This window comes from Adiantum capillus-veneris, chromosome 16 (genome assembly GCF_014529385.1).
Source record: "Adiantum capillus-veneris isolate H3 chromosome 16, ASM1452938v2, whole genome shotgun sequence".
In the NCBI taxonomy this organism is placed as follows: Eukaryota; Viridiplantae; Streptophyta; class Polypodiopsida; order Polypodiales; family Pteridaceae; genus Adiantum; species Adiantum capillus-veneris.
The window spans coordinates 38,372,357-38,516,535 of record NC_140946.1 but is presented as its reverse complement, the minus strand read 5'-3'; the positions used below and the strand labels follow the sequence as shown (position 1 = coordinate 38,516,535).

Here is a 144,179-nt window from a genome sequence, read left to right as displayed (position 1 = left end):
CAATCCAGCAGACAATGCGCTCAAACAGGCACCAATGATGCATACCCACGACAACTGCAAGTGACACCACTGCCAGTATATCACTGTACTCCAGCTACTTGTACCTGTGTGAATCACCTGTACCTGTCCCTATAACCTGTAACCTGTAGTCTACAACCTGTAATCCCAAATCTCGAAGCTTGAAGCTCGAAGCAGAAGGTACTCGAAGAAGATCCTTCATGGGGACGCCAAAAGAATGTGAGCGGGATGAAACACATAGAACGCCTCTATAATGACCTGACACACACTCTTGGACTGATATACACACACTATGGGGCACCACTCGGCTTACACAACCCACCTGGCCGAGACAGGAAACACACTGATGGAGTGAGAGGAGAGAGACTACTCATTTGCCCACTCCACACAGAGAGACACACACACACACACCCAAAAAACTCAGCTCAAAAGAGGAGAATTTCTGATGTTTAGATACAATTGAGCTTGGGCCAACACCAATGGGGCAAATAGGTCACACAATATAGGTAAAATATGGCAGATACCATCACAAATTGGAGCAGGAGCTTCGCTCATAGGAGAAACTTACACAGCCAAAACAGCAAAAAAACCATGAGGAATTTGGCAAAATGGACAACGCCATCGCGTCCGGAACGGCCCAAAACCCCAGTCTACAATATCAAAGTGCTCAAATCCGACCTCGGATGAGCAGTTTACGGCCAAAACAGGCTCCAAAAACACCAAAAACACAGTTGCGGCTGTTCCTCCTCTTTTCTTCACGTTTTTTCTGGTCTTCTCTCAGTTTTTTCAGTTCCCACACTTAGCTTTATTACTTGGGCACCCTTGGCCTTTTACATGACCTCAAACGGACCCCGAATAGGCCAAAAACTGACCTCACAGTGCATAGTTGTCACCCTGCTACATCCATCCGCACACCTGGCACTCAACTTTTTCCAATAATGCATCCCGCCACCACGTGAAGTGGCCCCAAAATATGGTCCTCATGATGACCTTTCTACATAATTATCACAAGGAAACACCCACGTTGTGTCCGTACTTATCCACATGCAAATATTGATCCCATTCGACCTCCTGACGCCACTAGATGCCATCTGACGCACCTGCTTACCTCATGTTGTCGGCTCGCGGATAGCTTCCTCGAGAAGTTTTACGCGCTACCAACTCCTCATTATTGTAGAAAAAACACACTGGTACTGGTAACGATGAAAATCGATGCACTATGTACACACTGTCCTACCTGTACACATGTGGGCCCCACATAACCACGTAGCTTTGGAAAATGGGCAATCCTTTATTTGATGCACCATGCATGTGTATGTACATATGCGCAATCCCTTGCTCCAAAAACCTCCTGACAACGTAATTTGGTTTATATGTGTGACACGATGGAGGCTCAATTGAGGTGGAATCTACACACCCTAAGAGTTATATCAAGGCTATATCGTGGAAAGGTGTGCGAGGGATGCTAACTTCAATAGCCCTAGGCCCGAGCAAGCATGACAGTGTTAAGGAGGATGTTTAATTGTTCATTATAACTCCAAAATTTTACTGCTAGTTGTCGCAACTTACTCGTTTATTGCTCGTAGGATCACCAAAACATCGACTATCTTTGAAGGATCTAACTTTATGACTGAAGAATGTATGTATGGGACCTCCTCCTCAATGTATGCGTTGTTGAGCAAGTCCATCTAGGCTTTGACTCAATGTTTGCCATCCCCATACTACAAAGTAATTGTCTTCCATGTTTGACCAATTTTGGTGGGTGAAAAGCATCTCATCATACTTAATGCCGACCTATTTTAGTGCTAACATCCCACACTACCAACTAATTGTCTTCCATGTTTGACCAATTTTGGTGGGTGTGAAGCATCCCATCATACTTGATGTTGACTCTTTGAGTGGCTTTGCTCAAAGAGTGGTTGGATTAGTATGCACTTTGAGACCATAAACTCTCCCAGGCTTGGTTGATAACCATAGCTATGGATAAAGATTTCTTGAGAAGATCAATTTGATCATCATGAGTGTGGATTACGAGATTTACTTTTAACTTGTATATTTGCACAAGTGAAAGTGCTGCATCTTTGTCAATGCAGTGATCTTCTAATCAATTAGAAAAAAACCAATCTCATCTCACATAACTTCCTCTTCTCCTTGTGTCAATGACTCAGATAATTCCACAAGAGCCCTTCTATTGGAACATTCTCCTTTATTATGGCCTTTTGCAAAGTTCAGATGGGTAAAGGCACTTGACTACCTTGAAATGTTGAAATCACATTGGGTACACCAAAGTCTCATCTTGTTGCATGAGTTAAAACCATTCTTTCAAGAGGCAAAGTACATTAGATTGAATGAAAGGGATTGAAAGAGTTAAAGAGAGCTTTGAGAGGATGCAAAGGAGAGTTAAAGAGATCTCTGAGAGGATGCAAAGGAGAGTTAAGAGAGAGAGAGAGAGAGAGAGAGCACGTAAAATATAGAGAGAAAGAGAGAGCACTAGAGGAGGAGGGACGGGTAATAGAGGGGAGAGAGAATGGGAGTGGAAAAAGAATCTCTCTCTCTCTCTCTCTCTCTCTCTCTCTCTCTCTCTCTCTCTCTCTCTCTCTCTCTCCCTCCATCTTTTCCTCTCTCTCACTTCACCTTTCTTTCCCCTCCACTCACTCTCCCTTTCCCTATCCCTCTCTCTTACTCTCTCCCCTTCACACTAGGAATATCTTCTCCTCTCTCTCTCTCTCTCTCTCTCTCTCTCTCTCTCTCTCTCTCTCTCTCTCTCTCTCTCTCTCTCTCTCTCTCTCTCTCGTTTTCGACCTCTTTGTCTTCCTCTTCTTTTATTATGAGCTTGAGAGGAAAAAAGTAAAGAAGACTTGAGAAAAGAAAAAATTTCAAATATCAAATAATTCTAATTAAAATTAATCTTTTTATTTTTTGGAAAAAATAATATCACTAATGGGAAAAATAATATCACAAGCTCACCATAAACAAGGGAGATGTAATACGAAATAGACTTGGTTTATTCATTCATGAAATGACAAGGGAGATGTAATACGAAATAGACTTGGTTTATTCATTCATGAAATGACATTCATGAGCTTTAAGTAGCTCTACAGCCTTGCACCACTGCATGTGGGATAAATCCACTCTTCTCTCTTTGATTCACACTTTTGGACAAAGCTCACACCTTACAATCCTCCCCTTGAGGTTTGGACTAGGAAGAAACTGACATTTTTGGCACACTCCAATCTAGGAGACCATCCCCAATCTAGGAGACAAACTATTTCCAATCCAAGAGACACTCAGCACCTCCCCTCAAATAGATGTATAAAATTGAGACCAAGCTACTCCAAGCTATCTCCAAAAAAATATAGGTGAAGGGGAAATGCCAAACAGAAGCTAGAGAACACCGTTGTAGACTAGAAGGCTATTGTCACCTTCTTCTTCATCTCATCTTTGTCTTCTTCTTCCAAATACACTTTGAGCCTTGGATTTTTGTTGATGATGTCTCTATCCTTTTTGAAACACTTGGAAGGAAAGTGAACTTTCTTTTCGCAAATGCTGCAAGTCTTTGATGCTAGACAGTCCTTTGCTATGTGTCCTTCTTTGCCACACTTGTTACAAGTTTTGTTGCTAGAGCTAATTGCAAAAGCTCCTCCCCCTGAAGTCGCATTCCTCCCTTGCTTCTTCTCCTTAGACATTAAAGAGTTGATTACATCTTGGAAACTCTTTCCTCAATGATGGTCATGATCTTGTCAAAGCTAGGTGGTAAGGCTGTTGGAAGAAATGCAATTTTGTTCTCCTCTGGTACTGCACTGTTTACATAAGCTAGTTGTCTGATCAGGATTTTAAGGCGATTGACCAAGCTTGAAACATCTTTGTTATGTTCCACTTTTAATTTGTATAGGTCCTTCTTTAAGCTCACTTGGTCTCTTTTTTTTCCTAACTCCAAAGTTTTTTTCTAGTGCTTCCCATGCAGCTGATGAGGTTTCACAATCATGAGTAAAGTGTACATAATTGTCATGTAGTGCAATGATTATGATTCCTAATGCCTACTCATCCTTAGCTTGATTTTGAGTGCTCGTGGCTCGTGTCTGTATGTATGCCTCATCAATGTATGGCGGATCAGTGATGGTTTGTTTGACGATTTCCCATAGTCCATTTTTCATTAACCTTTCAACTTGGTATGCCAAGTGTGAAAGCCCTCCCCATTAAATTTCCTAAGCCCTTTCTCTTCCATTTCTAATAGAGGGGTCTTAGCTTAGGAGACTCTCCTAGCTAGTGTCTACCTCTTTACACGAGCACAAATACCCCTTAGGAGATGATAGAAAATTTATTTGCAATTTATTGTGCTTGGCTACAAGATTTTGAAGTTTTAATTGCACGAGAGAGAGAGAGAGAGAGAGAGAGAGAGAGAGAGAGAGAGAGAGAGAGAGAGAGAGAGAGAATTCCCTTTCATGAAGCTCCTCTTCACCGGAGTGAAGTTCCTCTTCACAAAGAGGTATTGCCCTTTGCTTTGATTGTTGATGCTTTGCCTTGGAGTGCAAAGTTTTGACTAGCTCAACCTTTTGCTTGTTGAAACTCTTGGAATTTGCCCGCTTTTGATGATTCCTTTGAAGATCGATGGTGAAGCTTTGAAGCTTCACCATCGATCTTTGCTTTGATTGTTGTTGCTTTGCCTTGGAGTGCAAAGTTTTGACTAGCTCGACCTTTTGCTTGTTGAAACTCTTGGAATTTGCCCGCTTGATGATTCCTTTGAAGATGGATGGTGAAGCTTTGAAGCTTGATGTAGCTTCCCTTTTGATAGCATTGAAGCTCATGGGAAGAATTTGTTGCACCTTGATGAAGCACTGGGGAGCTTTGGATGCTTGCTCAAAGCCTACCAAGGCTGTGGGACTACCCTTTGACAAGGGGAATGGTGTCTGGCAAGGTTGTGGGACTACCACTTGATGAGGATCAAAGGGCAAGCCGTGGGATGGATTTCCTAGTAAAAATGGGCAGTCTTCAGGCAACTTGATCAGGTTTTCGGGCAGTAGGGTCAGGGCGGGCAGGCTCCGAGCAAGCACGGGCAGCAGACAAAATTTCAGGCATGTGTGTGCAGTTGCCCGGGCAGCGAGCAGACTTTCGCCTTGTGTGTGAGCACCCCTTGGGCTTTTTCCTCCTATGTTGATGGGTTCCCACCAAGGTGGGGTCGGCCTTTGAAAGGCTTTTGGGGCTTGTTTTCTACAAAGAATTGGTGGCCATTCAATGCCTTGTAAGTACACACACACATACACAAGATCCTCACCTGCAATAATTTCAGAGAATGGAGCTTGACAAGCTTGAACTTTGTTGAAGGCATTAATTGATGAAGTCTAGCTCAATGTTGGTGTGGATGGGCTTGATTGAAAGCTCTCAAGATGGGCTACGCACACACACCGATTTCAAACACCAATTTTGCTAAAGTGAGGACCAACTATTGAATGCAAATGCAAGTTCCCAATGGCAAATTAATGAACTCTAATGCTAATTAAGCTTCCAATTAGCCAGTGAGTAATGGCCCAAGAGTCTTTAACTCAAGAACATGCTCATGCTAGCCAATGTAATACTAATTAGGCATGTAATATTAAGTAAAAGAGAAAACCTAATGGATCTAGCTAATGATGATTAAGGAATGCTAATTGTACAAACACGCAAATGCATAATAGCAAACCTAGCTAGCATACTCGTGCTCTGATACCACTTGATGGGAATGCAATTGTGCTAGCTAGGGTGGATGAAAGAGAAACATCGTGCACACAAGTGAGTGTGTGTTGGCTAGATTATCGCTCAAGCAAATTAGGTTCCAAGATCAGTTGACTTGGACTCATAAACATGATCTTGAGTATTTGCTAAGCCATCACAATCTCATCATAAACAAGGGAGATGTAATGCAAAATAGACTTGTCTTATTCCTTCATGAAATGAGCTTTAAGTAGCTCTACAGCCTTGCACCACTGCATGTGGGATAAATCCACTCTTCTCTCCTTGACTCACACTTTAAGACAAAGCTCACTCCTTACAATCACAAATTCAAAAATTTAATTGCATATGGATTTTGTAAATGATTGATTAGAGCTCATATTAAATACTACAAATCAAACTATTGAAACAAAACCTCCTTTTCTCTAACTGCTGCTCAATAATTTCCCTAAAGCTACAACTCTCTCTCTCTCTCTCTCTCTCTCTCTCTCTCTCTCTCTCTCTCTATTTTATGACGCTTTCTAAAGTTTCCTATGGAAGCATTAAATATCCTTCACTCATAGTAAAATAGTAATCAATAATACTTTCTTAATTGATAAATGAAGTCAAAGAAGTTTGAGGGCTTAGGCACAAGTTTGATTCAACGACGAGGATGCTTTGTTGAGGTACCAATAACAACCAACGAAGATGGCCATTTGTTCTTTGTATTGGAGTAGTCCCTTTCTTCAAACTACAAGTTATGCGTGTTGCTTTGTGTTAGGAAGCTTCAAATGTGTGTTTGAATTTTACGACGACTCTAAATAACTATACATCTCGCTCAACATTGGACTCTATCACGCCATCCACTCCCTTTGCAATGAAAGAAAAATGTGTAGAGGGGTATGTACTCAACCTAGGATAAAAGGATATATTATGTAAGATTATTGAATGCAATGCAAAGGAGGTAGTACAAGCCAATTAGATTCCAAAGGACTACAATACTCATGTTACATACGAGTTTCCACCAATAATTGAGAATTGCAAAGGCATGAACACAATGGATTTTAAATATGATCCTCATGTTTGGACAAATGCAATCACATCTAACATTGTACTTCCTTGAGTATGCAGGAAAAACCTATGTGCGGGAAGTTTAAAGTATGTGAATGAGTTGTGCCTCAAAATAGAAAATTTTGGCTGCATCAACTACACACACTTTAATAGAAGCATGCTTAAAGCTCCACACAAGTATGTGAAGGTAGTGAAGAGAGACTACAGTGCTTCTTGCAGTAGGCAAGTCTAACTAGGAGTGATATGAGCCATGGCCATTTTGACAACATGCAAGAATTACTCACAATTTCCACAAGCACAATGAAAGAGGAGAATATTTATGCACAATATCCTTTTGGTAGTCCTTGAATGAGGTGATGGTCAAGCACAATTGCAAGGCAACGGACTTCCATGGCTTCATGGTGGATGAGGCTCAAGAAGATTGGAATGAAGTACACGAAGTACTCAATGGAGGAAAGAAAAATGTGATGAAGGGAAGAAACTAATCATACATATTGCATTGAAAACACACTTTGTAGCTTCACTCTAAGTATATTGTAGCCCATGCTCAAGAGGAGCACAAGGCAGTGTGCAAGAAGTGGAGGATAACGCCATCCAAAGAAGCAACAGTTGTTGAGGCACCGTTGATATGACAATGGTGGTGCGATGAGCATGTCCAATATCAAAACATACAAGTGATAAATGTATGGATGAGCTGGTGGGATATGTGAATAGAACACTGGGGGGGGGGGGGATGCAATGACCGTAATTTAGGGAGACAAAGAAAGGCACGCATCCCATGCACGACCTTGTTAGAGTCAAAAAATAGAAGTTGGATGGCAAGTGAAGAGTTTCAAAAGAAGATATCTCTGTCTGGCGAATGCACAATAGACATGGAAAATACAATTCTACAAATCACAAAGGCCATATCTTACTCATTGAGAAAGAACATGGGTTGAGTCGTAGTTTAGAGACCCTCAAGGCTTGATCAAACAATAACCCAACGAAGGTTGTAAGGATAGTGAACACATTCACTACATGAACTCCCATACATCGAATTCATGTTCCTTTGATAGGGAATCAAGCGTTCACCCAACATAAGATTAAACAAAGTACAATTTGTCCAAGAATACATTGTCTACACCTAGAGGCAAAATTTTGCAAAGACCTCTTATAAAAATTCACTTTGCTGAAACTACTCCCAATAGGAGGGAAAAGGGCAACTTGGAGGAGTATGTGAGCAAAGAATGAACGAGGACTTTGCAGTGGTGATACGAAGTACCCCAAATGGCATCACGATAACATGTAGTAGCACAAAAAAATGGGAAAAGAAGGTGTGGAACCCGTCTGGAAAAATCATTGGTGGGTGCTTGAAAGGAGTTTTGGCATGAATCTTTGAAGGCTACTTCAATCACTAATTGTGTCCATCGGCGGATAATAGTGTGGTGTTGTTCAGATCATGTGATTCACTGCTATATAGTGGAACACAACATCAATCCACATCCCCATCTTCCATCGAGCATATGGCCAGTAGCTCTTGGCACTAACTTGATAGAGAAAAATTCAAGTCCTTACATGAGGATAGGTATAGGGTTGAAATTGATAAGGTTGAAGGGAATTCGGGAAATGCACCCACAACATCAGCGACCAATGTTAGTCCCTCTATGGAGGGAGGTGGAAGCAACACAAGTGCAAGAAAAAAAAAACTACAATCTAGCATCATCGATTATGTCATTGGAAGATCTCTTCCTACTCTATAAAAGAAGCTTAAGCTACACACTTTGTACCCAACCATATCCCACTCATTACCCATCATTTTAGCCCACTTTGTACTCATGATTTGCATCTAGTTTATCATTAATCTATTCATGGTCCTTTTTTGCCAAAGAATCCCAATTTCCTTTCACTTTGATGCTTTGCTTCAAAGGAATGCCCTCACTGCTTCAAGAGGTTCAGTTAAAGAGGGCATTCACACAATGCCCCATGCAAAGATGTCAAACAAGAGAAGAGGCGACCTGTGTTTGTAGGGGCTAAAACTCACTATGAGTATGTGAGCCCCCTTATTCTATTATGTACATAATGAATGAGTGTAGTGGGTGGGTGCCTGGCCTAACCTGCCACATGGGGCTTTACCCCACAACCTTCCACATAAAGGCCAATGTGGTCGTGAGGGAGAAAACAAAAGAAAACCGTACAAAACCTGTACAAGGTCATCATCAAGTATGACCTCAGCCAACGCTCACTGGCTCACTGAATCTATGTACATCCAACTAAAACTAGAGAGGAAGTATACAGTGATTTACCACATACTCCTCACCAAAGCCGCACATATCCCGCAAGTATCTCACCATATGCTGCAAAGTGTCCCTATGCTCCATGCCAATATCAGCCACTACACGACTGACTGCTCCCACTGCAAATGCACCTACCGCAAATGCAAGCTTAGGTCTCAAGGTCAGCATCTCGTACATGAGACTCTCGAATGTTGATGCAATCCTTGCAATCTCTACTAACATGACTATCTCAATCAAATCTGGCTCAAAACGCCACTCCTGGCAATCATCCAAACACCCTGACTTCGATCTAGAGCAATGTCCACCTCCAACTCACACGTATCAACCTCTGGCCTAAGCATAATTATGAATGACTGAATCACGACTGAATCCTTAGTACTCAAACCATCCATATCCCTCATCGTATCCACGAATGACAAACCCTACTGCACCATTGTCTGCACAATTGGCTCAATATGCTCATTAAGTGAACCATCATGCAGGATATCCACAAAGGAGACACGCCTTGTCTCTTTGCATGGCTGTATACTCGCAAAGACTGGGCTGCCTCAAACATGACGTACTCGCATCACAAGAATCGTGCCAACACTAACACCTCCCATTATGACTAGTTATTCATGATGCGATCTAAAATAGTGCTTTTCCAGCACTACCTGACATCCACTGTCTTGTGACTGACTCATAGAGATCAAGCTCTATCTCAAACCGGGCACATGGCATACATCTTGCAACACATATGATGCACCACTCGACAATGATATCTTGACATCTCCTACACCAACTATGTCATGCATTGAACCATCAGCTAGATGCACACGTCCAAGCATACCACTAGCATATGCTAAACCACTCACGACTTGACGTAACGTGAAAACTAGCACTCGCATCTAGTATCCAATGCGAAGGTAATTTGTCATCAAAAACCGACATAAGAAATTCATAAGTAAACATAGAAGCAAACTCAACATCTTCTTCATGTGTAGCCTCATACGTTACATGTATTCCCACATCATTCAAAGTGATAGAATTTTTCCTATTTTGTCTCCTACATTGTTTCATCCGCCAAAAACAATGTCTATGCAAATGTCCTGTATGACCACAATGCCATCATAAAACATCTATTTGTCTACAAGGTTGTCCTTCTCTGACTATAGGCATCTCTCTAGACTCATTTGTGCCAAAAGTATCACAATCTCTGCCATAAATCTCTAGTTGTACATGCCTTCAAATTGATGCAATAGACAGACTGTCTTCCAATGTACAGAGGGTTCTCACTAATTGGTGGTGCGGTTTTTCACGCCCCTTGACAAGCCTCCCTATGTTTGTCACATCACCACATGCAAGCTTGTAGGCACTCATAGATGATATCTAGCCAGAGCCAGTGATGCGGTCACCACACTCTTGCTTGCATGTGGTGATGTTATGGCCCTCCACCATCTCACCATCTACTCCAGATGCCCCTCCTCTGATGATCCCAATATCACATGCATAACTGCATGCTCAAGTAATATGGACACACTGCATGTTCGACGAGAGGAGTGTACGTGAGGGCCACAACATCACCACATCATGCAAGCTTGTAGGCACTTACAAATGACATCTAGCCAGATTCAATCTACATGCAGCTCAAGGACAGCTCGAGCTTGTAGGGGGCCTGATCAATTGACGTTGTTGAAGGGGTGGGAGAAATTCGTGGGTGAGAAGGGTGGCTTTGCGAACAAGAAGGGGGCGAGCTATAGATGGCATTAGGGGACAGCTGGCACAGCAAGAGGCAACTAATTGAGGGGAAGTCAACTCATAAGCATGATAGCTTGTAAGGCTTTTATAAGCACCGATTTGAGCATGCAGTTATGCATGTAATGGGAGGTGCCCAGGTGTGGATGGTGAGATGGTGGAGTGGATGCAAGCTGCAGGGGTGAAATCTCATCCAAGTCCTCCCACTCATCATCAGTCATCATAGACTTTGGCCTAGCATCCATGCCCTGCAGTGGCAACACTTGGCCCAACTGAGTCGATGCATCATGCATATGTGCTTTCCAATGCTCGAAGTTTGAACCATCAAATCTTGTATGAAAAAGCATAAACTCTGACAATGATGTACTTGCCAAATCCATGGCAATAACCTGTGAACAAGATCAAGCACAAATTGATCAACTAACATTAGCCAAAGCCTGGCTAACTCATACACCAAGCACTGTTAAATACAACATACATTTAGGCATAAGTTGTCCAAGAGAATTGTCAGCAAATATAGCGATCAATGTAAAGTGAGCAAAGCTGCTCAAATTATGCCAAAACCGCTTTAATCCAGGAGCACTATGCGGTAATCGATGAATCTATCATCAACCATCTCCTTGCTTAAGAGATTACCGCATACATGTCAAATGCCATAATCCGGTGAGCAAACACTCTTACAATGTGATGCCAAAACACTATGGCAAAGCAACCACTGAGTGCCAAAATGCAATCAATTTGCGATTACAACCATGCGCATGAAAACACAAAATTGCAAAAAAGCCCAACAAAGTTTCAGTAGTATTCCGACTATCTAACCATAATAAACAAACATACCATAAACATGCTCAAAACCATAAGCAAATTCATGTGCAAAATTGACACTCAAGCACACGAGTTTCCCCAAAGTCTCAACTCTCTGAACCTGGAAAATAATCCTGCAATTCGAAACAAAAAATGCATCAACCGCGCTCTGCAAGCGAGACAAATACTAGCAAGAACCTGGATGCAAGTCAACCAAAATATGGCACAAATTGATGCTCAAAAATAGCTAAAAATTAGCCCACATATGCCATTACAAAACAGAGAATATCGCAGTCAAAAAGCACACATCATGTGCATCCACATGGTAATACAAACAAGCATCAAAGCATGCACCCAACGTGCATCAGATGAGCATCCACCAAATCAATGGAAAAATTAGCTCACAATCATGGCAGAAACGCCTCCAAAACTCTCTTCCAATCCGTGCATCACACCCTCAACAATAGACTTTACATATTTCTGTCAACACATAAAGCGCATAAGATCTTGCATCAACCACAAAAACCCATTTCTGTAACCGTTGTGGCGGTTTTTCTGATTTAATAGACCCTCAAGATCTTACATCCAATATGCATGTATTATAGAGATTGCAGAAAGAGTCTGCAATCAAAGCATGTATGCAAAAGAATGTGCAAAAGTAGACCACCCTGCTACCTGAAGTAGATGATTCCCAAACCGTACAAAATTTGCAAAAGTTTCCTTCTGCAAAGTCGTAGCGAACACAAAAATGGTTTGGAGATGAGGGAATCGACCTGAAATGCTAATTCTAACCAGCTAGGAGAAATCTTATCTCCAAAATTTGTAGTGTGTCCTACCTGGCTTGTAGGCAGTCTAAGCGATGTATCTCAAAATCAATGAGGATTCTGAGAAAAAAATCTTTTGCAAAGTTGAAGATCACAAAAATCACTCAAGAATTGGGGGAATTGGCATGAACGCAAACCTTTTGTTAGATCAAAACAGATTTGCAAAAATTCGATGAAGTTTTTGCTGCATTTTTTGCTTCATTGCCTGCTTCTTTGCCAAGCTCCAATGGTGCTCTCTAATCCTCAAGCTCTAATACCAACTGAAGTGCACAAGCAAGAGCACGTGTGTGTGTGTGTGTGTGTGTGTGTGTGTGTGTGTGTGTGTGTGTGTGTATCCCAGGACACTACTTCAACAGAGAGAGTGTTGAGAGACATTGTGAGAAATTAGATCATCTTGTACAGAGTGTTGTTAGCTGGGGAAACACACTCATTGTACTTGAAACTTTATCCTTTAGCTTGGATTTGGGGATCATCCATTGAGTCTCGTATAAGTACCTATATTGTGCATCATACGTACTTTACAACACATATCAAGGGAGTCTTACAAAATGACGATCGAGCTTTTTCAAGCGATGCAAAAAACGAGCGAGTCCCTCAATAAAGCTATTTTTGAGTTATTTTTCTTGAGATACATTTATGTATTGTTTTCTTGAGTTCTTCTTTCATGCCAAAGGGTTGTGCCTCGATTTTGGATGTGGGACGACTCCTGTTTTGTGACTATGTTTGGCCATTGGTTGTGTGTGCCTCTCTAAATTCAGATGATGCACTTGCTTCTACTTACTTGCAGACCTTGCTTCACCCAGGAAGAGGGAGATAGGATGCCACCTTGAATCACATTCCTCATCTTTGAATCTTCTTCTTTCAACTCTTCACTGGACATAACACACTTCTTGGTCTCAGGCTTAGTATGGAGCTCTTTTAACATTTGAACCTTAAAAACAAGCAAGTAATGTTATTTATCGCATGATATAGGAAAATACCAATAAAAATTTTGTTAATTTAGAAGCCACTCACATAAAAAAAGGAGCCCAACAAGATATCATCATGTAAGGGGATGCCATGGCTCCTCTCCTCTCTTTTTTTTTAACGAAGAATATCAATGAGCATTTGATCCCTCTCCTTTCGAATGTCTGGAGATAGTCCTCATCCCCAAATGTTCTCTCTCTCTCTCTCTCTCTCTCTCTCTCTCTCTCTCTCTCTCTCTCTCTCTCTCTCTCTCTCTCTCTCTCGATCATATGAGTATCCTCCCATTTTCGTGTATAGCTTTCATGTGATTATGACATCCTGGTTCTTCCACACAATTAATAATCATAGCAAGGACTACTTTATGTATCAACCAACAGAAAAAATTGTAGATAAAAAAATGCATATGAGCCAAATTGATTTCCTGTTTTCAAATAGAAAAAGAGAACACAACTCTCAAGCCTTTGCCCTTTGGGCTCTTTGGGCAGGCCAAAAAAAAGCTTTCAAGCTTGTTGGAGAATCCGATGGACTACTGTCGGAACAGGTCAACGGAGCGATAGACCAGCTTCTCTTACATGTCCGAGAGGTTATCTTTTGTGCACAAATATGATTTAATAGAAAAAACAAAAAATTTGCATAGCACTGTTTGGATCCGCCGACACTATAGGCGTCGTCCCATGCTAGAAACGGTTCGCGCCATTGTGGACTAGTTTCATTAAGGCCTAGCACTAAGCTAAAATGCATTTTCCTGAAACTAGGCAAATCTACATATGAAAACTCGTACACGTAGGTTGATTAAATTTGAAAGCTTTTGCACTGAATTTCTCTAAATTTTGTAGGTCTCCTCACCTTCAACTTGAGAGGTAGCATGCTGCTGGAGCCAAGTTTATAAAAAAAACAAAAAAACGAAAACCTCATGGAACCAGTCTGTGCCGGCATGGACTGGTTTGGTAGGTTTCAACATGGCAGAGGCGAAGTGGGGCGGCGGCGGGGAGCTATTAGAACAATGGAAGCTTAGAGGCCATAAGCCCCTTGAAGGAACGGTGGAGGTGGCCCATATCCATTTAAAACCGATCATCCATCTCCCAAGGAGTGCCCATGTTGCACGAGCATTACAGCTGCCCGCTCACACGTAAGTGTCAAACCTTCCTCTTCTCGCTTTGGAGCGAGAAGCAGTGTACTGTTTTGCGTCCCGAACGGAATGTTCCTTTCCCTTTAATGATGAACGCAGGGATTATGTAGGCAGGCTATGATGCAGGTTTTTTTAAAAAAAGGCCAGAGCCATGATGAGGAAGCGAATAGCAACTACTATAGCAAAATTGCGGAACTTTCCATGTCTTGATAGCCTGCAGCATCAGACCTCACGGTTGAGCTGAGAATTTGAGCTTCTTGAAAGAGTTATTTACAGTTCTGACGGCTTCCAAGGGGAGGTAGGGATGCTATTCACAGAGGAAGATTCAGATTTCACAAATGAAAATTTTGGGCAGAGCTAACCTCTTGTCTAGTTTCTCCTATAGAAAAGGTAGATGATGTAGGATATTACAAAGGTGGTGAAGTTGGAACCTGAAATCCTCAAGATATCATCTACCAGGTTTTCTCTCCTTTTAGAGGTGCCTCTAAAATTAGCAAAGAAGCAGTAGCAATAGATCTGGATATGCCAAGCAAGCAAGCAAATAGTCAAGTATGTAGACATCTTTTGTTTCATGTCCCCAAAAGAAGAAAGAAGCAGCTATCCATCCCACTATGCCATCCTTGTTTAATTTCAAGATAGGAGATGTTGTGTGGGCTAAATGTAGAGTGTCCAAAGATGTTTTTGGCCCATGAAGGTTGTGGATCCCAATAAGCATGTTTTAGAGTCAGTGCTCAAAGCGGGCATGTTGCCCTCTTATGTTCACATGTTTCCCTCAAAGCTCAGCTAGTCTTCTTGCTTGCTTGATGACATGAAATGCATCCAAGGCAACGAGGGCCAGCAGGACTTGCAAAACCTTCATCAAAACCACCTCTTTTGAAGAAGGATCTATAACCTTGAACTCACAATTTGTGACTGCTTTGGCCAAGCAATCTGCAACATGTATAGTTTTAGCATTAAACACCTCAAAGCTCCTTTTTGGTTGTGGTCTTTGTTTACAAAAGGGAAGATGAGCAGGAGGAAATTAGGGCATTCCGAATATTCACTACCACTAGGTCTTTTCTTCTGTGGAGCATGCTTCTTACTATTGGCATGGCAGAATTGTAATGCATGCACATCTCCCCAACATTCATCCTTCCATCATGTGCATCTACCTCAAGTGACACTATTCAGCAGAGGAGCTGGCAGAACATCCTCATGGAACTACATGTCCTCAAGGCCTCCATGTTCTTCTTCAGCAAAATGCCTACAAATTCTTTTCTTAGAGTACGTGGAGCACACCATGCGGTATGAGTGCAATAAAGATGTGACGTGGTGTAGAAGCCTAGTTAGCACTTACAATCTTGGTGTTGAGCTCATGTGGATTCACTCAATGAAACCATAGGGACATCAGTAATTTCTTTACACTTTTGTTGCCATTGCAAAGGCGCACCTTGCAGGTTGTAGAAATGTGGAACTCTTCTCTACATCCAACCATGAGCTCAACTTCTACAAGAATCACATATACTTTATAAACAAATTTGGTTCTAAAATCTCATTTTTTGTCGATTGAGTGTTAGATTTGTGTAGTGAAAGTAATGTGCATGGCATCATTTTTTCCTTTCACCATTGTTGCTATTGTATCAATTTGCTCGAATTTGTCTTCACTCGGTTCTTTTTTGCTCGGCGATTAGAAACCCCCATATCAAGGTACTTCAGAGTATCTGTTTGTGTACTTTAAGTACTCAGATTAGATCTCATTGTAGTCCTTCAAATAATAAATCTTCCATTACATTATATCATTGTCTCTCTCATATTAGATTTTTTTCCATCTCTCTCTCTCTCTCTCTCTCTCTCAGGCTCTTCCCTCATGCATTTTTCACATCGTATCGGAGCAGGTTCAAGTGCCTAGGTAGAGAGTGTAAAAATCCCCTTCATCGCAACACTTGTGAGAAGTTGAAGATGGCACCAAGTCTACACAACCTACACCTTGGAGGGAGCTAAAAAGCTCAATGGCAACAACTATGCAACTTGGAAGGTGAAGATGAAGTCCTTGCTCTTCTTCCAAGAATACTGGGAGAGACCAAGAGAAGAATATTATACTCAAGAGGAGATAGAGAAATGGGACAAGAAGGCTATGTTTGATGTCCACATGATGAAGTTGAGTGTCTAAGATGACATTCTTAGCCATCTAATGGATGTGAAGACTCTCACGAAGGCTTGGGACACATTGAAGAACATATATGAGTCTGAGACCACCTCAAGGCATGTGGCCTTGAGAGTTGAACTTACAAAGACCAAGAGGAATCAAGGAGACTATGCTACAAGCTTCATCAAGAGGGTGAAGGATCTACATCAACAACTAATAGCTATTGGAAACAAGATGTCAAACAATGAACTCTCTAGAATCATCATTTATGGATTGAGAGATGAATATGAGGGCATGGTTCAAGGGCTCATTATCTTGAGGGAGAAGCCATCACTTGATGAGATGGAACAAATTCTTAGAGATGAAGACCAAACAAAAGCAGCCATGAGAACAATACATGATGGAGGAAGAGCAACACCTCCAAACACCAATGATAGAGCTCTCTTCACAACAAGAGGACGAGAAAGAATCACCACACAAAGAGGAAGAGGAAGAAATCAACCCAAACAAAAACCAAGATCAACCACCTTATGGAGGTAGCTCATTTGCATTAGGTAGATGAAGACATTCATTTAGAGGTAGAGCAAGAGGAAGAGGTAGAGGTAGAAGTAACTACCATTCCATACAATGCTTCAAATGCTCAAGGTATGGGCATCTTGCTAAGGATTGCAAGAGCAACCAAGCTAATTGAAAGGGATCATCAAATTACATGGATGAAGAAGATGGAGAACTCAAGAGGCAGATTTTGGTTTCAGACTCATCTACCACTTGTAGGCCTTGCCTTCAAGTGAGAGACTAACTCCGTCACAGACAACACATATGAGGTGCGATGCAACTAACATAGATGATTGTGGAGGAACGTGCCTACATCATCTCTATTGCGCTCTTGCTCTTCAAACACAAAACACACGCTGAATCTTGTGTGCTTGACATCCTATATTCTCAAGCGGTTTGGACTTACCTCCCACACGTAGAGAGCCCTTTCTTTGCTAGTGTGGTTACCAGCTTGACCACATGAAAGAAAAATTGTAATCGATTGTTTCAGTAATTTTGTGAGATGTGAAAAAATAGCATTCATGTGTATGATATAGTATTCCATCTTTGTCTGCGATGTAGACATTGTTGGAAATCTTGCATGTCCACCACACCATGATTGGCATATTCCACATCAATATGTTGAATGACATTGTGCATAGGTCTGTTGTAATATTTATGTTTGCTCAAACTCAAAAAACATGAGACATCTTGTGGGAGGTGCCCCTTTTAAAAAATAAGAGAGAGCCAACAAATAGACTTCTTGGAAGACTCTTGCGAATAGTGGTATGTCATAGCAAATGGCAATTGTTGAGGCATGCGCATTAATTGCACTTCTTGAGCTCTAAAAGTTGTTTTGGACTCATTTGATGGCTATCAAATGTAAGGCATGCAATCACATGTGAGCCCATGAGGCCAAAAAAAATAGAAATTTTGGTGAAAATTTTAATTTTAAGAATGACACATGTATTGGCATGCAAGCACACTCCCACTAAAGATCTTGAGGAAGTAAGAAGCAATACAAGTTTGTAATGAAATGAGAAAAAAAGAAAAAGTTTGACAAATTTGGTGGGCAAACACCGCTTTGATAAGTTGCACGGACAATGGGTGGACAACCAAGGTTGAGAGCTTTCAAAGTTGTTGACTGAATCATCATAGCGAAATGCCAAGTTAATGTTACTTTCCCTCAACAATGTGGGGCTAATCTCAATCTTAGATAGAGCAAGTGAGAAGTTAGGAAGCCCCTCTTGCTTGGTGAGGATTGTGAGACCAAAGTTTTTAAATGAAGGGCCATTCTTCTCCCCCCTACAGTAGTACCGCTTTTCAGTTTCTGTGAAAATAACTTGCTGACCTAACTCATCAGCCAAGTGTAAGTCCTTGACTTGTTCTCAAATTTCATTAGTAAACAATCCCACCCTAACAAGTGTCAAGGTTGAGAACCTGACTTATACATGAAGAGACTACCAAGTCGCAACATGCATTAATTGATAGTAAGTAATATCCAAGAAGAGCAATAAATGCTTACTAATTGGATCGCTTGGTGCTTACATACGCACTTTGCTTATCCTTTAGCACAAGATTACTCTTTGTAATTTGCCTATCCCCTTGGATAACTGACAGTACTGAGGTGTGTTTTCCTCACGGTTTACAAACAGTCATCCCAGATGACTGGTAAACGGGGAATCACAATAGTGTATAACATTGGTGAGGAATCAACAATGTCCGAAATAACCATCGTGGTTAACTTGAAAAAATCCACAAACGCCCAAACCAAGCCATGACCTCTATTGGTAATTAGTAGACCCAAAAGTATTCTCCTAGAGATATTGCACTTAGAGTGCAAAATGCTTCATAAGCAACAACTTAAGGGATATGCATGCCGTTCCAAATCAGCCTTTGCTAAACACTAGGGCCCATAACACCTAGTGTGCATGCATTTAGCAAAAACAAACGTGAACGTGTATATCCATAATGATCCTTGCCAATACTTATGGCAAATATGATGCGCCAAGTACGCATTAAAAGGAATGTAAATAGTTCTGAAAAGAAACTAAATACTTTTAGTTGCAATCTTTTGCAAGCCTTGCTGAAACGTCTGAATCACAATAGAAGGTGAAACATTGATCACTTTTAGGTACAGACAATGAAACTTTTTCATTAACAACTTATAGCCTTGCTATATGTATAAACAACCCTCTGTAATATTGTTTAGTAGTACTTGTACGTGAACAAGTCATTCTAAGTATCCGACAATTTTTGGCCACTAAAATTGCTCCTGATACGTCATGCTGAAAATGGTCTAGAAAACAGATTTGACCAGCACCTAGTTGGACTTTGTCGTGACACATAATTGAAATAATGGCGCCAGTGTCAGTCCAGAGACTCATATTCTCCACATGTGGAATATGTCTCATGTGAGGATGTATAAAAAGAAAATCCGTCAAGTACAAGATGTACTTGTGTGTGGAGGTAACTCGAAACACTCTGCGACAAGAGTGAGAGGGACCCTCATTCATTGCTCCACACTGGCTAAACCGACCTCCTTGAGTTCCTAGACCATGTTGTATCCCATGTGACAAGAGTGAGAGGGACCCTCATTCATTGCTCCACACTGGCTAAACCAAACTCCTTGAGTTCCTAAACCATGTCGTATCCCATGTGACAACATGTGCCAAATTGAACCCTACAAGTAGGTTCGTAACAACATAAGGCAGAAAGATTAGATTGGACACTTGGGCCCAAATACTTTGTGCCCACATGCCCTTGGCATGGCGCTGTAACATTCAAGCGTACTTATACGTCTTGAAAAACCACGCAAAGCATACTAAAAATGGAATAACACCAAATCAATAGATGCGTACCTGGAGATTTGAACGTAATGTTCACTTACCCGTATTCAAATGGAGAGAAGCACATCCCCTACCTGAAAAAACAAATAGCATTGCAGTGGGAACCCTGGGTGGTGCCTATGCAATCTAAGCCCTTGGATTTAGAAGCTACGTAGTCAAACCCCTTGGTAAGACTCCTTGTAGAAATTGCTCAACTAGCAGATAATGGTAACCAACATAGTCAACCTTGTACAGAATGATTGGAATCAACGTGAAAAGTGTGTTCGTCCGCTACCGCGTGGTAAATTGCGGAATTATTTCCTTGAAAGTATAACTAGGAGAGAGTAACTGTGATCCTCAATGCAGATCAAATTGTGATCCTTAATGCCTATGGGGTGATGTAGCAATCACCCGCCGGGTCTTACCCCAAAACAGTATGTTCATAGACATTCCATAGTGCTATAGAGAGAGCAGGAGACCCACACAAGTGAACTGCCAAGCTCTTATGGACAGCCATGCTGTCGCAAGTGATTGCTGCATCTATACTTTCTTGTAGAGATCAGCTGCTGTGAGTTGAAGATTATCAAAAACTCAACTTGAGTGTCACACTGAAAACATGTAGTGCAAAAATGACACCCTAAATATCCGTAATGACAAGACTCTTGCTTGTCCATTAACGTTGATGTGTACCTCCTTGGGTAGATCTTGAAAACAATCACCCAAAGAATTCCAATAGTTGGGCTTTACCCTTGGCCTGACAACGCCTCTTAGCATGTTTGGCTCATAGCCCTTATGCAAAATAGTGTTCAATCGACAAACTGATGAAGACTAATTTGAGTAGCATCTTAGCCACGTGCTAGCTGTGAGTTAGAGCACCTTGGCTCAAGCTGACTCATGAGCAAAACATGTGTCAAAAGCTTCTTAGAAGAGTTTCGGTTTTCTTTTTTCTTTTTTCTAGAGAGAGAGAGAGAGAACGAAAATAAGAGCATACTGGGTTGAGGAACTTTCCGTAAATTTCTAGTGTGTGTGTACCCAGAATGTGTGCTCGTAGACATCTTATGCCTAACTGGCAGCTTATCCTATAAGCATGCAACAATCGGCTTGTATAATGCTATCATCGAGAGAGGAAAGAGAAAAAACAAGCCACAACGTGCCCCACTTACCATGTATGGGGTCGTGACTTTAGGATGACGTAGCATTGGCACTTTGCCCGTACAATAAGGCCTTGATTTAGGTTCCTGTTAGTGTTGGTGTGTGTTGATAGCAACCAACAAGCATAGTAAACAATCCATCCTTAGTCTATCCTTGACAGAGTTGCGAGTGTGATAGCGGAAGCGTAATGCATGAAACGGTATAATGAAATCCACCTTACTAGCATGCCTTGCATGCGGAGTTGTAAGCCCTTGTGGAGAGTGATGGCCTCAAACGTGAGAACCAAAACTATAAGTGCCTTGCACAGTTTTGATTGTTAGGGATTCTGTGAGCGGATATTCCTTATTTTGTTAGTTCCCCAAATCCGTGCTTCTTTTGAAATTGCTAAAGCACTTGGCTTTGCACAATGACAGTAATTGCCAAGTAAAGTGTAAACATGAAAAAACAAGAAAAACTTAAACTTGGCTAACCTGGTCATTGTTGCTGCAACCAATTTTCATGAAATTTGGAAGAAAAAACTCATTCCAAAACGGCCCATAGACATATTTGCACAGATGCCCTCGTATATCCTATACACCCGTCTGGTACATAATGAAATAACCTGCAAACACATTTCCTATTCCTTCCCAATTTTGGATACTTAAAGTAGATGCCAAACAGGAGAAGCGACAATGCAAGATCCCTAAATTGAAGCCTTGCTTCACCAAAATCTGTTAGTTCTAATAGCCAGCTGATGCAGCTATTGACATACAGAGAGCATGAGAAAAAGAATCAACCTTGTCGAGCAATTTCAATTGGAATGAACTAATATTGTGTGGCAAACATCAGCTAGCAGCTGCTGGAAATAGTGCCAAGGAGTCGTCCATGCCGAGCAACTTGCTTCCATCAACAAGTCCAGTAAGAGGCCATGCCTGTCGCCTTGAGATACTAAAAATTTGGGCCTTGCCATCAATGTATGCAATAAAATTTGAGTGCTTATGTGAACTGTCAGAAGTCGTGCCTCTGCTTGGAGTGGAGAAGGTGCATTACCTTTGATGCATGTTAGAGAGATGCAATAGGGGTGATACATGCTCCATCTAGGTCAAATGCTTCATAAGCCATGGACAGCCCTGTTGTTATTACATCAATTCACGGTCGACGATCAAAAGATGTATGCTAAGTACCTCATGCCAGTCTCATACATTACCTTATGTAGAGATACGGCCAGAATTGTGTAACCAGTTATGCAGATGATAATAAACAAAAATGAACTGCGTACCTCATTAAGCACTCCTACAAACCAATCTTGCTGACCCAAAAATCGAATGATTTGGAAGCAGTAAGAAAAATGAGAAATGATTTTCTAGAGACTGTGATTTGGTGCAATAGATGATCTACTCCTGCTATTGAGGGCCTTGCCCGATGCGCAAGAGAAGTTGACATAATGACCATGGGCATACTTGACCCATAGGTAGTCTCGCAGGAAAACATAGCCAAGATTAGCATAATACATGTTTCGGCAATACAATTGCACACATAAAATTATGAAAACTGCAAGAACGTGAAAACGCAAACCTGATAATTTCCACCTGTAAGAGAGCCATGCTCGTTGCCAACTATGGTAGAAACACCCAATTGGACTCCGTTTGAGTCATAACCGTGGATTCCAACAGGCAATGAAACCCCTTGGTCGATGCACATAAATCTATGCAAGCCTTGCTTGCCGTAAATGTTGTACAAGCGGAAAAACAACATTGCATCTGTGCATGTGGAACCGCAATTTTGCCAATCTCATTAAGCATTTCTATCGAATGCCCTGCTTTTCATTTGCATGCATTACTGGCACCTCGACGATTGCAATTCTTTGGAATCGGAGCAAAAGGGCCGTGAATGACATGCAAGGTACCGCAGCAGAGATCTGCAAAAGAAAGTGGTCATCGAGGATTTGCTCGCGGTCTGTTGCGAGGCACCTGCATCAAATGAGGGGGGGGGGGGGGGGGGGGGGGGGGGTTTGCCCGGGGTGGGTACGCCCCCTTAATCGCTTTTTTTGTTTTGGGCTAAAGGGCCCTCCCCGTGGGCGCCCGCTTGTGAACAAAAAAATAAGGGATTAAAAAAAATAAAAATAAAAAATCAAGTAGCAGCGATGGTGGCTCTGTTGCGTCGACGAACGGGGAGACCTCCTGGCTACTACGTGCCGACTCCGGCCTGGCTGGTGTGACGAGATTTTCTCTAGGGCCTGGGGTGCATCCGACAAGCCCCATCTTGGTGATTTTGAAGCACGTCGACCTGCGTCCCTTTTGCATGCTAGCGGCCGATCCCGCGGCTGCTTGTCGCATCCTATCTGCCTCAAGCAAGCCCGCCATGGCTGCGGCTTGAAGGGATCGGGATTGGGAGAAACATGCATCCCATGCAAGGCATGCAAAACGGCCTGATCCGTCGTGGCTGCAGGCCCTTCCAAACTCGCCATGCTTCACGAGAGAGAGAGAGAGAGAGAGAGAGAGAGAGAGAGAGAGAGAGAGAGAGAGAGAGAGAGAGAGAGAGAAGATCCATGGCAAGAAGTGCTTGCCCTGCCTCCTTCTTCTTCCTTCCCCTTTCCCCTGAGCTCTGATACCAATGTAAGACCTAGGAGACTAAGACGTAGGATCCTCCTCCCTACCGCCCTTTATATAGGCCTAGCTCCTAGCTCTTGCCCTAAGCGGATCCCTAGTCCACACTGGTCCAGTCCAGGCCCTTGGCCTAGGTCCCTGACCCCCTAGGTTGGGCCTTGCCCCGTAGGACCCTTGTCCTGACACCGTCCGCACAAAATATTCCGGTAAAAAGGAATATTTGGACCATCAAGAGGCTAAAAGAGAAAAAAAAACTAGAAAGCTTCATGGGGGATCCACTATGGGAGTTTGAAACTCTTGGATGACCGGTTTACCACCTTGGTAGACTACCCATTTGGCTTGATTGTGCCCTTTGTGAATCCTCTTGAGCTCGTTTGCTTTGAGTTCAAGTTGGTTGGTGGTCAATACCTCAATGATCCAAAATTTGGTTCCCTTTGAGGAGAGGGGATTGGTGTAATAGCTTTATTTGCTCCTCATTTTCCTCGAAGGTGATGACGCAATGCTTAGGTGGCACGCGCTTGCTTATGTCGTTGATCCAAGAGACCGTGTTGGGCTTGATGGTGATTGGTTAGATGATGTTGTTAAGCTTGGAGAGATTGCATCTTCCAATGTGTCCTCATTGGTGCACCATGGTGATGAAAGTCCCTTGATTTTCACCTTGAGATCGAGGGATTCTCGTAGTTGGTGTTCCTAAAGGGCCGTTTGTATTTCAATGTCGATCTTCTTCGTGATGCCATGTGTTACCTCGTGGAATTTCCTTCAAAAAATTGTGATGAATTCGGTGAGGGAGCTTTCAAACTCTCATGCTTTGGCAAGGAGGGTTCGACTCTCCACTTCCTTCATGCTCTCAAGCTTGTGTAGCCATTGCTTGAGAGCTACATTTTCCCCTATGAGGTCTTAGACCTGGGCCTCAAGAGTCGATATTCTTGCTTCTTGGTGAGCAAAAGGGCCCTTCCGAGGTGCGGTTGCCACAACAAGGAAGCTCCGTGGGCGAGATGCAGGTGTGCCGAAGGTGGACATGTTGCTTGTGAACTATATGGGGATAATGAGGCTTGTTTGAGGCCAATGAGTTGGGCGTTCGAGTAGCGACGAGAATTATGAGGGCAATGGCCGTAGTGTACTAGTGAGGGGAGGATAGGGTTGTGAGCTAAACCCCCTAGCTAGGTGTTGCCTTATAGCCTCGTGGGGAGCACCCATGGAGCTTTCACATGACAAAAACGTAGCAGGAAAGTTGAGAGAGAGAGAGAGAGAGAGAGAGAAACAATTTATTAACCACAACAATTCTAGAAAAGAAGTGTGTGTGGTCAGATTACCCACTACCACTTTATATATATATGTAGAGAGAGAGAGAGAGAGAGAGAGAGAGAGAGAGAGCTGCCATGTAGCTAGTAGGTTCCCCCAACTTCAAAAAAAGGAAAAATTTCGTGGAAAATCAAGGAGATTCCTTCACAAAATACAAAATGTAAAACTGAATATGAAGGTGAAAAGTTGCGAAAAAATAATATGCATGCATGATATCAGATGGCGCACATACACAAGAAGTTTTGAACAAATTCTCACAATTTGTCCCACATTGTGACTTACCTCAACATCATGAGCTTCGGTGAGGGAGGCACCGTATACCTAGCTAGGCACAGTATACCTAGCTAGGTATACGGGGTCTCCCTCAGAGAAGCTCATGATGTTATGCATTGTATGAAAAACATTGAGAAAGACTCCGTTTTCCTACATGAGAAAATTTCTAAATCTTCTTGTGATAGCGATTGTGGTCTATGGGCACACCAGGTGACCATGCATCGACTTTGAGCATTCGGTTGTGTGGAACGAGAGTGGCATAGGGGTCGGCTGACAGAAAGGGCAAATTGCTGAGATAATCTGGCACTGAGTTAGGGCACAAGCATGGAAGAAGGTTGCGAACGCCCAGGATGGGAAGGGTGGGTGTCGATGGAATCCCTTGGACCATTGCTGTGGAAACAAGGACAAGGCGGGGGGCAAAGGGTAACAATGGCGCCAACCACAAGGGGAAAAACAGATTTGCCCACATCAAAAGGACTGTGTCTATGTGTGTGTGTGTGTGTGAGAGAGAGAGAGAGAGAGAGAGAGAGAGAGAGAGAGATCGCAAGGGCCTTCAACCTGGTCTTCCACCTTCCACTCTTTAAAGGCTTTTCGACTCCGAAGGCGAAGGCAAACAATATCAAGAGAAGAAATAAAAAGCTATGAATGCGTGCATTGGTGCGACGAGTCCTGCAAGACCACCATCTTAACGCTAGGAATGCCTGCATTGGTGCGACGAGTCTTGCGAGACCACCATCTTAATGCTTGGCAGACGCTTCTTCTTCTTCTTCTATTTCTCTCGCTCTCGCTCTCTCTCTCTCTCGCGCGCATCTTATCTCTAACTTTGATAACGTCACTTGGGCATTGCCTAATCTGAGCAGGTGGTCAAGCAAGGGCCATTTTCTTTATCTCTGCTACTTTCTCGCTCGCCCATCATTTCCTACCCATTATAGCAAATAAGTTGAATGTGGGTACTATTCTAGATTGGCACCCCCACTCTAATTTTCATTCATCATTAAAGCAAAGAGAGAGGGTTCTTGGGCTTCACAAATTTTTATGAAACGTAGACAATGGAAGTTTGCTATAGCCCGAATCTTTAAGGTTTTAGCCTTTTAATTTTTTTTAAAAGCCAGACCTTTAGGTCTCCCCAATCTCGTAAAAGTAAAGAGTCTTCCAAATCATATTAAGCGCATAAGTGAAGTGCGAGCTTAGGAAATGAAAAGACAAATGAATTGGAAAATCAAAAGACATACGAAGATAGAAAGTCAAAAGATCTTTTGTGTCCATATAAAGAGGTGTACAACTTCACATTGTATATTTGTGTTTCTCTTCTCATTTGTTTTCCCTTTAATGTTTTTTTTCTTTAAAATGTCCTTGCTCTCTCTCTCTCTCTCTCTCTCTCACACACACACACACACACACACACACACAAAATTAAAGGCGTACTTCTCACATACATCTAATACTGTTGCAAATCTACATACTTTGTCATTGTCCGTTGCTGCGCGCTATAGATTAATGTATCATTTTTGTTGTTATTGAGAGAATCTTTGAATTAAAAATACCTTTTAATTTTTTTGAAGCCATTTGCATGCAAAGCCAATTTCTACGGAGAAGAGAGCGCCTCGAGTTGCCTACAACTGAGAGAGAATTTGAGGATACTCTTCGTAGTTCCACCTTTTTCAAAATATTAACCACATAAACAAGTGATAAATCACCAGGCCTGCCTATGTAGGTGTTGATGTGTAGGGAGGGGAATGTCGGTTTGCACTTGCAAAACTCAAGCCTTTGCTTACACTTGCGAAGATTTTGAGACCTACTGATCCTATCAACGAGGAACTGAATCAAACCCAAAAAATCTACTTTGTCCACGTTAACCTGCAAAGCAGAATAAGTAGAAGAATAATGTAGATGTACCACTAAGTGTACATAATAAGGAAAACATAACCAATGTATCAAACAAAGATCCAAATAATAGCCATAATCAAACACCTTTTGGAAAGGTTTTGAAAAATGTTTCCAAGCAGCTTGGTCTGCCTAGATAGATCTTGACAAAGATAGTAGCAACAACTATACCGACATGAGAAGGTAGAAGAAGGATCAATGCCAAAGATCCTTGTCTCCCTTTGCTTTCATCTGTGATGCACGTTTCTTGAGTTGAGGGCCGACGAGGGGCCGTCACCTGCAGTCGGTAATCCCTCTTCTACACTAAGAAATTGCTTCAACAAGCTATGCAGTGCTGGAAGGTCAAGAACTGACTATATCTTGATATGCTTTATAGACATTGATGATGTGCCCTTGCTCTCTCATGATCCCCCAACATAAAGGGCAAAGGAATTTAGGTCAATGTGCAACTCAAAGTTGGGAATCTCTCGCTGAAGAAACCAGACAAGCTCACATGTCCGAGCATCCCATTAACACCCACATGCATTGCCTCACAAGAGGCGTGCATCAAAGCAGAAATGCAAGGAATTTCTTTTCTCATGATGTGTAGCTAAGCTTTCTCAGTGGCCTCAAAATTCTAAAAATACAAAATTTCTAATGAAAAGCTTGCATACAACTTCTGGAAGGCCGACCTATCGAATTCGATCGGAAATGGGCATCACAAATTTAGTGATATTTAGAGGAGACGAGCTGCTAGCTGTGGGACCCGGCCCCTCTCTCTCATACAGGTTAGAAATGGCGCCAAAATCTAAATATTGAAAAAAAAAACCCGGAGCGCCGAGAGTTTGCAGCGATAGCGAGTTCCACGCCCGTGGCAAGGCGCGTGCCATCGTCTCTCCCGATACATCAAAGCAGCACACCAATGGCTACCCCTCGATTCTCAGCTGCGAGTCCTGCTTCAGCATTCCTTTCGTTGCTTGCTGAGTGCGGCTGTACATTGTGCCGTCAGGGCCTTGTTCTGCCAGCCCGCGATGCTCCCTCTTTTCTACACAAACTTGAGCTCCGCTTGAAGTCCGACGCTTCTTTGCACCAGAACTTTCTCTCTGGCCTTCAGGACTTTATTTCGGACGATTCAAACCTTCGCAGGCAAGGACTTCTTGCTCTTAGAATTTTATCAACTAAAGCTCAAAAATGTGAATGTCTTTTCCAGCAGAGAGTACTCTGTGGTTCTAATGGATGATTACACTTGTGCGCGCACACACACTTTTTTTTTGTTGTAAATCTTGCTTAAAAAATTTACAAATGGGAAACCTCAAAGTGACAAAAACTCATCAGAACGATCAGATACAAAGGGCAGAACACAAAAGTGTTCCATAAAGTGAAGGCTTTAAAAGCAAACATAGAAGTGCTTTAGGATATCTAGGGATATTTCTGTAACATCAAGGAAAAAATGTAAGAATTTCCCAAGTGAAATCTCGAACGAAGGAAAGGGATTTGCATCATGCTGATGGAACATTTGAAAAATGTTTTGACACCACAAAGACCATAAAGCCCAAAATCTTGATCCATGTGAAGATGACCACAAATCATCGAAGGGAGGATGGGAGAATGCCAAAAGCTTTAGAATCGTATGTGGAAAAGTGCTGAGGGAAAGCAAAGGCACATACATGCTGATATGCGGTCAAGGAATGCGCTGGTGAAACGACAATCCCAAAGCAGGTGTTTGACAGTCTCATCACAGGCTCAACATCTAACACAACGAGAAGAGTTGATGTGAAGCGTACTAAGGAGAGTTCCAATAGGGGGTACTCCCAGCAAGTAGCGCCATAGAAACAAACGTTCCTTCAAAGGCAAATGGCTCTTCCAAATTGCAGGGTAAGAGCCTTTCTCCACCATTGATCAGATTTATGGAAAGACCATATCGCATTACAATGGTTAGCCCACCAAGACTCGTGCAGGAGAGAAGCATAAATGTTGCTTGCAGAAATGGCAACAAAATGTGTTTCCCATAAGGTCCAATCTGACATATGGCATCCATTGTCAGTGGCATAATGGGCAGGAAAACAGCCAGCATGTGCTCAAGCACGCTCCAAATCTGGTGATAATGCACGCCCAAACCAAAGCGTGCAGTTGCCTGAGAGAAACTGAGCATATTCCCAGACGTGTCAACCATATCCGCCAGATGCAACGGAATTGAAATGGTGACGATCTACATTTTACACTTCCACAAATTTTTACTTCTTTTCTTGCGTTAATGATGATGGTTCCTTTTATTTGAGAGAGAGAGAGAGAGAGAGAGAGAGAGAGAGAGAGAGAGAGAGAGAGAGAGAGAGAGAGAGAGAGAGAGAGAGAGAGAGAGAGAGAGAGAGAGAGAGAGAGAGAGAGAGAGAGAGAAATGAAATGAAATGAAATGTTATATTAACGTCTTCAAAAAGGCCAGAATGACCTATGAGACCAAACTGATACAAAAGTGGTGAATCTGTTACAAAGTCTAGGTACCTTAGTACTAAAGTACTAAGTGTGAAAAGTGTGCAAGTGTGAAAAACTAAATACAAAGTATTAAATAAACTTCTTAGGAGCATTCTGGGTGTTTGGCTAGAATGCTTCTAATCCTTTGTTGTAGTCTCCTTCGGTGAAGCGTGCTTCTGCATCTCGGTCATGGTCGTCTCGATTTCCTAAGCTCAATCTCCTTGTCAATGAGGGTGCCTTTGGTATGGATGAGGGTACTCCTTTGTGCTGGCTGCTGGTCTCTTGCTTCTCCTTCCACTCCTGCTTCTCTCGATCCGAAGAAATCTGTGATCTGCCTCTGAGGCTGTAGTGCTCTTTGTCTTCTCATTAGGTTATCCCTGTGCCGATGTATTTCCAGTAGGTACAAGCCTAAGCATCTTTGATCTTGGTATTGCATGACTCTATCTAGAGGTCCAAAGCCTTCTTTAAATAGGCAATGGAAACGCCCACGTATCTCATAGTATACGGTGCAATGGCATATGTAGTGTAATTCTGTCTCTGGCTCCATTCCGCATAACTTGCAAATTCTGCTCTCAGGTGGGATTCCCCTAAATCTGCCAAATTCAATTTCCAGCTGGTGTGAGGATGTACGAATCTGACCAATAGCACATCTCAAACCATGAGACAGGTGGGTATCCATGTAGCTCGGGCGAATCACAAATCCATCTTCAGATAGCTGTAGGAAGTTTTCTTTGTAGTCGGCCATCTTCGTGCCCAATTCTTGTGTAGGGTCTACCCATGTCCTCTTAATATCCAACTGTATAAGATCTTGACGGATGATTTTATTAATCTTCGTTCGTGTAATTGCCAGTGATGGAGCCTCAAGAGAGTATTGGTAGGGGGGTATCTTTCCATACTGAACCCGTGTCTCTGAAACCACGAAGACAGTTGCGCATACCAGCATGATGTATCCCCTTTCATTGCTAACTGTCGAGAGGATTCGAGGGCCAATCTAGTATATCGGCAATTATTTGTATCCCACAAACCATGTATAAAGGACACTGATTTGGTAAGAGCTTCAATTTCTATCGGAGGGGCAGCTAGTTCCGCTCGGATAATCGCGTGTGGTACGGAGGCCTTGGCTCTAATCATTCGGGAAATCATAGATACCAAAGGTCTCTCCATTGGCTTCCAATTATCCTGATCCACAGATGGTCCCCAAATCTGGACCCCATAAAGCATAGCCGAAGCCACCACAGTATCAAAGAGCCAAAGTTTTGTTCGTGGTTCCTGAAATTGCACTTGTGAACACATCCTCTCCAACCCTCCCAAGGCCGCAGAGGCTTTGGACAATCTAGCCTCCGTTGCTTTCTTAAGAGTAAACTTCGGTTCTGCAAATACCACACCAAGGTATGTGTATGCATCTGTGTACTCTACTGTATCCTGGCCATATGCAAATGTAGGTGCCGATCTCCTAACCCACTGGGGTGTGGTGTTAAACACCATAACTTTGGTTTTACCCAAATTCACCGACAGTCCGTTGTCCTCCGCGAATTTATGTAATGCATCTAATTGCCTCTGCATTCCATCTGGTGATTCTGCTATCAATACAATATCATCTGCATACAACAACAAAGGGATCCATGACCCTGCAAGCTGAGCACCTCTGTCACCCTCTCTATCAATGTAATCTAATACCTCATCTATATACATACCAAATAAAGTAGGGGACAGTGGGCATCCCTGCTTTACTCCAACGGTGGAATGAACAATGTCGGAATCCCCTTCTGGAGTACGTACATAACCAATTATTGACCCATATAAGGCCATGATCCCCCGGATAATCTCTTTGGGGACCCCTAACTCTTGCATTCTGCGCATCAATCTGGCCCTTGGTATTGTATCAAAAGCTTTCCGAAAATCCACAAAGCAACAATACATCCTTCTCCCTCTTGCTCTTCCTTCCTCAATAATGGCTCTGAGCGTAAGAATATGATCTAGAGTGGAATAACCCCTCCTGAATCCAGCTTGTCCTGTTGCCCTTATGCCCTCATTCTCTGCCCATCTACTCAATTTTTGTTCCAGAATGGATGCGTACAGTCGGGTCAATGTGTGACCCACCATAATGGTACGGTAGTTCCCGGGTATCATAGGATCCCCTGATTTGAAAATAGGTACGATAGTAGATAGTTTCCAAGATTCAGGTAATCCTTCACACATGACCCGATTAAACAGACGAGCAAGGACTTCTGAAAGTAGATCCCTTGCATGGATCGGATGTTCTGCTACTAGACCCTCATGATCATATGCTCTTCTTGTCTTCATCTTATCAATGGCTTTTTCCACCATTTCCGTAGTAAAGAAAGTACTAGTAGCAAGGCATGGCTCTAGCGGATCTGGTAATGGAGGCTGTCCAAATACCATATATAATGATGTTACATATTGACCCCAAATCTCAGGAGAAGTAATTGTCGGAGGCGATGAGTGCTCGTGAAATAAATGCCAGGCCTATTGTGAGTCCTGACTCAAGAAGAGCTGATATAAATCCTTCTCCAGTTTGGCTAAAAATGCCCTTTTCTTGCGACGTACTATACGCCGAAGAGCAATCTGAGACTGCTTATGTGTGATGGTCCCAAGTGTAAGCTCTTTCTGGACCTGGGTTCTCGTCTCTCTGCATTCCTCGTCGTACCAACTGTTTTGAGGCATGTTCCCAGATCCTCTTTTTTGATCAGGCTGAGTACGTGGGTATGCCTCTTGTGCTGCTCCATGTAGTATCTCTGTTAGCTGAGAAGTAATCTCCTCTTCAAAAAGAGAATGAGAATGTCACCCGATGGGATCTAAACCAACCGTCTCAAGGACACCCCACATGGTTGCTGATGTGGTAATTTGCTTTTGATTGCGTAAATGGAATGTATACACATGCAATACCTCAAATGCAGACTTACTGACTCGAATGGGGAATGTCGCCGTGGTAACTTTTCAAGATAAACCACCTCCGGGGCTGATTTGATGCACCTTTGGATCCGTCTCGATGTGGGATTATTGAAGGCCACTAAGAGGTAGATCTGGGGTTGAATTGTGCTCCCGATGTGAGATGACTGAAGGGTTGAAAACGCAGATCTCGATGATGCGCAACAATGGGAGCATGTGGCGAGGGAATGGCCAAGAAGAGGCTCAATGGGATGCTGAAGTACCAACTGCATTTGGATGGCTGGTGCTTGTAGATCTCATGCACCTTCGGCAAGGAAGGGGCTGAAAATTGAAAACGTGGGCTGATTTGCTGAGATCTTGCTAGTACTAGGACTGAAATTGTAGATCGCTGGCTGATTTGCTGCCAAAAACGCTAGGATTGATCTGGGAACAAAACGCTAACCGCTGTAGGGCTCTCGCAAAAACACCAAGGCTGGTCTCACTCCTCAATCTATTGCAAGTGTTTACCCTGTTGGTCCCTTTATAGGTGAGAATTGGGCTTTTTGAACTTCTCAAGGCTTAGATAGGGCAAAACCTTTGTCAAATTCTCATAAAATAAATCATTTCAATAAGTTTGACCGCCTTGCACGGATGATTGTATGATCTCTCTCTCTCTCTCTCTCTCTCTCTCTCTCTCTCTCTCTCTCTCTCTCTCTCTCTCGGGTCGTGGGCAAGCCCTCTTGCAAGGGAGAAGCTGCGGAGCCATGGGCAAGCGTCCTAAGCAGGAGATGGAGAAGACCTTGATTGCCGTGGGCATGGCTCCTTAAGAGGCAAGGAGGTCGAAACCGAAAGCCTGTGTGCGCACAACCGCTTGCAGCGTGGTCGAAAGCGAAAGCCTGTGTGTGCACAGCCGCTTGCAAGGAGGAGGATCCAATGTGTCCGCAACGTTCATGACACTTATGGATAGTGTCTTGAAGCCGGATTTGGGCAAATTTGTTATTGTGTTCCTCGATAATATTCTAGTTTATAGTGCTTCTGAAGAAGAACACTTACAACATCTCAGGCAGGTGATTGATTTGTTACGCATAAACAAGTTATATGCCAAGGAATCTAAATGTGATTTTCTCAAGGAGGAAATTCATTATTTAGGGCATGTTATTTCAGCTAATGGCCTATACATGGATCAATCCAAAGTGGATACCATTCGGAAATGGCCACCTCCTAAAAATCTGAAAGAATTACAGATCTTTTTAAGCTTTGCATGTTTTTACCGAAGGTTCGTTAAAAACTATGCTCACATTGCTGTATCTACGACAGACCAACTAAAAGGCAAAGGTAAGGCTTTTCAGTGGGGTTCCGCTCAACAACACAGTTTTGAAACACTCAAAGACGCATTAGCTACAACTCCTATACTGGCTATTGTAGATCCTTTGAAACCATTCGTTTTGGAAACGGATGCCAGTGATCGTGCTATTGGAGCAGTCCTGTTACAAGACGGACGGCCGATTGCATTTGAAAGTAAGAAGCTGGATGCAGCTCAACAAAATTATTCTGCTTACGAATGTGAACTCTATGCAATAGTGTCTGCCTTAAAGACATGCGGCACTATCTGTATGGTGCTCAGTTCGAGATTGTGTTTGACCATGAAAGCATCAAATGGTTTACACAACAAACAGATTTAAAGGGTCGAAAAGCCAGGTGGGCCAAGATCCTTCAGGAATATGACGCCAAGTTAAGGTATCGCAAAGGCCGATACAATGTAGTGGCAGACGCTCTCAGTCGAATGCCAGAGATCAATTCGCTCTTGTTCACGGAACTTCGTAGTGAATTTCTAAATTCTCTCAAGGGCAAATATGAGCATGATGAAACATATTCCAAAGTGTGGAGCCATGTTCAAAAGAGGGATCCTTCTCACTCCAATGTAGGTAGTGTACAGTTAACCTCCACACCTAGTTCTCCTTTATCAAGTGATGAACTACAGCGATGGAAGCATTTTACCATCGACAATGGGTACCTACTCCACAAGGGGAGAGTTTGTGTACTGACGGACACAGACATTCGGCGCCAAATTCTTTATGAATGTCATGATAGTCAAAGTGCAGGGCACCCGGGGATTAGAAAAACTTATTCTCTCATACGACGACAGTTTTACTGGCCATGTCTACATAGCTTTGTTCAAGCTTATGCCAATAGAAAATGGGAAAGTATCTCCATGGATTTCATTGTAGGTTTACCAACCACTATACGAGGTCATGACTCAGTATGGGTGGTCGTAGACAGGTTGACTAAACTATGCAAGTTTATCCCAACCAAATCCACGGTTAAGACACCGGAACTAGCAAAGTTATTTGTGGACAATCTATACAAATTGTATGGGTTGCCAAGTAACATTGTTAGTGATCGTGATCCCAAGTTTAACAGCCACTTCTGGAGAGCTTTATTTAACGATTGGGTACACAACTCAACCTCAGTACAGCTGATCATCCAGAAACGGATGGTCAAACGGAAAGGGTTAACCAGGTTCTAGAAGATATGCCAAGAGCATACGTCAACAAAAAACAGTATGACTGGGAAGAATACTTACCTATTCTCGAGTTTGCCTACAACAGTTCTAAGCATGTCACAACAGGTTTTAGTCCTTTCATGCTCATGTACGGGTTTCAACCTAGGTCACCAGTTACGGTGGGGTTGGCAACCGAAAAACTCCAATAGGTTAAGGATTTTCTTCAAGACCACATGGATATGCTGAAACTTGCTCGTAAGAATGTCCGTCAAGCACAGGATCGGTATAAGAAATACGCTGATGAGAAACGTCGGCAAGTTATCTTCGAAGAAGGGGAGGAAGTATTTTTACGTGTGCCAGAACATTCAGAAAGTCTGAAAACTGGACCGACACCTAAATTATCTCTTCGGTACTATGGGCCTTTCAAAATACTCAAGCGAGTTGGTGATCGTGCCTACAAACTATCACTACCATCACATTCTCGCATTCATCCGGTGTTTCATGTAAGCCGTCTACGAAAGCGGTTACGTGGGGACGACAACGTCACTGACCAATAGGTTTTGGCTGATTGCATTGAATCTCCTACCTTACCGCATGAACCTGAACGTGTTATGGATTATCATGAGTTGCATACACGACATCACGTACGACAACAAGCCTTGATCAAGTGGAAAGACCGGCCTGAAGAAGGTGCCACTTGGGAAAACATTAGTGTTCTTAAAAAGAAGTTTCCCACTTTTGTTTTCGAGGACGAAAACTCTTCTTTAAGGGGGGAGTAATGTCAGGACAAAAGTCCTGTACCCTAAGAACTAGGATGGTCATGGACTACGGCCAAGGGTCGGGCTAGACAATGTGGACAGGGGATCCGTCTAGGGCAAGGGACTAGGAGCCCGCCTATATAAAGGGAGGTTGGGAGGAGGATCTTCAGTCTAGTTTCCCTAGTTCTTACAACAAAGGATTAGAAGCATTCTAGCCAGACGCCTAGAATGCTCCTAAGAAGTTTATTTAATACTTTGTATTTAGTTTTCCACATTTATTTTCACACTTTCACACTTAGTACTTTAGTACGAAGGTACCCAGACATTGTAACAGATTCACCACTTTTGTATTAGTTTGGTCTCATAGGTCATTTTTGAAGACGTTAATATAACATTTCATTTCTCTCTTTCTCTCTATCTCCACCTTCCGTTGCTCACTTTGACATGGTATTAGAGCTCTAGGCTTGGATCTGCCATCGCCTACACCGGGGAGGACACTACGGAGATTTCCATCGCGAAGAAGTGCTTCTTCTTCCTCTAGCGTTTTTGGGATCCAGCGTTCTTGTTGGCAGTCCTAGTGTTTTTGGTGGCGAGCATCATCTTCTGCACCCTCTGTTAGGCAGCCTCCCTCCCTCTGCCTCATCGCCACCACCTACCCTCTCCTCTGCCTTGCATTTTTCCCCATCCTTGGCTTAGCATTTTTTGCAGGAGGGACTCCCTTGCATCAGCATTCTTGCAGGACCGCAGCCTACTGATCTGCGTTTTTCACCCTAATCCCTAGCGTTTTTGGGCAGGACAGCAGCCAGCATTTCTAGCGTTTTTTGTGGCAGTCAGGACACCATTGGACCAGCATTTTTTAACCTTCACTTCAGCGTTTTATTCTTGCCGATCTTGGACAGCCGGAGCCCCGCTCCTTGCCCCTTGGTCTTCCCGCTTGGAAGCTAAACGGTTGTGACTAATTGCCGGCGATTTCCCGATCACTTACCTACATATTTTCAGCCTGTTTTGGTGCATTTACAACCCTCACCTTACCTTCTCGGCATCCAGTGTTCATCACCTGGCGTTTTTTGCTCAAACCCTACGTTCTCGCGGTGTTTCGAGCTCCCTTTTGTTGTGATTTCAGGTTTGGATAGCACCTCGACTTTGCTTCATCGGCATCCCTTCGGGTTTCCCTTGCCTCTCCCGTCACGTACCCTTTACTTCGCGGTCTTCTGGCGTTCTTTCCGGCGTGGTTTTCCGATCCTATCCTCACCTTTGCTTTTGAGTTTACACACGAGACTTCTCTGCTGATTTTTGTCTGTATCTATGGCGACACTCCCAGCCATGCCCATCTTTCCTGTCGGTGAAAAGCTTGACGGCTCCAACTTTGTCGTCTGGAGATGAAGATCATGGTGATGCTTATGCAATTTGACCTTTGGGACTGGCTTACTGATTCTACAAATGCTGTGTGTCCCGGCCTTGCTCCTACATTTGGTGCTCCTACATAGACATCATCAACTACTACTTCTGTAGTTACACGTGTTGGCTCCTCATCTACTTCTTCTCATGGTACTGCTTCTTGAGGATTAGATACTGTGGTTACATAGGCTATGGTGGATCAATGGAATCCAAACCATTGTAGAGTTTACTCTTTCTTACTCATCAACTGTGCGGACAGCGTGTTGACGTCTTTACGCTCTCACACCACTGCACATGAGGTATGGGGTTTCCTTTGCAACATGTACGAGGCGAAGACACTCGGAAGGATCCTCGCTCTGGAGAAGACTTTGATGGACTTACAGGTCTCGTCATTTTTGACAATCCAGGACTTCATATCCCGCATGCTTCTGCTCCGTGATGAGCTAGCAGCTTGTGGTCACCAGATCTCTTCCGAGGGCATGGAAACTCGGTTGCTGCTCAAGCTTCCCGACACTTATGATTCCTTGTTCCAGTCACTTACTACCTCCACGTGTCCTACTCCTATCACTTGGGAGGAGCTCTTACCCGCTGTGCAGCAAATAGCTTCGCGTATTCAGGACAGAGCCACCTCAGATGTCTCTGCGGGTGCTACTGCATTGGTTTCTACATCCAGTAGGGGTGTTAGTGCTCCCGGACAGTCTGGACCTGGTTGTACATCTTTTCGCCTTGACATTACTTGTACCTATTGTGGAAAGAAAGGTCATTTTGTAGCAAAATGTTATAAACGACGGCGGGACCGCAAGAAGGATTTAGATCCCGAGGATGGGACGGCTTCTCGACAGACGTCTGCCACACCGCCATCTCTAGCCCTTCATAGGCCGATGGCTTCACCCTCTAGTTTCATCCACCTCCTTCTTCCCTCTTATGATCGAGATCACTTTTTGGCTTGGAGTTTGCCGGTTTACCACCTTGGCCTTCTATCCTTTTGTGTTAGAGTGCTCTGCTTTAGGGGGGGTTCTCTCTCTTCCGTCTCTCTCTCTTCTGCTGACCTCCACCGATCAGCTCCCTGCTTGTCTTCCATCTTTCCCTCATATATCCTCTTCAACGACTTGTTCTGTTGTTAGCCTCTCCATCAGCTTCCTTGTGCGACTTGATTAGCTTGACCTAGCTTCGGTCATCATCACATTGGTGTTGGACTGTTTGTTGTTTTTTGTTTGGTTGGCGCTTCTTCTTTTCACACTCCACATTTGCCATGCATGTTACATCTTCTTCCTTAGCGACTCCGCATCTGTCGTTGAGGGAATGTGTTAGATTCTTCATCTCCAGATGCTTCGAAGTTCGTACGCTGCCTACAGGCTTCACACACATCACGTGCACTGGCCCTTGGTTGTGGGTTGGTCACCCGTACACCTGTTGGATAGGGATCTTCAGGCACATTTAGGGTTTTGCTCAGCACTTTGCCCGGGCGGTATGGGTTTTTTGTGCATAGGTTGTTGGGGCTTTTTGTCTGTCCTACCTACTCCCTATTCTCCTGTATATAGGAGGGGGGGATGCACTCTCCCATTCATATCTTGCCATCTTGTACACAACAGTTTTTGCCATCTGAAGTTATTGGGGCTTGCTAGCCTTTTCCATCTGTCTCTTGTGTGTCTATCACCATTGTCTCTCTCTCTCTCTCTCTCTCTCTCCACCTTCCGTTGCTCACTCAAACAAGGGGGAGGACACATGGGAGGATCCAAAGGTGAAACTTGCTCGCCCTCTGAGTTGGTGGAGGTTTCCATACCACTACGAGTCTTGACCATGCAAGGATTTCCGCTCTTGGTTCAAGAAAGGTCGCAAACTAATCTTCGGGAGACTATCTGTCTCCTCGTCGGCGCACCCCGCATGCAACATCCGGTATACAATTGGTTGCTATTTTTCGATACTCAAGGGGTATGGTCCCACGCTGAATGGCAAGCGTGTTGTTCCAAGAGTGGGACACCATCATGTAGAGTGCCGCTCTACAATCACCACCCGACCGTCTTTGTAAAAGGCTATCTTTCACTTCTCCCTTGCCGCCGTTATCTCTGGCATTACCTCTCTCATGTGCGCAAGCTGAGCGAGAGTGAGATCATCATCGAGAAAAATATCTGTCTTCTTGAGAGTAGGCCTCTTTCTCAAGAATTCCTTCTTCTCTTCCAAGGAGGGGAACTGTAGTATGAGAGCTCTCTGTTTTGAAGATTCTCCTTGGTCATCATTCTTCTTGCCCACTCCCCATGACTTTGTGTGTGAAGGCTTGTCCACCCCCATCATGGATGTGAGGCTTGTGACCTCTTTTTCCACATTATTTATGTCCTTGAGGCCGGTTACCCTCACATGTAGAGCCCGCATCCTCCTTTGTTCTTGTTCGAGGGTCATGTTAATAAGAAAGGGTGTACAAGGAGCTTCCTTACCTTTCCCTTTTTTGGCAACCTCAATCCATTTTTCGGCCTCCTCTACTTTCTTTTGTGTTGCGGAGATGATCGCAGCCCATGACTTCTTCTCCTCACCTTCCTTGATAACCCGTATTTCTTCTCTCATGGTATTCAATTCTTCCATCATGGATGGCTGAATTTCACCTTCTTCGAGCTGCCCACTTTTTGCTTGTAGATTTCGGATGATGGAATCTTGGATGACCACCTTCTCCTCAAGCGAAGCGATCCTCCTACACATGCCATCTCTTTCTTCGGTCCATCTTTGAAGAATAGTGCTCCTATCCTTCCTCCACTCTTCAACTTCGTTTCTCCATTCTCTCATTTCCTTCTCTATTGCCGACATCTTTTTCCTTGTCCGCATGAAAGAGGCTTTGTGGACGGCCGGCGAGGGATGGGTCTTCTTACACGTGGGGGAAGCCGTTGGCACTTCTTTGACGCTTCCCATGATTGTGAGAGAGAGAGAGAGAGAGAGAGAGAGAGAGAGAGAGAGAGAGAGAGAGAGAGAGAGAGAGAGAGAGAGAGAGAGAGAAATGAAATGATATATTAACGTCCGAGAGAGAGAGAGAAATGAAATGTTATATTAACGTCTTCAAAAGGCCATAATGACCTATGAGACCCGAAAGTTACAAAGTGGTGGATCTGATACAAAGTCAGAGTAACAAAATAACCCTAACAACAGTACACAACAAAGATATATACTATGGGGTCCTAAGTTGATCGATGTGAACCAAGCAAAAGACTACGCAAAAAATGGGTGGCTTGTTGGGATAGCTGAATCACAAGAGATCTAGCATCGGTCGTTGGCGAATCTCATCAATTTCCTCCATGGTTAGTAGTCTGACCGGGCGTCGTGCATGCCTGGCCAGTGTGCTCCGAATTTTCTGTCGTAGCCTCCGTCGATGCTGTGTAGTTCTTCGCAGTCGCGGGCGCCTGGATTTCCCCAGTTCAATCGCTCAGTTAATCAGTGTGCCTCTGGTGTGAGACGAGGGGGAGCTCTGTTATGGGAGTGGCTCTTGCGGCTGCCCCGTGTCTGCTCTGAAGAAGTCTGTGATCCGTCTTTGAGACTGGCTAGCCTCGCCATTCATCAGGCTATCTCTGTGTCTGCGCAGCTCGAGTAAGAACAAACCCAGAGAGAGAGAGAGAGAGAGAGAGAGAGAGAGAGAGAGAGAGAGAGAGAGAGAGAGAGAGAGAGAGAGAGAGAGAGAGAGAGAGAGAGAGAGAGAGAGAGAGAAGAAGAAGAAGAAGAAGAAGAAGAAGAAGAAGAAGAAGATAATTTTTACGTCGTAGGAAACGAAACATATTAAACGTCTTCAAAAGGCCAAAATTACCTATGAGACCAAACTGCTACAATCGTGGTGGATCTAATACAATGTTTGGTACAAAATACAAATGAAGTAAAGTGAAAAACTAAAATCATCATCATCATCATCAATGCTTGAGAATGCTCGGCATTGGGCGTTATCCGAGAAAGTATTGCATCGGTCTCTGAAGAGCATCATCAATGTCTGCTCTCTGTCAAAACACGTATACAAACCATTTATGCAAGAGGGTTCCAAAACTGGAAAACATAATCCAATGGACTTGTCCGGACATGCAGGTCCTACGAACACCACGTGACACACTGAGCCATGTGCACGTGACAAGTGGCCTTGGATCTCGGTTTCTAGCTCAATGGAGATTTTAGCAACCTGCTTTAGCCTAGAGAGAGGCACGTGAACGGCAGAGAGGGGCAATTGGAGCTCCTACTACTTGATTTGGACCCGTGTGCTGGAGTTCAAGTCATCGGTGTTTGAACTTGTGTGTTGGAGTTCAAAGCACATTGCATCTAGCAAGGAATCAACATGACGTATAGAAAACACTTATGGATGAGCACACAATCCATTATTGTTGGCCGAATTATAGACAGGATGTGTTCCAAAGTTCATTATCTTGTAAGTCCTGAACACATCACGAATGGGGATTCTTGGACGTAGTGTGGTCTACAATTCAACTTTCTATGAGGCAATCGGTGCTCAAGATGGCATTCTTTTCGGTGATAAGTTGATGGTTGCAAATGCGAGGTGTATCCAGTATCCCGGTTGGTGCTAGGGTGTCCATGGTAGCTTCTCCATCGAGTTGGTCTCCTTACATATGTCCACTATGAGCTGCAGAGAGAGTGTTTAAGTCAGAGTTACCCGGAACACGGAATGCGAACGGCGACGGGCCTCCCTGTGGAACGGGGGAACGGGAACAGCGCGGAACGAGAGGCTAAAAAGACACCCAAATATTGTTTTTTTTAGCGTTATGTGTTTGAATACAAGTAGTACTAGAGTCCTTTGACTCTAATACCCACAAAAAACACGATTCGAAGACCATTCAACCTTATTATGACTTGATTGGGATGTGCGGCACCCAGAGTACATAACACATATACAACATTGAGCAAACACAATGCCCATACACAATGCTCTCAAATAATTGCAAGAGTAGTAGTCAGAAATAACACTTTGGAATTAATTATGGCTAACAAGCCTCAAGGGCTGCCAAGGTGCTACAAAAAAAACAAAGGGGGGCAAACCAGTGACCACTGACCACAATACCAAAAGACTGAAGGTGACAAATACCATAAAGATGCTAGTAGCTACAAAAAGGTAAGGATAAATGGCAAAGACTCAAGACTCAAGAGCCACTAGCCTGAGAGGCCTCCCAATCCGTAGTAGCCGGCTGTAAATCATGCACATCCTCCCATTCCTCATCATCGAGCTCTAGGTCCGGCTCAATCTCAGCCACGGATGAAGTACCTGGTGTTGGTGGATGTGCATCTCCACCTACCTGAGGAGCCTCTTGCTCCATCTCCCACTGTGTAAAAGGATCTGTCTGTTTGTCTGTACTCTTGCAAAGCATTTCAAATTTGCGCTGGCGAAGACAAGATCATTAGCCTTCTCCACTCCAAGCCGATTCCTCTTCTTGGAAGCAATGTGGCTAAAGGTACTCCACAATTGCTCCAAGCATGAGGTACTAACTGATTGGCTGAGAATACGGATCGCCAATCTCTGAAGCTCAGGGCCATCATAGCCATAGTCCTCCCACCATAGCACTGAACCTATCTTCGTGCGATCAATCTGAGCATCTGGACTGCCAAATGACCCCCGCATCTCTCTGTACTGTCTCAACTGATCTCTGACAATGCGTCGACCATCTCTATCTAGAACCATCTTGTTTAAGATCTCTGTAAATTGGTTCATGACTTCCCTATCTGTCTCTTGCCCTGCACCTTGGAACTCTGGATCCACCATGTACGCTGTCCCGTGTAAAGGAGAGGCATATGAATTCCACCTTGAGCTGCAAAGCGCATGGATCTCCTCATACCGCTCTGCGTTCGGCTCAAGCTGTGCAAGCTGCTTAATCATGCGGTCCATTGCCTCATAAATCTTGCCTATGCAAGGATCCATGCCATCCAGAACTCGAAGCAAATGAACCACCGGTTTTACCTGTGCGTCTAGACTCTTGAGCTCCTTCCAGAACTCAAGATCCTCTGCCTTATCCTTGCACAAAATCCCTGCAACTGTCTTTGCATAGGGGGAGGTGGTGAACTCATCACTGATGAAGACTTGTCGGACCGCATTTTGACATTCAGATAGCCTGCGCACAAGAAGAAAGTTGAATGCGAAGCGGGTGTCTGAATACTTTAGAAGCACTTTCCTGCCCGACCTCTTGAGGTACTCACTCCGAACCAAGTTGTGATTGTTGATGAAAGTAACAATCTTCACTGCATCATCAATGACTGGAGCGATTCAGTCTAGCTTGCCGATGTCTTTTAGAAGGTTGTTCAAGCAGTGTGCCATGCAAAAGCACACTGTCACATGCGGATAGTGGCCCTCTATAATAGCTGCTGCTGCCCTATTTGATGCCTCCCCATCTGTGACAAAGGCCACCACGTGTTGCTCATCGATGGTTTCTATGGCCGCTGTCCACTCTGCAGAGAGGACATCGGCGGACTTGCCACTCTCGGTGGCATCATGAGAGTGCACAAAGTACATCTCTCCACTCGAGTATGCGACGAGACCATGGATAGATCTTTTCCTTGTATCGCTCCACCCGTCGGCAATGAGGGAAACGCCATGCTTTGCCCAAAGACGCTGAATATTGAGGGTTGCTTGCTCCACGATAGCCTTCTCTCGATCGAGCAAAGTGGTCCGGAGAGCCTCTGAAGATGGCGGCACATAGCCGGTGCCATACTCTCCTATCCGTTGCACCATGACTTTCTAATACTCCGACCTATTTCGATCAAACATAGAAGAGGTTACTATTAAAACGATGGAACCGACGATAACGAAAGAAATGAGAGAAGATTGATAAATCATAAAACAATGAACATACCTCACCGCGACAAATGGGATATGGTCGTGATAGAAGAATCGAGCCATGGCCGCATCCACCTCTTCCTTCTTCTTTGGGTCCCAAGAGGTGGCAAGGGTCCTTTGGCGACGTTTTGGACCTTGTGAAGATGCACCAACACCTACACCGGGTAGAGAGGAAGAAGGGAAAATGAGGGTCTTTGGGTCAATACCTTTGCGTGCGGGCTTGGCTTTGTGGTTGAATTGCCGATCCTTTTCCTCGAGGTCCTTCCTCTTCTCGATGGTTAGGTTGGAGCAAAATCTCACCTCATGTCCCGGCACTCGAAGAAAGTGTGCCCTCATTTTGTCATGGCCCCCTTTCTGCGTGTAAGAGCATAGCTTGCATGCCCATGCACGAGAACCTCCCGCCGCCGACAAGGTGCCCTCCGAGGTCACTTCATCCCACCACGACCATTCCTTCGCCTTTTGAGTGTTGCCTGCATGAGCGGAGGGGGTTGTACGAGAAGAAGAAGCCATGGATTATCCGTGAAAGAGAGAGAGCTTGATCTTTGAGGATTTGAGAGAGAGAGAGATAGCTTGAGAGAGGGCTTGAGTGAGAGAGAGGCTTGATTCCGTTCTTGCTTGAGGCTTGAGCAATGAGAAGTTGAGATAGAGAGCTTGAGAGAGAGGCTTCACCTCTTGGAAGTTGAGACCGAGAGAGAGTTTGACCCTTGAGCCTTGAGGGTTAGCCCAAGAGAGAGAGAGGTTGAAACTTGAGAGCTAGAGGCTAGGCCCCTATGGCTTGAGAGTTGAGAGCAAGGGAGAGATGGCCCCCTTCAAACTTCCTTGATGCTTTGGTGAAGAATGGGGGAAGGGGGGATTTATATAGGGCTGTAAATGGCCGTTGGCTGCCCAAAGTTCCCAAACAGCTACATTTTTAAAAGTTGAAATCTGCCCGTTTCTGCCCGTTGCTGCCGTTCCGGCCTGTCCAGCCCGTTCCACCCCGTTCCAGCGGGTCCATTCCGGTGCGTTCCAGGGAATTTTGACTGGCCGGAACGCCGTTCCGGCGTTCCAAGCCCCCATATTGGCGTTCCCCGGTAACTCTGGTTTAAGTTTATGCATCTCAAGTGAATGCCCAATGGGATCCTATTTATTTACTTTGTCTTTTGGAATTTATGTTACTTATTTGACATGAGTGTGGGTAAGGCAATTCCTGAGGATGGGGGGGAGGGGGGTACTTAAGGTATCCTAGAAAGTATATAAGAGGCACCTGGACCCCCATTGTATAACAATCTAATCCATTACCAAGTTGGTTGGTTCTCTCTCCCATGCATTCCCTCCTTAGCTTCCGCATCGTTGACTTTGACAAAATTATGGTATTCTGCCAGAAGAGATTGTATGGCAATTGGTTATATCCTGTTGTCAGTAAAGGATTGAAAAGGTTTTTATAAAAGTCACAGGCTGAGATTTTGTATTTGAAGTTCTCCATTTGGGCATTCAAAAATAGTCCTTCCTTTTGATGTGGTGGAAACATAGATGCTAAGTGTTGGTGATGTTCTTATATTCGAGATATACATTGGCTGACTTCCTCAGATTGGAGAATAAACATTGTTTAGAAATTGTCAATGTCTTATGACTAGAGCCCTGCAAGTGGTGATTCCTTTCATTGACAAACATTAAGAGGTTTGTGTTGCTTGAAGTTTGAAAGCTTCAGGGACGTATTGTCTGTACACCTTAATAGGCACTGAAGTGTTATGTTTATGTTTCTGGCTATATTTGAGCAGCATAAACCCTTATGCTTTTGTTTTTTGTTGGTGATAGGCATTGCATGTTGATCCATAGGATCTGCTTTTTAGGCTGTTAGTTTATGGCATGTCTGTATTTGACTGGCTTATCTGCTCTTTGTGCTTTTTATTAACAAGTGTTTTGGGAGAAGGTTGTTGAATTCATTTGCAGGTGACGGACAAGGTATCGTAAGCACAGACAGTCTTGCACGCTTGCTATTGTCTGTTGCAGCCGTCCAAACTCAAGTTGCAAATATATTACTGGAGAAGTTGCCGGAACATTGTGCTGAAGCTGGAAGCTCTTTGCTTCCAGGTCTCAGAGACAGTATACCAAGGCTCATTTTAAATCAGTTTAGATGGCTGGATTACTTAATAGATGCAGAAAATTTAACAAGCAAACTGATGGAAGTTTTGTCAATTTGTCCAACACCATTACAAAAGGAAATCATTAGCCTAATACCAGAAATCGCCTCTGATGATGTACATGAGCTGATTGTGGGTACACTAGAGCAAATGCTGCAAGGGGACTCACAGCTGATAGCTCCTGTTTTGGATGCTTTCTCCAATCTCAACCTTAAAGAAGAGCTTTTGGATCAGGTACTGATTTCTCTTGGAGCTTTGACATCCATTGTAAGATGTTCCTAAGCCAAAATTATGTAGTTGCTTGCTGTCATACTTTCATTGGGCCAGGTTGTGTCACTAGCAATTGTGAGTTTGCGAACATCAGATGCAGAGGATCTACCGCTTGTTGTCCGTTTTTTACTCCAATCTGCAACTGCAGCAAATGTGAGGAGGATTGTGCATCAACTTAGAGAGAATCTGCAATTTACGTCTGAAAAGAATGCTGCCAAGGCAGCTGGACTTGATATGAAGATGAAAGGGAAGTCAATAGTTAAAAACTGTGAATCTCTTGTCCTGGAGACTCTTCGATCAGGCCTGCGCTTCCAGAATGTACTAAAATTCTCTTGGGTCTTTCTTTGAAAATTTCTACCAGGAGCATTGGATTGACTGACAGATTCACTGAAATGTCTTTCAAATTTTACAGGTAATGTGTGAAGCAATTCTGAAGGAAATTAGAGGTCTAGATCAGGTGCAAGACCACAAAGTGATTGATTTTTGGCTACTTTTGATAATTTATGCTAATGGAGGATCCTACAAGAAGCTTGCAGATTCCATCGTGAAAAGGAAAGCCATAGGAGGGCTCTTTGGGAAAAACTTGCTCAGTCAATCTGTGCGGGGAAGGCTAGCTTTATTACAGGTTTATGCAGAGCAGATCAACTTCTCTTTTGTTGCAAGAATAGACAGATGTTCTGATTGCTTGTTCATGGCTCCAGGATTACTTTCAGTATCTTCTTTCCATGAGTCACGGACTGCTAGCCTGCAAAGAGAATGCTGCCAGGCAGTTGGGGTCCCATGCATATGTTTTATTGTTTGAGGAGTTTAAGGATGCATATCACAGACAAGAGGTAGTCCAAATTCTGGCTTTTTCATTAGCATATCAACTTACTTATGCCCTCACTAATGTATCAAATTCTTGTAGAAGTTGTTTCCAAGTTCTGGCTTTCAACAACTGCCTTCTAGTGTATCAAATTTTTTTATGGAAGTTGATTCCATGTGTGTTGCGTGTTTAATAACCCCCCCCCTAGAAGTCGCGCTTTTGAAGGTTAAACATAGGAGCCAAGGGGAGGTGCCTTTACTGTTGCTTTGTGGACTTCCGCAAAGCATTTGACACGGTCCTTCGATAGAGGCTATGTGAACCATTCCTGTCCTTGGGGGTTCCATCAAGATGATAAAGGGAATCTTTGCTTTGTATGAGAGTTATTGTCGGAGTACATGATCTGGGGGGGCCTTTAAGATAGCAGTGCTAGTACCATCAGTGTGAAGCAAGGCTGCCCCTTATCTCGGGCCCTCTTTGGGCTGAGTTGGCTAATTACATGCAAAGCAGAGAAGATGCTGGTCTGAAGTTGTTTGTTGTATGTTAATAATATTGTTTTGATCTTTGAGTCTCAGAAGGGACTACCAGAACACTTACATGCATTAAAGCTCTCAGTGTTGATAGACGCCTCATTGTGAACCTTGGTAAAACCAAGGCTGTGATCCTCCGTGCCTCAGTCCAGATGGTCTGTTTTTACTTTTAAGAGAAGACATGTAGAGGTCTCAGATTCTTATGTATATTTGGGGATTCATCTTTTCCAACTGTGCAGGGAGACTCTCCATGTTGCAGGCCCTTCTTAGGAAGTTTGACACGAGCATATGCTTCACTGGCCTTACTTGAGAGACAGTGCTATCTACACACAAAATGCTGGATTGTTGAGACCTTGGTGACATTGGCACTGATGTAAGCGGCTCCGGTTTATATGCCATGCCTATTGATGCTATCATGGGACAGATTAGAGAGACCTCAGATTTGGCTGCTATCATACATGATTCCCCTCTGTAGCCCATGATATATTGAGAATAGAGTTTTTGGTGCTGGTTATTGTAGAAGAGGCACTCTTCTAGACCATATGCGTCATTCAGAGAGTCCAAGGGATGTGGTTCTGAGGATTGCTTATGAGGCCTCACGACAGATGGCAAAGTCGGGAGACCAAAGAGCATATATGGCATGCTCGGTGATGATATGGGTGCAGGACTATGGGTATGCCATAAATAGATTATCTCCTACTTGATAGGTTTCAAATGCCTCACATGTCCCTTTTTGTTACGAGAGGAACTGAGTAGTGAGATAGGAGCTTATTTTGATAAGTGTGGAGAAATACTGGCACAACCCCTACCCTTCTGCTGACACATGACAGTTTCATTCAATGCCCATCCTACATGGATCTATTCTTGCCACATAGCTAGAGAGTATTGATTGTGCAGTTCAGAGTCTCCTGACACCTCGTAGAGATTGAGGCAGCAAAGAGATTAAGGTGGGCAAAGATCATGATCGAGAGGGCAGGATATGAAGACTGCAAAGAGGAGGTAAAGACTAAGACACTTTTTTATGTAGTTGTGCATGCTACAGTCAATTTGCGGGTCTCATTGCGGGTCCAACACTCCTTTTTATCTGGTGGGATTCTAGAGTTCTCTTGCGTCAATGATGATGACACCTGATTAGAGAAGTTTGCATTGCTTCTTGCTTGAGATGTATCAACATCGAGAGCATATGGTACACAAAGGGACTCCAGAGATCATATCAAGTAGAAAAGGCCCACAAAGTTTTCTCAACCTACACAATTGACATCTCACCAAGGGGTGATAACACAAGAGGGAGTTACCGTTAGTGGGGCATACGAGATCATATATGTACGAGATTAGAGCATTTGGCAACGGAGAGCTCTTTACAGACCATCACATCGACATAGGAGTTGGGTCGAGGACATTAGAGCTAGAAACTAGAGATACCTTTAGGAGAGGTTGCAATGTACATAATATTAGGAGCCTAGGTCACCTATTGCAGTTTATATACTAAGAAAATAAAACATGCCATATGGTGGTCAAAGAATGGGAAACCCCACAACCATGATGCTTTGATAGCAGAGCATTTTGCACACACTTATAAGGTATTGCCCCAGTATTAGCTTATGTATTTAATAGTGTGGTATGGGAGGGATTTTTAGCTAGTTGGCTACATCGTAGATTGTACCATTGTTTAAGAGTGGAGACTTGCTAGATCATGATTAGCCATCTATGAGCCAAGATATATGACTGCTTAGAGCAAGCGAATAGCTTGGTGGAGATGTGGAACATGAGATTAGCAGCGGTTCAAGCAGGTTGAGACATGGGTACATTACTTTGGGTTATGTTTTCACATGACATCATTGGGTCATGGTAGAGTGTTTCACCTCTTGTCCCATGGTGGCTCTGGTATCTCCTATGAGTAGATTAGGGATTGAGAACTGTTTTGTGGCTCTCCCCTACTGTATGTGAGACATACTTGCACTAGGCCTATTGCGTCATGTATTTGTCCGCTTTGTAGGTGGCTAGAGGTGGGAATTGTGTTCTCAAGTCTTTTTCGAGTCAGAGTCTTTGTTTTTGGCAGCTCTATGTCTATAGGTATTTTCTAGATGATGTGGCATAAATGTGCCACTTGGCACATATATGCTCATATTACATATTTATGCCATGTGGCATTTTCATAGGGTGCCCTCTTTTATGCATGTAGCTAGGCCTATTTGTGAGTCACTAGGGTGCCAAGGGGGCCCTTGTATAGGGATTCTGTGGTCCCCATATTGTATTTATGTGTTGCAGCATAGCCCTAGTGTTTTGGGCATCACCCTCTTTCTATCCTCGGGCGTCTTCTTCTCTCTCTACTTCCTATCTCTCTTCCCTCTCCATAAGAAACGTCCTCTCAAATTATCAAACTCATTTTCTTCAACTCTTCATAGATGGCTTCATCATCCGAAAGAGCTACATGGATAGCCAGCTATGACATGGATTACGCATAGTTGTTGGTCAGATTAGCACCTCATCACATCTATTGAGGATAGAGACAGGTAGGTAGGCGGATTAAGAGATAAGAGGATCGGATCTCCAAGTTTTGCAAGAGGGAGCTGGAGATGGGGGAGCATTACATTTGTAGAAGTATGGTGTATTATGGATTTTGGGGAGATACCATTGCTTGTTTTGAGAGGACTCTGGGCTCCTACAAAGAGTGATGCATTTTGAGGCCCAAGTGATATTTCAATGATACCTTGTATGTTTGACCTTTTGATGTAATTCTTAGATAGGTAGCTCATTTAAGCCTTTAGTTTTAGGCTTATTATTTTGTTCCTCTCAGTATGATAAACCCCTTGGACGAGAATATGCCGATCCTAAATATCATATGTATGTCTCACATTTCTTTGAACATCTCTCTTTTAGCTAAATATGGTGTCATTTGTTCTCAACTATTTAGATTTTCTTGTCGCTTTTGTTGTTCGATTGTGCCATCTTATTTCTTTACTCGTTGAGAAAGGATACTCATTCAAAAGAATCATGAAAAACCTTCGCTCATTTTTGTATCAGAGTAAGTTTATCTTCAACGTTTCTTCTTTTGGAATGTTCAAGTTAATCAGTAGTAAATTCAAGAAAAGTGGATAGCTTAAAAGCCCACTTATTGTTTGACTTAGTAACACACTTTTTTGCTGTTTATATCTTTAGCGCTTTTTAATATTGACAAATGCTAGCATTAATCATGGCGGAGTATGCCCATCACCTCGAGAGGGTGGTAGAAACTCAGTTTGTTGGTTTTATAGAGTACGTTCAAAGCATGACTGACCTCTATACATACCTTTACCTACTCTTGGGCACTGAAGACGTGAGTAGAAATGTCATAGCTGTTGTTCAAGCTATGCATGATAAAGGTGATAATCTTATTCATTGTCAAGTTTTGAACTTTGTACTACTTTGGTTATATTTAGCCTCTTCTAGGTAGGTTCATGGTAGTATTCATTTCTAGTATTTAGCTTACATTAGGATTTAAGAATTTGTTCCTTTAGAAGTTATTGTGTGGAGTCTAATTCCTAGGATCGAGTCTTTAAGATATCCTTGTTAGTTTAAAGTTGAGTACTTGTTTCAAATTTTAATCAAGGAACCTACTTGAACTTATTTTGCTTATGCCTTTTCTAACAGCATTTTTAAGTGAATAATGGTTTGTTTTATCTAGTTTTATTTAGTAGCGAATAAAGTGATTTAGTTTTTTCATCATCATTATCATCCATGCCCGAGGATGCCCGGCATTGGGTGTTGTCCGAGAAAGTATTGCATCGGTCGTTGAAGAGCTTCGTCAATGTCCGCCTATGTAAATAATCGTAATGGGCGTCTCTCATGTCGTGCTAGAATAGTCTTGATTCTTTGGTGGAGCCTCCCTCGATGTCGTGTCGCCCCCGTAGACGTAGGCGTTGAGAAGCGAAAGTGCAAAAAAGATCCGGTGGCCTCTACACCAAGACTATGCATGATGGCCTCATCATGGGAGGTACACAATAAGGGCACCACCTAGCTTGGGATGCGGCTAGGACGCAGATGTAGACAGCCAAGACGATAGGAATGACACACAGTTGATGAGGAAACACTTATGGTACATGGAGTAGGAGGAGCACACTCTAACACGGTGATATACATGGCACATGTGAGTGATCTATGTCATAGCTTGTTTGACAGGGGTAGCTGGCTAGTGGAGGCATTGTAGTGTGAGACATTTGACAAAACCAAGACAACACTTATGATACATGGAGTAGGAGGAGCACACTCTAACATGGTGATATACATGGCACATGTGAGTGATCTATGTCATAGCTTGTTTGACAGGGGTAGCTGGCTAGTGGAGGCATTGTAGTGTGAGACATTTGACAAAACCAAGACAACGTGACTTGCAAAGACACTAGCGAGCATAATCCCAAATGGAGAGCTAGGGAGAGAGAGAGAATCACATACAAGCATGAGGAGATCGAACTTATTTTCTTAATGATACTTACAATGGTGGTTCGGAGATGACACTAACATCCAAAAAAGGGGGGAGAGAGAGAGAGAGCTCGCGATGTAGAGCATGTGCGAAGGAGTACGGACCGCCATAGGCTCTTAACTTCTCAAGGTTGGAGAAGGAGATGGAGTTCTTGCACAACACACTATGAGAATCAGAGTGTGTGTGAGTGTGAGAGAGAGAGTATATGGTCAAGCTGCCCCCCTCCTTGCTTGGATCGACCTCCTCTTCTAGCTCTTCCTTGAATATGATTGGACCTCCTCAAGCTTAGCCAATCACATGCTTTTTGCATATCAAGCAACAAGGGTAGCATTAGGACAAGTGTCCTTCTTACCCCTTTGAGAGAGATGGCTTGAATAATGCTCGGAAAATTAATTAAACAAAGTAAATTCTCATTGGACCCCTTTAGAGACCAACCAATAGGCTTTAGGCATTACATGAGGACAGTATGTGTAGGTGCTTGACATGTGTTCTTATTATTTCTTGAGTCTTGGACTTGCCTTGAGTGTGTGTGTGTGTGTGTTCTCTCTCATGCCCCTAGCTTTAGGGCTCGCTTCCAACTTTGTAGGGATCATGTTGACTTTGGAACACCACAAGCCCCTCACGCACCTTAGTCATGAAGCACCTCAAGCACCTTAGTCATAAAGCATGACAAGCACCTCAAGCACCTTAGTCAGCTCAAGCACGACAAGCACCTCAAGCACATGCTTAGCTTGTTCAAGGTCTAAAATACCCTAAGGTCCTAGGTCTAAGGACTTTTAACACTAACCTTTGAAGGTATTTAATGAAGCTAACCCTAAGGTCTTTTAAGCCCTATTATCTGGTTATTACTCTTTGATAGACCATCTTTTTTTGGACCCGTTGCCTTCTCTCCTTGTGGTCCTGTTCTGAGATAGACCGAAAAGCACATGTCTATATTCTAACTCTTGTTCCTGTTTATTTCTCCACATTAAATGATCAGTTCAATATGAGAAAATCATTTGTGTTAGTTCGATATTAGATTTTATGACACCATGCGTCCCATGGCAAGCTCCCGTAAGAGATTTTTTTCTCCAAGCTTTGAGTCTTCAAGTGGGCGTTCATCTATGAATCCTTGAAGCCTTGCCGTCAAGTGCATACCAAGAGAGAGGTGAACTGAACTTCTAAGAGCGACCCTCAACGTCTAGCTCTGCGGAGCTCAGTGGCTTTGTCCACCAATATACCTCTGGTAGAAGTGGGCTTTGAAGGCTGTTGCGAAGCATGCTCATCCGGTTGTTGAGTCCCTGCTCTAAAGAAGTCAGTGATCTCCCTCTGTGAATGTCTCCTACTACTTGGTCTCCTCAAGAGACTTTCCCTGTGTCTGCGCAGCTCTACGAAAAACAACCCGAGGGATCTCTGATCCTGATATCTCGTGACTCTGCCCAGCGGTCTAAAGCCCTCTCTGAATAGACAGTGAAAGCGGCCTCGTATCTCGTGATATACTAGACAATGACAAATGTGATGTAACTCTGTCTCTGACTCTATATGACATAACTGACATATCTTGGCTTATGTTGGTACTTTCCTAAATCTGCTAGTCTCAATCTCTAGCTGATGCGATGATGTGCGCATCTGACCAATAGCACATCGTATTGCATAGGATTGATGAGTGTCCATATGGGCCGGTCTGATCACATATCCATCCTTTGTTTGTTGGAGGAGATGCTCTCTATAGAAACCCATCTTCAGGCCCAACTCTTGTACCGATTGTATCCATGTGCTTTTGGTATCTAGTTGAATCAAATCTTGACGTATAAGTCTAGTGGTCTCCATCTGTGTAAGAGAAAGAGAGGGTGCATGTAAGTACTAAGGTGCAGCGGAATGAATGTTTACGCTTTGTTCAAGATGAGTGCTCCGAACTGTGCTCATGGTTCCTTTTGTTCTTATGGAAGGGAGAGCCTTCCGTTCTTAATGAGAGAATGCTATGATCACAAACAAAGTGAATGGCCACTGTGCGTGCAACTGTATGAGACTGAGAGATAGAGAGAGAAGATAATACGACACCAGAGACGTTGTAAAACCTCCTCCGAAGGCCCCACTCTCGTCGGCGAGAGTGGTCTACTATTGATTGCACAAACTGGTACAAACTGAATGCATGTTATGTGACTGATGCGAGTCTAGGCTATAACGACGACGATGACGGTGATGGCGAGACCGATCTAAGGGTTGAAATCTGCTACTCTTTATCTGTTGTCCAAAACGCTAATGGGCTGAAATCTGAGGTTCTTCTACTGTTGTCCAAAAACACTAATGGCTGAATTCTGTTGTGGTGGAAAAACGCTGATTTGGCTTGTCGAAAACGTTGATTTCTTGCTGGTCTTATGGCTGAAACTGCACTTCTTGTAGGCTGAAAAGTGATGGTCTTTATGGTTGAAACTGAGGTTGCTTCATTGCTGAAAAACACCAGCTAGAAGGGAGGGCGATCTGGGCTTTTTACTAACGCTAGGGCTGAGGGGTCCTTGCGGTGAAGATCTGTTGAAAAACGCCAATGTCTGGAGTCTGCTAGGCGATGATGTCCAAAAACGCTAGGCTTGCTTATTGGAGAAAACGCTAGGTTGATGGACCTTCTTGCTTGGAGGGAAATCCACCAAGGGGTTCTTGCTTGAGAAGTTGCTTGTTGAGCTTGGCTCCTGCTGCCTCTTCTGCCATTTAGTGCTAGTTTAGGTTTGCTTATATACAAACTTACTCAATTTGCCCTACCTACTTTCCAACAAAAGTCACTTAAAAATAATAAGTGAAAAATGTCAAAAATAGGAAAAATAGGCTAAATGCACTGGAAAATTCCCCTGAAGGATTCTGATGGAAATGCTTATGATTATGCTGGGTGCAACCAGAGGATATGCAGCTACACTAAGTGTCTGGACATGCACGGTCTGCGAACACTCACAGAAGTGCCAGAACACTTCTAAATCTAGACTGACTGGACTGATTGAGCCCTTGTCGTGCTGTAGCTTGTCCACGGACACATAGGGTTGGATGTATCACGTGACATCCCCTTCTTTTCAAAGTGAGGTATTGGTACCGAACTGTATGGCGTCGAGGGAGATCGCCAATAGCATTCGGAAGCTGGAAGGTACTCTTCGCCGGCCCACACTGATGTGTGGGTCGTGCGGTACTTGAACTTCATAAAGGTCTTGAACGCTTGCTTCTTTGGGCCGCGCCGAAAGCGACACAAAGCCTTCTGAGTTTCCTTCGATGCTTCAACTTCGTCGAGAGTCATGCTTCTTTCTTCTTGAAGAATCTCCATGGCTGAAAATTCCTCAAACCATTTCCAACACAAAGCCATGAACATACCTATTCCATGTAAAATGACTGGAAAAAAATTTGTCTTCCTAACAGACTGTGCATGCAATGTAGATGAACAAAGAGACGGAGTACCAAACCGTTCACCACACACACGCACACAATGAGATCGAATCTTTCTCTTATGATCTAGAGCAGTCAACTGTGGCAATTCACAACGGAAATGCCCATGGTTGGTGCTCATACTTTCATGTGCTCTTTCTACAAATGTGTCATTCCAAGGAAGAGACATGGAATGTGACTTCCTTGAATGCATACTTTTCAGCTTTTCATGAAAAATCCGCATACATTTGTGCTAATTCATGAGTGAAACGTGCTCAACGTACAATATGTCATGCCTAGGAAAAGAGATCACATAAAGACGCTGACTAAAATACAAGAAACGATCACGAATGAAATACTTGAACAATGTGTGCGTATCAATCATGCGAACACATAATACTTCCTGTGAGGGTTCTTTGGACCTAGGCTCGAGAGCCAAGATCGGTTCTTCTTGAGTGATCGAATCGTCCCGTGGGGGTTCTTTGGACCTCGATTCGAGAGCCAAGATCGGTTCATCATGATTGATCGAATCTACAACAAGGTTAGCTTCGCTTGAAAAAGCATCTACTAACACATCATCCTTGTGAACAATTACATCATCTTCATGCAACTCATCATGCTTGTGAGAAATCACATCTTGATCATACAAATCATCATGCTTGTCATTGTCATCCAAATCATCATGCTCATCATTAACATCCAAATCATCATGCTCATTATTGTCAATCAAATCATCATCATGCTTCTCATAATCATGCAAATTCTGTGTGTCATGCTTTGGAGAAGAAGAGACGGAGAGAGTGTCCTTCTCCTGAATCCTTTCAATCTTATCGTGCATATTTAGCAATGAGAGAGGGAGAATGAACAATGTCCTCTCCACGAATGACAATGGGAGAATCACTTTTGGTATGGAGAGTGAAAGTGTTAGCCTCCCAATCAATGAGATGGTTAAGATCACGAAACCATCGAATGCCCAAAATCATATCACATCTTGAGAGAGGAGAGACAAAAAATCTTCTACTGAAGGCAGCTTGTTGAATTGTAAACAACACATCAAGACACTCCTGCGTGATGAGAGAGTCCATACCGGGAACAAAGCCAAAGACCTCGAGAGGAGATTTTTGACTAACTTCTAGGCGGGCTCTCTCAACAAGAGAGGGACTGATCACATCATGCATACTACCTGGGTCAAACAATATGACAAAATGTTGCTCCGACACATGACCATAACATTTAATGAGAGAATCATCAATGGGAGGGTCAAGAGAAACTTGGGGCACACTCGTGTTATCAATAACTGCATTGACAGAGGAAGTGGGTTCTCTAGATTCTTTAGATTCATTCGATTCAAGCTTAGGACATGTTCTTTTTATGTGACCCTTACTGTGACAATGAAAACAACGACCTTCCTTAGAATAAGTGCTTTGCTCTTCCAACGTGATGTATCCTCCTACAATTCCTTGTGCTACCTTTTCATCTGGAGCAAGCTTAGGTTTAGCAATTGTGTTAGCCTTACCCTTAGGTTCATTGGAAGAATTCTTTTCTGAGAGACTGTTGGAAGATTGGTTAGAAGAGTTACCGTTCTTACCATTCTTACCGTTCTGAGGGTTCTGAGAAGTTTGAGAGGTACTTGTGGAAGTCTTGTTCTCCTTAGGCTTTTCCTTGTTGTGCTTCATCTCCTGTGCGAGAGCAATCGCTACCACCTTGTTGAGATCGATTGGATCGAGCACCTAGACATCGTACTTGATATACTCGTCCAATCCATAAAGGAATGCCTCTTTGCGTTCATCATCCGACTTGCGTAATTGGGTACCTAACTGCAAAACACGATTAGAAAAAGACATAACCGGCATACCATTTTGCTTGAGAGCGTGCCAATCGTCCTTCAATCGTGTGAGGTATTGAGGTGGCATAAACCGCGCCTTGAGCTTGTCTTGGAAATCAGCCCAACTGAAGGAAAGGGGCGTGAGTTCGGCGGCTTCCTCTAGGTGCGCGGTTAGCTGTGTCTCTTGCCATGGGTGGTACCAATTAATGGCATCACCGGCAAGGTACATGGCTACCGTCAAAACGTTGCTATTTTCCGTCTTCTTAGTTGTCGCAAAATAAGCATTAAATTGATGCAACCAAGAATGAATAACTGTAGCATCCATCTTACCATCATACTTATTGAAAGTCAACTTCTTTGTGACTGGGTGGTTGGAATCCGCCTCGTGGCTTGCGCCACTTGAGGAACTCCCACGATCTTTAGCTGGTTCGGACTTCGAGGCAAGTACTTGTCGAACCAATTCTTGAGTACGTAGTTCTCTTTGAACCTCACGCTCGGCCTCCTAGACCGCGCCTCTTGCTGCCGCTTCCTCCTTTCTTTGTGCTTTTCTTTCTTTTCGTTCGTCGCGTTCGCGTTCCAAGGCAATGCGAGTCTCTTCTTGTTTGGCCATCATGTCCATCATCGACTTGACCATTGCCTCCATAGGGTTTGGTACACTTTGTGGCGTAGATGGGGAAGGGGGAGGGTCGGAAAAACCTCTTGGTGGGGAAAATTTTTCGTCGCCTCTCTCATGCTCATCACCTGTATCAAAGTATCCATTCCGCTTCGGGTGACGACCATGCACTATGATCTTTGGTGCTTAAGTTCACGAGGAACGTGGGTTCTTGAGGGTCTTGGGTTCTTGGGTTCTTGAGGGTCTTGAGGTTTTTGCGGTTCTTGAGGTTCTTCTCTAGCTTGCAATGTGTGTTCGAGAAGGATCTTCTCTTCACCCGAATTCTGTTCTTTTCCGTGGGCGCACCCCTTGGCGGCCTTGCACTCACACCAAGGTTGCTTTTTCCCACCTCACGTCGATTGGCCGACCGCTAAGTGCACGGTCCGCTCTCAATGAGTGAAAAGAGGCACAAGGGGAGGCTGGACAAGCACTTCTTTCTTGGGATTCTTGTCACTCTTCAAAACACGATTAGGAATCGACACGCCCAAGAGAACTTGGGTTCGTGCGACCGCAACAAGCAAAAAAATTTATGTGGTTCTTGTGGCTCTTTCCTTGAGTGATACAGAACACTGCCAAAGCTCTGATACCAATGTAAGGTGCAATGGAATGAATGTTTGCGCTTTGCTCAAGATGAGTGCTCCGAACTGTGCTCAAGGTTCCTTTTGTTCTTATGGAAGGGAGAGCCTTCCGTTCTTAATGAGAGAATGCTTGATCACAAACAAAGTGAATGGACACTGTGCGTGTAAGTGTATGAGACTGAGAGTATGAGACTGAGAGATAGAGAGAGAAGATAATACGACACTAGAGACGTTGTAAAACCCTCCTTTGAAGGCCCCACTCTCGTCGGCGAGAGTGTTCTACTATTGATTGCACAAACTGGTACAAACTGAATGCATGTGACTGATGCAAGTCTAAGCTATATCGATGACGACGACGGTGATGGCGAGACCAATCTAAGGGCTGAAATCTGCTACTCTTTATCTATTGTCCAAAACGCTAATGGGCTGAAATCTGAGGTTCTTCTACTGCTGTCCAAAAACGCTAATCGCTGATCTGCTGCGGTGGAAAAATGCTGATTTGGCTTGTTGAAAACGCTGATTTCTTGCTGGTCTTATGGCTGAAAACTGCACTTCTTGTAGGCTGAAAACTAATGGTCTTTATGGTTGAAACTGAGGTTGCTTCATTGCTGAAAAACGCCAGCCAGAAGGGAGGGCGATCTGGGCTTCTTACTATCGCTAGGGCTGAGGGGCCCTTGCGGTGAAGATCTATTGAAAAACACCAATGTCTGGAGTCTGCTTATGTCCAAAAACGCTAGGCTTGCTTGTTGGAGAAAACGCTAGGTTGATGGACCTTCTTGCTTGAAGGAAAATCCACCAAGGGGTTCTTGCTTGAGAAGTTGCCTGCTGAGCTTGGCTCCTGTTGCCTCTTCTGCCATTTAGTGCTAGTCTAGGTTTGCTTATATACAAACTTACTCAATTTGCCCTACCTACTTTCCAACAAAAGTCACTTAAAAATAATAAGTGAAAAATATCAAAAATAGGGAAAATAGGCTAAATGTATTGGAAAATTCCCCTGAAGGATTCTGATGGGAATGCTTATCATCATGCTGTGTGGAACCAGAGGATATGGATCTACACTAAGTGTCTGGACATGCACGGTCTGCGAACAGACTCACAAAAGTGCCAGAACACTTCTAAATCTAGACTGACTGAACCCTTGTCGTGCTGTAGCTTGTCCACGGACACATAGGGTTGGATGTGTTACGTGACAGTGCATCCAAGAAGTATTGGGATGGAGGCAGTCTATCCATGCTGAACGTGTGTGACTGAAACCATGATGTCATCTGCCCATATCAACATGCTATCTCCCCTTGTAGCGCTAGCTGTTGGGATGACTCAAGTGCTAGCCTAGTATATCTGTCTCTGGGAAGGTCCCATAAATTATGCATGAAGGAGACTGATATAGTAAGGGCCTCAACTACGAGAGGAGGGGTAGCTAGCTCAGCCCGAATAATCTCATGTGGCATTGAGTCTTAGCCTGAATCATTCGAGAGATCATAGAGACTAGAGGCCTCTCCATACATCTCCATCCATCAATGCTACCAGATTTGCCCCGGTGGTCCACTGAAGGCTCCCAAATCTGAACCCCATAGAGCATAGCGGAAGCCACTAGAGTGTCAAGAAGCCACAGCTTTGTTTGAGGTTCCTGAAACTGAACTTGCGAACACATCTTCTCCAAACTTCCCAAGGCTGCATAAGCTCTCGTTAATCTAGTCTCTGTTGCTCCCCTCAATGAAAATGCCGGTCCACTAAAGACTACCCCAAGATAGGTATATGCATCTGTATTCTCCATCGTCTCCTGGCCCACTGTGGTGTGGTGTTAAACACCATAACCTTGGTTTTCCCCAGGTTAACAGACAATCCACTATCGTGGGCAAATGTGTACAAGGCATTCTAATGATGCTGCATCCCCTCCGGGGAGTCGAAAATCAGCACAATATCATTTGCATATAACAGTAGTGGGATCCATGTCCTTGCCAACTGTGCTCCTCTTTCACCATCCCTCTCAATGTAGTCAGCAACCTCATCCACATACATGGAAAATAGTGTAGGAGATAGCGGGCAGCCCTGTTTCACCCCAATAGTGGAGTGAACCAAATAAAAAATCCCCTCTGGACTGCGTACATGCCCCACTACTGACTTGTATATAGCTATGATCCCCCAAATCAACTCTTTTGGAACCCCCATCTCTTGCAGTGTGCGCATCAATCTAGCTTTGGGCACTGTATTGAAGGCTTTGCGGAAGTCCACAAAGCAACAATAGAGCCGTCTCCCACGTGATCTCCCCTCCGCAATAATGGCTCTGAGTGTCAGGATATGATCACGATTAGAGAAACCTCTCCTGAAACCCACCTGTCTTGCTGCCCGTACACCCTCTCTCTCCGCCCATCTACTCAATTGCTGCTCAAGGATGGATGCGTATAACCGTGCCAATGTGCGTCCAATCATGATAGTGCAGTAGTTCCCAGGCTCCGTAGGGTCCCTTGATTTGAAGATAGGTACGATCGTGGACAAACTCCAAGTATCAGGTAGGTCCTCATACATGGCATGGTTGAACATTACTGCTAGAAACTCTACAAGCAAATCTTTGGCATGTATAAAATGCTCTACTATCAGGCCATTGTGATCATAGGCTCTCCTAGTCTTTATCGTGTCAATGGTTTGTTTTTAAGTTTTCAAAAGGCCAAAATGACCTATGAGACCAAAAAGCTACAACGCGGTGAGTTTGATAAAATGTCTGAGTACCAAAAAAGTACCAAAAATAAAAGATACTGGAAAAAAAGGGATACTTTAGAATCCTAAACTGCTAGATGCGAACTAAGCAGCTAGCTGGAGTTGTGTAGGATTTGAGTAGTGGGGTGAGAGTAGTGAATGAGGGCTTATACAACACAATGTGGGTGTATCCTCAAAAAGAGCTAAATCACAGGAGACCCATCATCGATCGTTGGTGGATCTCATCACTCTCCTCCATGGTCAGTAGTCTGAACGGGCGTCATGCATGTTGGGCCAAAGTGATCCGAATCCTCTGATGCAGCCGCCGTCGATGTTGTATAGTCCTTCGCAGTCGTGGGCGTCTGAATCTCCCTAGCTCGATCACTCAATCGATCAGTGTGCCTCTGATGTGAGGAGAATGTGAGCTTTGCCGTGGTAGCTGCTCCTCCGACTACCGAGTGTCTGCTCTATAGATGTCTGTGATCTGTTTGTGATTTTTCTCCGAGATTGGCTAGCCTCTCCTCTCATCAGGCTCTCTCTGTGTCTGCGCAGCTCGAGCAAAAACAGTCTGAGACATCTTTGGTCCTCATACCTCATGACTCTAGAGAGTGGTCCAAAACCCTCCCTGAATAGGCAATGAAAGCGGCCTCGTATCTCATAGTAAACTGGGTAGTGGCATCAATAGTGCAACTCTGTCTCAGGCTCCATGTGACATAGGGGATATGTCCTAGCCTCTGTCTGTACCCCGTTGTATCTACCAGTCTCGACCCGAAGCTGGTGTGAAGATGTGTGTATTTGGCCAATAGCACATCGTATTCCATGAGATAAGTGGGTGTCCATGTATCTGAGCCTTGTCACAAAACCATTCTTAGTAAGCTCGAGAAGATGCTCTCTATAGAAAGCCATCTTCGTGCCCAGCTCTTGTGCTAGCTGTATCTAGGTTCTCATGGTATCTAGCTGAGTCAGTTCTTGGCGGATAAGCTTGGTGATCTCGGATTGTGTAAGAGTCAAAGAGGGTGCATCCAATGAGTACTGGAAGGGGGGCAATCTCTCAATCTTGAACCCATGTACCTGAAACCATGATGTCATCTCCCCATACTAGCATGCTGTATCTTCTTGCATAGCTAATTGTCAAGAGGACTCAAGTGCTAGGCTGGCATATCTATCTCTGGGGAGGTTCCATAAGCGGTGTATAAAGGAGACTGATCTGGTGAGCGCCTGTCACAAGACGAGCACCACGTGTCAATAGAAAAGATCAGACTGAACTGACTTTTAGCACTTCAATAGCAACTGAATTGAGAGAGAGAGAGAGAGATGACACGTGACACGGAGTGACGGAATTGCACTCCAGAGCGTATTGGCTCCAAACCTTGGCGCCCCTTTCGGTATTTCTTTATATTGCATCAACTTAGTACAAGCTGGTACTCCAGACTCTGCACCTTCTCCAGGAAGCATGCCAGAGAATGAGGCCATGGTTTGGTTTTAAAGACCCTAGGCCCCAAAAGCAGTTTTATGTGAAAAGCCTTCAAACTCAAAAGCATCTGGTCCAAAAGCAATGCCAAAAAGCTGCCAGCGTAAATCATGGAAATCCCTACAACTGTCACGTTAGCAATCAACGCACAACGCGGAAATCCGTACAGTCTACCACGTCATCATGTCAGCGCAAAATCAAGGTTTTTTGTACAACTGCCACATCATCAGATTCTACGTTGTGTGTGTGAGGGTCCAACTTTATTTTAATTCCTTTATGTCACTTGGGCCCCATCGGACGGGGTCCCATAAGTTTGTAGGACTTCTTCTTCTGCTGTTGCTTGTTCTTCTTAGGGATTAGGCCCCTCGGCCGTGATCTGCAAGTTGGCTCCATTCTTCAAGGCTTGATATGTTAGCAGTTTGTGACAGCGCCTCAATCACTAGTGGGGGGGCAGCTAGCTCTGCTCGAATAATGTCATGTGGTACTGAAGCCTTAGCTCTAATAAGCTGCGAGATCATAGAGACCAGAGGCTTCTCCATGTCTCTCCATCCATCAATGCGACCTGACCTCCCATGATGGTCCAATGAAGGCCCCCATATCTGAAATCCATAAAGCAATGCGGAAGCCACCATAGTGTCAAAAATCCAGAGCTTCGTCTGAGGCTCCTGAAACTGAATCTGTGAACACATCCTCTCCAATCCACCCAATGTTGCATAGGCTTTGGTCAGTCTAGCCTTTGCTGCTCTCCTCAATGAAAATGCTGGTCCACTAAAGACCACCCCAAGGTAGGTGTAAGCACATTGTCTCATGGCCGTATGTGAATGCGGGTGCTGATCTCCTGATCCAATGTGGGGTGGTGTTAAACACCATAACCTTGGTTTTACTAAGGTTGATAGACAAACCATTTTCGTGGGCAAACCTATCAAAGCATCCAAGTGACGTTGCATTTCCTCCGGAGAGTCGGAGATCAACACAATATCATCAGCATACAACAATAGTGGAATCCATGTCCCTGCTAGTTGTGCACCTCTATCACCATTCCTTTCAATATAGTCAGAAACCTCATCCACATACATACCAAATATAGTAGGAGAGAGCGGACATCCCTGCTTCACCCCAATAGTGGAGTGAACTATTGTAGATAGCCCCTCTGGAGTGCGTACATGCCCCAGTATTGACCTGTATAATGCCATGACCTCCCAAATCAGCTCTTTGGGTACTCCATCTCGTGTAGCACAATCTAGCTTTGGGGACTATGTCAAATGCTTTGCGGAAGTCCACAAAGCTACAATAGATCCATCTCCCACGTGATCTGCCCTCCTCAATGATAGCTCTGAGTGTTAGAATGTGGTTAAGAGTAGAAGAACCTCTCTTAAACCCTGCCTACCCGGCTGCGCGTATACCCTCCCTCTCTGCCCATCTGCTTAGCAGCTGCTCAAGAATGGATGCGTACAACCGTGCCTATGTGTGTCCAATCATAATAGTGCGATAATTCCCAAGCTCCATAGGGTCTCCTGACTCAAATATATGTACAATAGTAGATAAACTCCCAAGTATTAGGCAAACCCTCACACATGGCACGGTTGAACATCGTTGCTAGAAGCTCTGCAAGGCTCAAGCAAATCCCTGGCTTGTATAAAATGCTCAACCACTAAGCCATCATGATCGTATGCTCTCCCAGTCCTCATCCTATCAATGGCCTTCTTCACCATCTCAGCAGTGAAAAAAGCACATGTGTGTGGGTATGGCTCGTGGGGCTCCGGGAGGGGTAGATGATGCATACTGGCCAAGGCCTGTGTAGAAGTAATGGTAGGAGGGGGGAAGTGCTCAGGAAAGAGTCGTATGTCTCACCTGAGTCCCGACTCAAGAATAGTTGATATAGATCCTGCTCTAGTCGAGCCAAAAATGCCCTCTTCTTCCATCGCACTAGGTGTCGAAAGGCAATCTGTGACTGTCCTGTGAGTGATGTCCCCCAAAAAGCACCTCCTTTTGAAGTCTGACCCTCGTCTCGCGGCACTCCTCATCATACTAGCTATTCTGGGGCATGCTCCCAGAACGTCGTCTTTGCTCAGGCTGGGTGTGTGGGTATGCCTCTTCTGTTGCATCATGCCATGTCTGTGTCAGTATAGTAGTAAGCTCCACCAGAGGTCGCCGTGGCTCCTCAGTGCACAGGCGTCTGTATATCCCATCTATGTAGACAAAGTCCGTCTCTCGTATAAAGGTGTAGTGAGTAGGGGCTACTACCCGTGGCATGTGTGCTATACTAAAGTGGAAAGAGATGGTCATCAACACAAGGACATGATTTATTGCCACACCAACAAGTCTGGGTCCAATTGTGAGGTCTTGGATACTAGAGATAGAGCTCCGGCTGTGCCATGACATAATCCACCGTGTTGGCTCCATATCTGTCTCCCTCAATGGGAAATCTCTGTAGGCCATTCTAAATGGCCAATCCATGTGTAGTCCCCATGTCTATCAAGTGCCGTCCATATTTAGTATGCTCCACATCCTGTGATACTAGGTAGGCCCATCTCTGTAACATCGAGCTCCCTCAGCATCTCCTTTGAAGTATCATAAAATATTGTTTGGTGATGGGCAGTCCTAGCATTGAAGTCCCCTAGGATGATGATGCCATCATCCCTAGAGAACTCCCATATGTTATCATCCAAAATAGAAAAGGAGGACTGTCCGCTAGGTGGCGTATATAGAGACGTACTTGGAGGAAAGTAGCAAATAGCAATGTAGAGATATTTGCTTGTCTTTGCCCTCAATCTCACCCACATGTACCTAGCGTGCTCATCCCTGCGGGCTATATGTATGAATGGTTGCAACTCCTCCTTGAATAAAACTGCCACTCCCCTCGAGCCCCGTCCTCTGTGCTCTGATTGAGGCTCCTGTGTGCAAGCTATCTCCCATCTGTATTCGCTAACATGTGGCATAGATTGCCCAGGGGCCTGATGTGTCTCAGAGTAGAAGATGATGCCCCTCCCAATGAAACTATCCTCAAAAGCACCCACATCAAGGTGTAGAGATCCATTACAATTCCAAGTAGCAACTCTGAGTGTGGTCCCATAGGTCTCGCATCGTCATGCGGAGCGTTGCTCCATATCACCACTCTTCCATCTCGGTAAAAAGAAATCTTACCTTTTCCCTTGCCGCTCTAATATCCGGCATTACCTCCTGCATATGAGCGATTTGCGAGAGCGTGAGGTCATCTCCAAGAAAGATGCCCGTCTTCTTAGGAGCCGGTCTCTTCTTCAAAATGTCCTTCGCTTCCATGGAGGGGAAACACAAGATAAGTGCCCTTTCCTTTGAGGTTTCGCCATTGCTTCCACTTTTCTTATTGCCCACTCTCCAAGCTCTTGTATGTGTCGGCTCATTAACCCCCATCATGGTCATGAGTTCTTTTCCTTCTTCATCAACATTATCTTGGTCTTTGAGGCCACAAATCCTCACATGTAAAGCCCGGACACGCCTCCTTTGCTCCTCTGCTAGTGTCAAGTTAATGATGGTGGGTGTGGGGGTTGTCTCCTTGCCTTTTCCTTTTTCTTTGCTATCTTGATCCATTTCTCGGCCTCATCCGCTTTCTATTGGGTCTTTGTAATAACATCCGCCCATGAAGTCGTCATTGCTTTGTGTTGCTTCTCCCCATCTTTGATGGCCTGCATTTGTTCTTTAATTGTGTTGAGTTCGTCAACTACTGAGGGTTGAAGCTCACCTTCTTCAAGTGTGTCGTGATTGCTGTTGAAATTAGGGTTGCAAGGAAACACACACAACTTGGAGAAGACGAAGAAGCTCACGTCATACAACAGAGAGTAGTAATACTTAGTGTGTAATGGAAAGATAAGTTAGCCCTAGAGTGATGGGCGTATATACAATGCACATGGAAAAAAACCTTTTAGTGAGGGAAAAAATGCCTTGACGGTTCTAAGTGTGTTAACACATATCACTACCACGTGTACATGGTAACAAATCCCACCTGGGAGTGATGCAGTGAACAACAGCTGGCACATAATGTAAAGGAAAGTGCCATGTCCTAAGTGCATAATCAATCCACAAAGGGGAGTAAGCCCAAAGCTTTCTGGAAAGCTTTGAACTTCTCACGAGGCAATGCCTTTGTGAATAGATCTGCAAAAGGTTGTCCTGTGTTGGCACATAAGCCAAGCTGATCTCTCCTGCTGAGACTCGAGAGTCTCTCCCTGACAACGTGGTAATGCACCTCAATGTGCTTTGTGCGATCATGAAAAACTGGGTTCCTCGCAACTGCCAATGTGCTCTAATTGTCAGTGTAGATGATGTTGGCAGTGTTCCGTCCAACACCCAAATCAGCCATAAGGCATCTGAGCCATACACACTCAACCGTAGCTGTGAAGACACTCGTGTGTCAAAACAACCAGTCCAATCTGAGTGCGAAAAAGCATGTAAATCTGGCGGCAATGATCCCTCCTTGGGATAAAACAAGCCAAGATGCAAAGTGCCACTCAAGTAGCGAAAAATCCTCTTGACAGCCTCTATCCCCTCCAGTACTTGTGATGGTATCATTCTCTATGGAGCCACTTGTCTCATCTGTCTTTGTTGCTTCTAGATTCGTCAGTGCAATCATGAATAAGTCCTTTCCTTTCTTGAAGTGATGAATCTTTATGCTACAATTGTTCCACACATGCCCATAAGCTTTACAATACGTGCACTGGGAACATTCATCTGACTGATGGTCTTTGGATTTGCACCCGAAACACCAAGTCTCCACTTTTCCCACTGAGGATCTGGTTTTGACCATCTCAGCTATTATGTTTCGACATTTCGTCTAGCTTTTTGGTCCACGACCCTTTCTTCTTGCTTTTAGATTTTTCATCCAAGTCACTAGTAGACGAGTTGGAAGTTGTGTTGGAATCTGACCCTTCAGTCGATGTTTCGCTATCCTTGGAATCTCTCCTCTTGTGGCTCCTTTCCTCTTGGGCTTGTTGTTCCAGTTTCAAAGCTCGTTGAACCAAATCATCGAGTTTCTTCATAGGAGCCGGAACTTCTTGTTCCCTTAGCTTCTTACTTCCAAAGCCATTAAGGAACTGAGCCCTCATTCGCTTTTTCGACGAAGGTTCCTGCAATTGCTCGGTCAATTCTTTGATCTTCTCGACATAGCTGTTAACAATTTGCCTTGCTTTATTGTGTCCACCTCGCACAAAATGTCTTCATCTCTTTTTGTTGTGTGAGTACCCTAGGCAAAATGCCTTATGGTCTGAGTTGACACGTTGGATAATGGTAATACCAATTTTTAGCTGCTCATTCATTTTCATCTATATCCTTCAACTCAGCGGACAGTTCGAATGTTTGAATGTGTACATCTGGATCGTCCTTCTTTCCTCCTTTAAAGACTGGAAAAGAAATCTTCAGATCAGAAGAACGTTTATGAGGAAAAGATCTGGCTTTCTGAATTGGTTTCTTATCTCTGGACCGTCTTATACTGTAATGATTTATGTGTGCTTCCCATTTGTCATTGTCGTCAGCCTCAATCACTTTATCCATTTCATGCTTCTTGGCAAACTTCTATCTTGCTGACCTGTAAGTTCTCTTATTGCCCTCACTGTCATCACTATGTTTTCCACTTCTGTGAAATCCACTGGATCAAGTCCTTAGATCTGCCCTCTCTGCATGTCTCCTCTTGGAATGAGTCAAGTGCTGAAAATCTCTCGATTCATCAACTACACCTGTGTCTGAGGAACATCTGTCTCATTCCTAGGGGCCAGGTTCTCTCTCAATATCAAAGCCTCGCCCTGACTCTTCCGGGATGGTGCTGACACGATCCGGATCATCCATGAATCTCGTCGTTGGCCTTCTGCCACGTGGAACTGTTTTGAGAGGCATGGTGAATGTCAGCTATCTCTAACACCAACTGGAAGATAGTTCGTTTGCCAAGAGCAACTTAGCTCAAGCCACTGTGATTGCCAAAATGGAATAAGCTGGTCACTTGTGACACCTATTCCAGGTTGGTCAGTCTGAGTTAGTTCAGACCAGGCAAGCATAATCATTTAGAGACTTTAGATAGCAAAATAGACAAAGATTGTCCAGGTGAGGATGGGTTGACTCCCAATTTTTTCTTGAAGTACTGGGACCTGCTTGGCCCAGGTCTCTGTAGTGCTTTTCAGTACATTTTGCACACAGGAGTGATGCCTGACAGCATGAGTGAGGGAGCTTGATCTACCTCATTCCCAAGGAGGGTGGCTCCTTGGATGAGAGTCGACAGTGGCGCCCCATCACCATCCTCAACTCAGCCTACAAAATTCTTGCCAAGGCTCTGAGTTTGAGGATCCAGCCACTTCTAGAGAGCCTTATACATGGGACTTAGACAGGTTTTGTCAAGGAATGCAGTATCCTTGACAACATCTTTACTTTTTGGGAGGCTTCTCCCCTAGCACGGCTCCGTGGTGAGGACCTAGTGATTCTTCTTCTCGATTTTGAGAAGGCATACGACAAAGTTGACTGGTACCTTCTAGAGGGCACTCTATGCAGGATGGGCTTCTCAGATGCTTGGATCAGAGGGGTGTCAGCTTTGTACCGACATGCTTATAGTCAGGTACTTTTGGCAGGAGGTAGAGGTGATCGCTTCATGCTCACACTTTCGGTCAGACAGGGCTGTCCTCTTGCCCCCTTCCTCTTTCTGTTCTATGTGGAGGCGATGAGCAGGTTTTTGGTGTCGCAGCAGGTTGGTCTATGGGGCTTAGCACTCCCTATTCGGGGAGATGAGCTACTGGACGCTGAGTTTATCGATGACTCAGCCTTGTACTTAGATGGCCAGGAGGCCAACCTTCACAGGTGTGAGCAGGCTCTGGAGACCTTCTGTTGTGCATCGGGCGCACTGATCAACCGGAGAAAGACAGTGGCTTTCTTGGTTGGTAGTGCTCCTGTGCCCGATTGGATGCCAGGAGAGGGTTTTAGGTGGATACCCCCAGGGACTGCAGTTCGGTACTTGGGCTGTCAGGTTGGTTTTGACTTGTCTCCCGAGCAGCAGATTGCTCCCCTCCTCCTGTCTATCAGGAGGAAGTTGTTACATTGGAGCTTAGCATGACTTTCTTTGGTTGGTAGAGTAGTAGTGGCCAACCAGGTGTTGTTGGCGACTATGTGGTACATCACTTCTCGGGTTCTTGTATCAGCCAGGTAGAGAGGCCGATCAAGAACTTCCTTTGGTCAGGACGTGACACTCAGATAGCCCGAGCAAAGTGGCTTGGCAGGTCATCACTCTTCCTTGTTCAGAGGGAGGGCTTGGGATCATTGACCCAGCACAACAAAGTAGAGCCCTTCTTGGGAAGTTCATCGTCAGAGGACTTCTTCCAGGTGAGGAGCCTTTGAAGGAGTTCTTGCTACAACGGCTTCGTGCTAGGGTGCCTCAGGCAGGAGACCCCCTGGCGACCTTCGAGCAGATGGATCTTCACAAAGATGCGCAGAGCTGGTTTGAGCAGGAGACTGGAGGACCGCTTTGCTGTGAGTTTGCTTCGATCTTGAGAGCTCTTGCGGCGAGGCCTGGAGCAGAGACAGCCTACTTGCACGGAGGAGCACCTACAACAGCCCCTTGTCTGGAACCCCATGGTTAGCACTCAGAGAGGCCACTTGGTTGGTAGTCGGCCTCATGTTCCCTGGGGTCCCATGGCAGTGGGTCGAGCGCGCTCTTTAGGTGACTGCTTAGAGTTCACAGGCTTGTCAGAGGAGGTATAGGGTTTCCAGCTACAGGGCATGAGAGGGGTGCAGAGCATGTGCCAAGACATCTCAGAGGCAGTTCCAGCTGAGTGGCTCACGCCTCTCGAGCCAGTAGCACCCAGGTGGATGGGAGCCTTCACACGACTTGAGGTTCTCATCTCAGTCAGGGCCTGCTCAGAGACCGTTCCATCTCTTTTCTTCGAGCTTCAGGGTGGGGGACACTTATAGCGAGTTGTAGTAGAGGCCCCGCAGGTGGCAAAGTGCTGTTTTTAGAGGATCCGAGTAGTGGGCATCTGTGGGAGGACTTGTGTCATCGATCCTGACCCAGCAGCTCTTGAGACTGGACACTGGAGGCTTTGGGCTTGGGAGTGCTGTCCACTGGCACGAGTACAGTGGGATCCCGGTGAGTGGCTCTGGAGGGACCCTTTGTCCTCTGCAGACCACCCAGGTGTCCCGTTCTTTCACTACACTTTTCGACTGGGACGTCATATACTAGCAGCACAGAGAGAGGCCCGTCCCGTTGCAGCACCTCATTGGCAGGAGGAGGGTCTCACAGCTGAGTTCTTGGCAGCCTTCTGGGAGAGGTTGTGGGACTCCAGACAGCCGAGGCGAGTCACCTTGTTTCAGTGGCTGGTCGCACACAGAGCTACAACAGTTGGGAGCTGGCTAGTGCATAGTGGTCTCTCGGCCGCATGTGCAGCTTGTGACCATCTTGTGAAGAGTCAGCGTCACTGTCTTTGGGACTGTCCTTCGCCGAGCAGGTGTGGCTACGAGTTCTTCGGCTGATGCTTGCTCTCTCCAGGGCTCGACATTACACTTGGGGAGCAGCGGCTTGGTCCACCCTCACGGGCCCGACACTTCAGTTTCAGCTATCTTCCACCAGCAAGATGATAGTGATGCAGGAGGGGCGATCTACACTCCAGCCTGCTACTGAGCTTACTCCACAGGAGTGGTGCAGTGAGAGAGAGGAGTGTTGGGAGCTCATCAGTGGCCTGACACTCTGGTTCATTTGGCGGGCCCGTTGCTTCCGCATCATTGAGGCTCGCCCTCTCCCACCAACAGAGAGTGTTCGCGATTTTTGGCTAGAGCTGATCCACACTCTCAGAGGACAGCTCGAGGGACTACAGGGCAGCTCCGACAGCATGCGGGAGCGCAGAGAGGCTTTCCTTCGACTCTTGTGTCCTGGGCCTTTCTACACCATGGTCTAGGGTGTACTCCGATGGCACTACCGACCACCTGTGTGGCTTTTCCCTTCCCCCATTTCTTGATTTAGCCCCATTGTACATGTGCTGGTTTTTTCATTGGGAGAGCCTCCCACCATGGTTGTTGTAGCCCTCTCTTGAAGAGGTGGTTGTAGCCCTATGGGCAGTTTCAGTAACTAATAGAAGGATCTTTTTCTCGGAATTAAAAAAAAAAAAAACAGACAAAGATTGAAATGAAATAAGAGATTAGTACTGAAAGGGAAATTGGAACTAGAAGTGGAATATATTCATACCAGTATAGTGGAGTACAACAATATGAGCCAAAGTTTGCTTTGGGCTTAATGACAAAAGAAGTACAAGAGTACAAGAGCTTAATGACAAAATAAGTACAAGAGTACAAGAGCTTAATGAGCTCTAAGACTAGACTCAGTGATAGTGAACTAGTGTAACAACGTATCACAAGGTGTAACAGGGTAACCCACAAAATGAATAGTGGGTCCTATTTATAGCTGCTAAACTAGGCCTCTGATTGACTGTTTACTATGTAGTTACTTGTTGTAACTGAGCTCGGTAATCCCCAATTCAGCTGTTCTTTCGAACTCCCGCCTAGAGGTTGTTCCCTCGTCTACACTAAGGATAAGGGAAGTAGGTGTGTCTTGAATGGTACAATCTCCAGGGATCAATCTGGAAGACAAGGCATAAGAACTACTGCTCGGATGCAATAGGGGAAGCAACCACAAATTCGATAGATGAAGCAACCACTGAAGTGGCTAAAAAGGAACATCTGCCAAGATATTAACTACACTGTGGCTAAAAAGGAGCATCTACCAAGATACTAACTACACTGTGGGCTAAAGCACACCATCCAAAGCCACAAGAAATTTCCAAGGAAACCAGGGACTAGAAGACACCGTGTATGGCACTCCATTGAATGGAGCATCGGTAGTTGGCTGAAGATAATAACCTAGAAGCCCCCCTTTGAAAGAGAAGTATCCTCAAAAGTATGCTCTGAGCTAACAAGTGACTCAATCCCACGTCGGAATAGAGCAAACACTGCCGCTGAAAACTTCAAAGCTAAAGCCAAGAACTCCCCCCAAGGTAGGAAGCCCCCTTCCCGTGCAATCTTGGGAAAAGAGAATAAGTACCACCAGAAAGAAATCTCAGACAATCGGAGTAAAACTGCTTCCTTTGTAACCGAATAGCAAAACTTGAATCTCAAAGAATTCGGGACTCAAAGAGAATCACACCATCGGTAAACTCTAACTGCTAAGAATAGGAAGATAGGAAAGGTCGTCACATGAGGATTATACTGGCCAAAGAAGCCTTCGGGTGTAGTTGAGATAATGTGTCGTGCTCTCTACAGTGGGTGCTCCTCAATGCAATGTGCGCGAGATCTCATTCCAACAGAATGAAAACACAGAAAACAATGAATAACAGTGCAATATCAACACACTCAGCAACAGAACCCGAACAATATGAACATCGACCAACTCAAGAAAATCAATATAGACACTGCCATGGCAGCACACTCAACTCAAGCCTAAAACTCATGGGTACAATGGGGGTGTCGAGGCTCAACTGTGCAGGGATGGTGCTGACGTTCTATGTATAACTCAAGGTGATAGACTCTAGACTACTGACCACACAAAGTAGATAATGTCGATAACCCCAAACAACTACGGATATATACCACCATAAAGAGCCGCCAATGGCTCACAAATATCCAATCCAGCTAAGACTATCTCAAAACTGTGGTCGTGGTGGTCTGGCCCCGCGTTGGCTAGACCACCACCCGTATGCCTGCCACGTGTCACTGGCTAGGCAAAAGTCCGTTTAGTGTGAACCCCAGTCCAACTGCAACTAACTATCTGTCCTGTGACACTGTAGCCCTGCTACAGGTTGCCCACCACAAAACCAGTCACCGTCTTGGTGAGAGTAACACTATGCTGCAAAGAGAACCGAGAAGTCACTATGTACAAAAGAAGACTGAGCAGAGCAGTGCGGTCTCGTCACCCGAGAGAAAGAGTCGTTGCCACTGCTGCACCTGAAGTATCCGCCTCTGGGGGAGGAGCCATCAAATCGATAGTGGGAGGCTGCTGCTGCTGCTGAGCTCTGTTCCTCTGGACAAACTGGCTCCCTGTGACTAGAGCTGCCACCCGTATGCTTGCCACGTGTCACTGGCTAGGCAAAAGTCCGTCCAGTGTGAACCCCAGCCCAACTGCAACTAACTATCTGTCTTGTGACACTGTAGCCCTGCTACAGGTTGCCCACCACAAAACCAGTCACTGTCTTGGTGAGAGTAACACTATGCTGCAAAGAGAACCGAGAAGTCACTATGTACAAAAGAAGACTGAGCAGAGCAGTGCGGTCTCGTCACCCGAGAGAAAGAGTCGTTGCCACTGCTGCACCTGAAGTATCCGCCTCTGGGGGAGGAGCCATCAAATCGATAGTGGGAGGCTGCTGCTGTTGCTGAGCTCTGTTCCTCTGGACAAACTGGCTCCCTGTGACTAGAGCTGCCACCTGCTGCGCAATTGATGGAAACACGTGGCCTAAAGTGTACTCAGGCCGTCGACTAACACAGCCTTGTCGGTGTGCATTAGCAAGGCCGTCGCAAGGAACGCTCTGTGTTGATTGCATATGTGGTAAGGAAGCCGGCGGCTGAGGCGGCTGAAGCCCTTGCGGATAGTAGGTAAAATGCTGAGGGTGGCCATATCCGACAGGAGTATGTGTAGAGGGTCCCATGAAATGGGCAAAGCTACCTGGCTGTGCATACCCAACAAGAGTTTGTACCTGTATCGCTTGCCCTGTCCAACCATATCCCCTACTCACAGGAGCCTGAAATCCGATATCATCATGGAGTAGCACTTCCTGAAGTCCCTGCATCTGAGCTCCGAGGTCCGTCAATGATTTTAGACTTTTCTTGCAATGCGTGTCGCAAAGCAAAAATAGTAGCGTCTCTATCCGCAATCGCGCTCTCTACAACACGCAGAGAGCCCTCCATAGTTGCGTATGTAGCGGAGTGGCGTTGGTGTGTAGCAGCCAACAGCTCTGCTCCAAGCTCAATGGTAGCAATGACCTGCCTGGACTCCTGCTCTTCTCCTCTCTCTTTAATGACAACCTATTCAAGAGATTAGGCTTTGGGAGATATGCGACCAACTGGTTCTATTCATTTGCTTGTTTGTTATCTTTTTTAGCATTATTACCTTAGTTTTTTATATTAGATAATTGACGAAGATGTAACGTTTTTCATGTGTCTTTTAGGGCTTTGGCAGTAGTAACATTTCATTCCATTTCATTTCTCTCCCTTTCTCCTTTGTGCTCAGAGCTTGCCATTTTTATAGAAATCCCTTCCGTGTCTGAGTAAGGCACTTATGGAGCTTAGGAGATCAATGGAAGTTATGCCAATAAGTGATCTTGTATTATGGGTGTGGTTAAAGAGCGATTGGGTCCTTGCAATCTCTTACCTTTCTGCATTATCTTGGGGTATGTGGCCATGAGATTGCTGTCAATAGAATCCTTTCTCTTGTCAAAGAAAACAAACAAACAAGCATCTATTGCATGTACAAAAATACATTCTGGAAAAATCAATTTCGGATATTAAACAAGATGAAAAGGTCATCATGTGAAATGGCTTGGCAGGTGCTAGGATCGTTGGTCACTCACACTGGCTCAGGTGTGGATTATGAAGTGAGTTCAGCTTTGGATGCTCTTATTGTTATCTCCTCCAATTATTCAGAAGAGCTGCTAGTATTGTCGTCATTCATTAATGGTAATCCATCAACTTTATTGTATGTTCTAATACCATGCAGGTGTGATGAGGTTTTTCATGAGTTTTTTTTTTTGGCAGGCATATTAGACTATCTAGAAGGCTTTCAAGACAATCATCTGCATCAGGTCTATTTAGCTGCTCTTAAGGCTTGAAATGAAAAGGTGTGGAAGACACAAATGACCTGCTGGCTCTGTTTCTTTACGGTAGGTATACAAGGTGTTTGGACAGTTAGCTTTGGCAACCTGGGCTCATGGACCTGTTACCAGAGGATCATCAATGGCAAATGAGCTGCTAATTGTGCTTAGGAAACAGGTTTAGTTCCACACTGTCCTATTCATTCAAATTCTTAATTACCAGCAGCACTACATTCTAACCGTTGAAGTGTTCTATACTAACATACAAATGTTTTTTGCAATGTAGATTACCAATCCAGATGCAACATACAAGAGAATGGGGATAATAGGTGTAATAAAATTGATTTCTTGCTTAGGTCATGAGAATAACCTAACCTTGCCTTCTGGTACAAGCACACAGGTACATATGGATTGATTGCAGTGATTTTTGCACTCATTGAATTTTTTTGTCCTTTGCCACCAATCAGCTTTCAGGAGAGAGTATAGCTAGAGAGAGTAGGAGGAGAAACTTGGGTAGTAGAGTAGGTCCAGAGAGACCCGAGAGTGGCAGGAGAGGTCGAAGAGGCATGACGTGATAGTAGTAAAGGAGAGTCTGAAAGGAGACTTGAGACTTGAGACTCAAGTGTATTGTTGAAGGGCCAAGGCATTGGAGAGCTTGAGGGCTGAGGCAGGGGTTATGCAGAGGCTAGAGCTTGAGCCTTTGAAAGATGGTGGATTGCCGTCAACTCCAATTGAAGCTAGAGCTTTGATATTATTGAAAGAAGGCGCCTCTCTTGAGGCTTGAGCTTGTAAAAATAGCCTCTTGAATTGGCTTCTCAAAGCTGCCAAAGAGGCTTCACATGGTGCGCACATGGAGACGTTTGGCAGAAAAGTGCAACGTGCCCATTCACTGCGTGGGAAGACAGGAGAAGGTGTAATCCACTCCGCAAAAGCTGCCTGCAATTGACGTGGATGAACCTGAACATCCAGCAGCCTGCACCAGCACCATCACGCAGATGTCAGCTCCCTCGCTTAATGGACGAACGGGTGTCATGTGGGCGAATAGGCAGTTGGTGATGAGCGTTCATCATTTGATCGGATGCAGAACTACCTCCTCCATGTGCGCACTACATCCCAACGAAGGGAAGGAGGCATCGGCAATGGTCCAAATAACTTTTTCAAAAAGCAGCTGGCTACCTGCAGGCTATGACGTTCCGTGCTAAGCATTCCAACATTAGATATGCTACTCTCAAAATCAAAGTAGATACGAGGGTTACTTTCGAGGTTGTTCTCTCTTAGGGGTTTCTTCACCACCATCACTGAGGATACTAGCGACACCACAAGATATATCTCCTCGACAAGGTGCACTACTTGATCAAGCAGTCCAGCTTGGCCATCTCAAGCACCTCAGGCCTCAGAGATCTATGCATAGGCGATGCATGCACAGGAGGATTCAGAATATTATCACTTGAGACCATGTGAGCCTCCTAGGCTATTACTATGGAGGAGATTGATGCTATGTTGCAGTGCCCTATGCGAGTGCTCTTAGGATGACTCACTTCCTTTTCTCCCATTATTATCTCCTCCTCATTACTGCTATTTGTATCACTGAGGTTGTATCCTAGTTACCCATCAGCTTCACTACCCTTTTTAAATTGTTGGTCTCAGAGGCCATTTTGGCCTTTTGCAGACATTAGTATAACATTTCATTTCATGTTCATTTTCTCTTATAAAGTTCTGTTATTTCTTGAAAATAGGATTGTTTGATGGTTCTGACTTTTTCCTCTGTGTCTGATACTACATGAAGACCAGTGTAAATGAGACTTTCGGTTTGCTGCAATTGATAATGGAAATGTGTAAAACATCATGTGTGGCAAGAGGCTTCTTCTACGATGAGCTTGCTGTTTTGTGCGAAACTGTATCTCTCGATGCCTCCATAACAGAATGGTAATGATAAGTTATATCTCATCTAGGTATATTTTTCAGTCGTATAGCGCACATGCAGACTTCACATTGTGAAGTTTTTGTCTGAGTTATGATCAGTTGATATTGTGCTAATTGTTGTGCGTATGCCCTATCAACTACCTCATTTTTTTGCTATTTTTTCCGATTAAATGCTTTTTTTAGTGGTAGGCTTCATTATGGTTGAGTCTGCCCTTGATCTCCAGAGTCATGATGGAAACTCAATACGCTGAACTTTGTGTTAGTGTATGCTCATGTGTGTGTGTTTGTGTTGTGTGTTGTGTTTGGGAGCATATATAAGCACCTAGTGCTACATCCACTATTGGCATTGATGACGTTAGTGGGGATATCGTGGTATTTAGTCAATACTACGCATGACTGAGCTGATGATTATATTGTCTTGTGGGTGACTACCATGGGTCTATACCTGGCACTTTCCTTTAAGGGTGAATCTGGGCTTATCCTGGATTCATCTAGGTATTTTTTTTAGTCGTACAGCGGACATGCAAACTTCACATTGTGAAGTTTTTGTCCGAGTTACGACCAATTGATATTGTTGATTCTTTTTGTCTTTTGTGGTGCGTATGCCCTATCAACTACCTCATTTTGTGCTAATTTTTCCGATTTAGTGCTTCTTTTAGTGCTAGGCTTCATTATGACTAAGTTTGCCCTTGATCTCCGGGGTCGTGACAAAAACTCAACACGTTGAACTTTGTGTTGATGTATGCTTATGTGTGTGCACGTGCGGTGTGTGTTGTGTTTGGGAGCATATATTGCACTGACGACGCTAGTGGGGATGTCGTGGTATTTAGTCAATATTATGCATGATGGAGCTGATGGTTATATTTTCTTGTGAGTGACTACCATGGGTCTATACCTTGCACTTTCCTTTAAGGGTGAATCTGGGTTTATCCTGGATTCATCTAGGTATATAAGTTATATTTCATTCATCCCTTGAAATCTAATAGATTTTTGCATTTTCTTAAAGGTTGCTCATGCTTCGTTCTTGAAAAATTTAAGGAAAGTAAACTTGTTCTGCACAGGCCTCAAGACAATCATTTTACTAATTGCTTTATCCTTTAATAGATTAACCTTCAGATGACTTATATGATCTTCATAAACAAAATCAGTTTCTTCTGGATTTCAGGATCTCAAAGCAGACAGTAGAATTTGAATCTTTGTTTCTTGTGGACCTGGAAGCTGGCAATGTTCCCGCCGAGCTCAAAAGCTCGGAAAGCTTGGAAGGTCTATACCTTCATTATTTGTAAGCTGGATTATGATTAGTTTTGAGCTGTAATGACCCAGCCTAGTCTATTGGAAGTGTAGGTAATGCGTGGATGAATCTGGATGGGGAAGTATCTCCAATTCTACTTAACATCCAGAATTTGTTAATGTCAGATGGCACAAGGTGAACAGGACTTCTTTTGCTATTATCATTCTAGTATTCACCTCATAAAATGGGAATCTTGTTTCTTTTGAGAATCTGCCTGGCCTGTGTTTTCAGCTCTACTCAAGCGCTCGTTTTTCTTCCTTCGAGTTTTCGTCTACTGGCTACTGTAAGGGAAAATTCCGGCTGATGTATGACAGATTTTCGTCAAAAAATAATACCAGCTTGTTTGTGACATACTTTTGCAACTTCTTTGACAGGTTGAGCGGGCAACCAATAATGGTTCCCTGGGAAATATTGATGCTCTTTTGGGATGTCCTTTGTATCTTCCAGCATATCAGGTTCTTTGAGGAAACGACTTTCGTGCTTTTTTTTCTAGAATATAGGGATCTACATTGAGCTAAAGCTGGAAAGGCGAGATATAATTTAATGCATCACAATTCTTAATGCCAGAGATGCTCCCATGTTTCATGTTTTAAAGTCTTTATAAGCTGCATTCATAATGCAACATCAACGGAAAAAGGAAGCCAGTAAATTACTATGGCTTATCTGCGCTTGATCAAGCATTTTTTCTGAAAACTGATTGTTAGCTTGTGAAGGGGATTTTCGTGCTTGCTGATATCAAAAGGCTGTTCAATATCCTATTTATTCCGGCTTGTCCTGTTTGGTAGTAGAAGTTTCTGATGTGAGTAGGACATTCTACTTCAAATTCAATGTGCTTGCAGATTTTAGTAGGTGATGAATGGCAAGACTTGTCTCCAAACTTGAAGGAAACTGCATGTATTGCGATTTTTCATGCCATCAACTGGATTAGAGAGCTGGTATTGGATATTTTGATTTTCACAGGGTGCTAGTAGTTGTTAAAGACAAAACTTCATTTAATTCACATTGTTGCAGATTAATACCTATTCAACGCAAATTCAAGCTACGAACGAGAATCTCACTCAAGCAACTCGGGAGGAGATATCTGCTAAGATCCTCAAACGGATGCGTAACATAACGTAATTACATTCTCCACTAGCAGCTTGAAGTGGGGTTTTAGCAAGATTCGTATATCAGTGCAATCTTGTGGTCTTACACACTTTGCCCCCTGGGGCCTTGAGCCTGTGTTCAAAGTGTGCTCCCATAATTCAGTTATTGAGGAAAAACAGGCTGAAGGAGTAGAAACGAGATTCGTATATCAGTGCAATCTTGTGGTCTTACACACTTTGCCCCCTGGGGCCTTGAGCCTGTGTTCAAAGTGTGCTCCCATAATTCAGTTATTGAGGAAAAACAGGCTGAAGGAGTAGAAACGAGAGGATTGTAGCTGGGGCTGTTGAGTGGCTACCATCGAATACAATATTATGCTCTGCAAATCACATTTAAGGATTTGATATATCATGGTCAATCACCCCATCAAGTCAAATTGCAAAAAATTTCATCATAAATAATAAGCATGTTAATTATCTCTGATGCCAGATTGAGCTCATTTTTGCCAATTTTAATCACCATCAGATTTAGCATGCTATCACAAGCCCACACCTCAATTTTGCAGGAATTTGGACGTCCTAAGAATTTGCACCTATAGTCGGTCATTTTCAGAAGTCTTTCAGGAAAAAAATGGCCCTAACCTGGTATTTATCTATCCAAATTTCCCAAAAAGCCAAATCCTTCTCATCTTTAGTGCCTATAACCCATGTGCACAACCAAAGTTCACTTTTCGTTCCAGAATCATGCCCTAGATAATAAGAGCGGGCTTATCCTCCCAAATGCAGATTTTTTATCAGAGGTAGTCGAGCTCTAGTCTCTTTGCGCAAGGGATGTTTGAAGCGAATTTTCAGTCTAGTAATGATATGAGCAGGATAAGAGGCAAGTGACTGTATCATGCTGAGGACAGAATAGAGAGCTTCAAATTTTTGCAGTGCAAATGATTGCTGCAAGCAAATTGACCTGTGAAAAGAAAGTTTTATTGTGAAATAATGAGGGATTGTGAGTCGTGACACGAGCAACAGCAAGTTAGCCACAATCAAAGCCATTTTGACAATTTGCAATCTCAAAACATGCAAGAGGACAATGGAAAAGAAGCCAAGGCAGAGCTACAATCAAATGCAAGTAATATGCTGTAGGCCATTATGGAGGAGCTTACATTAAAAGGCGTTGGCTTTCAGCAGTTTGCTGATATTGTGAAATTGCCTTCTATTTTGGAATACAAACTTTGCATGCTACAACTCATTCTTGTGGAGAAATTCCTGTCATCTGATAGTGACCGATTCTATTGCATTAAGTAATGGCTCTATGAGTACATGCAATATTGTTGAGCATGTCTGCTTCATTCAGTTTATGTGTTTATGCTGAGAAGTAGTTTTGAGTCATGTGCGTATGCCTTCCTGCAATTTTTCTTGCTGTGAGATTGATGATTCTTGAGCTTGGGTGCTTATACTAGTACTATCTTCTATGCAGTTTTTTTGAGCTTCTCTTGGGAGACTGCATGAAATCTGTTCCTCTGTTATCCTTCCCAGTTCTTCATTCAGAAACAGAGAAAGGAAATGGACTGATACAAAGAAAAAATATTTTGAGGGGAGAGCCAGCAGCCAAGAAACACATGAAACGAAAAGCAGCAGATGTTGAAGAGGTACCTAATGCGTCTGCCAATCAAGCTGAGAGGAACAGCAGTCAAATTAGCAGTGGCAGAGAAAAACAAACCAAGCTCCCAGATTGTTTTAGTGGCAAGGCAAAAGACACATTAACCCAGGTCTCAAGTCATTCACAGCTACCATCAACAGGGACTCACCCAACAGGCAATGGAAAGGACAGTGGGACGACCAATGTCAAAGAGAGAAGTGAGAGAGCAGGGCAATTGGAGGAACAGAGGTGGAAGTTCAGGCCCTTAAGCGTACACAGTTTGTCTATCCTTTCTATTCCTCAGGTTTGTTCTAGAGCTCTTCTTGCCAACCGTATCCTACACAGTTCATAAGATTAAAAAGTAGTAGTCCTTTTCCTGCAGGGCAGGCCATCTCCAGGTTGTTGTCCAGATCCTTGTGCTGAGGTAAAAGCTTACCTTTTCTATATGGACAAGGTGCAATAATTTCCCACAAATTGTGTTGTGTTTGACTTTGATTTTGACCCTGTTCGCTTTTCAGCTTCCCCTTTATTTGTACATATTGCGTGACCTGCATCATAAGCTGGAATGTCTGGACAAGCAAACGCGCAAGACGATGTTTTGGGCTGCCTTGCCATCATGTAACCCTAAACCTCCTTCTGGTTTAGGACCCATGACAGCGACAGAATTCTTGAAAATTCTGAAACCAATATTTCCAAGTCTCAGGAAGCATCTTGATACTGCTGCTAAGATACTTCGTGGAGGTATTGCTGCATCTCTTCTTACTCATGTGGCATCAGTACCATATCAACAATACAGAGTTGGTTTGGTCTTTAATCAGAACCTAATATAGAACATCTGAGTTGATGGGTCAACTGATTTTGTTGTATATTTTTCCATTTAAAGATACCGAATTGAAATCTCTTAGGCAATGTAGGATTCAACTTGTGTGACAGGGTCTGGTTGTACATTGAACAATTCTTGCGAGGAGCATTGGAATAAAGAAGCACTTGATGCTGGCAACCCAGAAGGTGGCCTTCCAATGGTATCACAACATGCAACAGCAGGGTCTGTCTTAGCAGTAACAATACGTTGTTTATCGAAGGTATTCGCCTTGCAGTGTATGATTACTTTTGACTACACTTGGGCACTAAAAATATTTTCTTTCCAGGTTTTCTCAAACCCCGAACTCATTTGTGAGCACATGATGTCAACTTTGATGGAACTTCTATCAGCCTTTGGCACAATGGACTCTGAAGAGAAGTTTCTACTGGACTTGCATCCACCCCCTTCAGCAGGCTCTCTGGAGTACGCCTTATGCAGTGCGTATACCCATCTGGATGAACTTTTTGATGCAGGTAAACTTTAAACCATACCTGGAGCATGCAATGTCTCCATATTTGGCTCAATGGTTTGATACTACTAAGCGATAATTTTGATGTATTAACAGCTGCTTCAACATCTTTCTCGGTCACCACAGATCTTATAATGGCACAGAAAGCTCTAGTGTCCTGTGCTGAACGACTGCTTGAGATTTCAAAAGAAACCATGCGTCGAAAATCTGGTTTCTTTCGAAGCACAGGCTTCTTACCCTACTTGAAGACTAGACTAAGTGTATCTGCAGGTAGAGTCTTGCGGCATGAATGGGAGGATGAGGGACACGGAAAATGTTGGAGAAATAGAGTAAGCATGCATTGAACTCTCCTACCATCAGTGCTTTTCATTAAGGATATCTTTGTAACAAGAGAATCTTAAAGAGGTTGATGTGCTCTTAATCAATCAGGGGGATTTGATTCAACCTCTTGTACAAATATTTCTTCAGTTTAACGACTCTCCACTTGAGTTGCTAGAGGAGCTGGCCAGCAACGTCATGCCACAAGTAGGCTAACTCTCTTATTGTCTTGACAAGATTGTGTTATACTTTTGACTCAGATATCTGAATACCATGTTCATATGTTACAGGTGCCTGCTCAAAAGACTAGGGCTACTGATCCAGTCCATGCATACCCCACTCTTTGCCAGGGGAATATGCTTGTGTGGTACCGTGTGCAGGTATTAATTTGATGTTAGCAAGGACATGTATAGTCTCAGTTCGATTAATTTCCTTGGTTCTCTGTTTGAATTTCCTGCAGCATGAGGAGCTTTCAAAGATCTTCAGCAAAGCGGTATCTTTATTTTTCAAACCTAAGTGTATTCTGTTAAATACTCGAGTGAAAGTAGAATGCTCATTTCTTCACCTTTTTGGCATGTGTAGGTCAAGGATGCTTCAACCATGCACAAGTCAAAGACTGCCAAAGAAGATGATATTAACCTTGTACTAGTTCATGCTCGACAATGTGCAACAGTTCTGGTATCTTTAGTGAACCTTACGAAGATACATTGTGACAAGGTAATGGTTACAAGCTTGGACACTCCAAGCGAGGAAATCAATAGCAACACACAAACAGAAACTGCAAACAACTGAATTGAACTCGAATAGAGAGAAAAGAGGAGAGTCGACACGGAACGACGGACTTTTGTCTCTAGATGCACTGGCCCCAAAGACTGGCGGCCCTTCCAATATTTCTTTATTATTGCTTCACAAAAGTACAACTTCCCGAGGGTCCACCTCTCTTTGAGACTCTGCGTCCAAATGCCCTCTGAAGAGTGGCCCTCTGGGCACTTCTAAACGTACAAGGGATGCCCAAAAGCAGAGCCCCAAAGCGTCACTTCTAAAAGCATTCAACCCCCAAAAGCATCTGCACTCAAAAGCATGGCGCAAGCTGCCAAAAACTGCCAGCGCAATTTGTGGAAAGTCGTACAGCAGTGCCACGTGGCAGCTAGCACGATTTTCAGAAATCTGCCTCAGCCTTTGTTCTCTGACTTTTTAGGATTTTAGGCTTCTTGGTTGGTGCTCCATAAGTTCTCCAAGTTAGTAGGGGTTATGGTTTTTTCAAAAACCGTAACCCCTTACGCCTCTCGGCCACATCTCTGGGCTCAGATCTTCTTGGCCCCTTCTCCTCTAAGCAAGTCCATTAGGTTGGTCATGCCATGTTATCACTTTGTGATAGTGATAGTCACTTCCATGGGGCATCCGAGAGATCATTATGCAGGAAAAAGTCTTTTTGTGGGTCCTTAAGTGTCTACTGGTTAGGCACATTGAAGTACTACTTTAATGGATTGGTGGAATAAAACACACCTTAGCTTCCACTCACGGGAATGAACTTCAATTTGCTACCCTTCTTATGAGAAACAGGTTGTTGTGCCACCTTCTTGTTGAAGGTGGGAAGTTTTTTTTTCCGAAAAATAAAATCTTGCCATCACGTCAAGGGTACAGACCCTAAGGTAAAATTACATCAAAGTAATACATCAGAGAATCAACCATAAATGGTATCACCAAAAGATAAAATTCCTAGCGCAATCTAAAGTACAAGATTGCCTCAATGAAGGCTACGAATGGGGATTAAGCCTAGACACCTCCTAGGCTTAGAGGTATTCAAAGCCTTCTCCTCAATAGACTTCTTAGCAATTTCTGCCAAAGAAGGGACATGCCGCTTGTAAGCTAAATTTATGCCTTCAAAACTTCTGTTGATGTCCAAATCAGTGCCTTGAGGATTAGATGGTGGATCAATCAGAGGTGTCGAAGAAGTATCTGAGGAGGGAAGAGAAACAGGAACTTTGCATCTATACACAAGCTTTGGAGCCTCTGTCCTTCGAGCTCATCGTCTTCTTTTCTTCGCGTCCTTCCTCCTTGCTTTTTTTGCTTCTTCTTTTCCTTACACTTGTAGCAAGGCTACAGTGTCACTTGCACTAGACTGGCAGTTACAGTTGGTCTTGGGTTCACACTGGGTGGACTCTCGCTTGGGCAGTGATACATGGCAGACACACGGGTGGTGGTCTAGTGGACACCTTGACGAGTTCACCACACCACAGTTCGGAGATAGACGTAGCTGGACTGTCAGGGATATTTTGTGAGCCATTGGTTGCTCTTTATGATTGTATATATGCACAGTTGGTTCTAGTAATTATATGCATCATACTCGTGTCTTGTTTCCAACACCGCACATTTGCACTCTCCCTTGCACATAGGAGCCTTGACACCCCCACTGTACCTGTGAGTCCTGGGCTTGGAGCTGAGCTTGCTCCTAGTCAAAGTCTATACTGGTTCCATGAGTTAGTTGAGCTCCATTGAGTTTTGAGTCTGTTGTTGTGTCTTTGAGTTGCTTGTTCCATTGCTCTATTGTGTTTTCTTTCTATTGGAGTGAGATTTTACGCATATTGCACTGAGGAGCACCCATAGTAGAGAGCAGACACACTTTTTTTTTTTCTTTGAGAAAAGATCCTTCCATTAGTTAATAAAATTGCCCATAGGGCTACAATCACCTCTACTAGAGAGGTCTTTATCGACAGCAAGGGGAGACTCTCAAACGAAAATATAGAATATGTACAATAGGTGCCATGTGAGTGCACCCCGGACCATGGTGAAGAATGGCCTTGGGCGCCAGATTCGCAAGAAAGCCTTTTTGCACTCCCGCATGCGGTCGGAACTGCCCTGGAGTCTCTTGAGCTGGCCCCTGAGAGTGTGGACCAACTCCAACCAAACATCACGAACAGTTCCTGCCGATGGAACAAGGCGAGCCTCGAAGATGTAGAAGTAGTGGGCCCGCCAAATGAACCAAAGTGTTAGGCCACAGTTGAGCTCCCAACACACCTTTCTCTCACTGCACCACTCCTGGGGGGTACGCTCTGCGGCAAGGTGCAGTGTAGGTCGAGCCCCCTGGATCACTATCATCCTGCTGGTGGAAGCCAACTCAAACTGGAGCGCAGGGCCCATAAGAGTGGACCAGGCTGCAACACCCCAAGTGTACTGTCGAGCTGTGGAAAGAGCAGGCATCAACCGAAGAACCCAAAGCCAAACCTGCTGTGCCATGGGGCAGTCCCATAGACAATGTCACTGACTCTTCAAAGGATGACCACAAGGTGCACAGACTGCTGAAAAGCCACTGTGGACTAGCCAACTCCCAACTGCTGTAGCTCTGTGTGCAATGAGCCACTGGAACAAAGTGACTCTCCTCGGCTGTCTGGAGTCCCACAGCCGCTCCCAAAAGCCTAACAAGAACTCAGCTTTGAGACCCTTCTCGTGGCAATGAAGTGTTGCAGTAGGACAAGCCGCTCTCTGTGCTACCAGTATGTGATGCCCCAATCGAATAGTGTACTGAAAGAAAGGGATCCCAGGGTGGTCGGCTGAAGAGAAGGGGTCTCTCCAAAACCACTCTCCAGGATCTCACTGCACTCGTGCCAAAGGGCAGCTCTCCCAAGCCCAAAGCCTCCAGTGGGCTGTCTCAAGGTCTGTTGGGTCAAGATCTGTGAGACAGGTCCTCCCACAGATGCCCATTACTCATATCCTATGAAAACAACACTCTGCAACCTGTGGAGACTCTACTGAGACTCTGTGAAGTCAACCCTCTCCCTAGATCTCAAAGAACATGGGGAGTATTGACTCCGAGCAAGCACGAACTTTGATGAGGACCTCTAGTCGCGTGAAGGCCCCCATCCATTTGGGAGCTGCTGACTCTAGAGGGGTGAGCCACTCAGCTGGCAGAGCCTCTGTAATGTCTTGGCACATGGTCTGCACCCCTCTCATGCCCTATTAGCTGGGTGCTCTGTACCCCCTATGGCAAACCTGAGAACTGAATCGAGTTGCCTAGAGTGCGGGTTGGACCCTCTGCCATGGGACCCCAAGAAACATGAGGCCTACTACCAACCAAGTGGCCTCTCTGAGTGCTAAACATGGGGTTTCAAACAAGGGACTTTCTCAATCGCTCCTTTGTGCAAGTGGGTTGGTGCTGCTCTAGGCCAGTCCGTATAGCTGGTCCTAAGAGCGAAGCAGGCTCGCCGCAAGTCGATCCTCCAGTCCCTTGCTCAGACTAACTCTGTGCATCCCTGTAAAGATCCATCTGATGGAAGGGCTCCAAGGGCCTCGTGCATGAGGCACTCGAGCTCTAAGCCGCTGAAGCAACAACTCCTTCCAAGGCTCCTCCCTTGGAAGCAGTCCCCTGACAACAAACTTCCCAAGAAGGGTTCTGCTCTGTTGTGTTGGGTCTATGATCCCCAACCCCCCTGAGAACATGGTAGAGTGATGACCTGCCAGGCTACTTTGGCCCGGGCAAACTAAGTGTCGCGTCCTGATCAAAGAAAGTTCCTGATTAGCCTCTCTAACTGGCTGATACAGGAGCTCGAGAAGATCCAGCAAGACGTGATGTACCACATAGTAGCCAACAACACCTGGTTAGCCACTACAACTGTGCCTGCCAAAGAGAGCCGTGCCGAAATCCAATGCAATAACTTCCTGCGAGTGGAGAGGAGGAGGGGAGCAGTCTGTTGCTCAGGGGACAAGTCCATGCCATCTGACAACCCAAGTAACGAACTACAATCCCGGGGGGGGGGGGGGGGGGGGGGGGGATCACCTAAAACCCTCACCCGATGACCAATTAGGCGTAGGAGCACTGCCAACCCAGAAAGCAACTGTCTTCCTCTAGTTGATCGATGCGCTTGATACAATCAAGTGCTTTTGGCAAGAGGGCAGCCCTATCTGATCGAATATGTGAGCAAGAAACACTCTCCTCTTTCTCTTGCCAAAAGCACTTGACTGTGCGCACGCCTGTAGAGAGCTGACACACCTTTGATCTAAGCATCTGATCCAAGCCTGTAGAGAGTTGCAGAGAGGAAGGGGGAAAGAGGGCAGCCCTATCTGACCGAACGTGTGAGCAAGAAATGCTCCTCTCTTCCCCTTGCCAAAAGCACCTGACTGTGCATACGCCTGTAGAGAGCTGACACACCTCTGGCACACCTCTGTTCCAAGCATCTATGAAGCTCATCTTGTGTAGAGTGCCCTCCAAGAAGTCGCAGTCAACTCTATCGTAGACCTTTCAAAATCGAGAAGGAGTATCACCAAATCCTCTCCTCAGAGATGCGCGAGTGCAGACGCCTCCCAAAAAGTGAAAATGTTGTCAAGGATACTATGCTCCTTGACAAAACCTGTGTGGGTCCCATGTATAATGCTCTCTAGTAGTGGCTGGATCCTCAAGCTCAGAGCCTTTGCTAGAATTTTGTAAGATGAGTTGAGGATGGTAATGGTTCGCCACTGTCGAATCTCATCCAAAGAGCCGCCCTCCTTGGGAATCAAGTAGATCAAGCTCTCACTCATGCTGTCAGGCATCTCGCCAGTGTTCAAAATGTATTGGAATGTGCTACATTGATCTGAGCCAAGCAAGTCTTAGTACTCCAAGAAAAAACTGGGAGTCAAGCCATCCTCCCCTAGACAGTCACCTCGGGGGAGTTCTCTGAGGGCCTCATGGAGCTCCTCTAGTTGGAGGCGAAGCTCAAGTCTCTGTCTCATCTCCTCGATAACAAGGCAAGGCATCTGTGCTCAAACGTGCTCTCTGCATGCATCCTGGCGCTTTGACTGAGGCTCAACTGACAACAAATTGCGGCAGAAGTCAGTAGCAACTACACACATATCCTTAGGCTGTGAAGCAACTGATCTGTCAGGTCTCCTCAACTGACCAACAAAGGTGTGCGCATGGTGTGGCCCCACTGTCTCAAAAGACTCTCTAGTAACTCCGTCACCAACCTGGGCCCACTGAGATGCCTGTCAATGGAAGGCAAACTCATGACGCCGCTCCTCAATGCTAGTCAACTCTTGCCTAGCCTGTTGCATCTGCTCCTCCAACCAAGGACTGTCTGGATGCTGCTATTGCATCCTCTGTAAGGAAACAATGCCCCGTCGAACGTCGAAGACGCGGCTGCAGAATCTTGAAGGAAGAAGCGACTAAGCTCTGCCAGTCCTGTGGCCACTTTATCAGCATGGGTGTCCTGTATGTCTAGACTCTCTGTCCAAAGTGCCTCCACTCGCTCTCTAAGCTTTGGATCCAACAAGATCCTCTCGGGGATGCGTAGCATTGCACCCCCCCCTCCTTTATCTGTCTGTCAGAGTGAGAATCATTGGCACGTGGTCAGAAAAAGTAGTCCCTAACAGGATGCAAACAGATCCCCCCATGTCACAAATGTGATCACTGGCGTAGAAGTGATCTTTCCGCGATAGATTCACTCCTCCTCCCTTGTGGTCAAAGTGACAGAAAGACAAGCTGTCTGGGGCTCTCACGAAACCTAAGTGCTGCCAAACATCAAAAACCCTCATAGTCATACATAGCCTCTCCCAAGCTGCCAACTCAGCCCCGTGCACTGTAGCATGGCCACCTCCAATCCTGTCAAAGGGGTCCACCGTCCTCTAACATGTTGAAATCCCCCCCAACACACCACTGCTCTGTTGGCGGCAGAGACTCAATAACATAAGACCAAAACTCTGCTCGTGCACTTGCCACATTGAACGCATATATGTTCAAGAATCCCCTCCCACAGGCATTGCAATTCCCATTGAATTTTACTCTAAAAGTAGTGCATTCACTGGTACTATGCCGACCATAGCATACTACGCACCATTGTTTCTCTTTTCTTGTATGCATATGATTGTTTTGCGGAGCACGATTGTCTCTAAGACTCTCTTATTTTATGACAAGGATGACTCGGAAAGCAACCACAGCTTATTACCATGATGCACAATCCATACATCAGACTGAAGGATAGCATAGACACTGCCAACTGAGATGCAGTCCAATCTAGTAGTAGCCAGATTCCATTCAGAGAAGCGAGAGTCTACATCCAAAGGAGGAATGGGTGAGTGAGCAGCAAGCATCCTTTGAATCTCCTGCCAGAGAGGAGAATAGTGAAGACCCAACCGCAAGCGGGACATTGCATCAGCGAACGAAAGAACATAACCCGAGTCATGAATCACCTGATGCACCCGACAGATTCCTTTTTGGGAAATAAAATACGCTTGGCGAGGAGACCGTTGAACCAAAGTCGAAGCGAAGGCCCTGCTCCAATGCAGACTCTCCAAGCGAAGAGAGTTACCCACAGAGGATTGTCGACCATTCCAAGCCAAATGCGAAGTGACAACCTTCCAATCAACAATTAGAGAAGAAGTATAGGGACATCTAGGAATGTGTCCTTCAAGCTTCCCAAAAACAACAGCCCAATAAGTCGGTTTCCAATGACCAAAAGATGGGGTGACAATGTGCGTACACAAATGTGTGACCATGAGAGCCCAGGGTTGCTGTTGCTCCACCAAAACTGGCAACAACATAGCTTTCCGAGCCAAAAGATGAGGTCTCAAAATCCAAAATATTTAACCCTCCAAGCCGCTTGGGAGAACACAACTTGTCCATAGATAGAAGCCGAAGACCCTTCTTGCTAGACAAGGTCCGCCAAAAATGCTCTAAAATATTGGACATGAGGGACTACAAGTGCAACCGAGGCCAGGATAACAAAGGCAAGTAAAACTGCACATAAGCCACAAGGATGCATTGGACAATCTTGAGACGCACATTAAGTGGCCACGTGGACAATTTCCAATAATTCAACTTGGAATGCAGACGTTGGAGCACCCAATCCAGTTTTTGCATAGCCGATACATTCCAACCCATCGGATAACCCAAATGGCGAACCGGAACATGTGGAGGAACAATCTCCCCAGGCCACAATATCTTATGCCAGTCACACTCTTTCAGAGGCAATAGCTTGGATTTACAAAAGTTAACTTTGAGACCTGTTGCCAATCCAAACAAGTGAAGAGTATGCATAATTTGCTGTACATCATCATAGTTATTGCGAGGCATGAACAAAGAGTCATCCGCATAAGCCTGACCAACAAACTATCGACCAGAAGGTAAAGTCAGGCCATGTAGCCTATTAGTGGAAGTCATGGAATCCAAATACATAAACAAGGGCTGAGTAGCGATTGCATAAAGCAAAGCACTCAGAGGGCAGCCCTTCCTTACCTACCGTCCCAAAGGCCAAGATTCTGTGAGAGATCCATCCAGCAAGCGTGCAGAAGTGCTATGTACATACAAGAAAAGCACGACACGGGATAGCCTAGGCCCAAAGCCCAGGTGTTGCATGGTATCGGCAATATAATCCCAAAGAACAGTAACAAATGCCTTTTCAATGTCGAGTTGCATGACCAAAACATCCTGTCGAGTATATTTTGCATATTCCATTCCAATGAGGACATTCACGAGGGTATCAGTAATTTGACGTCGTGGAATGAAGCCGTATTGAGATTGATGCAAGCCTTCATGCAGAAAGCACTTGAGTCGGTTCGCAAGCATTTTTGCCATTAATTTATATACCACATGCATGAGTGGAATAGGCTGCCAATGAGAGAATTCTTCACACAATGCATGCTTACGTATCAACTTGAGCAAACCTTCTCTCCAAGGGGACGGCAATTCTTGCTGTTCCCAAGCTGTATTCATCATGAACAACCATAGCAGCTAAAATACGTGTATTTTATTTAGAATACACCACGTCCCGTATTGAAACGTACAATACGTCTCATAATGTTTTCTATTCTAACATTGTTTTGCTCAAAACGTATGTCTTTTTCTAATTGATCAATTGTGTTTTAGAGCTTCATGGTGCTTGTTATGTATGCTATGGCTAAATATTGAAGAGTCATTGAGGAGGTCCATGAACGGCTTCATTTGTTCTTATTAAAGTATCGTATCTAAAAAGTTAACGTATTTTATTTTTTATTCTCAAAAATACGTGTAGTACGCGTATTGTACACCGCATATTAAACGTCCCATCCCGTATCGTAGCTGCTATGTGAACAACAGAGGCAACTTCAAATAATCCCAAAAAGACAAGAAAAATTCCACAGAGAGACCATCCCAACCAAGAGCTCTCCATCGACCCAAATCAAGCAAGCTGGCATACAATTCCGACTCAGTGAAAACAACTTCCAAGTCTTGAGCTTGCCGCATCGAAAGAATGGAAGTAACATGCGATAGAAACATGTGACGCGCTTGGCGAGCTTCTCTCGTGGAAAAAGAAGGGGCCTCAAAAATCTTGCCATAATGAGAGTGTAGGGCTAGTGCTAGCTCTCGGAAAGTGGAGGTCCACTCCCTTGACAATAATTTAACTCTCCATATAGCTTGAGACTGCCTGGAGTGATGCAAATGTTGGAAGAATTGTTTAGAAGCACATCCTTTATCTGCAAAAGCATGTTGACGAGCTCGAGTCTGCCATTTGGCCAATTTCCCCTCATCATTGTGCCGTAACATAACGCGAGAAGAAAGCAACTCCGTCATTTGAGTGGCAGTAACAGAAGAATAATTAGCCAAGTGCATTAATCTGCTACAAGCATCCTTTGTCTGATTAACTTGTTCCCTTAATTGTGACAAATAATCCTTGCCATAATCCTGGATACATGAACACGCATAACAAAGCGGAACCAAGCTATGTCCATATCAACATACATCTGGGAGATCAAAGGCGGGATGATATCCACAATCATAGTGCGAAAAGGCTCATGCTTGAGATAAGCATTATTGACATGCAAAAGTCTCTTCTTGGGTAGGCGGTCATTGACATCAAAAGAGCCAAAACGAAGTTTCAAGCATACGCGAAATTGATCCGAGAGACAAATATCATAATCAATCCTCATGTCGCATACAAAGTCATCATACTGTTGCATGTGAAAAAGATACTAGCGATCCAGCCAAGCGCGATACATAGATTCAGCATTGTGCTGAAAAGTGAATCCTGGATCAATTGCATGCAAAAAGGGCCATAAATCAAGCCCATTACAGGTCGACATAAATTGGTCCCATTATTGCGGTTCCATATGAAGCATGTGAGTGTAACAAACTGTTGACGTGTCAAAGCCTAAAGAATGAAGCCAACTGACAGATGCCGGCCGAGGGGCCTAAACCCTAAGAAGAACAAGTAACATAAGAAGAAGTCCTACCAACTTATGGGGACCCCGTCCGATGGGGACCAAGTGACAGAAGGATTAAAATAAAGCAGGACCCGCACACACGCAAAAACTGATGATGTGGCAGATTTTCGGAAATTGCACTGGCATGATGACGTGGCAGGTTGTACGGATTTTCGTAAATTATGTTGGCAACTTTTGGCATTGCTTTTTGGACGAGAAGCTTTTGAGTTCTAAAGGCTTTTAACTGTAACTGCTTTTCAAGCCAAGGGCCTTTAAATATGAGACTAGGACTCATTCTCTGGCATGCTTCTTGGAGAAGGTGCAGAGTCTGGTGTACCGGCTTGTACAGTGTTGATGCAATATAAAGAAAAACCGAAAGGGGCGCCAAGGTTTGGAGCTAATACTCTCTGAGGTGGAATTTCGCCACTCCGTGTCACGTGTCGTGTCTCTCTCTCTCTCTCTCTCAATTTAGTTGTTATTGAAACCCTAAAAGTCTGTTCAGTCTGTTCTTTTCTATTGGAATGTGGTGCCCGTCTTGTGACAGTGGTATCAGAGCATCAGGCATGTGTTTTTCTGAAAGCATACCGGTCCTACAAAAGAGGAGACAGAGCTATTGGTATCTTACTTGAGGGATCTGCGCCCTCCAAACAGAGCTATTGGTATTTTACTTGAGGGATCTTTGCCCTCCAACCCTCGGACTTATCAACCACTCCCACCCTTACTTCATCACGCATCGGGCGCGCTCCCGTCTTCACCGCTCATGTCTTACAGAGCATAAGCCATTAAGATCACTTGCAAGAGAAGGATCAAAGATTTGTTTCGAGTTGTTGTTTTTCTTTGGGACTGTGCTATGCAGATGTTGATATCTACAGCTACCAAGCCGCACACTTCCAAGGACTCGGCAAGCTTTCAAGAAAACTTTTGCTCGAAGTTATATGGTTTCTGACATCTTCCTTCGGAGTGCAATTTCTGGCAGAGTGGGGTATCTTGAAATGCTTGCCATGGAAACCCTAGCATATTATAACTTGAAGTTTCTCGACATCTTCGAGTAGATGTCTCTTCACGAGCAGATAAAATTGGAGATCCAGTGTGATTGCTATCTTGGAGTACCATCGCCGCCAAAGAAAACACTCTCTGTCCAACAGCTCATAGACCATGCTGCCCGGCTACGACCTCATGGAAGGAACCTAACCCTAATTTTTGGTGCAGGTTTCAGGATGGAAACTCTGTCGACTTTTCGAGCTCGACTGATGTCGAGATTGCTTTTTAAGTTTGAAATCTGTTTGAGAACTTGTCTGGTGATCCTGTTTGGAATTTGTTTGAAATGGATGGTATCTGTTTTGAACCTGTCTTGGTGCCGATTTGAATTGTTTGACTCTGGTTTGAAATATTGGTTTCAATGATTAGTGATTTTACTCCCGGGTGGAGAAGTAAGAAATATTGTTTTGGTATTGTTTGAAAACCTCGGAACGACGCAGGCTGATGCCTGGGGAGCGTTTCGTTGTATGCTAGAAAACCTCCGAACGACGCAGGCCGATGCTTGGGGAGCGTTTGGTTGTATGCTTGAACCTCCAAGCGACATAGACTGTGGTCTGGGGAGCGTTTGGTTGTACAGTCCTCTGAGCTCATGGCCCATACCTTTTTAGGTTATTTGCGGGGGGAGTGACGAGGTAGTCGTTGAGTAGCTTTATACCGCAGAACGTTTGTCTTGGGGGAGTGCTCAACGGTGCTGTTTGTTGTGTCTTGTAACATGCATATGTAAGCATTTGTGTTGCATTGTGATGTGCCAATTATTGAATATTCCTAATTGGATGAGATTGCCTGGGTATGTAATTTTAGTGCATCAAGACATCCGTGGAAGATCAGTACGGTCTTGGTGTGATGGCTAATTTTACTACGCCGGAATGTCAAGAGTTCCGATCTGGACGAAAGGAGAAGCTAACTCCTTGATCAAAACAGCCAAAAGGAGAAGCTAACTCCTTGATCAAAAGAGCAGAAAGGAGAAGCTAACTCCTTAATAAAAAGTGCAAACTGATTGTCCCTCGGAAATTTTTTAGCTAACTTAAGTTGTTTTGCAGATATGTTGTAATCGCAGAGGATTACTCTCTTTCAAGAAGGAGAGATGTAACAAACTGTTGATGTGTCAAAGCCTAAAGAATGGAGCCAACTTACAGATGCCGGCCGAGGGGCCTAAACCCTAAGAAGAACAAGTAACAGAAGAAGAAGTTCTACCAACTTATGGGGACCCCGTCCGATGGGTCCAAGTGACAAAAGGATTAAAATAAAGTAGGACCCGCACACACGCAAAAATTGATGATGTGGCAGATTTTTGAAAATTGGGCTGGCATGATGACGTGGTAGGCTGTACGGATTTTCGTAAATTATGTTGGCAGCATTTGGCATTGCTTTTTGGACCAGAAGCTTTTGAGTTTTAAAGGTTTTTACTGTAACTGCTTTTCAAGCCAAGGGCCTTTAAATATGAGGCTAGGGCTCATTCTCTGGCATGCTTCCTGGAGAAGGTGCAGAGCCTGGAGTACCGGCTTGTACTGTGTTGATGCAATATAAAGAAATACCGAAAGGGGCGCCAAGGTTTGGGGCCAATACTCTCTGAGGTGGAATTCCGCCACTCCGTGTCGCGTTTCGTCTCTCTCTTCCAGTTGAGTTGTTATTTGAAGTGCTTAAAGTTGTTTAGTCTGTGCTTTTCTATTGGCATGTGGTGCTCGTCTTGTGACAGCGAGAATGGCCAGTAGTATTATTCGCAAGGTTTGGTGCATTATTAAAATCCCCGCAGAGAAAGGCATTGGAACGCCAAGAATAAGAAGAGATAGCACTCCACAACTGTGCCCTATCTGCAGATGCTGTGTATGTATATAATCCTCCAAATTCGAAAACTTCCCCATTAACAATACATTGGATGACCATTCATCTCCAAGTTGGGTCATTAAAACCTAAGGTCGGGAAGAGTTCATGTCGAACAAGCATAAGCACTCCGCCTGCTGATCCTACATAAGCCATCCGGTAGGCCGCAAAATAAGAAGTCTGTCCTGCAAATTGGTGCTGGTTATGCTCTTGAAGAACCACAATGTCTGCTTTACATGTATGTACATAGTGCCAAGTAAGCCGCCAGTTGTCGTTATTGCATAACCCACGCACATTATAGGAGATGCAATTCAAAGAACTATGCATTCTATATGGTATATACAGTGGGCGAGGAAACGGGAAAAAGGGGAGAAAACTCAAGTACCAGTGCCCATCGACACATCCTTCCCAGCTGTAGGTACCTGAGGAGGTGGGTCAAGAATTGGACCCGGATGATTGAAAATAAAGGCACCTTGCGATGAAGAGTCTTCTCCTGTAATAACTTCCTTGTAAGAGCGAACCACCTTGTCCCAACCTTCAGCCAAAGAAGTGTTGTCATTACAAGGGAGTTTTTTTTGAGCAACATTCTTCAAAGGGGGCACATAATTATGAGAAGATGTCGGAATACGGGCTGTAGCAGCTTTAACGGGTTTCTTGGGCATCCAAGGTTGAGAGGTCGAAACTTGTTCTTTGACTTTGTCTTTAATATCCGGAGAAGCAGAAAGTGCAGACAATTGTAATTGTTTTCCTTTGCCTTTATTCGCCCAGCTGTCGAGGAGGAGGTTGAAGCACCTTTGGTTTGAACCTCAGTAGAAGATTTCGGAGCCGAGCGAGGTTGAGGAGTAGGGACGGGTGAAGGAGATGGTTGCAAATTTGGTTCCGGACATTCGGACTGCATATGACCAAATTTGCCACAGCGGAAGCAAGAATTTGCAAACTTGCCCCATTTAAGCTTAAATGAACGCTTTCCAATCACTGCATCCCCAGAATCGATCGAAATATCCGGTGGTGTTGGGATATCTGTGTCCCACAGAATACAAAAACGGTTTGTGTTTGCGTCCAACTTAGGAGGCAAATGACTTTGCCCAGCTCAACAGCCAACAAATCGACCACCTCAACCCAAATGGGACACTTGTGACAAATGAGACTCTGATAGTCCTTGGTGAGAGCCCAGGGCAATACATGAGTCATCTGCGTATTGAAAAAAAGAGGAGACATTTCAAGCAGAGCATCCCGAGCATCCATGTCGGCCAGCAAGACTTCATAGAACCCTCGCACGCCAAAGTAAACCCCTCGGACTGCTTGCCATTGTTGGGAAACAAACAAATTGGAACACCTCTATAGCAGTGTCACCCAAGAGCGTTGAAAGAGCACTACAACAACACCAAAAGCTTTGGAAAATCCCTTTGAAATACCACAAGTCCAACAAGAGTAGTCCCCTTGGGAATTTACTGGCCGTCGCCCACCCAAGAGACTATGTCACGTAGGAGCAAAACCTCTCCCTTAAAGCCTCTAATTTGCTCATAAGAAGTGATGAATAAATGGGGAAATTGTTGTATCATATGTTGGTACTCACCCTTCTCATGACTAGTCAAGTCGGGAGACAACATACCTTGTATCAGCTCTTGTTTAACATTAGGTTGAACTTTGGGTTGCATTAGCTCTTCAATTTGCTCATAAGGACCAGAGACATCCTCATTCTCCATCAGGCCAAGAAATCTTTGTTTCTCATCATGCTCTTCTTCAAGAAACAAGGAGGAAACATCTAGATCACTATCGCTGCTATCCTACTCTTCAGTGCCATCATCCCCATTGTCTTCTTCTTCACTTGAGTACTCTTCTTCATCACTTTTCTCATCAAAATCAGCATCCAAAGATTGCTTGCTAGCCATGTCAAACCTCTTCTTATCACCCCTAGGTGATGGTACCATGCCCCCAATCCTGTATAGCTTTGGTTGCCTGTAACCATGGTCTTCCAAGGATGATAGGGAAAGCATCAATACCTGCGGGCATAACATGGCAATTGATCAACACTTTAACATCAAATACATCCACCTCCAAGTCCTTTACAACTCCCAAGCACCTCACCCTTGATTGGTTGCGAAAATCTGAATTCTTCACCATGTTGAGTCCCAACTTTGATACATAAGTTTGAGTAATAACACATACATGTGTACCTCCATCAATATAAGTCTCTCCAATGCACTTTCTCTTATGCCATGCATCCATAGTAGGGCATATATCAAGTAGCTCATTCAAAGATAGGACTCTCACTGACCCCTTGCAGGCTCCTTCTTCATGGGGTTGACTACATGCTTTCATTGCCTCTTTAACTTGGGACATATCTCCATGAGTTGCCCAAAGGTAACATCAGCCTTTCTACCCACCAAGTCAGCCCTTAAATTATATTTTGGTTGCCCTTCTTCCAAAGGAAAGTCGGATGCATTGTAATGTTGCTTGGGTTTTCTCTTCTTCTTCTCTTTACGTGTACCTGTTTCAACGTGTTTCCCTCTTCTATGGATGGGACTTGCATCACTCATATCATGATCTCTTGTAACCCTCTTACCTATGGGCATGACAATAGCTCCCGAATCATCCTCTTTCTTCTCCAAATGGATTATGCTTACCACTTTTGTTTTGCCCTTCTCTTCAGCTGGCAAACGGCTTGGCCCTGCTTCCCCTTTAATCTCAATACCATAATCTTGAGCTTGAGAAGGAATTTGTGGAGGAAGAGGAAACATGTGACCACCCATTCTCTTTGGCTTGTCACATTGAGGGCTTTTATGACCCCATTCACCACAATTATAACACTGAAATATATCCCCTCTTCTAGCCATGCCTCTTCCTCTACCACCTGTAAACCCCTCATTGCTTCCATATCCACGTCCATATCCATAGCTTTGACCTCTTCCACCTTTGGAATTGGAGCTGATCTCTTTAGATAGCTTATTCCAGTGTTAGAGTTTACAGCTACTGGTGATTCATTAGTTCAATCAGTAGAACTGGAGGAAAAGATAGAAACTGAACTTGAACAGTTACATGAACTGGAATACATCTGCTTAGAGAGAGACGACTGAATGACTGGAATTAGTGTTCAGATTCAATTCAGATTCAGAAGAAATGGATACAAAGTATATCTGGCTGAAGTACACTCGACTACTGTATTAGGGATTACAAAGTAGGAGTACAAGTGAGGATAATGTAGCTCGGGAACAACTTCAGGACTACAACCACCCAACTAAGAGTAGGAAGTCAAGATAACATAGCCCAAAAGTACAGCCAAGCCGATTACAATGTAATGGGTCCTATTTATAGCCTCTTGGAGTTACTATGGTAACCGTCATGGTGATTACTGACTAGTCCGTTGCTCGGCTTCCAGGAGCTGGTTCCCACCTAGTGAAACTGCCACCGCCATCTACATCCTTCTCTCCTTTCTTGAATTTTGGTAAGACTCCAAAATTTCTGAAAAAATCCACCGTCTGATCCTTCTGAAACATAGCTTTATGCCATATTTCATGCTGTATTGAGTGCTTGACACCCCCTATAATTGTAATTCCAAGGGTGTCAACCAAAGAGATGTCCACACCTGGCTGAGAAAATCCATCGTCTGATTCTGAAAATGTTTGAGAAAATCCATCGTCTGATTCTGAGACGGCTGGAAAATTCCTCCATCGAATGCCGAGATGGAACTACCCAGTATCCTTTCCACTGAACCCGCTTTCTTTTGCCCTTAGGTCTTGACTCTTGATGGTGTCTCAGAAGTCCCAGTGCCAGCATTGTCCTTCTGAATGAGTCTGTAAATGGCCTCTTGCTCAAGCTGATCCCCCCTCTCTGTGGTCATTTCGACTTCATAAGGCATGAGGGGATGATAAGTTTTGGTGTCAGGATCATAGAGCGTGCGTCTGTCTTTTGTTAGACGAATCCTGGCCAATTTGTGACAATGTGAAGCTGTATGGATCCATCCTTTTGGAAGAGGCTGATTTGTTTTGATCCTAGCTTCAAAGAGAATTTCAACCATCTCTCTGTACTGGGGTCCTAGGCCTAGTTTAGCCGTAATGTCCTTTTCAGGAACTTTAGAGGACTCAACAGTGAGTTGCAGTAGCCGGTTTGTGATCTTAGTGAGATTTCTAATCTGAATTTTCCATTGTTCCAAACAGAGCTTGATCCTCTGTACCTCATCTTTTAATTCCCGAAAATCATTTAGCTGAAGAGCATCATTGAATAGTGTTTGCCAGGTTTTCCACTCCACAATTGATCGCTCATACCAATCTTGAAGATCATCGGTGATCTTAAAGTATGTAAGCCAATCTACTGGTTCATTATGTTGAGGGTATAGTGCTGGAAAAACCCTCGGCAGCTCCGCTTCTCTTGCTGGTAAAGCATACAGGAGAACTGGGAAATCAAGGACAAACTCTAGAAAATTAAGGACAGCTTGGTTCTCTTGCTGCATCATCTTCCTGGTAACTTTAACCAGTTGAAATAATCTTTGGAGAGTAGTTGCCCATTCTCCTACTGTCATTTGAGTTTGAGGTCCTTTGCTTGTGGTAGTCTGGTCTTCAAGAATAGTTCTCACCCTCTGATCCAGAACTCCCCTAGTAGTCTGCATTTGCACTAAGACCTCTTTTAACTGACTTCTGACATCTTTCATACATCTATATGTCGGTTTATTCCCCAGCAGGAGTTCTAATTCCATGGAAAGGGAATGGCAATCTACAATAGAATGCTTCTGTCAATGTGGATTAACTACTTTATCATCAGCATTTAATATCCATTTAGGCACTCTCTCTAGCAGATTGGTTATGTCATTTCCCTCTTGAATAACAAGTCTTGAGTTCAACTCTCGTCGGATAGATCTTTGAGGTCTCTTGGGATAGTTTCCCACGACGTTAAAAATTCTCTTCTTCTTCTTCTTCTAGCAGTTGTATTGTACTAGGATGCTCAAGCAATTGGCACACCTCTTGATCATGGAAAGCAGCCGATTTCCAATGTTGAATCAGTTTTCTAGCGCCGACATTTAGTCACTGAAATCGCTCCAGATTAGTGATAAGATCATCATCCTCCAGATACATCCTGGTTATAGGAGCCTGCTGATGTCGTAATCTCTTGTTCAGCGTGATGAGCTGTAATGAATGTTTCTCATCACTTGTTGGAATCTCAGTCACAGCTTTGCCTTTTCCTTTTATCATCTGTATTGTGCTGTGACTGGTGTGCTAGTGAATTTCCAGCATTGTTGGTTTGTTGATCCCCCCCTTGCTGGTCACCCGATTGCTGTCCTTTATGCTGGTCTGATTGGTCTGCCTTGGACTGATTCCCTCCTGTAGCCCCCGCTCCACCATTACCAGGTCTTGAAGGTGGAGATGGAGGAGAGTCATCATTACCATGCCCCTCTTCTGATTCCTCCCCCTTCTCTTCTTTATCAGCTTCTGCCTTATCATCATCTTCCTCAAGGTTGTTCTGCTGCTCAATATAATCAAGGATAGCTTGGTTTGCCAGAGCACTGTTATATTCAGAGAGTTTATCTTGCAAGTCACTCTGCATTGTTTCCATGAGAGTCCTCAAATTGTCTATATTAAAAACAGCATTCCCTTCTGGATTTAATATCTTAGCCAGATTATTATAGATGTATCTTTCTGTTAATGTGGCTTTCAGAGTAGTGTGGGTATTCAGCAATGAGTTGAAATCAACTCGCTTCATTCTCAGCAAAGTTTCGAATCTGTCCACAGCCCTTTCAGCTTCTACCTTTTCTTTCCTCAAGGTCCGTACCTCAGACTCCACTTTGGATAATCTATTTTCTAATTGCTGAATGGTCTTAGCTGACTGAGCTTCAATGATACTGTGGCGTAGGGTCTGGGCGGCCCTCTCCTGCTCCATCTTTTCAATCTGCTGCTCAGCTTCCTTCAGTTTCATTTTTGCCTCGGTTAATTCATTATCTGACACTGAAGTATCCAGCATTTGTCCTATGGCATTCACAATAGTATTCCAAGATGACTGAATTAGTACAGAACAGCCGTCCTTCACTGTGGCTGGGTCACAAGCAGTTGGCTCATAAACCGTGACAGGAGTCATATATGGTAGTGTAGAATAATCAGATTTCTGCAGAATTAGATGTCCTTTGAGAGGATGAGTCTGTAGCTGTTGTAACCTGTCTTTCTTTGTTAATCGTAGGCCGCTTCACTATAAGGAATGGAAACCTTTCCTAGTGGACTTAAAGGTGCTGGCCCTTTTTCCTTATCAATCTGATTTGCTGGTTGCTCAACACTGGCCCTATCTGACTGGTCCTGTCTCGTACTGGTCATTGCTGAAATGTGCCCTGTTGACTGGGTGACTCCACGAGTGGTCTGATTGAGAGGTTGTTCAGTCTGACTGGCCGGAGTCTTTTTAGTGGACACTGTTTGAATCTGGCTTTCTAACTGCTTAAGAAGAGCAGTGCTTTTAGTCAATTTTGTCCTTGGTCTTTTAGAACTGCCAACCTCCTCTTGTGTGGCCTTTCTCTTTTGTCCAGTGAGAACTAACTGGTTTTCTGGGGACTCTTCATCTGAAGATACTTCAACATTGCTAGGCGCTGGAAATGGCTTCTGGCTCCAAGCCAATCTTACCTCGGCATGGGCGTTTGGAGCAGATACCCAGTAAAGAAACTGCCAAACATACCAAGCTTTGAAGACATTTCTGAGACTTCAACTTGGCAGTCTGCTGAAGCACATTGTGTGATAATATCTGACAGAGATTTATAGAAACTATAGAGTCCAATCTTTTTGCTAAGAGCATAGCAAATAGCTTTTTTGACACATACGTAGGATTATTTTTAATACTCACAGCTCCAGCTTCAAAGCGATAGGCAATAGGAATGTCTAGACCTGCTACTGGCATTCCTTGCACACTGGCTTTTCGTTTCTTTTTGGCAGTATCATTTTCTTTCAAGGCTGCACTGATTTGCTCTGCAGTTGCCACAAATGGCTTTTACCCATTTGGCATTCGGAATGCAAAAGCAATGTTCTCTGGAGTGACTGATACTTTTCTACCATAGACCATAGCACTGTCTTCAGCATTGAAAGAATCCAAACTTGCCTTATAATTGCTGTGTCAAACTCTATCCTTGTTGCTTGCACAACCACATGCAAATCCCACAGTCTCAGTAAGGCCTCTGCTTGCTCAGTAAACACATATCTCTGTATTTTGCTATGAGGAATAAGCGGAAGAGTCGCTTTTGCAACAACAATAAGGGCTTGGGTTTCTTCTATAGTTTCCTGCATCTTCTCCGACATTTTCTTCCTACCCATACACCGTGAAGACAATGAATCAGTATACGAAGAAGAAGATGACTTACTTGATTCGTCAAACCCGTATCCTGGTGTGGTTGGCAAGGATAAACTGCAGTCTACAGTCTCCTCGGATGAAGAGGTATGTGGCTGTAGCGAAGAAACTTCAGAGCTCGACGATGGCGAATGAACGACAGTCTGCAGGCGTCGCGCAGGAGACTTGCGAGGAAAAACTCTTACTCGCCTTACTGTTATACGCGTTCGCGCCATAAAAGCTCCACCACTTATCGTTTTTTGAGTTCTGTGCACTGCAAGTGACGTGGCAGACATGCATTGGACAAGACTTTCTCTTGTCTTTGAAATGATTACCACTTATAGTCCTTCCGACCGTTGTTTCCCTAAGAACTGATATTGGTTTCCATATTTTTCTGGTTCTGGTCTGGACAGGGTTTGGTCGTACTGGTACTGTTCTGGATTTTTGACTGGCTCTGGAACTGGTTGTACATGGAAAAGACCTAAAATAGCTGATTCTGGATTTTCCCGGTCTTCAGTTCCCAGACCATCAATACCCTTTTCCCTGGCTTCTGAAAAATAGAGCTTGATTTTAGCTCCATTATATACCTCTGGCAACAATAGTCCAGACAGATCTTTCAGCCTTACCGTGCCATTTGAGAACACCTAATCAACTTCAAATGGTCCTGCCCAGGCTATCTTTAAGTTTGGTTTCTTAGGGCCTAATTTTGATTGATATAAGAGAACCAGATCACCTTTCTGAAACTCCCTGACGTTAATTCGTTTGTCATGCGAGTGTTTCCTTCTTTGCTGAACAATTTCTTGTTCCAGCATAGCCCTCTGTTTTAGCTCATCTAGCTGTGTTAGCTCTTCTAGTCTCTTTTTTAGATTGTGATTAAAATCCAGGCCATGCTCGACGGCCATTCTGAGACTGGGTATGACAAATTCCATTGGTACGACAGCTTCAGTGCCATACACCATTTTAAATGGTATTAACCCAGTAGTGACCTTATAAGCTGTTCTATATGTCCATAGAGCAGTTTGAGGTTTCAAGTCCCACTGCTGTGGCTTTTTCTGCACAATCTTGGTAAGGATAGTCTTGACAGTCTTGTTACTGCTTTTCGCTTGCCCATTGTATCTAGGATAATAAGGTGGTGATTTTCGATGCTTGACTGAAAGCATATCCATGAGAATATCCATAGTGTCATTTATAAAGTGTGTACCTTGGTCTGACAATATTCTCATATAGGAACCTAGCTGTGGATTTTGCTGTGTTGTCGGAAAGAGCCTTAGCCTCAACCCACTTAGTCACATAACAGGTAGCCATTAATATATATCTATTCTTTCTGGGAGTAATCTTTTTGAATGGCCCTATAAAATCCAGACCCCATTTCATGAAAACACCCAGTGGTTGGACTGGTGTTAAAGGAGTCATGTCTGTTTGCTGTGGGTCTGCCCATTCTTTGGCATATATCACAGGGTTTGTAAAAGCTTCTGACATCAGATATTAAAGTCTGCCACCATAACCCAGCTTGCAGAATCTTCTTGAAAGTAATGTCAGTAGAAAAATGTCCACCAGATTCCCCATTATGTGCCTTTGCAATAACTTGCCTTCTACCCTCCATAGGCACACATCGACGAAGAATCCCATCGACACCCAATCTGTAGAGTGAGCCGCCAATGATAGTGAACTTAAGGCTTTTAATAACCAGAGCCTTTTTCTGATTCTGAGTCCAATCATCTGGTAACCCTCCCTTAGACAGGAACTGATATACTTCATACAATTGTGGATCAATTGAATCTGCCGCTTCTAGCTGAAAAAGTTCTGCATCTACTGGCTCGTCTCTTAAAGACTCCTTAGAGTAGCCTTCTGTACTCGTGGATAAGAAATCAGTACCACAATGGTTTTTGCTAGGTTTATGGAAAATACGAAATTCAAATTCCATGAGGAACATCATCCACTGTAACAACCTGCCTTGAATAATGACTTTATTAATCAGAAATAATAAGGCTTGATGATCCACATAGAAATGAAACAACTTGCCCATCAAATAATGTCTGAATTTTGGTGGCACTGAAAACCATCCCTAAGGCTTCTCTTTCAGTAGTTGTATATCCTTGTTCAGCTTGACTGAACCTGCGACTGGCAAAGTATACTGGATAGTCAGTTCTTCCTTCTGGCTGAGCTAGAATTTCTCCCATTGCCAGTCCCGAAGCATCCACATGTACATGGAAATTGACATCCCAATCCGGTTGCGAAGAACTGGTTTACTGATGATGGCATTCTTTAACTTCTGAAAACTTTCTTCACATTCAGCAATTCAACTGAACTTGTTGGTTTTCTTTGTAAGCTCATACAATGGTAATGCTTGAGAAGCAAACTTGTGCACAAACCTTATGTAAAAATTAGTATATCCCAGAAAAGAACTTAATTCTGATGCATTCTTAGGGGCCTTGGCCTATTGAACGCATTGGATCTTGTCATTGGCCATTTCTATTCCATTTCTGGACACCACATGTCCGAGTAGCTGTCCTTTCCATACTAAAAAACAGATTCTAATGGATTCAGACAAATCCGCTTTTCCTGACAGCGCTTAAAAACCATCTCCAGAAATAGTAAATGCTTTTCCTCTGTGGAATATACAGTGAAGTCATCCATGAATATGGCGAGGAATTGATGAAGAAATTCACTGAAGATTTCCATCGTACATCTTTTAAAAGTGGACGGTGCATTGCAAAGGCCAAATGGCATTACCAGATATATAAATGCTCCCCACTCCGTAATAAAAGTGGTCTTTCTCCGATCCTCATGAGCAATTTGTAACTGGTTATAACCACTATACCCATCCATAAAGCTACACATCTCATATCTTGCAGTTTCATCAAGTAACATATCTGTGAAGGGTAATGGAAATAGGTCCTTAATGGTTTGAGCATTCAGTTTCTTATAATCTACACATACTCTCAGCTTCCCATTCTTCTTAGGCACAACCACAATAGGGAACAACCAATCACTACTAGCTACTTCAGTAATAAACCCAGCTTTTAGACGGTTGTCAATCTCTTCCTTGACCTTCTTAGCATAATTCGGATTCATTCGATAGTGCTGCAGTCGTACTGGCCTGGCATCGGGTTTCAGTGGTATTCGATGTTGACAGACCTCTGGATCCACTCCTTTGAGATCAGTATGTTCCTATGTGAACTCATCTTTATAGTGCTGGAACATATGTCGTGCCTTCTCTTTCATCGTAGGATTCAGATGTTTATTAACCTTGATCATTCTAGGGTTTTCTTCAGACCCCAAATTCCATTCCTCTATCTCGTGATCATCTGGAAGCAACGAGTTAGGCCCTCCACCCTTTCTCTTGGTTGACTCCTTAGCATAATCCCAAGACGATCCTCTGAGCTCTGAATTACTATTCTGATTTCCAATAGCTCCTCCAGAGTATGCTGGTTCTACTGGTGTACTGAACTCAACTGGTTCTTCTGGATTTCCGAACTGGACGTTTTCCCGAATTCAGTTCAGTGAACTGGTATGGAAATTATTTCTTTTGTTTTTCAGCTTCATCTTTGTTTATTAAAACTGCATTGAGATCTATCTCTGTTAATGGAAAAATATTCATAGCTGCTAACATTCTCTCAATTTTCTTCACCTTGTACTTCTGGCAAAGCTCTTTGGGTCTCAGTTCTTTTCTCCAACTTCTAGTGTTATTCGTCTGAATCTGGATTCTACTAGGGGTCCCTTGTATTGTCAAAGTTTGACTAGCATAGTCATGAACAGCCTATGCCGTTCGCAGCCATGGACGTCCCAGTAGCATCCCATATGCTCCTTGCACATCCAGTACTAGAAAACTGGCTTTGAACTTTTCTTTGCCCACTCGTATTTGCATATTCTCTACCATTCCAGTTGCATGCACCACTCGATGATCCGCCATTCTGACTTTGAAAGGTGCTTGTCTCAGGTTAGTAATTCCCATTCTTTGCTGAAGATGTGCTCCTAGAATGTTTACCCCTGCTCCTCTATCTAGTATGACGCTTGAAGTGGTTCCCACTGTTTTCGAACTTTGTAGTCCACCTGAATCACCGGCACTTCATCATCTCTGACAGCTGTCAAGTTGACCGATGTGGCCTTCGTCTCGGTCTTCATTCGTTGTTTGATGAATTTCGCTGCTTCAGGCAAAGTTCTTCTAATGTCCTCTAACTCCACAGTGAGTTTCTGAATGCTGTCACAAATTTTGACATGAATTTGCTCTTTCTCATGATCAGAGTTATCGTCGGAACTTGAAGAACTGGTAGTATCTTCACAATACCATTCCTTTAGTTCAGTGCTTTCAGCTCCCTTAGGAGTTCCCAACTCTTCCATCAACCCTTGTACTGCAGCCAACATGGTCTCAGGCATCCCAAGCTTCGACTTATTTGGTTGTGCTGTCTTAGAAAATTGGCTAGGTATCTTATGAATGACCCGGGCATCAGAACTCTCTGGTTGCTCTGACAGCTTCTTGGCTAAATCCTCTGTGATTTTTCGCCGCTAGTTCTCTTTGCTCCTGCCATTCATCAACCACCTTTTCTTTACCCTTGGCCTTCCGTACCTCTCTGTTGCTGAGCCCATTTGCTACTTTCAGGAGTGACTGGTTTCGCTGGACTTTCTGGAATTTCCTCAATCACCACCCCTTTACTTCGTGTAACCGCTTGTACAGGAGTTGGTTCTGGAACCTTCGCCTCAGTATCCGTAGCCCCAGGTGTTTCTGGACACTGAGCCGCGAAATGCCATACTTACCACATGTATAGCAATTCAGGCTTCGATTCTGAAAATTACCACGATCTCGGCCCCGGCTAGTACCCGCTTGGTATCTACCGCGCCCTGCACCAGTACCACTTACACCTAGTTTCTCTTCTTGAGAAGCACTGGTAGTTTCCACTCTTACTGGTTCAGCAATGGTGAATGCCACCACTGACAAATCTTTTCCCTTCTTAAAATGATGAATTTGAATACCACAGTTGTTCCATAGATAGCCATAGGCTTTGCAATAAGTGCACTGTGGGCATTTGGTTGAAACATGGTCTTTAGATTTACACTTTGAACATCAGGTTTCCATTCTTCTTACCGGCTGTCTGGTCTGGCTAATTTCAGCAATTTGCCGGGCCATCTCTTCCATCTTCCTAGACCAACGCCATGTCTTCCAAAACCTGTAAACTGAAGGTAACTTAAAGCGATTCCTCGGTGGGGGGCACCAAAACATTATTGGGAAACAAACAAATTGGAACACCTCTATAGCAATGTCACCCAAGAGCATTGAAAGGGTACTACAATAACACCAAAAGCTTTGGAAAATCCCTTTGAAACACCACAAGTCCAACAAGAGTAGTCCCCTTGGGAATTTACTGGCCGTCGCCCACCCAAGAGACTATGTCACATAGGAGCAAAACCGTACCAAAGCATGGATTTCTAGCTCACGTCGACCAATGCATATGAAGACAAGGGACTCCCCTTTCACAATTGAACATCACAAACCCACAACTTCAACATCAATTCCACAATTCATAGATACATGGCCTCCGAATCTGTGTAAACAGAATTTGCCACTAGGTTGCCATAGCCATAACCCTGCAGAGAACTAGTTGTAACTTGAAGAGCACAACTCCAATTGGGTCACTTTAAAGCTTGAGAGAAAGCTTGAAAACTGACTGGCGAGAAAGCTGAAGATGACCGAATTTGAATCTACATGCTGCTACATGCAAAATTGATGCGAACAGGGAGCTGTCCCAACACGACTATACATAGAGTAGGCAAGGCGGGGGCAGAAATTGCAACAAAAACCATCAAGGAGGCACAACGAGCTCAAACCTGCAATTTTTAGGAGTTTGGTTGAACTTTTTTAAGTTTGCACATGAGTTTAAGTTATGTACAAGTCGCACTTCAAAAAACTCACTCACGGGCACTTACAGTAGCCCGACACCTGTCACTAGACTAGCGACTTGCAGTGCATGTACATGTGCTTGCTAAAGCAAGCTAAAAACCCCACAAAAAGAAAGCCCACGTACTCTTTTGATATCGGGCGTCATGTCCGTATATACAAATTTACAAAAAATAGGGTGTCAGAAATGCGTCCAACATAGTTTGCCACACCCCAGCCTGCTAGATCATTCATGATCAGCAGCACCAAAAAGAGATCCTGTAAACCACATGAGGGAGTCTTCACTTCATCTTCATCCTTAGCTACATGATCAACAAATTCTTCTAAAGAAGGCTCATCCTTAATTACAGTCATCAACCTTGCAATATACTTCTTCAACCTGCAGCCATTCACACGTGCTTGATGTGGGGTACCATCCAAGTCAGCAAGCTGATATGTGCCATTTGGAAACCTTTTTAGGACAAAGAAAGGACCTTGCCACTTGATTTGAAATTTCTTTTGAGAAGTTCTATCAAGCTTACTATTGTAACGAAGCACCATGTCACCCTTCTTGATGTCCTCGTCTTTCACCTTCTCGTTTGCCTTTGTTGGATTTTTCTTCAAGACCTGCTCATAGTGCTCAAAAGCCAACATCCTATCTAATTGTACACATTGCAAATATAGAAGCCTTTCCTTAAATGCACCATTGGGCTCTTCTTTAAGCTTTAGCATCATCTTCAAAGTTGGTATCTCCACCTCAATAGGAAGTAAAGCCTCTTTGCCAAAAACTAGATGGAAGGGAGAGGAACCAGTACCTGATTTGATGGCAGTCCTGTAAGCCCATAGAGCACAAGGTAGCTCTAAATCCCAAATCTTCACATTGTTTCTTGTCATCTTTGTAAGCATCCTTATGAGCTCTTCATTAAACCTTTCATTCATGCCATTGCATTGGGGATAATATGGAGTAGTAAACCTGCGATGAACATGAAGCTTCTCACATAGATAATCCACCAGCTCTCCCCTGAAACCTGGACCCTTGTCAGAAAGTAACTCCAATGGCATGCCAAATTTATAGCAAATATCTTATATATAAATAAGGAGACATCTTTACTCGTGATGTGCTTAACAGCTTTGGCTTCAGCCTATCTGGATAGATAGTCAACAACAGTAAATACGTAACATTTGCCTCTAGCTGTCATAGGTAGAGGACCTATTGCATCAATACTCCACTTCTCAAACACATCATAAGTCACAATGGTGCCTCTAATTTCTGATTTGAGAACCCTATTTGCCATGCTTTGACACTCTTTACAAGACTTGCACCAATGATGAACATCACGTTGAATGCTTGGCCACACATACCCCTCCTTCAAGACTTCATGCAAAGTGATCTTTGAAGCAAAGTGACCACCACAAGAACCCTCATGATTCTCCTCTAAAATTTTGTAAATTTCCTCTTTCCAAGGAACTTTTCTCCTCACAAGATCAAGCAATGAGAGACGAGAGTGAGGCCAGTGCAAAAACGGCAAGTAAAATTGAACATATGTCATCATGATACTTTGCACAATACGAAGTCGAACATGTAGCGGCCATGTAGATAGTTTTCAATAGTGCAATTTGACACTCAATCGTTGCATAACCCAATCAATTTGCTGTGTATTGGTTACTTGCTAGCCGATAGGGTATCCTAAGTGCCTGACCACCACATGCGGATCAAGAATCTAACCAGGCCACAGAAGATGATGCCAATCACAAAGATCCAGAGGCAAGAGTTTAGATTTATGAAAGTTAACCTTAAGGCCTGCTGCCGGGCCAAATGTATCCAATGCCTGCATAATTTCACGCACATCATCCTAGTTATTGCGAGGCATGAACACCAAATCGTCAGCATAGGCCTGCCCTGCGAAGTCTTTGTCATTCGGTAATTGCAGCCCATGAAGACGACCGAGTGAAGTTAAATGATCCAAATAGAGTAACAAGGGGTGGGTGGCAATGGCATACAACAAGGCGCTAAGCGGGCAACCCTATCTCACAAAGCATCCAAGAGGCCAAGGTTCTGTTAGCTCCCCATCAAGGAGACCTAACGATGTACTGCGATCATACAAGAAGTATACCACATTGACCATCTTAGGACCGAATCCAAGGGTCCGCATCGTGACAGCAATTGTAACAGACTTGGACACTCTAAGTCGAGAATGTACCGCGACACCACAATAAATCACTTCAAAACAGTTCATAGTTCTCAATTGACTCGACACTGGCCCGACAGAGTTCCGTTCCTAGAGATATTGGCCCCAAAGACTGGCGCCCCTTTCGGTATTTCTTTTTGTATTAATCTGCAATCCAAAGTACAAGCGAGTAGTCGGGACTCACTGTCAGACTGTGCGTCCAGATGCTCTGAGAAGTGAGAGCCCAAACTACTAATTTAAAGAGTTTACAAGGGATGCTAAAAGCAGAGCCCAAAAACTTCAAAATCAAAAGCTGTAAAAATAAAGCAAAAGCCCTTTGTCTCTCACAAGCTCTCTCTCTCTCTCTCTCTCTCTCTCTCTCTCTCTCTCTCTCTCTCTCTCTCTCTCTCTCTCTCTCCAATTGCATAGCAAAAGCAACAAAAACAGCGCTATGAAATCCATCGTGATTTACGGGATACCACGTCAGTAGAAGTACGGAACTTCTGGGTTTTGCACTGTGATTTCTGGACAAGCCTGCCATGTCACTATATGCCACGTCATCATTTTTTGTAGGGGTTTTTTCCGCGGGGACTATCCATGCGTGGGTAGTGTGTGTGTACGCCACGTCACCAGTTTGTGACATACCCCCCTCTTGAAAGCATTGTAATCGCCCTCAATTACGCCTGCATAACAGACAGAAGCCATAAACTGTCTTAGCAGACACTGACTATTAGTACCGATGCACTAGGAACACACATCTAGCACATGTACCAATCGACAATCACATCACATGACATCACAGGACATCACTAGACATCACAAGACATCACATGACAAATCACATTCGACATTCATTCGGATCTTAGACCATGATTTATCGGCAATGCAATTAGCAATCGCATCTAGATCCACTCAGGACCTCATAGATGTCCGATTGACTAATCCCTATTGCAACCATGTCTATTGAGATCATTCATACCAAAATGCTACAGTCATTTCGTCTATCAGTTCCTGCACTTAAACAAATCAAGAACAAATCAGTTTCATATTTTTCGGAATTCCATTTCATAAAGTCATACATCAGAATACTGTCAGCTCTGAGTATCCCTGAAGCTCAAAGAGACATCAGTGACTGTAGTATTCAAAAATCGAGGCATCTGTTGACAAAGGAGCGGAGTAAGTCTCCTCTTGTGCAAACCCACTGCACCAGATCTCCGGCCAAGCTGAATTCTGGGTTCCATTTGGAGTAGACTATGCTAAACCAAAAGCTTCAAGGTAAAGTTTCACAATGTGAGGAGTATTTGCTAGGTCCTCCTCCTCTATCCACTTCGCATCCAATGCAGGATAGTTCTTGAATTTAACCAAGAACCGCCTTCTCACTTTACCCTTGTTCTTATGTGGCAAGATCTGTTCTGGAACAAGGATCTCCTCATTTTCTTCCACTTCGGGTTGCTCGTCATGCTCCCCATCTTCAGACACATCATCTTTAAAAGGCTTCAAGAGACTCACATGAAAAGCTTTGTTAATCCTCCAAGTCGCGAGCAGTTTCAGTCGGAAGGAGACATCATTGATCTTTTCGGAGATCTCGAAAGGTCCATAGTATCGCATACTAAGCTTTGGAAAAAGCCTCTCCTTTCCCTTTTTCTTTCTCAGGCGTGCCTTCTCAAAACATAAGAGCACCTAATCATTCTCCTTCAATTTCAAATCGCGACGATGGCGATCTGCTTCCGTTTTCCGTCTTTCCTAAGATTTCTGCCAAGCCTTGCGGACCTTCGCAAAAGCCGTGTCCAAGTCGCGCGTGTACTCATCATCTTCAAAAATCTTATCTTTCGTGCTTAGGAAGGGTGGAACCTTCATAGCACCTTCAATAATCTCAAATGGCACCTTCCCCGTCGAAGAGTGTACCGTGTTGTTGTAGGCAAATTCTATTAAAAGTAAATACTTTTCCCATTGAGTCTTCTGATCCGTGATGTAAGACTTCAACAAATCTAGTACCACTGAATTGACAATCTCAGATTGCTCGTCAGTCTGCAGGTGGAAAGATGACGAGAACTGCTACCTCGTGCCAATGTTCTCCCAAATAGCCTTCCAAAACAAACTCGTGAATCTGGGGTCCCTGTCGGAGACAATCATCTCGAGCATGCCATGTAATCTGAAGATCTGGGCCACAAACAATCTCGCTAAGTGATCCGGCTTGACTGTTTTCTTCACTGGAATGAAATGAGTCTGCTTGCTAAATCTGTCAATAACAGTCCAGATACCATCGTCACCACTCTGTGTTCTCGGGAGCTCAAAAATGAAATCCATTGCAATACTTTCCCAGGTGCGGGTGGGTATGGGCAAAGGCTGTAACAATCCCTGTGCTTTATGCCTGTCAAACTTGACCTTTTGACATACCAAGCAACTGCGCACAAACTCGTCCACATCCTTCTTGAGTCTTGGCCAAAAGAAGTATCTCTCTACCCCTTTCAAGGTGGTAGCAATGCCGCGAGGACCCGTAAAAGCTGGACAGTGGCATTCAGTCATAACCTTTTCCCTCAACGACTGTGTAACGCACAACATGGTTTTCCTCATCAAGTAGCTATCCCGAATGGAATATCCCCTACTATCTCCCCATCCCGTATCCATGTGAAAATGTCTGCAAAATCCATGTATGTGGCATATTGATCGACCATATCCTCGAAGCTCCTATGATGTATCGTCGAAATAGCCAGAACCAATGGCTTCCAAGACAAAGCATCTGCCACCAAATTCTTCTGTCCCTGCACATGGACAATCTGGAAATGGAACTGTGACAAGATGTTCGCCCACCGCATCTGCTTTTTTGATAGCTGCTTCTGTGACAAGAAGTAGCGTAAACTCTGATGGTCTGTAAAGACAGTGAAATCCGCTCCAAGTAGGTAGTGTCGCCACCGAGTAAGAACATGGATAACCGCCAAAAGCTCTTTCTCATAAATCTGTGTTGTCAATTCCGGCCTTGAGAACAATCTGCTCTCATAAGCAATGACATGGCCTTCTTGCATTAAGACCGCACCGAGACTACAACCACAAGCATCACAATATACTTCAAATGACTTCTGCAAGTCCGACAAAGTTAAAACTGGTCCCGTAGTCAATTTCTCTTTCAAAGTCTGAAAGGCAGTCACCTCTGTGGGTCCCCAGGAGAAAGGGACTCCTTTCTGTGTCAAGATATGCAAAGGGGAAGCAACCTCTGCAAACTTTCTAATGAACCGTTTGTAGTACAAACACAAGCCCAAGAAGCTTCAAACTTCATGGACATTCTTCAAATCGGGCCAATCACGGATAGTCTCTATCTTGGCCGGGTCCATCTGCACTCCCGTTTGCTGAGACAAGGTGTCCCAAAAAGTGTATCTCTGGTAAGAAAAATTCACTTTTCTTTGCATTAATCACTAACTTGTGATCTCGTAATGCCTGAAAGACCTGAAGCAGATATTCTCTATGTTCTGCCTCATCCTTGGAGAAAACAATGATGTCACAGAAAGTGCCAACAAATAGTTTGTACTCTCAAAACAACCTGTCCATCATCCGGTTAAATGTCACAGGAGCATTGGTTAGGCCAAAAGGCATCACCAAAAACTCAAACAACCCAAAAGTCGTCCAAAAGGCTGTCTTGTAGATATCTCCCGGCGCGACCCTCTGAGAAGCAATTGGCATGAGTGTGGAGAAATCTTGGCGTTCTTTATCAAGGCTAGACATATTTGTCCTATTCTTCCTCATGTCCCAAATACCCCTGACAATGCAACCGATGTTTGCCAATGACAGGTGTAATGGCTACGTCCCTGCCAGGTGCAGCTAGAAGTGCGTCTGTAAGTGGTCCCATCCGATCGGGAGTGATCTCGAGCCACGCCGCCAATTTAGGTGAAATGAAGTTGGCCTTGGCTCCTCCATCAAAGAAGATCAGGGCTTCTTGGTCTTTTACTTTGCCCCAAGCTCGGCAAAGTTCTGTACTCTCGTCCATTGTGCTGGGATCAAAACCCACGCAATCTGGAACTAGTCTTGTTTTCATCTTGCCTTTTAGTCCACGTTTCTCAGGTGCTCTCAAACTCTCAGGCCTCTCATCGTCCTTGTCATTCTGTTCTTTCTGTGCCTTTTTGGGGCACTTCGCAGAGATATGCCGAGTTTCCCCACATCCAAAGCAGTTCCCCTCCTTGATGTAGAGAGCTCTCTCTTGAGGAGTGAGTTTGGGCATGTTTTCTTTCTTTTTTGGGTTGCTCTTCCTCTTTCTACTTTAATTTGTCGAAGTCTGTTCGGCCCTTTGCTTCATGATTTCATCTGTGGGGTAGGTCAAATTGCCCGAGTGAATGGCAAAACCCCGTTTTGCATGACTCATCAAATCCTGAATGGAAGCTGACTTTTGTTCTAAGCAGTGATCTCGGATCTCTGTAGGAAGACCCAAGATAAACCGCTCAATTTGTTCTTTGAACGAGATCTTCTTAAATGAAGAGGCGGGTAGAAAAGAGCTCCAGAGTCTCTCGCAATAAGCGTCCATTGTATCCTTCTTGGTCATCCAAAGATGGTTCCAAGCAGTTCGTATGTCGCGTTCATACTCTCGAGTCAGCCAAGGAGAAATAAAAAGCCTTTTGAATTTCAGCCATTTGACTGGCGTTGTCTTATTTTATAGAAGCGTGGACCACCAAGTTAGAGCATTCCCCTTAAAGGAAGAGGCAACCCTCCAAATCTTGGAGTGCTCTGCATAATGCCCTCCTGAGAAAGCTATGTCAAACTGCTGTATACCAATACAAAACTTTCGGGTTTTGCGCTGTGATTTCCGGATAGGCCTGCCATGTTAGTGTCTGCCATGTCATCATTTTTTGTAGGGGTTTTTCCCGTGGGGACTATCCATGCCTGGGTAGTGTGTGTATGCTACGTCACCAGTTTGCGACAACAATGAAATCCCAGAGTACCATATCAAAAGCCTTTTCACTGTCTACCTGCATCACAAGGACATCCTGCTGGGTATACTTTGCATATTCCATTCTAATCAATACATTAGCCAAATTATCCAAAATCTAGTGACGAGGAATAAAGCCATATTGCGCCGAATGGATACCAGCCATAAGAGGTTCCTTGATACGGTTCACAATGATTTTAGCCAAGTTTTTATAAATAACCGACATAAGGGTTATTGGCCGCCAATGCGAGAACTGCTCACAAAGCGCTTGTTTGGGGAATAACTTCAGCAAACCCTCTTTTCAAGACATCGGCAAACACTGCTTCGCCCATGCAATGTTCATCATGTAAAGCAAAGGTTCTTCCAGAGGCTCCCAAAAGGACATAAAAAATTCCACAGTGAGCCCATCCCAACCAGGTGAACGCCATCTGCCAAGAGCAAGCAATGCCGTGTGAAATTCATTTTTAGTAAAATCCGCCTCCAAGGCCAAAGCATCATGAGGCAGGACAATTGAATGCACTGTAGATAACAAAAGTTGGCGTGCATTAATAACTTCAGCAGATGCCGCGGGGGGGCGGCGAAAACATTCCTAAAATGTGACACCATGGCATCCTCAAGCTCACGCCTTGAAGTTGTCCAGGCTCCAAGTCGGAACAGAACCCACTTAATAGTTTGAGAAGCCCTTGAATGATGCAAGTGCTTAAAAAACTGTTTCGAGGCACATCCCTTGTCCACAGAAGCTCGATGGCGAGCACGAGTCTGCCATTTAACCAATTTTTGTTTATCATTATGCTGCAAACTCACTCGGGCCTGACAAAGGGCTGTCAATTCACTTTCTGACAATGAACGTGTGTCAGCTAAGAGTTGGAGCTGTTGATACATATGTTTGGCCTCCTCAACATCGCCGCGTAATTGAAACATGTACTACTTACCATAGTCTTGAATTACACTTTGCACTAGTATAACAAAGCGAACCAAGCAACATCAGGATCAAGATACATTTGAGCAACCAAGGGGGGAATAACATCATAAATCATCTCGCGGAATGCGTCATGCAAAAGATAAGTATTGTTGATGTGCAGCAGGCGTTTCTTAGAAAGAGGCTGATCAGAGTGTACTTGTCCATAGCGCAACAGCTTCACAACAGGAGTATGATCAGATAAAAGCAAAGAATGGTATATGCGCATTTTGCATACAAACTCATCAAATTGTTGCATGCCGAGGACATACCACCGATCTAATCTTGCACGATATGTAGAAAAGGCATTATGTTGAAATGTGTACCCCGAAACATTAGGATGCAAGAGGGTCCACAAGTCCAACCTTTGTGTGCATGCAACAAGATTTGTCCAGGCCAACAATTCTATGCTCAACATGTGGGAATGTCTTGTGGTATTATCCGACAAAGCGGGTGCATTGTTAAAATCACCACAAAGCAGGGCATTGGAAAGCCATGGATAAGAAGATATCTCATGCCACAAAGTAGCTCGTTGTCCCAAGGCTGTATACGCATAGACACCACCAAATTTATAAATGTGACCATTGATCGTACATTGGACCATCATCAACGACCCTCTGGATCATTATACGCCAGAATTGGTTGCAACTCATGCCTAACCATAATCAAAACACTCGAAAAAGCCGACAAACCAGCATATGCTATCCAGTATCCTGCAAAGTACGAGCATTGCCCAACATATTCATGCTGATTATGCTCTTGCAAAACCACAATGTCTGCCATACATGTATGTACATAGTGCCAAGTTAATCTCCATTTGTCAGGGTTACATAACCCACGCACATTATATGAAATGCATTTAACACAACTATGCATTGAAGACATATGTACAGAGGCAAAGTAAGGAAGGGACTAAGTTGACGTGCCCATAAGCACATCAACATCAGCAGCCCGTGACTCAACCACAATATTCTGCATGCCTGTCTCAGGGGCAACAAGGCCTGCAAGTGATTGAGAAGTACCATGAACCACGTCATCTCTGTAAGAGTGCACCACCTTATTCCATGCATCCGCAAGAGTGCGATTATCATTACAGGGAAGAGGTTTTTGCCTCGGAGATTTCACTTTAGGAGGTACATAATTACGAGAGGAGAGTTGCGAACGCATTTGAATAGTTTTCTTGGGGAGTCACCCAAGGAGATCCCTTTGTCGAGTCCACCTTTTTTCCCTTGTTTTTGGTTTCAGGAGTAGACACAGACTTTTCTTTACTTGAAGGATTGGGGGAAACAAGAGGTTTGACCTTGCCTTTATCCACAGATAAAACGTCAGGCAACGCAGCAGCGGAAGATCTGGGATGAGGGACTTCCCTCTCAGTAGAAACCACAAGCTGAGGAACAACTGAAGGAGGGGGTTGCAAAATAGGCTCAAAACATTCAAATTGCATGTGTCCAAATTTTCCACAGCGAAAGCATGAATTTGCAAATTTTCCCCATCTGAGCTTAAAAGGGCGTTTCCCAATGAGTGGGTCTCCCGAATTGACAGTAATACCTTCAGAGGTGGGAACATCCATATCCTAAAGCACACAAAAGCGATTTGTATTGGCATCAAGCTTAGGAGGACGAATTACTTTCCCCAAACGTGAGGCAAGCATAATGACGCCAAGTGCGTGGGAAATCGAGAATTTCCACCCATACCGAGCACTTATAACGGATTAGACTTTGATAGTCCTTGGTAAGGGCCCACGGCAATACATGTGTCACCTGAGTACCAAAGAACAACGGAGACAACTCAAGCAACATATTACGTGCATCAGTGTTTGCCAACAAATCTTCATAGAATCCTTTGGCACCGAAGTAAACACCTCGAACCGCCTAGCGTTTAAGAAGAAAGTCTACCCATTGACCCACATCTTGTGCAATAGGCATCTTGCCCGGGAAGAACATAATAATTGCATTTAAAGCATATTGCAACACTCGGTCCATCAAAGCTTGAACAGGAATGAGCACTTCAGTAGTGGGTTCCTGCCCCTCCCAAGCATTTCGAGCACCTTCAAAATCTTCTGACAAACAAGCTCGGATTTCACCCATTTCTGAAGACTTAGGTGCCATCTGTTTTCTGCGTTTGTATGAGCTAATAAAGGGCACAGCTGAATTGGACATGCACTGAGAGCTCAATGTTACTAACTACTGGAAGCCAAAAAAACAAATTTTGTACACTACAAGATCCGAAAAAGTTCTCTGTACGCAAGTCTATTTACTGAATAGGAACTGCATCTAAGCAAAGTGATAATCGAACACTGTCTGTGCTACAATAAGCGCCAAACCTGAACTGCTCTCCTCAACACACACACACACTGTCTCTCACACACACACTCTGAAGCAAACCAGCAACAATAGACGGAAACTGTACAGGGCAGGTGTTGACAGACCAATGAGCTGGTTGCTGTAGGTCCTGCAATTACACAGGCCACGCAGGGCACAATCCATGCAGAGACGCAGTTCGCGTTGGAGGTCACTAGCGTGGAGCTCACAGCCAGACAGGGCACGCAGGGAAACCTTCGGCAGAGGCTTCAAATGCAGAGCGCGTCAAATTTCCAATCCCACACCTCTCTCTCTCTCTCTCTCTCACACACACACACACACACACACACACACATACCCCCCCCCCCCCCCCCCCCCCCCACGCACGTGCACACACACACACTTTTTTTTTTGTAAATCTGCTTTGATTAATTTACAAGTGGGAAACCTCAAAGTGAGGAAAACCCACGAAGAGAAAGGGATACAAAACACGGAGCACTATGAGGCTCTGAAGGCTAGAAACAGTCAAAGTAAATCCTGTAGGCATCAAGAGTGATGTCTCCAACATCTTAGGCAAAATGCAGCGCTTGACCAAGAGATAATTTGAAATAGGGAAAGGGGTCAACAAAAGTGCCCTGGAACATTAAGGAGTTCCTATGGTGCCATGTGGCCCACATAGTCCAAAATCTGACCTAGGTGAAGAACATCGCAAACTGTGATTGCGGTGACCGAAGTACCCCAAAAAGCCAAAATCGTCTGTGAAAAGAGCCGGAAGGAAAACGCAGCCGAAGAGCAATCGACGCTTGCCGAATGAAGGCTCTGGAGTGACGACAACACCACAGTATGTGTGGCACGGTCTCCTCAACTTCAAGGCATCTGGGGCAACGAGAAGGCGCAATATGCCGAGCATGCAACACATTGCCAACAAGTAGAGCTCCCACCAAGCACCGCCACAAGAAAACACGTTCCTTCAAAGGCAGATGACTCTGCCAAATGCGAGACAATGTGTGTTGCCACCACAAGGATGACTCAAAAAGCGACCACAGCTGATTACCGTGATGCACAATCCATACATCAGATTGAAGGATGGCATAGACATTGGCAGCTGAGATGCAGTCCAATCTAGTAGTAGCCAGATTCCAATCAGAGAGGCGAGAGTCCACATCTAGAGGAGAAATGGGTGAATGAGCAACAAGCATCCTTGAATCTCTTGCCAGAGAGGAGAATAGTGAAGGCCCAACCGAGAGCGGGAGACGGCATCAACGAAAGAAAGAACATAACCCGAGTCATCAACCACCTGATGCACCTGAGATATTCCTGTTTGGGAAGGAAAATATGCTTGGCGAGGAGACCGTTGAACCAAAGTTGAAGCAAAAACCCTGCTCCAATGCAGACTCTCCAAGCGAAGAGAGTTACCCCCAGAGGATTGTCGACCATCCCAAGCCAAATATGAAGTGACAACCTTCCAATCAACAATTAGAGAAGAAGTAAAGGGACATCCAGGAATGTGTCCTTCAAGCTTCCCAAAAACATCCCAATAAGTCGGTTTCCAATGACCAAAAGAAGGGGTGACAATGTGCGCACACAAATGTGTGACCATGAGAGCCCAGGGTTGCTGTTGCTCCATCGAAACTGACAACAACATAGCTTCCCGAGCCAGAAGATGATGTCTCAAGTCCAAAATATTTAACCCCTCCAAGCCGCTTGGGAGAACACAGCTTGTCCATAGATAGAAGCCAATGGCCCCTCTTGCTAGACGAGGTTCGCCAAAAATGCTCTAAAATATTGGACATAGGGACTGCAAGCGCAACCGAGGCCAGGATAACAAAGGCAAGTAAAACTCCACATAAGCCACAAGGATGCATTGGATAATCTTGAGACGCACATGAAGTGGCCACGTCGACAATTTCCAATAATTCAACTTGGAATGTAGACGTTGGAGCACCCAATCCAGTTTCTGCATAGCCAATACATTCCAACCCAGCGGATAATCCAAATGGCAAACCAGAACATGTGGAGGAACAATCTCCCCAGGCCACAATATCTTATGCCAGTCACACTTTTTCAGAGGCAATAGCTTGGATTTGCAAAAAGTTAACTTTGAGACCTACTGCCAATCCAAACAAGTGAAGAGTATGCATAATCTGTTGTACATCATCATAGTTATTACGAGGCATGAACAAAGAGTCATCCGCATAAGCCTGACCAACAAATTGCCGACCTAAAGGTAAAGTCAGGCCATGTAGCCTACTAGTGGAAGTCAAGGAATCCAAATACATAAACAAGGGATGAGTAGCGATCGCATAAAGCAAAGCACTCAGAGGGAAACCTTGCCTTACCGACCGTCCCAAAGGCCAAGATTCAGTGAGAACCATCCAGCAAGCCTGCAGAAGTATTGTGTGCATACAAGAAAAGCACGACACGGGATAGCCTAGGCCCAAAACCCAAATGTCGCATGGTATCCGCAATGTAACCCCAAAGAACAGTATCAAATGCCTTTTCAATGTTGACCTGGATGACTAAGACATCTCGAGTATATTTTGCATATTCCATACCAATGATGACATTCGCGAGGTTATCAGTAATTTGACGTCGCGGAATGAAGCCGTATTGAGATTGATGCAAGCCTTCATGCAGAAATCACTTGAGTCGGTTAGCAAGCATTTTTTCCATTAATTTATATACCACAGGCATGAGTGTAATAGGCTGCCAATGTGAGAATTCTTCACACAATGCATGCTTAGGTATCAGCTTGAGCAAACCTTCTTTCCAACAGGAGGGCAATTCCTGTTGTTCCCAAGCTGTATTCATCATGAACAATAGAGGCAACTTTAAATAATCCCAGAAAGACAAGAAAAATTCCACAGAGAGACCATCCCAACCAAGAGCTCTCCATCGACCCAAATCAAGCAAGCTGGCATACAATTCCGACTCAGTGAAAACAACTTCCAAGTCTTGAGCCTGCCGCATCGAAAGAATGGAAGTAACATGCGATAGAAACATGTGACGCGCTTGGCGAGCTTCTCTCGTGGAAAAAGAAGGGGCCTCAAAAATCTTGCCATAATGAGAGTGTAGGGCTAGTGCTAGCTCTCGGAAAGTGGAGGTCCACTCCCTTGACGGTAATTTAACTCTCCATATAGCTTGAGATTGCCTCGAGTGATGCAAATGCTGAAAGAATTGTTTATAAGCACATCCTTTATATGCAAAAGCCTGTTGACGAGCTCGAGTCTACCATTGGCCAATTTCCTCTCATCATTGTGCCTTAACATAGCACAAGTAGAAACGAACTCAGTCATTTGAGCCTCAGTAAGAGAAGAATGATTAGCCAAGTGCATTAATTGGCTACAAGCATCCTTTGGCTGATTAACCTGTTTCCTTAATTGACAAATAATCCCTGCCATAATCCTGTATAACCGATTGAACACGGATAACAAAGCGGAACCAAGCTATGTCCATATCAACATACATCTGGGAGAGCAAAGGCGGGATAATATTCACAATCATAGCGCGAAAAGGCTCATGCTTGAGATAAGCATTATTGACATGCAAAAGTATCTTCTTGGTTAGGCGATCATCAACATCAAAAGAGCCAAAACGAAGTTTCAAGCATACGCAAAAATGATCCGAGAGACACATAGCATAATCAATCCTCATCTCGCATACAAAGTCATCATACTGTTGCATGTGAAAAAGATGCCAGCGATCCAGCCAAGCGTGATACATAGATTGAGCATTATGCTGAAAAGTGAATCCTGGATCAGTCACATGCAACAAGGGCCACAAATCAAGCCCATTACAGGTCGACATTAATTGGTTCCATGATTGCTGTTCCATATTAAGCATGTGAGAATGGTCAGTAGTATTATCCGCAAGGTTTGGTGCATTATTAAAATCCCCGCAGAGAAAGGCATTGGAACGCCAACAATAAGAAGAGATAGCACTCCACAACCGTGCCCTATCTGCAAAAGCTGTGTATGTATATAATCCTCCAGATTCGAAAACTTCCCCGTTAACAATACATTGGATGACCATCCATCTCCCAGCCGGGTCATTAAAAACCAAGGTTGAGAAGAGTTCATGTCGAACAAGCATAAGCACTCCAGAATGGCCAGCTGATCCTGCATAAGCTATCTAGTAGCCCGCAAAGTAAGAAGTCTGTCCTGCAAATTGGTGCTGGTTATGCTCTTGAAGAACCACAATGTCTGCTTTACATGTATGTAGATAGTGCCAGGTAAGCCACCACTTGTCGTGATTGCATAACCCACGCACATTATAGGAGATGCAATTCAAAGAACTATGCATTCTATATGGTATATACAGTGGGCGAGGAAACAGGAAAAGAAAGGGGGGAGAAAACTCAAGTACCAGTGCCCATCGACACATCCTCCCCAGTTGTAGGTGCCTGAGAAGGTGGGTCAAGACTTGGACCTGGATGATTGAAAGTAAATGCACCTTGCAATGAAGAAGCTTCGCCTGTAACAACTTCCTTGTAAGAGCGAACCACCTTGTCCCAAGCTTCAGCCAAAGAAGTGTTGTCATTACAAGGGAGTTTTTTCTGAGCATTATTCTTGAAAGGAGGCACATAATTACGAGAAGATGCCGGAACACGAGCTATAGCAGCTCTGTCGGGTTTCTTGGGCATCATCCAAGTTTGAGAGATCGAAACTTGTTCTTTTTCTTTGTCTTTAATATTTGGAGAAGCAGAAAGTGCAGACAATTGTAATTGTTTCCCCTTGCCTTTAATCGCCCCAGCTGTTGGGGAGGAGGTTGAAACTCCTTTAGTTTGAACCTCAATAGAAGATTTTGGAGGCGAGCGAGGATGAGGAGCAGGGACGGCTGAAGGAGGTGGTTGCAGATTTGGTTTTGGACATTCGGACTGCATATGATCAAATTTGCCGCAGCGAAAGCAAGAATTTGCAAACTTGTCCCATTTAAGCTTAAATGGACGCTTTCCAACCACTGCATCCCCATAATCGATCGAAATACCTGCTGGTGTGGGGATATCCGTGTCCCATAGAATACAAAAACAGTTTGTGTTTGCGTCCAGCTTAGGAGGGCAAATGACTTTGCCTAGCTGAGCAGCCAACAAAGGAAGAAAATGACGCCAAGTGCGAGGAAACTCGACCACCTCAACCCAGACGGGACACTTGTGAGGAATGAGACTTTGATAGTCCTTGGTAAGAGCCCAGGGCAGCACATGAGTCATCTGCGTATTGAAGGAAAGAGGAGACATTTCAAGTAGAGCATGCCGAGCATCCATGTCGGCCAGCAAGACTTCGTAGAACCCTCGCGCGCCAAAGTAAACCCCTCGGACTGCTTGCCGTTGGAGTAGGAAATCAACCCATTGGCCTACACCCTGAGCCGTAGGCATTCTACTCGGGAAAAAAAGAATCACACGTTAAGTGCATATTGAGCAACATGATCCATAAGTTCCTGTGTAGGAATGCGCACTTCCATGACAGGAGCGGGTCCTTCCCAGGCTTGACGTGCATCCTCGAAGTCCTCATGCAAACATTCTTTGATAAGACTCAAAGCATCCATCGCCGAGGTTTCCATGGCTTTCCGACGCTTATATATACACTGATCAGTTTCGAATCCAAGTGAAGCTCACACACACACACCCACTCTTTTTTTTGGGAGGTTTTTGATATATGATTGCTATAGACACAAACAGACACACACACACCGGCTAGCTGTACAGAAACACTCACGCCTCTCTCTCTCAGCCAAGACGACGGAAGGACCGCGTGCAGGCGAAATCAAACTTCAACCCCCGGCGCGCTGTGAAGGGCCTGCACAAGGTAGAGGTTGTGCAAAACAGAGTCGCGCGACAGACGAGTGGACAAAGGATTCACCACACCCCCAAATCCCCCACGAGCGTACACGTACATGCACACGACATAGACACACATACATGCAGGCTGGCTGTACAGAAACTTTCACCGACACACCAACAGCAACACACGAGCTGTACCGTGGCTGTACTTTGAATCGAGGCTAACTGCGCATACACACACGACATAGACACACACTCACGCAAAAGCTCCAAAGACAGCGCGTTGCCCAACTGTACAGCGCGAGCCACAATAGGGCAGCAGGGCGCAAGGGACGCGCAGGGCAGAACTCGCACGCGCGCGCACACACACACACACACACACACACACACACACACACACACACATCCCTAGACAAAACGCACGCTGAACAAAGGCCTGGAATCAAACTGCGCAGAGGCAAAGAGCTCCTAGAGGTGCAGGGGCAGAACGCACAAGGCAGGAGGGGCGTTGACAGAACGCGCAGAGCCCAAAGGGCAGTGCTGAAGAGGCTCAAGCGCGCACTCATGTAGGACAGGGTTCCCTTCGTCAATCTCTCTCTCTCTCACACACTACACACACACTCTGTCCAGCTCGCTGACTAGGGTGACTAGGGCTGCAGCAGGTGCCACAAGCAGAACAGGCCCTCGCTCAAAGTCTGAACAACTACGCTCACAGACAAGCTTGTGGTGGCCGTAGTGGGCGCGGGAGGTGGGCATCTCACTACTACAACACTAACGCCTTTCAACCCCCCATTTGCATGAAGTGCCTCTTGTTCTGAAGCGTGCTGCCTCTGATCAAGAAATATCCTCCGACGGGTACAAACTGTAGCAACATGTCCCTTCTTGCCATAAATAAAGCAGTGGCCAAGAAGATCAATAAAGAATACTCTTGAAAGATTTCTCCCTCATGGATAGTCAGGAGAGAAATGAATTGCGGAGAATTCTTTGCTAAGAATGGGTAAAGAACCATCCTAATGGAGATTGTGTGATCCTCATCTTTAGGACTCACAACATTGCCAACCACAAAGCCCATACATCTCCCAATTTCATTTACATGTGGGGCATATTACCTGGAAATCTAGCTATAAGTGTGATTCCACCATCAAGTCCATTGAGATCCATTCCTTGTGTCCAGCTGGCGAGAAACCTTATAGAAAAATGAAAGTCCACAGGGCTTTGTGCTAAGACCGCTTCATCTATAGACTCGAACTGCACTCTGAAGAACCGTCTCCCGAGAGGGGAGACAGTCACAATCTTGAAATTGACATACAATAGGGAAGCCTGAAAATAATAGAACATATGCTTCCCATCACTTTGCAGGCCAAAGAACAAGACTCTAAGCTCATAGTAGATTTGTGAATGACGTGGAAGGTGTCAGCCCAGAAGAAAGACGAATACCAAGTGTAGAAGCGGAAAGGGAACTTCAGTGCAGGCTTCTTGCTTTGGGCATGAGGGAAGCTTTTATTCAACATTTGGAATCTTGGGATCATGCTTTATGGTCACATACCCCTTTTTCCTTTACCATAAGCCTTCATATGTATGGTTGGCTGGGTCTGCTGTTTGCCCTTGAACAGTGTCTTTTCAGAGGGGAACATTGGTGAAGCTTGAATAAGCTTCAATGAAGTTTTTTGCGTTGCCCATTCTACTTCATTTGTTAGGCCCAAAGCACTTTACTAATTTGTGGGACTCTCATAAAGCACATGATTAAATACTTGTTTGTTTTGCAGGTTGCCATCCATTCAGTTGCGGTCAAGTTTGGAGGCAAATTTATCGATATTTTTCTGAAGGGTGAGCTTGATTTTATTTCTCCACTGAGACGAGCTTCAACCGTGGGAAGTTTGTCTGACCTACTGATTAAACGGATGTAGGAAATGATGTCTGGCAGGCTCAATATGCAGCACATAAAGACTCGATAAATGCAGTAGTAAGTACTCTATGAATTACGATATAAGGCATGCTGTCTGAATGCATCTTGTGCAAAGTGAAAAATAAAACTCCTTCAAGGATTTGTAAGACACTGTAGATGGCTTGGCAAATATGGCAAATATATCTTAACAGTAATGCTATAAATATAGGATTTGGGGCGAATCTTCTGATTTTTTTCACAAAATTGACACTTTAAAATGTATTTTATCCTAATAACCCTTTAAAAATAGCCATTGGCTATAAATAGCCCCTAATTATTATATTGGCTATTCAGATCAAAGAACTTCAGAAGGCCACAAGGACCATCCAAACTCTGTGTTCAGAGGCTAAGGTATCTAGCTATTGGAACACATCTCAACTGGCTAACATAAAAGTCTTCCTCTTACACCCTGGTTTGAAATGCTTGGCTAGGGCTCAAAGAAGCTGCCGGTTACCAGCAAAATTCCTGCAGTGAAACGTTCTTTGGAGCGCTATGTCTTCTGCATCAAAGCATTACTTCATAGCGTATCACAAGGAAATTCATTTTGGATGGGTAAGAACTGTCAATCCATGCCTCATCAATCTTCAATATATAAAGACCTGGCTAAAGACGGCATAGTTGTTTTATTTGCGGGCAGGCAACTTGAAGCATAAAAACCTGCGAGGAGAAGAGATAGGCTCCCAGCTTCCTGTTAGTGATGAAGAGAGGGGAGAAGCGGTATCCATTGATGAGGATGACGAGAATGCAGAGCAGGTGGACCTGGATGAAGGTGAAGCTGAAAGGGATGCAAGCGATGAAACTTGATGGGGAGCAAATTGTGTTGTTCATATGAGGTGATAGTAGCCCGTGCTTACACCCTTGGAGAATCTCAAGCCTGTCTGCTTTAAATCATATCGATCACAATCGTAACATGTGAAACATATGTCAGGGCAGGAATCAATCCTCTGCAACCGGTGTTACAATGCTTTTCCAAGGCAAATTTCCTGGCCATTTGACACCAAAAAGGCATAATCATTCCTAGAAAGTCCAAAATCTTCCTTCAGAACATTTGGAGGTGCTTACACTTTCAAGACATACTGCTTGGAAAGAATGCCAGCATGTTCATAAGTGGTGGTCCATAAAGCTTGAGAGTCTGTGCCTACCATAGCTCAAACCTTTTGGGTGGGCAAACCTGTGTAATAGAAGACCTTATCTATACCTTGAGTTTGATCTCTGTTACTTCTGTGTAACATCTGATACCTTACCATGTAAAGGAACACATTATAATTGTTGTCCTCTTTATCTTTTCCCATTTTTGTCGAGGCAGAATGCCTTCCAAACTGGTTTCTGTGTGGAGGTTGCTCTCCACAGTGATAAGAGAGCTCCCAGCATCATGCCATACGAGGAGATATTGGTGGTCAGATTAAATGAACTTTTGTTCACTGTCTAATCTGAACCAATAATGGAATTGAAGCTCGCGCGCGCACACATAGAGAAGAAGAAGAAGAAGAAGAGAGTTTTAACGTCGTAGGAAACTATCCCAAGAGACCTTAAAGATCTAGCAGACAAGGAGTTGAACTCAAGACCTGTTATGAGAGAGAGAGAGAGAGAGAGAGAGAGAGAGAGAGAGAGAGAGAGAGAGAGAGAGATGAAATGAAATATTATAGTAAACGTATGCAAAAGGCCAAAATGACCTATGAGACCAAACTGATACAATCTTGGTGGATCTAATACAATGTCTAGGTACAAAATAAAATGAACTAAAATCAAAGCTAAAATGAACATCAGTGTCTGAGGATGCATGGCATCGGGCGCTATTTGAGGATGTATTGCATCGGTTGTCGAAGAGCATCGTCAATGTTCACCTTTGTAAATAGTTGTCAAGGACGTCTCCCATGTCGTGCTAAAATAGTCTTGATCCTTTGATGGAGCTTGTGTCAATTTTGTGATACATTGGCATCTAGCTCTTCCAAGCTCAATGGCTCTGTCACTCAATATACCTTTGGTATAGGTGGACTCTGAAGTTTGTTGTGAAGCTTGTTCATCTGGCTGTTGAGTCTTTGCTCTAAAGAAGTCAATGATCTTGCTTTGTGAATGTCTCCCACTATCTAATCTCCTCAAGAGACTCTCCTTGTGTCTCCACAGCTCTAGCAAAAGGCATCTCTGATCTTGGTATCTCATGACTAGCCAGTGGTCCAAAGTGCTCTATGAATAGATAGTGAAAGCGGCCTCGTATCTCATAGTATACAAGACAATGACATGTGATGTAACTCTGTCTCTTGCTCTAAAAATCTTGGCCTTTGTTGCTACTCTCCTAAATTTGCCAGTCTTAGTCTCTAGTTGATGTGATGATGTACGCATCTAACCAATAGCACATCGTATCCCATGGGATAAATGAGTGTCCATATAGGTAGGTATGATCACATATCCATCCTCTAATAGAGCTGGAGAAGATGCTCTTTGTAGAAAGCCATCTTCGTCGCCAAGCTCTCGTATTGGCTCTATCCAAGTCTTCTTGGTGTCTAGTGGAATGTTTGATGAGGTGGGTAATCTCGGTCCGTGTGAGGGACAAGGAGGGTGCATCCAGTAAGTATTGGAAAGGGGGAAGTCTGTCCATGCTAAATCCATGTAGTTGAAACCATGATGTCATATGTGCATACCAACAAGATGTGTCTCCCTGTGAGGCCAATTGTCCAGAAGACTCCAAAGCTAGGTGAGCATATCTATCTTTGGGGAGATCCTAGATACTGTGTATAAAAGAGACGGATCTGATAAGTGCCTCTATGAGCAGTAAGGGAGAAGAGCTCTGCATGAATAATCTCGTGTGATATAGAGGCCTTGGTGCTAATCATTTGGGAAATCATAGAGACCAGAGGCTTCTCCAGACATCTCCATCCATTAGTACTGTCAGCTCGGCTATGATGGTCTACGGATGGTCCCCTTATCTACACCCCATAAAGCATAGCTGAAGTAACCAATGTATCAAATAGCCAGAGCTTTGTTCGAGGTTCCTTAAAGTGAATTTGCGAACACATGCTCTTCATGCTTCTCAAAATTGCATATGCTCTCGTCACTCTGGTCTCAGTTGCTCTCCTTAAGGAGAACTTTCAACCACTAAAGACCACTCTTAGGTAAGTGTATACGTCTATATACTCAACCATTTGCTGTGACCATATGTCAATGTTGATGGAGATGGCTTGACCCATTGTGATGTGGTGTTGAACATCATTACTTTGGTCTTGCCAGCCAAGATTTACCGACAAGCTGCTATCACTAGAAAAAGCGTGCAATGCATCCAAGTGTCACTACATCCCGTCTAGCGAATCTAAGATCAACACAATATTATGTGCATAAAGTAGTAATGAAATCCATGTCTTTGCTAAATGTGCTCCTCTGTCGCCTCCTCTCTCAATGTAATCTAAAACCTCATCTACATACAAACCAAACAATGTAGGGGAGAGTGGAAATCCTTGCTTCACTCCAACAGTGGAGTGAATATGCCCGGATAACCCCTCAGAGTACAAACCTGCCCCACAATTGTCTTGTATAAAGCCATGACTCCCCCGAACAACTTTGTGGGTACTCCCATCTCTTGTAGTCTTTGCAGCAGTCGAGCTTTGGGAACTGTATCAAATGCTTTGCAAAAATCCACAAAGGTACCATGTGATCTGTTTTCCTCAATAACAGCTCTTAAGTATCAATTTATGATCAAGAGTAGAAAACCCCTCCTGAAACCTGTCTAGCTTCTTGCTTGAATTCTTGTTGTCTCTGCTCATCTACACAACTGCTGCTCGGGAATGGATGCATACAACCTAGCGTGTGCCCAATCATGATATTACGGTAATTCCGTGGTATCATGGGGTCTCTTGCCTTGAAGATAGGCACAATAGTAGACAAGCTCCAAGTATTCGGAAAACCCTCACAATACGGCTCGAATGAACATCACTACATGTATAAAGTGCTCCGCCATCAATCCATCATGATCATATGCTCTCCTCGTCCTCATCCTGTCAATGGATTTCTTTACCATTTCAATGGTAAAAAAAGTGCATGTCTGTGGGCATGGCTCTGGAGGGTGTTCCGCAACGTCTAATTTGCCTTGCCCGAGTTTTAAACAAACCACAGAGATGATTGCCAAAGGTGTACTCAAAGAGGGCCAGAACCGAATCTAAATAGGTCGGAAGGGTATGAAGCGAGGGTGTTGAGTCGGAATTTTCACTCCAAACGACAAAAAAAGCAAAAGGCAACGAACCGAGCCTATTGCCTTGAGACTGTGTAAAGAGATGTTGCATATGCGCCCCAAATCTCGGTTGATGTGATAGTTGGTGGGAGGGAATGCTCATGGAAAAATCTCCATGCTTGTCCTGAGTCTTGGCTCAAGAATAGCTTGCACAACTCGTCCTCTAACTGAGCAAGATAAGTCCTCTGCTTCCGTTGCACTAGGCACTGGAAGGCTATTTGTGACTATCTATGAGTAATGACTCCTAGGAGCACCTCTCTCTGAAGTGTGGCTCTTGTCTCTTTACACTTCTCATCATACCAACTATTATGGGGTATACTGCCAAGACATCGTCTATTCTTGGGTTGGGTGTGTGGGTACCTCTACTACTGCATCATGTAAAGTCTCTATCAATATTTGGGTAAGTTGCTCTAATGGGCATCCTGGCTCCTCTGTGGTCAGGCGTCTGTAATTACTATCCAGGTATGCAGAGTTAGTCTTCGATGTAAAAGTGTATCAAGTATGCATAGATCCCTAGGCCAACGGAGCATGATCTACTACTACCCCAATAGGCCTGGGGCCGATTGTAAAATCGTGACTAGATGGTATAATATTGGGCTAAGTCATAACATAGTCCATTGTGCTAGCCTCGTGTCTATGAGGACAACAAGTAAACCCATTCATTGCTGGAAATCTACGTAGGCCATTTAGGATGGCCAATCCATGTGCAATCCCCATGTTTGTCAAATATCTTGCATACTCATTATGCACCACATCCTGTGAGCACATGACCAATCCTAGATCATTGACATTCAACTCTCTCAATATCTCCTCCAAGGTATCATAGAAGGCTTCTTGAGAGTGGCCCGTCCTGGCATTGAAGTCCCCTCGGAGGATGACATCCCCATCCCTAGAGAACTACCATATGTCCTTGTCTAAAATCATGTATTCTGAGGTCCTCACCCTGTTACCATATCCATTTGGCAAAAGGAGGGTACCTGACAGGTCGCTAGGCCCTAATCGATTGAGAAAAGCATAGTCAGATAGACAAGATTTCTAATGGACAGACTCTCGTCACCAAGTAACTTGAGTCCGAGCCATTGAAAAGGGGTCCTAGCCCTGTCTCGCAGGGAAAGCATGAACTAACACAATATTCTGATGTTCCTAATTCTCACCTTTAAAAAGAGAGACACCCCAAATGCCTTTTTTCCCATAATTTTCAGAGGCACGTACAATTGGTACTTATCGACTCTTGGCACAATGAGTCTCTAGTTTCGCTTCTTCTATCAATGAGGAGCGGAGAGTTTCTCGACTAATCGAGACCACCCATCCTTGACTAGCAACCTGATCCAGTCCGCACTTTCCACCCCCACAATCACACTTTGTTTTTGCTTGTTTTCTAATTACTACAACATGATCGTTCATACACAAAGTTTCTTTTTATGATTTCCATCACAAGTTCGTTAAGACAATCCTTCAACCATTATCAAATCGGTACCAAGACAATCTTTCATAGAAGAAAAACAACATACGAATCTTCTTTATTTAAATATCCAAACCCCAAGAGTTCACTCCTCTTGGCGAGAGTTTATTGCTCCCGATGTCTTTAATTGTCCATACAATTAAATTGTCCTACAACTTGGGTACAAACGCGTGGTGACTAACTTGTAACTTGGGCACCAACCCGCAGTAATATCTTGCATTCTAGGCACCAACCCGCAAGATGTGTGCAACCATATGCACTGTTTTAGCATTCACTCCGCTAAGCTCTCCTCCTTGGATATCAAAGGGAGTTTTGACCATATCAATATAGGATTTTTGAATAAAGAAGATTCGAGAGTTCTTCTACCATGCAAACATTTCTTTCCTATGAGCAAACATACTACTTTCCGAACAATCTTTTTCTATAAATACAACTCAATAAAATTAACATATTCGATTGATGGGGTTTCCAATTGGGAATAACCCAATGTTTAGGTAGTTTTCCCCTTCCTATTTATTCGTGATGCAAGGAACAAAAAGAAATTTCCTACATGTTCTTGAGCAATAACGTCACTTCGTGGGACAAGTGGCACATCCTCATTCATCGGGGCCTTTCCTTTGCCTTTACCATCACTGGTTCCGGCTTCGTGATCGTGTGATACACCATAGCGCGTTCTCTTGGGTACCATTCCCACTACTAGTTACTTAACTTGAGAAGTTGTAAGCTAGAGTATAAGAATCCAATGGAAGTAGGGTAAATGATTATAAGTGTTTTCATTCCAAAATATATAGGGTTATTCCACACATCAAACCAAAAATATATGCGTGCTTAATATTGCCATAATCTTATGATAACATGTGTTATAACCCATACACTAATCACATGATTAATCATTTATATCTACTTGCAATCCATCATTTTAGTCGGACAAAATTCTTGAATATGATTAGCTAATTTATGCAAGCATCTATGTTACATTGATGAAGAATTGTGCATGCAATCACCACAACTGATTATGCAATCGAGGAGTGAGACCTTCATTACGTTGCAATGTAGAGAAATAACCAAAAAATAGGTATAATGATTGTTGATTTCAAATTGAGGATAGGTAAATAAGAGTACAGTATTTGATAATAGAGTAGCAATTGAAAATGATTCCAATTGTAATATGACAGCAATTGGAAAGGATTCCAATTGAGAGAAGAGATTGATAATAACCTTGATTAATTAAGAGATTTACATTACCCAAATGTGATTTGGAGTTATTTATCTCTCAAAGCCTTGTTGAAGCTTCAACAACGAATAGCCACAACATCAGAGTCTCTCTATCTCCAATGTGTGTTCAAGTGTGTCTAAAATTGAGTGTGAATACCCTTTATATAGAGTTTGGAGGTTCCTTGTTGCCCAATTCATCCCCATACCTCCCTAGTCCCCTCTTGCTAAAATAATGAGTAGAGGTGTCACAAGCTCCCACTTAGCCATTAGAGGTGTCCCTCTTTACCCTTTTGGGTGATACACCTCATGTAGTGCCCCCATGCTCATAGTCAATTATTCTATAAGAGATGGGTCCATGGTGGATATGGGTCATTTATGGACATACATACACATGCACATACATGCCCATGCATATGCATACCTTAGACTTAGGAATTAATTTATTAACACTAGGATGTAAATTAATTGTCTAGAGTGAGCTTGGCTTATCAGAATTTAATTTGATACTTGCTATTAAAAGACAATATTGAGGATGATAAGCTAAGGTGTCGGATGCACACACCTACTATATTTAGCAGATTTTGGATGAGGTAGCTATTTTTATGGAAATTCAAGACGGGGTAGATTTTGACGAGACGGTCGCGTTTAGGTGAGTGTAAGCACCTCACAACTTTCTATTTTTGGACGAAAATGACAAAAAAGTAAAAATTTTATTTTTGAAAATCTTACAACAATATATTTATCATTAGCCAATGAGAGGTGGAAAAACTGCCAAAAATAGTAACATTTTTATTATGACTAGTATGGCTTGATATGTATTCTTTTACATGGGAATCCCCTCTCCAAGGGTGGCAAGACCTTACATTCTCTCCAACTTGAATAATTGAGATGTCCTCATCTCAAAGGTAAGTCTTGATGATCTTTAAGGAGAGATGTTTCATCTTCCCACGTTGTGTCTTCTTCAGGGAAACTTTCCATTTGACGAGGTGTTCGATGATGCTTCTATTCCTAAGTTTTCTCTCCCCTATTTTTAGCGAGTTAGGTCTTCGAGCGAGTTCAACGGAGCGAGCTTTGGAGCGAGTTTTTTTTTTTTTTTTTTTGGAGTGCCGCCAGGCTCTACCTCCCTTTCCTCCTCTTGCCGCCCATGTGCTTCCTCCTCTTCCCTTCCTCCTCCTCCAAAAGCTTTCCTCTCCTCCACCTCCTCTCTCCATCTACTCCTCTAACCACCTTCCCTTCCTCCAGCTCCTCCTCTAGAAACCACCATCCCTTCCCTAAAGTCCTCCTATCTCCTACTCCCTTCTTCCTCTCTCTTTTCTTAGTCGCTCTATAAACCCTCTCCTTATCCCTCCCCCTCCTCTCTCTCTCTCTCTCTCTCTCTCTGTGTGTGTGTGTGTGTGTGTGTGTGTGTGTGTGTGTGTGTGTGTGTGTGTGTGTCTTCCCTCTGTGCGTGTGTCTCTCTCTCGCCCGCCACCCCTCTCTCTCATTGTCTCCCCCTCCCCCTCCCACCCCCCCCCCCCCCCCCCCCCCCCCCCCCTCTCTCTCTCTCTCTCTCTCTCTCTCTCTCTCTCTCTCTCTCTCTCCCTCCCTCCCTTGCCTTCCCTCCCTTCCTGGAGTGAGCTTCACCCCTCTCTCCCCCATGTCTTCTCTCTCTCTCTCTCTCTCTCTCTCTCTCTCTCTCTCTCTCTCTCACACACACACACACACACACACACACACACACACACACACACACACACACACACACACACACACACAAGGACGAGAGGGAAGGGTGGCAAGGGTAGAGAGAGAGAGAGAGAGAGAGAGAGAGAGAGAGAGAGGGTGCAGAGAGCTATTTAAAAAAAACAAAGCACTACCAGTATCTCTATTGCCTCCGTTTTTTTGTAAAAGAGGGAGAGAGGGGGAGAGAAAAAGAGAGTGATAGCGGGAGGGGAAGAGAGAGGGGGGGCATTGGGAGGGAGAGAGAGATCAAGAGAAGAGGGGTGGCAGGTGGAGAGAGAGTAGGAGACTGGGAGGGAGAAAGAAAGCAGGCACGGGGGGGAGGGGTTGTACAGGGTGAGCCCGTCTTTAAAAAAAAAAAAACAATACACTTCACCTCTCTCCCTCAGAATTTTGTCGCCCCCTCTCTCTCTCTCTCTCTCTCTCTCTCTCTCTCTCTCTCTCTCTCTCCCCTTATCGATCAATCTCTCTCCCACTGCATCTTCCTTTTTTCTTTCTCTGCCTCCTGTCACATTGTCGCTTTTTGAGTCCCTCCAATGCTAATGACAAATGAAATGAAATGCTATGTTAACTGTCATCAAACGGCCAAAATGATACATTCTTGGTGGATCTAATACAATGTCTGGGTACAAAATAAAATGAGAAAGAAGAGAGAGAGAGAGAGAGAGAGAGAGAGAGAGAGAGAGAGAGAGAGAGAGAGAGAGAGAGAGAGAGAGAGAAGGGGGGAGAGGGGTCCGCAAGGGAAGGGAAGGTTTGGGCACACGGGGGGGGGGGGGATTGTGAGAGGGGAGAGTGGAGTGTAGGTTTTTTTTTTTTAAGGGAAAGAAAGGGAGAGAGAGGAGTGCTTAGGCCCCCCCATAAAAATAATAAAAGAAAACCATGCAAATCAATAGCGAGGGAGAGAGAGGAGCCTAAGCACTCCTCTCTCTCCCTGTCTTTCCCTTTAAAAAAAAAAAACTACACTCCACTCTCCCCCTCTCACAGTCTCTCCCCTCCCACAAACTACACTGTCTTTGTCTCAAGTGTCATGCCTTGCTGAATCTGCAAGGATAATTGCTAATAATCTGGGCCTTTCAAGGATGCTTCCTTAATTCTTTCCCACATAGGATTATTAGGTATAGAGATAGCACTAAGGAAAGCTTTGCGATTAAGTTTATCCGCAACTACATTGTCCCATGGTCTAAACTTTATGTCGAAGTCGTATTCTTGAAGAAGTTCAATCCATCTTCTTTGCCTCATGTTGAGATTGGTTTGTGTAAAGATCCACTTCAAGCTTTTATGACCAGTGACTAATTGAAATTTGCGACTGAGAAGATGATGTCTCCATAGCTTTAATGCATGGACAATTGCTAAGAGTTCTAAGTCATGGGTCGGATAATTCTTTTCATGATCTCTAAGCTTTCGAGAAGTATAGACTACAGACCTACCTTCTTGAGTAAGGACTCCCCCAAGCGAGTTTGCTAGCATCTGCTATAATTTCAACCTCTTTGCTGAAATCCGGAAGTTTAAGAATTGGGGATGACACTAGGTATCCTTTTAACTTTGCAAAATTGGCCTCGTGTTCTTCTCTCCATTCGATCCTCATTCCTTTCTTTAGTAATTCTGTTAAAGGTGCGACGATGAGAGAAGAATCCTTGACAAATATCCTATACCATCATGTTATTCCAAATAATCCCCTTATTTCATTGACAGAAGTAGGCCTAGGCCATTCTACCTTAACTTTATATGGGTCGACTGAGATACCTTTGGAAGATATAATAAATCCAAGATAACTGATTTGGGAAGAAAAAAATGTACATTTACTCTTCTTAGCATAAAGCTGATGCTGACGTAAGAACTGAAATAATTTACGAATGTGCTCTTCATGATCTGCCCGACCTTTAGAATAGATCAAGATGACGTCAAAGAAAACCAAGACAAAATCATCTAGGTAAGGTCTAAAAATATCCTGCATTAGTTGATTGAAGCTTGTAGGAGCATTAGTAAGACCAAAAGACATTATTGTGAACTCATAATGTCCATACATAGTATTGAAAGCCGTCTTTGGAATGTTTGATTCTTTGATTCTTATCTGATAATACCCAGAGCGAAGATCAATCTTTGTGAAGATCTTAGCCCCATGTAGCCTATCCAATAGCTCATCAATCCTAGGAATGTGGTACTTATTCTTAACAGTGACTTGATTAAGCCCGCGGTAGTCTATGCAAAGTCGTAAAGACCCATCCTTCTTCTTTTGGAAAAGGATTGGAGCACCCTAAGGAAAAGTACTTAATCTGATAAATCCTTACTCAATAAGATGCCTAAGTTTCTCTTTGAGTTCAATTGCTTCAAGGAGTGACATTTTATATGGTCTCTTTGAAACGGGTTCACAACCAGGGATAGTCAATTTCGTGATCAACTTCTCTAGGTGGTGGAAGACTCGTAAGATCCTTAGGGAACACATCTGCATACCCTCTCAACCATTCAGGTTGAAAGTTTGAATCTGTGTCTTCTACCTTGTTAAGTTTAACTGCATAGATCTGCTGACCCTTTTGTAAACCCTTAAGAAAGCTACTAGCTTTGACTAAGTGAGCTTTAGGTTTCCCATTCTTCCCTTGAACTACAACTTCATTCCCTAATTTGGGTAAAATTACCTTGTGCACAGTGAATATGAGCTTGGTTTTGCTTCAACCAGTCCATTCCCAATATCCCATCTTATATTCCTAGAAGTAAAGTACGAAAGTGAGCAGAAGTAGAGTATCCCCCTAGTTCAAATTCTACCTGTCCTACTGTATGTTAGGACTTCCTTTTCGTTTGCTAGTTCTACAATTAGCCTTTGAGCAGGATACTGGTCTAGTTTTAGTTTCCTCATGCATTTAGGAGAGATGAATGAGTGTGTGCTTCCACAATCAATTAAGATTTTGATTTGTTCACCTTGGCGAGATCTTGGTGCTTGAATGAATGCATATTGTTGGCGAGCATTAGGGTTGTCAATAGCGGCATGTAAAGTTGCTCTCTCTTCAGCTTGGTCTCCTATTGTTGGCTCTTCCATTATATTGGCATGAGTTTGAGCCATCTCTTCCGCGATCTCTTCCTGTGTTCCTTCCTCCACAACGAACAAGTTGGCCTCTACCATTTGGTGCTACAAGAATGGCATTTGCAGTTGTCGCTACATTTCTTCTAGGACAGTGACTATTGTAATGACCCAACTCATTACACTCGGTTGAGCTATTGCAGTTGCTGCTTTTACAGGGCGAGGTTGATAAGCTTGATTAGCAGGTCTAGGGCTTCAATTGTTTGGCCTGGCCCTTTGGTTTCTAACCTCTTCCCTGATTCCTAGCCGTCTCTTTAGCCAGAGGTGTTTCCCTAGAGAGCATCTTGAAGTGATGTCGGTCTCATTGCTTCAAGATGGTATCCAAGGGATGTTACAATCCTTGACAAAATTGTGCTACCTATTTCTCAATGGACATTTTTGGGGCATATCTTCGAAAAGTTACAAATTTGGAGTAGTACTCTCCCACTGATAAAAATAGCTATTTTAGAGCAAAGAACTCATTCATTTTGGCGTCTCGATGAGCGGGCGGAAGATATCGTGTTGTAGCCGCCTCTTTTATATCCTCCCAAGACTGAGAAGATCTTGAAGCACCCAAGTCCTTGCAATGTTGTTTCCACTATATTTTTGCATCGCCAGTAAGACGAAACATTGCAAGCATAGTTTGGTTTACAGGTTGGGTCCGTGCGGCTTCGAAATAGTCTTCCGTTGCCTCAATCCAAGGTTCAACATCGTGCATGATATGGGTTCCCTCGCCTTTGAATGTGGGTGGTTGGGCTTGTTTTAGGGGAAGTTTTTTCTCTTGTACGGCCATGTATAAAGAATTTGATGGTACCTACACAATAGTACGCTTATCGATGGTTTGATTAAAACTTAACGCAATACCAAGTGCATTAAACTTCCACAACTTAAGACAAAATTTGGAAATTAGATAACTTATTAAATTCAAGATGTCATAACTTTATTTAAATCAAGATATGTACAAAGTTGAGATCTCATCAAGAAGCTAGATGGGCATCTTTTGTTTCTATTATGATGTATACAAAAGTTAGCTCTACTGAAAATCTATATGATTCTTAGAGTTGTATTTTCAGAGACATAGTGCTACAATTGATAGGTATTTGTGGATAAGTTTTTACAATCCACTATTTCGTGTGTGTAGTAGCTTTTATACACATCTTTGCGGGGTTCATAGAATACAAGACTCTTATTTTGAGGAAAGATATCAGGGATATAAATAGGTTTGATCCTATAAGTAGGGATCACTTTCACCACTTGATTGCAAACCCATTCATTCAAGGTCATGTCAAGGCCATCTTTAGAGATAACAGTGTAGTTATCTCTAGTAGTACCAACAAAGTAGTAAAGTTAGATAGCTCGCAGCTCTCCCCCCCCGAAGCTTCTTTAGATCATAGGAGAGGCATCCGAGCTTCCTCACATTGATGTCCACCTTCGCAATCCCACGCAAGTTCCCATACCCTTTGGATTCTTGTTGATGGAGGAGAGAAATCCTTTATCAAAATCTTCATCATGTTGCATCAAAAAACAAAATTTGAAGAACAACAAGCCTCATAATACATTATCTCAAAGGTCTTGAACTTGCGATACTCAGTGTTGGCATCTTCCTGAAACATCGATGTTGGTAACTTCTTGAACTTAAGTCTCCAATTCATTTTGTCCAAATTTACAAACAATAATGATTTTTCTAGTTTCCTAACCTAGGCTTCGATACCATGTATGAGGTCCTCATCCCGTTACCATATCCATTTGGAAAAAGGAGGGTACCTGATAGATCACTAGGCCCTAATCGATTGAGAAAAGCATAGTCAGATAGACAAACAGACTCTCGTCACCAAGTAACTTGAGTCTGAGCCATTGAAAAGGGGTCCTAGCCATGCCTCGTAGAGAAAGCATGAAGTAACACAATATTCTGACGCTCCTAATTCTCACCTTCCAAAAGAGAGAACGACTTCTCGACTCTTGACACAATGAGTCTCTAGTTTCACTTCTTCTATCAATGAGGAGCGGAGAGTTTCTCAACTAATCGAGATCACCCATCCATACACAAAGTTCCTTTTTATGATTTCCATCACAACTTCGTTAAGGCAGTCCTTCAACCATTATCAAATCGGCACCAAGACAATATTTCCTAGAAGAAAAACAACATACGAATCTTCTTCATTTAAATATCCAAACCCCAAGATTTCACTCCTCCTGGCGAGAGTTTATTGCTCCCGGTGTCTTTAGTTTCCCATACAACTAAATTGTCCTGCAACTTGGGTACAAACCCACAGTGACTAACTTGAAACCTAAGCACCAACCCGCAAGTATTATCTTGCATTCTGAGCACCAACCCGCAAGATGTGTGCAACCATATGCACTGCTTTACCGTCACTCTGCTAAGCTCTCCTCCCTTGATATCAAAGGGAGTTTTGACCATATCAGTATAGGATTTTGAATGAAGAATATTCGCGAGTTCTTCTACTAGGCAAACATTTCTTTCCTATGAGCAAACGGATTACTTTCCAAACAATCTTTCCCTACTAATACAACTCAAGAAAATTAACAAATTCAATTGATGCGGTTTCCAATTGGGAATGACCCAATGTTTAGGTAGTTTTCCCCTTCATTAGGAGAAATATGAACCTTGCATGGGCCTTGTAAGGAATCCTAATTTTTAGGGATTAAGGCTAATGGTGTGTAGGGTTAAGGGGACAAGGGCATTCAAGAAGCTAGTTTTGAGTAGGCTTTTCTAGCCTTTTTTTTAGACACATGTAGGATGTGGACCTAAGAGGTCACCTTCTCTCTCTAGCTTTTTGAAAGTGAAGGGAGTAAAGAGGTGTGGCCACATCATAAAAAACGTGGATCACTAAGAACCAAAATTTGACTTTTAAAAAAAATAATTTTTTACTTATTTTTGACTTAAAACTCCCCCCCAACATATATCCATATCAAAAAAGTATTTTTTGACATTTTTTTAAACTTACAAGCACTAAAAGTCCAATTTTTCAAAAAAAAAAACTCCCCCTCCCAAAAAAAAACCTTTCTTCTCTCTTCCTCCTCCCTCCTTTCTCCCTCTCCTCTCCCTCCCTGCCCCTTCTCTCCTCCTCCTCCCCTCTCTCCCTCTCTCCCACTGTCCCCTTCTCTCCTCCCATGTTCCTCCCTCCCTCTCTCCCTGCCCCCTTCTCTCCTCCTTCTCCACTCTCTCTCTCTCTCCCCCACTACCCCCTTGTCTTCTCCCATGTTCCTCTCTCTCCCTCCCCCCTCTCTCTTTTCATTCTTTGCTTCCTCATGCAACAACTACCATGGTGCTCAAGGACATCACAAATCGTATGCATACATATTTGCTTGTTCGCAACGTTTGCATCGAAGGCCACACATGAGGGTGAGTAGAGGTCATCCCAGGAACGTCGTAGCATCGGTGAGATGAATGTTGACGATTCTTCAATATCTTGCCAATACCATCACATATTTGAATAAAACACCCCTTTATGCAAGGTAACAATATACTTCTTACTTTTGATTGTGTTCTTCTTATCATAAACTTTGAAGTCTAAGGTGTTGCCTCTACTTGTTTTGTAGTGCTTGGCACAAAGGTTGCTTTTATGCACAAATAGTGAAAGGCTGCAGGTTAGAGAGGCCAAGTGTCACCACTTTTCCTCTAAAACAGTCTTCTTTGTTACATCTTGCAGGTAGGTGCTTCAAATCATGCTTATTAGGGGTGGTAGTCTCATCCTAATGTATATTTTTATATTGTTTATTCCCAGCTAGATAGAAATACTTGCAAATTTGTACAACATATACTTAACAAGTGTCTTCATTATATAGCTTGCAAATGTTGAATTCATACATGTTTTTGTTACAAGGTGACCTCTTGCTATGCTAGTTGAGTGGCGTTGTTTGCAAGAACGGCTCAAGGAACTGGCATAACATGAAGCTTTTACGGTGGCACAAAGCTCTCCTCAGCGGCAATGTGGCTCCCACTACACCAAAAATCATTATGCTGACATGAAGAGATCCCTAGTAGGACAATGCAAAAACTTTTCATCAGCAGCAACACACTCTTTCCTAACATGAGGGCACTCCTACCAAAGATATTTTTATGTGATAGGTCACCCCAGGAGCATACCATGTCATGGAATGGATATAAGAACTATGACCACACTACTCCTTGTAAAGTGTTCACAGATGTATGTTTATCAAAGTTAATGAGAAGAAATTTGGACTTTTTTGTTTGTTGATGTGTAAGAGCACTCTAGGTCTACCATATTTTAGATTGTTTGATAAGTTAAATAAAATTTGTAGTCATTTAAAGTGTAAGTTTGCATAAAAATTATGATTTGCTGATTTGCTACACTTTACACTTACCACTTGAATTATGACCATGCATAAAAATAAAGCCTGCACTTGTCATTTTAGGGCCCCAGGGACCCTCAACATTGCTGATTTGCGCGCCCTTGTGGCCCCTCATGTTGAGGGTCCCTGGGGCCCTAAACATGACAAGTACAGGCTTTTTTTGATGCATAGCCATGAGATAGAATTGGGCAAATTGATGTATTCATAGCAACCCCCCCCCCCCCCCCCCCCCACAATGGAAAATAGCTAAACATTGTATCATGCCATGCATAAAAATAAATCTTGCACTTGTCATTTTAGGGCCCCAGGGACCCTCAACATGAGGGGCCACAAGGGCGCACAAATCAGCCATCCAAAAATTTTGATGCATAGCCATGAGATAGAGTTGGGCAAATTGATGTATTCTATAGCAAACTCCCCCCCCCACAATGGCAAATAGCTAAACATTGTATCATGCCATGCATTAAAAAAAGCTTGTACTTGTCATTTTAGGGGCCCAGGGACCCTCAACAAGAGGGGCCACAAGGGCGCGCAAACTGGCCATCCAAAATGCTTGTACTTGTCATTTTAGGGGCCTAGGGACCCTCAACAAGAGGAGCCACAAGGGCGCGCAAACTGGCCATCCAAAAATTTTGGATGGCCAGTTTGCGCGCCCTTGTGGCTCCTCTTGTTGAGGGTCCCTGGGCCCCTAAAATGACAAGTACAAGCTTTTTTTAATGCATGTCCATGAGATAGAACTGGGCAGTTTAATGTGTTCATAGCAACCCCTCCCCCCCCAAATGGCAGATACCTAAACCTTGTATCATGCTTATCAACCA

At 44.0% G+C, this 144,179-nt stretch overlaps 1 protein-coding gene and 1 pseudogene across 1 annotated transcript; one reads left to right on the top strand and one right to left on the bottom strand.

The window, feature by feature from the left end:
- Positions 1 to 27,956: 27,956 nt before the first annotated feature.
- Positions 27,957 to 128,646, top strand: LOC147438875 (fanconi anemia group D2 protein). The gene is made up of 31 exons (XM_086484836.1): positions 27,957 to 28,312; positions 45,889 to 46,333; positions 46,427 to 46,687; positions 46,782 to 46,994; positions 47,071 to 47,202; positions 75,289 to 75,418; positions 75,497 to 75,543; positions 75,626 to 75,730; positions 75,839 to 75,952; positions 77,339 to 77,478; positions 78,641 to 78,738; positions 78,820 to 78,901; positions 78,998 to 79,049; positions 79,141 to 79,221; positions 79,606 to 79,701; positions 79,778 to 79,881; positions 81,320 to 81,785; positions 81,864 to 81,905; positions 82,000 to 82,222; positions 82,415 to 82,563; positions 82,630 to 82,816; positions 82,909 to 83,141; positions 83,242 to 83,337; positions 83,421 to 83,510; positions 83,591 to 83,623; positions 83,713 to 83,847; positions 127,181 to 127,241; positions 127,322 to 127,377; positions 127,654 to 127,710; positions 127,791 to 127,911; positions 127,997 to 128,646. The coding sequence occupies exons 1-31, from the start codon at positions 28,089 to 28,091 to the stop codon at positions 128,161 to 128,163; spliced, it is 4,440 nt and encodes a 1,479-aa protein (XP_086340962.1). The 5' UTR covers positions 27,957 to 28,088; the 3' UTR covers positions 128,164 to 128,646.
- Positions 39,167 to 39,960, bottom strand: LOC147438876 (uncharacterized; annotated as a pseudogene).
- Positions 128,647 to 144,179: the final 15,533 nt, after the last annotated feature.

Excerpts from the sequence above, each read along its gene's own strand:
- LOC147438875 (XM_086484836.1), top strand. The coding sequence starts at position 28,089 with ATGGCTACCCCTCGATTCTCAGCTGCGAGTCCTGCTTCAGCATTCCTT. Across the intron at positions 47,203-75,288 it reads ATGCATATCACAGACAAGAG|GTGCTAGGATCGTTGGTCAC; the intron begins GTAGTCCAAATT and ends ATGGCTTGGCAG. Across the intron at positions 75,953-77,338 it reads CTTCTGGTACAAGCACACAG|ACCAGTGTAAATGAGACTTT; the intron begins GTACATATGGAT and ends TACTACATGAAG.